This window comes from Gossypium arboreum, chromosome 11 (assembly GCF_025698485.1).
Source record: "Gossypium arboreum isolate Shixiya-1 chromosome 11, ASM2569848v2, whole genome shotgun sequence".
In the NCBI taxonomy this organism is placed as follows: Eukaryota; Viridiplantae; Streptophyta; class Magnoliopsida; order Malvales; family Malvaceae; genus Gossypium; species Gossypium arboreum.
In genome coordinates this window covers 124,071,223-124,215,401 of record NC_069080.1, presented here as the reverse complement: position 1 = coordinate 124,215,401, position 144,179 = coordinate 124,071,223, and the positions used below count along the sequence as shown (strand labels likewise).

Sequence of the window (144,179 nt, the reverse complement as noted above, 5' to 3'; positions counted from 1 at the left end):
GCCAAAACATAGCATTTAAGCATTTAAATTAACTCCAATCAAGCATAATCCATACCAGTTCATTACTAACAAATACAAAACACAAATACCACAATATACCATCCAACTTCATACCAAACTTCACTTTCTCAAATCATCAATATGACCATTTTCTACTATGCATTATTTGATCTATATTCTCTAGCATATCAATCATTCAAAACTTAACTATTAGATATTTATGTTGCTAATTATCCATAAGCATCACATATCCAATATTGAAAACATCACACATTCCATATACACACATATATACATGATTCAAACATACCAAAATAAGCCAACTCCTATGGCAATATACAAAATCAAACTTAGAACATTTACAAGCCAATTCAAATGGCTACATTCATTATCATCACATAACTAAAAGATCAAAGTCCCTGTACATGCCATATACTCAAAATACTTAAGTTCCAAGTGTATCAGTGTGATAGTAGGATAGTGTGACGAAGTCTCCGACAATCCCCGAATCCAGATAGCTTTAAAATCACTATAAAACAAGGTAAAATAAACAAAGTAAGCTTTATAGCTTAGTAAGCTTGTATGAAATAAACTCAATCTAATCATAAATATACAATTCAACAAATTGAATATATTAATATGTAGCTCATATTAACTAACAAACCTTTCACATATTCAATCATAAGATTATATATGAACTTCACAATTTCTTCGATTTAAAGCTTATACAGCTCATGTACATACCTGTACCATCTTGTATCAATCTCATACCTATTCGTCTTTGATATACCCGTTGAAGCATTTGGAATAATACAGGATACTCGAGAATCTAGCACCCAAAGTGCCAATAAATATATATAGCCGAAGCTATCTCAATATCATATCTCAATAATGCTCACAGTCGAGCTATCTATGGGCCTACTCAAACAAGCTGTCAGTCAAGATGTAGCTACACGGTGCTGTTCACACAAGCTGTCAAGTAACCGCAACACATGCCGGTATATTCAGCCATGTTAGGATGTACAAGACTAGCACCCAGATCACATAATCACAATAACCCCTAATGACATGTCATTCATATCCTAATCTATTCCTAATGTTCAATTGGGATTTTCACATTTGTCGAATCATCATTGAACATGTCCGTAGTCTCGTATTCATAGTTTATGCAACATCAAAGCATTTAAAATACATTTATAACAAAACTTATTAGATACGAACTTACCTCGAGTGTAAAAACGACGAAATGAGTCAACAAATTTGAAACCTTGTTCTTTCCCTAATTAAGTTTGTATTTCACCTTTCTTGATCTAAATATAATTAAAATTAACTTATTTAATTATCTCTGTATTCAATTTAGTCCAAAATTCACATTAAGACACTTTTACTCATTTGCCCCCAATGTTTCACATTTTTACAATTTAGTCCTTATTTCATAAAATAACAAATTCATGCAATTTAATACCAACCCATACTAGCTGAATTTTCTTAGTACACATATCAATCCATATTTTTCATTTATTTCAAAATTTACCCACAAACTTTTCATAGTTCTCAATTAAATCTTTATTTGACATTTTTCTCAAAAATCACTTAACAAAAGTTGTTTAATTCACAACAACCATTCATAATCTATCAAGAAACCTCAAAACACACATAGATTCAACAATGGAAAATAACAATTTTGCAAATTAATCCCTGGGCTAGCTAGATTAAGTTACAACGACTCCAAAAACATAAAAATCAATAAAAATGGGATCAAAAATTGTACCATACAAGCAATAGATGATAGCCAAACTTCCAAGCCCTAACAATGGCTTTTTCTTTCTTCCAAATTCGATGAAGAAGATGATAATCAACATAATACTTTGTTTTTCTTTAATTTATTAACATTTATTATTAAATTGCATAAATAACCTTAATATATATAATTAAAAATCACCTAACCATATCCATCTTTGTCCATTCAAATAAATAATGGACTAATTGCAACATAAACCCTTCAAACATTTAATTTCATAGTTATTAAACCCTTTTAACTTATAGAACTCCAATTTTTCACTTTACGCAATTTAGTTCTTTTTATCAAATTGACTAATCAAATGATAAAATTTCTTAACAAAATTTTCACACAAACATATTATCATGTCAGTAAATATTAAAATAATAATAAAATAATTATTTCAACTTCGAATTTGTGGTCCCGAAATCACTATTTCGACTTGACTAAAAACGAGCTGTTAAACTTAGCAACAACAATCAACCACTAACACAACATTCAATTACTTACCCAAACAAAACAACAACGTTCAACAGAAACTAGATCGTCCGAGGAACGTTTGTTTAAAGATTCTCACCTAAAATAAAGATTTCAAAATAATTAAACCTACGCCACAAAAATAACTAATTCAACCTTCATAAATCTTTCATAAAAACCAATAACAACTTATGCAAGGTAGAACGAAAAATTAACAACATGAAAAGAATGAAAATGCAAAGGTAAGAAGGCTGCAAATGAAGAAGCACAACAAAGAAAGCAATGGAGTAGCAAAACATGAAAGAACATAAAATTGGGAAAATGAGGGAAAAAATAGAAGAGAGGGACAATAGATTTTTGGGAGTATTTTGGAAAAAAATTTGAGATAATTTTCAAAAGAATTTAAAAAAAGAACCACTCACACCTCCACAAAATATGATTGTTATCCTAACAAATTTCCCTAGAGTTTTTAAATTCGACCCAAATTCCACCATATAGGCGGCACACTTAGGGAGAAGCAAAAAGAATTCTACTTTTGCACACAACAAGATTCAAACTTGGGAGTTGAGGGTAAGCTAAGGCTTTACCACTAAACCAGCAAGGTCATTCTTGTCATTAGATGCACACAGATAAAACATAAGCTATGAGTTCAAAGGTAGGGGTTGGGACAAAAATAACATAAATTTTAGGGAAATGATTTAAACACAGGACCATAGGCACATAATCCAGAATACTTAACCATTGAATCAATTCAATTAACTTAACTTGATTTAACAATTCAAAATTAAAAATTTTGGGGCGTTACAAAAAATTAATTGAATAAATTAAAAATTGTTATGAGATTATTTTGTAGATGAAAAATATAGAGTCCCTAATGAAAGAATGTGAAATCGATATTTGATTCGATGTTAGATATCGAAAAATATGTGTATCCCAAGTATAGAGACTAAATTGAATAAAATGCAAAATATATTGGCTATGTATTTGGATGTGAACTAAATGTAAACTGATAATGTTTTTATTATTAAATTATCGAACATAGTTAAAGACGACATCAGGCTGTTGCGAGAGAAGTGAAAGTCGAAAATCATAGAAGACTAGTGAACACTTTTGATTTATACTTTTATGATTCGAGATCATTATATATATATTGATTGCATGACTAAATATCGAGGTAAGTTTATATTTGTCATATGAATTGATTCGTATTTAATGATAATATGCCATTATCGAGATAAGTTTAGCTTTTTTTTTATGCCTAACTATTGTAATGCGTATGTAATAAACAAGTTTTTTCCTCATGTTGTTATAGTCAGACCCAGCCTTGGTGGTCGTCTAGAGGTGCGGCCGCCCAGGGCCCAAGGCTAAAAAGGATCCAAAATATTGTTTTCCAATTTTTAAAGGGCCCAATTTTTTTTTTAAACTTTTAAAATTAAAAAAAAAACAAACTTCTAATTGGCCCAAAAAAAATCAACTTTTAAGGGACTTAGAAAAAAATTTCTCCAACTTTTAAGAAACTTAAAATCACATTTTATTGTTTTACCTAAAGTCCAAAAATGTCAAGAATTAACCTAATTATACTAATAACTAAACGAGACATCATTATTTATCATCAAAAGATTTTCAAATAGAAAATATTATTAAATCTATTTAAGTTTAATTAACATTAAAATTTTATTCATATGCTATCCGCACTGTATCCTCTTGATTTATTGAATGCATATAGCACTTATTATTTCTACATTAACTTGTAATCTTATTTTCATACCAAAATAAACAAATTATTAATACGCAATCAGATGGTTTCCATGAAACTTGTCACTTTCAAATTGCACTAATCCTTGTGCTTTTGCTTGTATTTTTTTCATTAGTTTAATCATCAGTTGACTGGGAATTGTCAAATTATTTCCTTGTGATTGAAAAGTTTTATCCTTTGTTTGCTCATGAAATTTGACCTTTGAGAGCGTGTCCAACAATTTAGCGACGGCTTGTACTCAAGACAACATTAAGTGTCGGATGATGTTCCTAAATTGGTGGTATTATTATTTTTTATTGAGGTGGTGTATCTTGAACTTTTATTTACTATTTTCGTTTATTTTTAATAAAATTTCTTATTAGGCGAGAAAAATATTTCTTCACAAGAATCATTTTTGATTCCTTTATCTTTTCACATTATATTTTCAGTTTTGAGATTGTTAGAGTTGTGACCCAAATTCCTGTTAAAGAAATAATACAGTGGTAAAATTAGGAGATCTGTAGTGTGCAAATAGATTCCGTATAGAACTACTCTTCTTCTATTTGATATTAATTGCACAAGTAGAATCAATATAGAACTACATTTCCTCCATTTGACTTTGATTAGAATAAGGTTTTTCAACCTTTAAATACATGTAGTCGAAACTCCTCTTGTATCATTCGAATTTCAACTTTACTAAATTTTCTTCTCTTCTGCCCGTAGTTTTTCCTTGAAAGGGTTTCCATGTAAAATCTGTGTTTTTTTTTCTTTCTTATTACTTTACGATCATTCTATATTGCCATTATTGACATTAGTTTTAACAAACTAGCATCAGAGCTTTTCGGGTTACTTCTCAATCACAGTAATGGAGACACTGAAGTATGATATTCTATTGTTTGATCGCAACACTAGATTCGCGTTGTGACAGATAAAGATATAGACAGTTCTTACACAGACGGATTTGGAGGATGCTCTGTTACGGATAGATAAGATGCCTTCGACATTGGCAGAGGAAGAGAATAAGCGTAAAAATTGAAAGGCTTTAACGCAATTATGTCTCCATCTGTCAAATGAAATTTTACAAGATGTGATAAAGGAGAAGACCATTGCTGCATTATGGGCAAAGCTACAGCAGCTATGCATGTCGAAAACCCTAACTAACAAGTTGCATATGAAACAACATCTTTATGCTCATTGTTTGGAGGAAGGTGCGCCTGAGCACGAATACTTAATTGTCTTTAAAGAAATTATCTCAGACCTAGAGGCCATGGAGGTTCAGTATGATAAAGAAGATTTAGGGTTAATTTTACTTTGTTCATTGCCCTGTCTTATTCAACCTTTAGAGATACAATTTTGTATAGTCGTGAATCTCTCACAGTTGATGAAGTCTACGCTTCCTTAACATTGTATGACAAAATGAAACACATTGTGGTTGGATCCGACTCTTAAGGAGAGGGTCTCATTGTTCATAAGAGATAAGAACAAAATATTGATAATAATCGTGAGAGGACACAGGAGCAAAATCATCGCAGTAAATCTAAGAATAGATCAAGATCTTCAAATAGAGGTAAAACCTGTAACTTCTTCAAGAAGAAATGACACATTAAGTCTCAGTCCTATAAGTTGCAGAATAAGATTAAAAGGGAGGTTGCGAATCAAAAGTGAAAATACCCAGAACAATCCAGTGAAGTTGATGTTGTAGAAGATTACAGTGATAGTGAACTCCTAGTTGCTTCTGCTAACAACTCTAAAGTGAGCGAGGAGTGGATCCTAAATTTTGGTTGCAGCTTCCATATGAGTCCCAATTTGGATTTGTTTACAACATATGAAACAGTGTCTGAAGGTGTTGCTTTGATGAGAAATAATGTTTCATGTAAAATTGCTAGTATTGGCACAATCATATTTAAGATGTTTGATTGAGTTGTCAAAACACTTAGGTACGTACGACATGTGTAACAGGACCAATTCTCTCGGCCAGTTATAAATAAGAAAAAAAATAATAAACCAAAAGAATAAATAAGATTAAGTCCAATGTCCAAATACAACAAAACCCAACCAAATTACACCTAAACCAAGCGGCCCAATTACCCAACCAACCCTAACCCAAATTCAAAACCTAAAATCTAGACCAAAAAATACAAGCCCAATAGGTCCAATATTTTAATTCTCAGCAAACCCTAGGGTTTCCACCGTTGCGCCATAGCCTTCAGCCGCCTACAGCCTTAGTGCCGCTCGTGCCTCCACGTCAACGCGCCGTACGCCACCCTCGTGCCTCCACGTCCTCACCTCCGTACCTGCACAGACACAAGAAAATAGCAAAAAAAAAATTATTTTTCCTTATTTTTTTCTCTTGGCTATAAAGCCCGAGGAGAATCGATTGTATTTCTTTTAAGCATACACGAAATCAACAGAGAATAATCAAAAAATACACTTCAAGATGGTTCATTCATTAATTCTTTATTCTTATTTTTCTCTTTTATTTCTAATTTTATTTTGAATATATCATACGAATACACCAACAGGGGAGGAGAAGAGAGTGAGAATCTCACCTGGATTCTTCCGTAGCCACCACAGTGGTTTCTTTCACCTAAATCAGCGCTCGGATGAAGGGGGATATGAAAGCATTTAGGGTTGTTTCAAGTTTTTTTTTTAGAAAGTGCAGAATGAATTTTATTTTAAAAAATTTTGATTCTTATAGACATAGTATACGACGTCGTTTACGGCTGATTGTAATAGCTCCAAAATGGCGTCATTTTAATCTGGGTCGGGTTGACCCGATTTGGACCCTTAGGATTCGCGTGTTTCTGCTGTGAAGGGCATATTTGTGCAAAAGGTCCCTTTGCTTTGGCAACGTGTTGCAATGTGGTTTCTTTTCCCTTTTAATTTTCAATTTAGTCCTCAAAAGCTTAAGCAGGTTCATATTCGGACGGCGCAGTTTTGCAGTCCTGGGATAATTCCCTGATGGGTCCCCAATAATCTGTGCGTTTTTTTTGGACCCCGATTCATCTTATTCTTTTAGTTTCACCCTTTTAATTTTGTCTTGACTCCAATTTGGTCCTGGTTATTTTTAACTTCAAACATTTTCTAAAAAAACTGTTTTGATAGCATTTATATTTACTAACTTAGATTTAAAAAAAAACAAATGTTTTATTTGTTTATTTTATTTATTTTATATTTCCTCTAGTCTATTTTTGCATTTTATTTATTATTTATTTCTTTAATTATTTTTATCGTGCCGTTTTTTATTTATTCACCATTTTCAATATACTTCAAAATTTAGATTTTAATACTATTGTCATTATTATTATTGTGAGTGTTTTATTTTTATCGCTATTTTTTATGTTTCATTTCTTCTTTTTCCCATTTTATATTTAAATTATTATTAGTTTTTTTAACTAATTTACTGTTATATTGATAAGTAGCTCGTTTTTGCTTATTCATCATATTGTTGCTTGTTGTTCGTGTTGTTATTCCTTATATCATCATTTGCATTGTGATGCTCATTGTTGTTTATGCATGTTAATTATGATTCGTTAGTATTAATGTAATATGTCTCGGTATGATATTATATCATTGTTTTGAAGCATGTTGCATTTTAAAAAAACTATGAACGATCATTTTACAATTTAAATGATTTCTTTTAAGTCCAATCAATCATCTTTTAATTAAATCATTAACTTTTTATTCCAAATTTGTAATAAAAGGAAATTTTCGAAAATTGATGTGATATTTTGCATTTTGGGGACTCGAGAAATCGTACCCAAATTTACGGGATCTCGATTTTCTCGTTAAACCTAAAATGGTTAAATAACCTTCCAAAAATTTTAAACGCATGAATCTTAAACAAAAATCGAGGCAATATTCAGTATTTGGAAACTCGAGAAAGTCATGTCCTAACTTACGGGGTTTCGGTTTTCTCCATTGGATCTAAATAACTGAATATCCTTTTGGAAATCCAAATACATTTTTGAAATAAAATATTTAAAAGGCTAACTTACTTTCAAGGGATTCAAATGCAGTATCCTAACTTACGGGATGTGACATTTTGGTGCTCCGAGACGAGAGGGCCTTCAATACTCGTTTTAATTCGTTCAAAGTTTTTAATCGACATTAATAAAAAGGAGAGGATCGTACTTTAATTTTTTCGAGTTTTCAACTTTTGATCTTAAGACATTAATTAATCAATTAGGTACCAATTTTGGGGGTTACGAGGGTGCTAATAATTCATCGTACGTAATCGACTCCCGAACTCGTTTTCTTGAATTTCATAGACCGAAAGTACTGTTTTAATAAATCACATTTTTTTATTAGAACGATTAATCATAAGGTGACCCGATCACACCTTATAAAAAGGATTAGTGGTGACTCCCGTGTTCATCTTCAAAATAAAATGTCGATCCGTTTTTCAAACGCAAATAAAAAATGGTTTCGACAGCTTGGCAACTCCACTGGGGATCGAGAGAGTCAAGCCGTAAATTGATTAATTTATGTCTTTTCATTGAATATTGAAAATTCGATTTAAAATGCGATCCCTTCATTGCATTTCATCTGTTATCTTTGTAACCTTGGTCATGCTACTTGCTTTGTTGGTTCGAGTCTTTAAATATTTTTGCACATTACATTGCATGACCGCTGGGTCTTATCCTTTAAGTGGGAGTGAGAAACTAGTCCTGCGTGAGGTTTTCACCTCCGTATAGGATAGTGAATCGCTTCCGGGATACATCCGTACCTATGTCTTCGTGAGATTTTCATCTCCATATAGCAATAGGGAAATGTATTCCCTTGAACTGAACTCGATCTATATGATCCTATAATGGGTGAGGATTGAGGAATCTGCTAGTTTGAGTACCCTATCTTTAGAACCGAACCACATGTAATGACCCATAGGAGCCCACCCTAGGTAGAGCCACACCAAACCATTAGTGGTCGTCCGAATAGGTGTTCTACTTGTTATTTCTTACTTGCTTTAATTTCATATGAATTGTACTGACTTATGCTGTTTTGCTTGTGGTTACATGGCATTTCATCATAAAAACGTGGCTGTTCAAGTTTGATTACTAAATAAAGAGCTTGACATGGAGAACGGATTTCTTGATAAAGTGGAGGATAATGCGGCTGTCCACACATGGTCGGAGAAAACGCAATTGGAAAAAGAAGACAGCTTGACAGTGGGGTATACGTCAGAGTTATTGGATTTCACTTGTGTCAGCGTGACATAGAATGATTTTCGGATATTGAAGAAAATGTGGGCCCAGTGGGGTGATGAAGTCAAACAGTTATTTTATGATAATTATGGTGATCTGCTCTACTTACTCGACATCAAGATAGACAAGCATCTGTTTTGGACTTTGGCCCAATTTTAGAATCTGGCTTATAGTTGTTTCACCTTCAGGAACATAGATTTGGTGCCCACTATGGAAGAATATACCGCCCTACTTCGATACCCAAGGGTTCAGGTTGACAAGGCCTATTCTAGAGCCACTAATGTTCCGACCTTTGTGAAAAAATTGATGAATATCACCGGAATGAGTGAATAGTGGGTTACGGCTTGGATCAAACATAAAAGAGAAAGCAAATGCATTCCCTGAAAAAGTTTATGAGACTTGATTTTGGCAAACCCCGATGTGAAGAAGAGAGTGGATGTTTTTGCTTCAAGTATCTACGGATTAATGGTTTTCCCTAAGGCACTGGGACATGTAGACGAGCTAGTTTCTGATCTGTTTGACCAATTGGATAAGAGAGTTACGCCAATTCCTATGATCTTAACTAAAACATTTAGGTCCTTGAATACGTACCGAAGAGCTGGGGAGGGTCGATTCATAGGATGTGCACAACTACTACTAGCTTGGTTCCATAGCCATTTTTGGAAGGTAGACAGGTGTCATATCGGGCGTTCTCTGAGAATTACTCACCATTAAAGGAAATAGTGGCTGCACCAAGACGAGATGACATATTAGAGGAAAGATGGATGGCAGTCCTCCAAAATCTCTAAGAAGAGGATGTCGAGTGGAGAGCCCCCTGGTTAGTTCCCAACGAGATCTTATACCAATGTGGGGATTTTGACTGGGTCCCCCTGCTTGGGATTTGAGGAGAAGTAGGATATAGCCCTTTGCTCGTGTTGTGATAGTACCTATCGAAGCAGTTCATAACAGCGACCCATGGGCTAGCACAGTGCGAGTTTCTTTACAAAGGGGATAATTATAAGACAAAGGTACGAGAGATGTCCAACGCTTGGAATCAGACTCATGGGATGAAGAGATTGGCAGTAGGACCGATAACAACCCTTAAGTATAATAGGTGGCGAAGTAAAAGAATCAACGACAATGTTCCTGAACCAAATCAAGAAAATGCATTGTCGATGGAAGAATATCTACAAGTGGTCCCATCTAAGTTAGAAACCATAAAGCAAGATTTTGAAAGAAGAAATTCAGAGCAACTAGAAGAGGAGAAGATGCATTTGAGGCTAGATGTTGATGTTCAGAAATTGGAGGCCGAGAAATGAAAAAAAAGGAAAGAATAAGGCTGAGGAAGATTTGGATAGCCTAAAAATGGATTACAAGAAGTTGTGCCTATCGATGAGAACTGCGGGGTTAGGAAAAATGCGTGGACAATGGCGACAAGAGATTCAAGAAGGGAAGGCCAAAGCTGATCGGTGGGAGACAAAATACCAAGACGCCCGGGGTCAAAAAGAAGCCTTAGAAAAGAGTTTGTCGAAAGGCCAAAATGAGAAGATCGAGTTAAAGGCCAGAATAGTCGAACTAGAAAAATCCCTTCATCAGCATCGTAGCCATAACTCTGCAATGGAGTTGAAGGCTAGTTTAGATAAGACTGAAGAACTGAAAAAGAAGGTCGAAGAACTTGCGATTGCGCTACAAAACAGTAAACTTTGGGTTGAATTCCTTGAAGCAAGTAATGAGTGGTGTAATGAGCAACTCCATCGATCTCAGGGTCAAATTAGAGACAAAGACTATATTATGGGTGAGGTTGTGGCCTAGATTCGAGAGCTGGCCGACCATCTACAAACTTTAGTAGTTCAAACAGATGTATTAAGTGTGAAATATGAGTTAGAATCAGACCGGGGCTAGGAATTGACTTGGTTTCTTAGGAAAGTGAAACCTTTGAGCATTAGGGCTAGGGTGTATCTGTAATCCATTTCTATGTAAAGAATTTTGTTTTCTAGTAAAGTTATTTTAAATGGAATTGAATCAGAATCAACACCTTTTTCTGCATTCATGCATTTGCATTTCATTGCATCATATGCATTAATTTTCACAAAAAGATCCTAATTAATTAATTTACGAACTTATTTTAGTAATCTGGAAACTGACAAAAACCTAACAAGTATGCATCCTTACAGTACATAAAGAAAGGCCAAAGCAATGGATAAAAGACTAGAAAGGTTGGAACAAATGCAGAAGGAGATGCAAGAACAGATGCAAGCACAAATGCAAGAGTAATTGGCTAAGATCCAGCAGGATATAAGGGACCAAATGCTGGAATCACAAAGGAACATGATGAACCAGCTAACACAACTACTGATTGGTGTCTAAGACAAAGGAAAAGGCCCAATGGTCAATACTGGAGATGACAATGAAGATCCTCTTTACCCTCCTAGTTTTACCCTGAAAAATGCTCAGACACAAGCCGATGTGTGCATACAAAGGCCATCTATTACAATCAGGCCCCAACAATTTCAGGTCAGTGCTTTTATGGCAATTAACTATCAAGTAGGCTCAGATTCTAATATAGGGGGATAACCTAACTAATCCCGTAGTCCCTGATTTGGATGACATGGTGGAAGCAGAAAGAGCAAGAATGGAGCTCCCGAAACAATTGGAAGACCTATACAAGTGGTTATAGGAAAAGTTCAAAGCAATGGAAAGTGCTTACTACCACTATAGAATCGATGCTAAGGATTTGAGTTTGGTTCCGGACTTAGTGCTTTCCCCCAAGTTCAAAACTCCTGAGATCGAGCAACATAACGGGACTAGCTGCCCCGAGGCCTATATTACCATGTTTTGTAGACGCATGACTTGGTACATCAACAATGATCAGCTATTGATTCACTACTTCTAGTACAGTATGGTTGGTGCGACACCTAAATGGTACAACCAATTGAGCCTTACTAAGATCAACTCATAGAAGGACCTAGCTCAAGCTTTTATGAAACAGTATAGTCACGTGATGGACATGACCCTGGATGGGATCACCTTACAGAATATGAAAAAGAAATCGAATGAGAGCTTCCGACAATATGCCCAAAGGTGGAGGGAGGTTGCTATACAAGTCCAGCCACCTCTCCTAGAAAAAGAGACTACCATGCTATTCATCAATACCTTAAAGGCTCCATTCATTACTCATATGTTGGGGAACTCCACCAAAAGCTTCTCAGATATAGTGATAACTGGTAAAATGATTGAGAACGAGGTAAGGCGCAGCAAAATAGACGCAGGGGAAAGTACCAAGAGGTCAGCCCCAAGGAAAAATGAGAATGAGGTGAACAATACAAGCACATACAGTAAAGGTCATTCCAATTCATTCACTGTAAACCAACAGAAGACGATAACTGCAAACCATCCGAGTATCCCAAGACAAGAATCCAATACGAGAACGAACACAGAAAGATTACAGTTCACGCCTATCCCGTGACGTATATAAAGCTATATCAAAGCCTATTCGACGCACACATAGTGTCTCCTTTCTACTTGAAGCCAATGCAACCCCCATATCCTAAATGGTATGACGCAAATGCTCAGTGTGAATACTAAGCTAGAATCATTGGGCATTCAATTGAGAATTGCACTGTGTTCAAGAAGTTAATTGAAAGATTTATTAAAATGAGGATCGTGAAGTTTGACGACCCATCTGCGCCTAATATAGTACGAAACCCGCTACCCAATCATACCGATCAAGGGGTAAACGAGGTAAATAAAAGTAGGGACAAGAAGGTTAAATATGATGTTGCTAAAGTTAAAACGCCTTTGAAACGAGTTTAGAAGGAGATTGTGAAAAGAGGATTAATCATATTGGATTCGGAGAAGAAACCTGAAGAGAAGTGGAACTATTGTGAGTTCCATAATGAAGTAGGGCATGAAATCCAAGAGTGTGTGGAGTTCAGGGCCCTAGTACAAAACATGATAAACAATAAAGAAATGGAGTTTTATGAAGAAGCCGAAAGCCCCGAAGAGGGAAACATATGAGTGTCAGAAGGAGAATCAATGGCACAATTCCAAAAAGTCAACTACCCTATAGTCATCATATCATGACCCAAAAATAATGAAGTAGGAGTGCGGGTGCCACCAAAAGTCATAATCCAAAAACCTATAGTCTTCCCTTATAAAGACAATAAGAGGATCCCATGGAATTACAATTGTAATATGATGATCCCCGGAAAGGAGAACCCGGCTGATGCTTCAAGGCAAGACCAAAATGTGGGATCTTATACTCGTAGCAGAAGACGCTACGATTTGGTGCACGCGAAAGCGAAACCCAAAAAAGGAAAAGCTACAGCGGTTGAATAGAAGAAAGAAAGAATGGCTAGACATGAAGCTTTGGTTAATGAGCAGGTCCATAAAGAGGAGGCTAAAGAATTTTTAAAGTTTCTAAAGCACAGTGAGTACAGTGTTGTGGAGCAGCTGCGTAAGCAACCAGCTCATATCTCGGTGTTAGGCTTACTCTTAAGTTCAAAGGTCTATCGTAGCGCACTGATGAAAGTCTTAAATGAAACCTATGTCACTAATAATATCTCTGTCAACAAACTAGACCGCTTGGTTAGCAATATAAGTGTCGATAACTTTATTTTCTTCAATGATGACGAGATACCACCCGGTGGCATGGGGTCAACTAAGGCTCTACACATCACCACACGCTACAAGGGGTATACGCTATTGGGGGTGCTGATTGACAACGGGTCAGCCTTGAATGTATTACCATTATCCACACTGAACAGATTACCTGTAGACAGCTCTTACATGAAAGCGTGCCAGAATATAGTGAGGGCATTCAATGGGAAAGAGACAAGGGTAATGGGTAGAATTGAAATACCTCTTTTAATCAGCCCAAACACATACGAGGTGGACGCCTGGTAATAGATATCAAGCCTTCATATAATTGCCTATTGAGGAGGCCCTGGATACATTCAATAGGGGTAGTGCCTTCATCGCTGTACCAAAAGTTGAAATTGGTAATGGAAGGGTGGCAAGTGACGATAAATGCCGAAGAGGACATCATTGCAGCAATGACCAGGGATGCTCTGTATCTAGAGGCAAACGATGAAGCAACCGAATGTTCCTTTCGGTCTTTGAAATTTGTGAATGCGACATTCATTACTGAAGGGAATAAAATCCCAATGCCAAAGATATCTAGGACTACAAGAATGGGCTTGCAGCTAACTATTGGGAAAGGGGCCTTACCAGGAAGAGGACTAGGGAAACACCTCCAATGAAGGGTTGAGGCACCGATATTGAAGGAAAAATGAGATTGCTTCAGTTTAGGATTTAAGCTGGATGCAAGATAAAGGAAAAAGGACCTGGAAAAGAAACAAGAAAGAAGGAAAGCACAGTTGAATGGGGAGGAAATCAAATGGGAACCAATGATATTCCCCCATATATCAAAACTTTTGTGCCCGAAGGAATCATTCATCCTGACTGGGGCACGCCAAGAAAGGAAGCCATAGAAGAAATGTTGGAAAACTTGGACATCAATGCCACATACGAAGAAGGGACTGGAGGAGAAAATTTTTCAGGCATTCGCCTTTATGAGCCGGGAAGTGTTCTGGACAATTGGACTGCGGAAGAGATTCTTGTAGTCTTTAGAACTAACATAGAGTAATGTTCAAAACACACTTATTGTTCTAGGCATAGAAGTAATAAGAATCCTTTTTGTGAAATAGGCTTATGTTCAAAGTTGTTATTTCAATAAAATGCATCTTTGCTATCATTTTGAGCAAATATTTTTCATTCTTTCCATTCATAATTACATTACACCAATAATTAGTCTTAGATTCTTTTGTTCTTTGGACTTTCCGTCAAGTATTCTTTTATTCTTCATTCAGAATCATACCATGCAAATAATTATTCTTGGATTCTTTCGTTTTTTGGATTTTTTTCCTTCACCTCCATAACAGGTCCCTAGATATCAATGATATGAGCGACGATGCTAATAACTTGGAGTCTCCTTTTGAGCGAGATATGTGTATGGATAATTCTCAAGGCTTTGAAGATGATCTAGGTTGTAACCTATCTCCTGATTTGTTGAGGATGGTAGAACAAGATGAGAAACAAATCCTACCTCGCAAAGAGTCGATAGAAATTATGAGCTTAGGAGAAGAAAAAGAGTTGAAAATCGGAGCTGGCATCACCGCAGAAACTAAGTGAGACCTTATTGAATTACTTCAACAATTCAAGGATGTCTTCGCATGGTCATACCAGGACATGCCTGGGTTGAATACTAATATAGTGGTGCATCGACTCCCCATAAAAGAAGAATGTAAGCCAGTTCAGTAAAAACTCCAAAGAATGAGGCCCGACATCTTGTTAAAAATAAAAGAAAAGGTTAGAAAGCAGTTTGACGCCGAATTTCTAAAGGTGGTAAAATACTCAGAATGGGCAGCCAACATCATCCCCGTCCCTAAAAAGGATAAAAAAGTACAAATTTGTGTAGACTACAGAGATTTGAATAAAGCTAGCCTAAAAGATAATTTCCTACTGCCTCATATTGACACCCTAGTGGACAACACAGTGGGTTACTCACTGTTTGTAACACCCCAAACCCGGCCTGGATGTTATGACCGGATCTGATGCGCCACATTGATGCGTTCAAAACACTTAGTTTGGAAAAGCTGAGTTGGTGTTGTAAAAGACGCTTTTAAAAGTAAGTTAAAGTGAATGGAAGCTGCGCACCAGGTAGAAAACCAGGAAGAAGAGGAGGTGAGTCCGTCGGACTGCTTAAGTACCAAGCTCTCTTCGGATCCAATCCTAGACATGCACACCGCCATTGCCACACTCTAACATCTTGTATAATTTTGAGAAAACCGTTTGATTATGACCATCTTAAGAAAATGATTAAGGTTGCAAAACGTTTGCTTAAATTATTTATTTTTCTTGGGAAAACATTTACTTTGCGGAAACTTTGCGCGTCATCGTGATCTTTTTAAAAACAAGTAGATTTTATAAAACAAACCCTAGTGCTAGCCAGTTTAATAATCCCCACAATAAAAGTAATTAAAAATAGTGGCCTTATTACAACTTTAAGCATAATAAAAATAAAATAATCCAATTAAAGGCTAAACTTCTTTAAAATCGGCAATTAATCTTCATGGCCACTCTGAATCCCGCCCACTCCAAGTCCACCAATTCTAGGGCTCACTGCAAGGATAGAAGAGGAAGGGTGAGTTTGGGAAAACTCGGTGTATCTGAAACCCATCCAAAGCCCAATTCACTCGAGCCCATTGGGCCTAAGCCCTATTCAGATATCAAGACACAAGAGGTCAAGCCCTTTTCGAATCACTGAGAGCAAGGCCTTAGCCCTTTTTACATAACAATGTGGCCCATAGGCCCAATTTAGTAACATGAGTAACAACAAGAATAATGAATGCAAGCCCATCCTGGGAGACTACTCAACCCACCAACCGCTACACCGCCTGCACCAACCCTACACACCATGTGGGAATATCTCAACCCACCCAAATTTCACACACACATTGCAAAGAACGCACTCAAATTTCATCGATTGAGGCAAAGCCTCCAGTACGTGGTTGAACCACTTTCAGTACTTCCTCTATTAATACCCCAACCCCATGCAACAGATATTAATAAAAGCATATCATGTAAAATACAACATTGATCAATCATGCAGTTCAGCCAATTTAAACCCTAGGGGTATATCGGTAATTTTACTCTTTAGGGGTAATTTCGGTAATTTTGCTCTTTAGGGGTAATTTCGTGATCTACGCTACTACACAAGCTAATTCAGTAATTTTTAACAGATTTATGCAATTTGATTCCACCATCTACCTAACAGGCTAATTTGCCCATCCCTTACCCATATTGGTCCGTAAGCCCATTGGGCCCAGTTTCGGCCCATCGAGCCCCTTTTTCTGAAATACGCTAAAACGTCACGCGAACGTGCTTACCACCTTGCAGTGCCAGATCTAACAATTACTCTATGCCTTGAGAGCATTCGCACACTCACATGACCATGAAATGCCGGATTTGGCATTTCGACTTTTTCGAATTGAACTAAGAAAGGGTGTTCGTACACACCGACGGCGATTTATCGCTTTTGATATCCCTTTCGATGTCCTACAATTTATTAGCACAGTTCTTATTTACAAACCATAATCACTAAACCCCAAAACTTACTTATCCATGATCGAACCATATCCCTAAAAAACCTTTGAAACCTTACCTTTTTACCAAAGTCGATAGCTATCTCCGAATCCGATTCCTCCAACTCCCACGCCTTCAATCCAACACTTAAGAAGACACTAATCATTGATGAAAACATCGCTTAAAAGCCTTTAGAGCCACATGCCCAAATCGATGACCTCTCTAGATTTTAGGGATTTCGCTTTTTCAAGTTGTAAAATAAGACTAGATCTCAAGTGATGAGCACTTACCACTTGTTCCTCTTTGATTTCTATGTAGATCTGATGCGATTTATCCTCTAAACGATGGTAGAACTCGAATCTAGAAGATCTGAAGTTTCGCTATAAGTCCCTAAATCTATGGTATTTCGCTTTTTAGGTGATGAAGAAGATGATGGTTTGAGGCTATAACCTTGGAGTAACGCTGTTTACAGATATTAAGGGTTTAGAGAAGATGAATGTTGATCACAAGGAACAAAAATACTGAAGGGTTTGGCTTTGGAGAAATCGGCACAAGTAGTGAGTTTTAGGATTTTGGTCTTTTAATGGTGATTGGTGATGAAGGTTTAATGGAAGATGGGATCGACAAAGAAGGTGAATAAGATGGTCGAAGGTTTGGCTAGAAGGAGAAGCATAAAGGAAGAGAAAACATGGAGGAAAAGAGAAGAAGAAAATTCGCACAATGAGAAATAGACTTGTGTTTTCGGCTTTTGTGAGAATTCGAAAAGATGAAAGAAAGCTTTCGGTGGCTAACCCTAATTCTCCAAGATAGAAAAGAAAAGAACCTAACCCTAATATTAAATTAGAGCAATCGGCCCATCTCTAAGGCCCTTGTCGAAATTTACTTGTGTGATCACATGCCTAGTACATGCCTAAAAATTAAAAGAAAAACAATATGCCTACCTTACAACTTGAACCTGGACCTCCAATTCCTTCCCAGCGCCACTTTTTAGGAACTTAGTGGCGCCACCTTGCCACTTCACCAAGGCCTTATTTGTGTCATAACTTACGTAGTTCTTCTTAAAAGCCCACTTAACCAAATCTCCTATTCACTTAAAATCCCACCTTGATATTTTACCGTGTTTAGCTTAGTCTTGGGCCTTCTAAAGGTCTACTAACACATTTAAACATAATTCCAATATTTAGAACATGAAAATTTCAAGATTTAATAAAAATCACAAAACCCAAAAAATCCGAAAATCAAGGCATTACAACTAATATTTTTTTCCTTTCCGATAATAATAATAATTTTATAAATATATCTAATAATAAAAATTTCAAATATCAATAATACAAGTAAATAATAATAATTTTCATAAAAATTTCAAACATACATACAAGAATATTTTTCTAATAATAATAATTTTATCTCATAATACTAATTAAAATTTCATAAAAATTTAAAATATCCGTAATAATAAATATAGTAAAAATTTTCTAGTGGTAATTTAATAAAATAATTTTTTTTCTAAACGATAATATTTAAAACTTCCTAATTATTCAGGTTTTCTTCTATTCGAATCCCAGACTCAAAACCCAACTCTTCTAGGCCCCAAATTCAGGATGTTACACTGTTCTCCTTCATGGATGGTTTCTCAAGATATAATCAGATAAAGATGCATCCTTCCTGAAGACGTGGAGAGTACCACATTTGTAACCATATGGGGCAAATTCTACTACAAGATGATGCCATTTAGACTGAAAATGCGGGAGAAACATATCAAAGGGTCATGGTAACCTTGTTTCATGACATGATGCACAAAGAAATCAAAGTTTATGTCAATGATATGATTGCAAAGTCCCGAACAGAGAAGGAGCATGTGCAAGTCTTGAGAAAATTGTTTCTAAGATTGAGAAAATTTCAACTAAAACTCAATCCATCAAGATGTACCTTTGGAGCTAGGTCCGGAAAGCTGCTAGGATTTGTCGTAGTGAGAAAGGGATCGAGATTGACCCAGAAAAGTCAAAGCCATAAAAGAGTTGCCTCCACCATGTACTCAAAAAAAAGTTCGAGGATTCCTAGGAAGACTAAATTACATTGCTCGGTTCATTTCACAACTAACAGAGAAATGTGACATCATTTTCTGTCTCCTTAAGAAACATAACCCAGGTGTATGGGACGAAGAATACCAAAAAACTTTCGACAAGGTCAAACAGTACTTGTCCAATGCCCCGGTGTTGATGCCACCCAACCTAGATAAACCATTAGTACTGTATTTGGCGGTATTCGAGAATTCCATGGTATATGTACTTGGCCAGCATGATGAGTCCGGAAAGAAAGAAAGACTTCGGATTTTGTAAATCAGGGCTATCTCTTCGGATTTTCTATCAAAGATATCAGTTAAACGAAGAGACAAGATATTGCGTCAGTGATACAACCTCGACGAATAACGAGTAACCTAAGCATTAAAATGGGTTCATTCTCGAAAAATGACATGCTACATTCTTGTATACACATCTGGTCATGCTACCCAGATAAATGGATTGAAGAAGATACAAATCCTATACTTCTAAAAGTCAGTAGGATGGATGGAAGAAACCACAAATTTTATCTCCTTGAGGTTGTAGTGGAGCAAACCAGCTGAGCAAAGAAGGCAGGATAACACATCAGTGACAGAACCTTGATGAACAACGAGCAATGACAACCCAAATATTAAAAAAGGGATCATTCTCATAACATTCTGAATTCATGCAAATATCATTCATACTCATCTAGTTAGGAGCATTAGATTCATTCTAATCATAGCATCCTAATCATTTGGCATATGTATAAGCCCATGAAATCGATTCTACAGGTCATGTTCCCCAAAGAGCAACATAATAGACCAGTGAAATCACAAATCTTATACCTTTGAAGTTACAGTAGGTCAGATTAACACATCATGGCGAATCTTATCTCCAGAAAGTTGTAGTGGAGCAGATTGAAGCCACAAGTCTTATCTCCCTGGAGTTGCAGCGGAGCAGACTAAAGGTAGCGAATCTTATTCCCTGAAGTTGTAGTGGAACAGTTTGAAGCTATAAATAAACAGATTTTATCTCTCTGAAGTTGTAGTAGAACATATCATAGCAAACCTTATCTCCCTGAAGTAGTAGTGGAGTAGGTTGAAGTTAAAGTCTTATCTCCCTGAAGTTGCAGTGGAGCAGACTGAAGATAGCAGATCTTATCTCCCTAAAATTGCAGTGGAGTAGATTGAAGCCACCATCCTTATCCCTCTGAAGTTGCAATAGAGCAGGATAAAAATATACAAGTCTTATCTCCCTAAAGTTGCAGTGGAGCAGACTGAAGATAGCAGATCATATCTCCCTAAAATTACAGTGGAGTAGATCGAAGCCACAATCCTTATCTCTCTGAAGTTGCAGTAAAGCAGGATAAAAATACACAAACCTTATCTCCGTGAAGTTGCGGTGGAGCAGGTTGAAATCACCAATTCTTATCTCCTTGAAGATTCAGTGGAGTAGATCGAAGCTACAAATCTTTTCTCCCTGAAATTCCAGTGGAATAGATCGAAGTTACAAATCTCTTCTCTTTGAAACTATACTGGAGTAAATCGAAGCTACAAGTCTCATATTTCTGAAGTTGCAGTGGGACTACTTGAAGAAGAGAAGTGCCAAAAGAAGCCGAAATCTGGCAAGACCAGACAGAATTGGCCCTTTTTGAACTATTTGCTCTATTCTCGTTACACGACAAAGAGCAAAGAGGGGCAGCTGTAACAGGCCCAATTTGGCTGGCCCGTTATAAATAAAAAAAATAATAATAAACTAAAAGAATAAATAAGATTACGTCCAATGTCCAAATACAACAAAACCCAACCTAATTACACCCAAACCAAGCTGCCCAATTACCCAACCAACCCTAACCCAAATTCAAAACCTAAAATCTAGACCAAAAAATACAAGCCCGATAGGCCCAATATTTTAATTCTCAGGAAACCCTGGGGTTTCCACCTTTGCGCCGCAGCCTTCAGCCAGTGTGCAGCCCTAGCACTGCTCGTGCCTCCATGTCAATGAGCTGGACGCCACCCTCGAGCCTCCACGTCCTCACCTTCATACTTGTACAGACACAAGAGGACAACAAACACAAGAAAATAGCAAAAGAATTGTATTTTTCCTTATTTTTTCTCTCAGCTATAAAGCCCGAGCAGAACCAATTGTATTTTTTTTACGCATACACGAAACCAACAGAGAACAATCAAAAAATAAACTTCAAGATGGTTCATTCATTGATTCTTTATTCTTATTTTTCTCTTTTATTTCTAATTTTATTTTGAATCTATCATACGAATACACCAAAAGGGGAGGAGAAGAGAGCGAGAATCCCACCTAGATTTGTCTGTTGCCACCATGGGGGTTTCACTCACCAAAATCGGGGCTCGGATGAAGGAGATTTGACAGCATTTAGGGTTGTTTCAAGTGTTATTTTTAGAAGGTGCAGAATGAATTTTATTTCAAAAAAATTTGATTCTTATAGACATCGTATATGACGTCGTTTAGGGCTGAGTGTAATAGCTCCAAAATGGCGTCGTTTTGATCTAGGTCGGGTTGACCCGATTTGGACCCTTAGGATTATCGTGTTTCTGCGGTGAAGGGCATATTTGCACAAAAGGTCCCTTTACTTTGGCAGCGTGTTGCAATGTGGTTTCTTTTCCCTTTTAATTTGGCCTCGTATTATTCCCATTGTTTCAATTTAGTCCTCAAAAGCTTAAGCAGGTTCATATTCGGACAGTGCCGTTTTGCAGTCCTGGGATAATTCCCCAATAGGTCCCCATTAATCTGTGCATTTTTTTAGACCCCGATTCATCTTATTCTTTTTGTTTCACCTCTTTAATTTTATCTTGACTCCAATTTGGTCCTGGTTATTTTTAACTTCAAACACTTTCTGAAAAAATGTTTTGATAGCATTTATATTTACTAACTTAGTTTTTTTGAAACAAATGTTTTATTTGTTTATTTTATTTATTTGATATTTCCTTTAGTCTATTTTTGCATTTTATTTATTATTTATTTCTTTAATTATTTTTATCGTGCGTTTTTTTTATTCACCATTTTCAATATACTTCAAAATTTAGATTTTAATACTATTGTCATTATTATTATTGTGAGTGTTTTATTTTTATCGCTATTTTTTATGTTTCATTTCTTATTTTTCCCATTTTATATTTAAATTCTTATTAGTTTTTTAAAACTAATTTATCGTTATATTGATAAGTAGCTCGTCTTTTGCTTATTCATCATATTGTTGATTGTTGTTCGTGTTGTTATTCCTTATATCATCATTTGCATTGTGATGCTCATTGTTGTTTATGCATGTTAATTGTGATTCGTTAGTATTAATGTAATATGTCTCGGTATGATATTATATCATTGTTTTGATGCATGTTGCATTTTAAAAAAAAACTATGAACGATCATTTTACAATTTAAATGATTTCTTTTAAGTCCAATCAATCATCTTTTAATTAAATCATTAACTTTTTATTCCGAATTTGTAATAAAAGGAAATTTTCGAAAAATGATGTGGTATTTCGCATTTTGGGGACTCGAGAAATCGTACCCTAACTTACGAGGTCTTGATTTTCTCGTTAAACCTAAAATGGTTAAATAACCCTCCAAAAATTTTAAACACATAAATCTTAAACAAAAATAGAGGCAATATTCAGTATTTAGAAACTCGAGAAAGTCATGCCCTAACTTACGAGGTTTCGATTTTCTCCATTGTATCTAAATAACTGAATATCTTTTGGAAATCCAAATACATTTTTGAAATAGAATATTTAAAAGGATAACTTACTTTTGAGTGATTCAAATGCCGTGTCCTAACTTATGGGGTGTGATATTTTGGTGCTCCGAGACGAGAGGGCCTTCAATGCTCGTTTTAATTCATTCAAAGTTTTTAATCGACATTAATAAAAAGGAGAGGGTCGTACTTTAAATTTTTTTAAGTTTTCAACTTTCGACGTTAAGACATTAATAAATCAATTAGGTATCAATTTTGGGCATTACGAGGGTGCTAATCCTTCCTCGTACGTAATCGACTCTCGAACTCGTTTTTCTTGAATTTCGTAGACCGAAATTACTATTTTAATAAATCACAATGTTTTATTAGTACGATTAATCATAAGGTGACCCGATCACACCTTATAAAAAGGATTGGTGATGACTCCCATGTTCATCTTCAAAATAAAATGTCGACCCATTTTTCAAACGCTAATCAAAAATGGTTTCGACAACATGTACCATAATTGAAAAGGAATTTGATTTTGTTGAGTACTCTTGATTCAAAAGGGCATAAGTACACAACTGAAAGTAGGGTTCTAAAGATTAGTAAAGGTTCCCTTGTTGTGATGAAAAGGGAGAGAAAGACTGCTAGGTTATATGTTTTGCAAGGTTCTACTACTACTAGTGATGTAGCCGTCACTTATTCTTCCTTGTCAGATGATGATTTTAGTAGACTTTGGCATATGCTTTTAGGGGCATATTAGTGAGAACGGCATGGCATCATTAAGCAAAAGAGGACTTCTTGATGGATAAAGCATAAGCAAACGGAAGTTTTGTGAGTATTGCATTTTTCGAAAGCAAAAGAGAGTTTGATTTACTAAAGGAATCCATAACACAAAGGGAACTTTGGATTATATTCATTCTGATCTTTGGGAAGCATCAAGAGTGCCATCTAGGGGTGGCACTAATTATATGCCAACGATCATTGACGACTTTTCCAAAAAAGATTAGGTATTCGTCATGAAGCAGAAAAGTGATGTGTTTTCCACGTTTAAGGCTTTGAAAGCTGTGATCAAAAAGTAGGCATGAAAATAATAAAACACCTCTGTATAGATAATGGCTTGGAATTCTTTTCTAATGAGTTTAATGAATGGTGCATATTAGAAGGGATCGTGAGACACTTAACAGTTCGTCATACTCCATAGCAAAACGGCGTTGCAGAACAGATGAACAGAACAATCATGGAAAAGTTTCAATGTATGTTATCGAACACTTGCTTACCAAATTTGTTTTGGGCTAAAGCGGCCTCTACCGCATATTTTTTGATTAATCGGTCTCTGTTTTTTGCCATTGAGAAAAAGACTCTACATGAGGTATGGTCTAATAATCCTATTGATTATTCTAATTTGAAGATTTTTCGGTGTCTTATGTATGCTCATGTTGATAATTGGAAATTGTAACCTAAATCTATTAAATGTGTTTTTCTTGTTTAAAAGACTGGTGTTAAAGGGTATAAGTTATGGTGTCTTGAAAATAAAGAAGTTGTGATTAGTAGAGATATTATTTTTGATGAAACTGCTATACTCTTCTAATAAAGACTAGCAAAAGTAGATGGAGCTTCAGATTGATCCAAGATCTACAATATAGTCTGCTCCTCAAGTTAGTACAAAAACTTAGAGTAGAGTTGCTTCTTCACCACAATATTTTATTGCCAAGGATAGACCTCGAAGAGAAATTAAACCTCCAAAAAGGTATGCCGAGGCTGATCTAGTTGCTTATGCTTTAAATGTCGTTGAAGATATAGTTGTAAATCAAGAGCCATCTATTTATTTCGAGGGAGTTAGCTATGAAGATTCAGGAAAGTGGATGATTGTCATGCAATAAGAGATGAAATCACTCCATAAGAATAGAACATGAGACCTAGTGAAGCTTCCTAAATGTAAAAAGGTTGTTCATTGTAAATGGGTGTTCACAATGAAAAAAGAGACTCCAAAAGTTGAAGAACCCAGATATAAAGTAAGAGTGGTTGCAAGAGGTTACAATCAGGTTCCAGTTGTAGACTTTAAAAATTTATTTTCTCAAGTTGTGAAGCATAGTTCAATTCGAGCCTTACTAGGTATTGTGGCCCTGTATGATTTGGAGCTTAAACAGTTAGATGTAGAAACAACATTCTTGCATGGAGAACTTGAGGAAGATATTTACATGCAACAACCAGAGGGTTTTATAATCTCAAAAAAGGAAGACTACGTTCGCTTGCTGAAAAAGTCCCTTCATAGCTTGAAACAATCACGAAGGCAACTGTATAAGAGGTTTGATTCTTTTATGACTACTCATGATTTCAAAAGAAGTAGCATTGACAGTTGTGTTTATTTTAAGAAAAACAATGATGGTTCTTTTATATATCTACTCCTTTATGTTGATGAAAAGTCGATAGCCGCCAAAGATAAAGAAGAGATAAGAAAGGGCAAAGCCCATCTTAATAAAGAATTTGAGATGAAGGATTTGGGAGCAGCAAAGAAGATACTTGGGATGGAGATTTTTAGCGATAGAAAATCATGTAAATTGTACCTAAGTTAGAAATGGTACATTGAGAAAGTTCTTTCCAAGTTCAATATCGAGAATTCCTAGCCTGTTAGCACTCTATTAGTAGCCCACTTTAGACTTTCATCGGCTTTGTCTCCACAATCAAATGATGAGATTGACTACATGTCACGTGATCTATATTTTAGTTAAGTGGGATATCTCATGTATGTTATGGTTTGCTCATGTCCAGATTTATCATATGCAGTTAGTGCAGTCATTAGATACATGATGAATCCCGATAAAGAGTTAGTGCAGTCATTAGATACATGATGAATCCCAATAAAGAACACTGGAAAATAGTTCAATAGATTTTTAGATATTTATGAGGTACTACAGATGTTTACTTACAGTTTGGAAAAACTAGAGATATAGTCATTGGCTATTTTGATACTGGTTTTGCTTGAGACCTTGATAAAAGAATATCTCTCACATAGTATGTATTTACTATTGGGGTTGAGCAATCAGTTGGAAAGCCACTTTGCAAACTATAGTTGCTTTGTCTACTACTGAAGCTGAGTTCATGGCGATTACTAAGGCTTGTAAAGAAGCTATTTGGTTAAAGGGACTTTTTGGTGAACTCAGTAAAGACCTTCAAATCAGTATAATATTTTGTGACAATTAGAGTGTCATCTTCCTTACAAAGGATCAAATGTTTCATGAGAGGAAGAAGCACATTGATGTCCGGTATCATTTTTGTGTGTGATATTATTGATCACGATGATATTATTGTGAGCAAAGTTAATACTCATGATAATATTGCAAATATGATGACTAAGTCACTTTCTATAACCAAGTTTGAGCATTGTTTGGAATTGGTTGGTGTTCATTGTTGATGAATACCCCTTTCTAACGGTTTCATAGAGGAGATGGAGAACTTGTTCGTTCAGAATTCATGGTGGAAAACTTGTTTATTGAGAATTCGTCTCAAGGTGGCGATTGTTAGAGTTGTAACCCCAATTCCTATTCAAGAAATAATACAGTGGTAAAACTAGAGGATTTGTGGTGGGCTTAAGATAAAGGGCCCTACGGTACGGATTAGGCTGCACAAGTAGAATCCATATAGAACTACTCTTCTTCTATTTGACATTGATTACACAAGTAGAATCAATATACAACTACACTTCTTCTATTTTACTTTTATTAGAAAAAGGTTTTTTAACATTTAGATAGATGTAGTCGAAACTCCTCTTGTATCATTCAAATTTCAACATTAGTGAATTTTCTTCTCCCCTGCCCTTGGTTTTTCTCGAATGGTTTTCCACGTAAAATCAATGTGTTATTTTTTTTCCCTGTTTATTGCTTTGTGATCATTCTATATTGCTATTATCGATGTTAATTTTAACAAAGATTAATTTCTTTTTTCTTAATTTTATCAAATAATTTGACATGTGATTTTTTTTAACAATCTCATTATAAGTTTTGATTATATCTGTTTTTTTTACACAATGCCTAGAACTATCCATAAATAGGAGGATAATGCGCTTCAACGCATTTGAGCCCACATCCTCCTACATTAGCAACAATGCCCAAGCCAATCAAAGTAAGAGTCAATCAACATTTTTTTTAAATAGACAGTGATATGGCATATACTGCTTGGCTTTTTTTTATGTAATCAGAAAAATATTATATAATTTTTGTTACATGTTTAAAAATTTAATATAAGTTTTCAATGCGTAGAGACCATTATTTTAATATAATTATACAATTTTGATTACATGTTTGAAATATATAAAATTAGTTGATTGAGTCTTAGCTCGATTGGCATGAGTATTGTTGCCAATATAGGAGGACGTGGGTTCAAGTCGCTGAAGCTCATTATCCTCCTATTTATGGGTTGGGGAGGGCCATGAACAGTTTTAGGCATTGTGTCGAAAAGAGCGGATGTGATCAAATCTTATAATGAGATTATTCAAAAAAAATCTAAAAAACTAATTTGAATACATAGAGATCAAATAAATCAAGGTATTGAAAAAAGAAGAAGACAAAATAAAATAAGTTTATGTAAGGATATGTTTAATTATTTGATATATTAATAGTGGATTTTTGGTGTGGTTATGTTTTCAAATATAGCTTAATGACTCTTGACAGGCTGTTAACCCATTTGAAACCTCCACTACTAGATTTAATCCATTTCTTTTAAAAGTAAAAAGCTTTATTAATACAAGATATAACACATGATAACACCTAATAAACTCAAGCTATGCTAGGATTGGAACCCCAAAACTTCTAGAATACAAAGTGATTCTGGGTTTATAGAGTTCTTTATAGATATATGTCCCATGGTCATAGATTCCCCTCCTTAAGATCCAAACTATTTTTTTATGGAATCAAACAGAGATAAGATCAATCAACAAGGTAGTGATGCTAGCTTTTATGGAATCACCACCATTCGTATAACCATCATGGTCTTTGTAAAAGAGATCAAGAACCTTTGTAAGGTTGAGAATGCGATTAAGAGCTGACATTGGCACTTTCCTTGGTTTCAAGAACCCTTCATTTATATCCTTCCAAGCATTCTTTATTTGCTTGTATAGCTCATCGTATGCCTCTTGCTTTGATGCCTCGTATTGTTTCATGTAGCACTCCACAGCCGAAGGAACATGCCCTCTCTCTTGCTCAAACTACAATAAACACAATTTTCATATAAAACATTACAATAAAAAATGAACCGAAGTCAACCTCAACGAAACAATTTTCAGCTTTTCGATTTTTTCTTAGTTTTATATAGAACGGTTTTAAATTAATTTTGTACAAAATGAATAAAAAAATTATATACCTGGTGGCTAACAACATCATCCATCAACCTACAAATAATTGTCGAAGCTCAAAGTATTTTTGGGTTATTAAATGCCCAAATGAAAGTCTCTTTTGTTATGCTATCTTCCATGCCAAAAAAAGATACAATTGTAAGCAGCTGATAACAAGAAGTAACTGATACAACAGACAAATGCTTATCCAATTTTGGCATGTAACTTTCATGGAGCCATTTGAACTCGACATAGTAGGCTTGACATTGTTGTTTCATCTATTATCAAATAAAGAAATTTATTAGAAAAACTAATTAATATTGTTGATTAAGATTGCAAATTAAGTATACTTTTTAAGGAAAAAAAAGTTAGATAATATGTACAGCTTCTATTGCAAATTGGAAACAATACAAATTTCTTTGTTCGGACATCAAATCTTCCATTTCTTTATAAACATTTAAGAATTCACTATAGCACAATTTCATGTAGTCCAATAGTTGGTCTATGCACTTAATATCCCACCGACAATTGTCATTAATTCACATGGTTAATTCTCTTTGTAGTTCAATAAAAAGATACTTCTAATATATCAAATGGAGGTGGATACATGCTTCGTATGACCTTTGGATTGCTTCTATAAGGAGTTCAAGTTCTTCCTTCGTGCCATATGCATCATAAATATCATCCAAAATTGATGTGAGGGATATTACTTTGGTCATAAAAGTTCTAGCAACGGAGTAATGAGGTTCAAAGTACACTCCCAATATCCACAAATAACATTCCACCATTCTATCTCGTGCAAAAAGAAAGTTGGTTGCAACATCCAAACCTGCCCACCACCTGAAATAAGAAAATATTTACGTTGATATATGTATGTTATAAGTATATTTGTGTATAGGTAGGGCCATGAATGAAATTCTTACTCAGTTTGACTCATGGAAGCCTCTGAGCATTATAAATTACCTAGTTAACTCATTTATCTCTTTCTTGTGCAAATGTTGTACCATTTTGAAATCTAACTTGATGAATTACAATAAATTTTCATCTTGTTTATCATATCCTTCATATATGGAAATGTAGCTCCTAGCAACCGACCTAGGTAAGCTCTTATGAAGGGGTCACTTTAGAGCATTAGCATTCTGTATGGAGAGAGGATAGTCTACTGTAGTTTCGCTTAACTTTTGTTGAAGACTGATCAAGAATACTTTGATGAATGAAATGTTAACTTTACATTTATTTTTGAGAAAAACACCTACTACTATTTGTTATAAGCTTATCATTATTTATAGAGTACTATTAACCAACTTAACAAACTATTTTATACAAACTAATTTTAACTAATCAGCTAACTACTTGCTTACTTCTTAACACTACCCTTCAAGTTGAGGGTTGGTATAAATCTTTAACCACCAACTTGGTTACCAAATATTCATACTGCTTGATTATAAGTGCTTTAGTCATCAAGTCGGCAAGTTGTTCTATTGTCCTAATGTACTGCATCTAAATCAATCCTTCTCCAATTTTATCTCGTACAAAGTGACAATCAATTTCTATCTGTTTAGTGTGTTCATGAAAAATAGGATTTGCTGCAATCTGTAAAGCTGATCGACTATCTGAGAAAAGAACTGACTTGTCAAGCTAATTAAGGCTAACTTCTTTCAATAATCCATCTAACCAAATAATCTCTGCTACAATAGCTGCCATGCTCATATATTCAGCCTCTGCTAACGATTGAGAAACGATGGTTTGTTTTTTTATTTTATTTCCATGAGACGAGAGAATCTCCAAGCTTAATACAAAACCTAGTAACTGGTCGTCTAGATATGGGACATGAAGCCTAATCAGAATCACAAAAAGCAATGAGTTGTGGTTTACTAGATGTGGACAACAATATACCTTGACCAAGATTTTTTCTAAGTATCGAACTATCAGAAAAGCTGCCTCCAAATGAGATATTTTTGGTTTGTGCATAAACTGGCTTAAATGCTGAACCGCAAACATTATGTCTGGTCGTGTATTGGTCAAGTACAACAACCTCCTAAGAAGACTTTGATATACTGCAACATCAGTGATTAAATCATCCCCATCAGTCTTCATTTGTACCGAGTCATCATATTCAACTGAATTCAGTTTCTAATTTTGTCTCATTGGTTTTGCTTCTCCTAGCCCCACATCAACTATTAATTCCAACACATACTTCCGTTGATTCAACACAATTCCTTCACGTGATCTCATCACTTTTATCCCAAGAAAATACTTCAACGCACCTAAATCTTTCATCTTAAAATTTTGGTGCATGACTTTCTTTAACTCATTTATCATACCAATGTCACTCCCTGTGATTAGTAGATCATCAACATAAATAAGTAGGATGACAATGTTGCCCCCTTTTCTTTTGGAAAATAGGGAATAATCGTATTTACTTTGTTTTTTTATTTGGCCACATTAGTAAAACATTCTTATCTGACTCTGGATCCTATTCATAGTGAAGTAGCCCTCTTTTTTATGTATGTAACCTCCTTGTAGCAACGCCTTGTTGAGCTTTAAATTCCATTGTCTAGAAGCTTGCTTCAAGCCATACAATGATTTGAGCAGACGACATACCTTGTGCTCCCCCTGTGTGCAAAAACCATCCGGAATATCCATATACACCTCCTCACACAAATCCCCTTGTAGAAAGGCATTGTAAACGTCCATTTGGAAAAAAAGGCCAATCATGTATAGCTGCTAGACAAATAATAGTTCGAACGGTAACATGTTCAACAACAGGGGAGAAGGTCTCCTGAAAATCAATACCAGCCTACTGATTGTATCTTTTCCCGACCAAGCAAGCTTTAAACTGTTCAGCAGAACCATCAGAGTTATACTTGACCTTGTATACCCATTTACAGCCAATAGGAACCACACCAGTAGGTAAAGGAACAACTTCCCATGTACCATTGGCTTCCAAAGCCTGAATTTCTTGTTGCATGGCAGTAACCCATCTTGGGTCCAAAATGGCCTCAGCATATGTTTGGGGTTCAAGTAATGAAGAAATATGGGCCGCAAACAACTGAGTGTGAATAGGTAAATGTAAGGAGGAATAATTAACCATGAGAAATAGGATAGGAACCTATAGCAAGAGAGGCTGAAGATTGATTGGAACAGATGTAATCTTTCATCCAAGTAGGTGACTTGACAGACCGTGTGGTGCGACGTAAGGGGGGAAGAGAAATAGTATGTTGAGTATCGGTTGCAGATGGTAATGTTCGAGAAGAACAAGGTGCCGGCACATTAGGTGATGGTAAGGATTGGATAGGAATGGAAGGGAAAGGTTCGAGATGAAGAAAATTGGAGCTATCATCTGTAGGAAAAAAACAAATAATTTTTTTGTAGGAAAGGTAAAAGGAAACACTGTTTCATGAAAACTAACATCGCAATTAACAAAAAAAAATCTTGGTTTCACCAGCGATACGGAGGAAAATAGAATGATCAGAATAACAACAATCATTGATCATCGAAAACACAATGATCACCAGACCTCTGATTCCATGTTGAAGACTGATCAAGAATACTTTGATGAATGAAGTATTTACTATACATTTATTTTTGATGAAAAAAACGTACTATTCGTTATAAGCTTATCAATATTTATAGACAACTGCTAACCAACTTAACAAACTATTTTATACAAATTGATTCTAACTAATAGCTAACTACTTGCTTACTTCTTAACAACTTTAGATGGAACACAGCGAAAGAAAGTGCTTCTTCCAATATATTTTCTCCGTGTACTTGAAAGTGTGCAGCTTCATACAATTCTAGTATTCCTTTCACATCATTGATTAAAGATTCTTTAAACTTTCCTTTCTCATCTTTGAACTTGTTGAATGTTTCTGTTCAATCATTGAAAGATTTTTTACATAAAACAAATAGTTAGACATTTTTAGTTTACCAAAAAATTTGATATGCATAATTTATTTGAATGTAACATGAATATATATAATGATCAGATTGTCAAAATATTAATTATACAAAATGTTATTGAAGTGTATAAAGCTACTTGGTCATTGATATAAAATATTACTTGTCGAAACCATTTTTAAATCGAGTTTTGGAAAATGGGAATTGACTTTAAGAAAAATGAAAACGGGAGTCGCCACCAATCTTTTTAGGTGTAATTGGATCACCTTATAAAATGTTTTGTTTTAAAACACTAATTTTGGTCTACGAAAGTTGAGAAAATAGATTCGGGAGTCAGTTACGTACGAGGAAGGGTTAGCACCCTCGTAACGCCCAAAAATTGGTATCTAATTGATTATCAAGTGTCTTTAATGTCAGAAATTTGAAAGTTTTAAGATGCAAACCTCTACTAATTAGAATGTCTCAATTTTGAAAACTAAGGCTCACTTATTTCAAACGAGTCAAAACATCACATCCAGTAAGTTAGGACGCAACATTTTAAAACCTTCGAAACTAAGGTCATCTTTCAAAAATTTCTATCTCGAAACAACAAAACGCCATATCCAGTAAGTTAGGACACTATGTTTTAAAATCTCGAAATAATTGTTTAAGTTTTGAAAACTCAAAATCACTTAGAAGGGTGCTTAACTATTCGAATTCAACGAGAAAAGTCACAACCCAGTAAGTTAGGGCACTACCTTTCTCGAAGTTTCCAAACATCAAGCATTGCCTTTTATTTTTTTAAAAAAAACCTTGGAATATTATTTTAAATGACGTTTTAGGATGACATATTAATGCATCATGAAGCATAGATGTACAAAATATTCTAACATTTCCATACAAACATAAATAATATCATTAAGACAAAACTAAATAACATGAACATACGTTTAATAAAAAATCATACTAGGTAAATATAAGATAATAAACAAATAAAAACATGAGTAAACTAAAAGAAAAACATAATACATGCAAAATTATACAACAATATATATCATAAAATAGCACATAAAAGAAATAATTAAACATAGCATATAAAAAATGAAACTATGCACAAATAAGATAAATGACATACACTAAAAAATGAATAAATAGAACATTTACAAATTATAAAAATATAATGCAATAGTTCAAAATACATGAAATGATAATATAATATATATACATGCATAGAAAATATATATTTGAAAATAAACTATATAAAAGGTTAAATATTATAATATATAAAATACATAATCAAATGTATAAAATATAGGAATAAATATACATATTTGGAAAATGAAGAAATTAAAATAAAAAAGGTTGAAAACTAAGATAGACGAAGAATAAAATAAGAATAAACCACGAGAGTAAGAACGCAAGAGGAGAGAAATTTGAGTGAATGCTCTCAAGAATTCTTATTGCTTCCCAAAACTCAAGTGATTTACAATGAAGGAGAGGCCTCTATTTATAGTTGAGCCTCCCCAAATCCAACAATCTGAGATCAATTACATCAACAGTTAAGATTAAAGGATATCTAAAATTAAATCTCCAAGATTACAAGATCATATCTTCAAGATTGCATATCATATCTAAGATTGCATATCCTTAAAGATTATATTTCCATATGAGTCAAGCTTATAGATGGACCTTAAATCTTTTCAAGTAATGGGCCATTCTAATTGGGCCAAATTATATGTTTGTAATTTTGTATTGGACTTGGACTTTGTTTTATTTTTATTTTTTAGGGGTTTATTATTTTAAATACTGAAATGGGCCGGGCAAAAATAGGCTATTACAGCTGCCTCTCTTTGCTCATTGTCGTGTAACGAGAATAGAGCAAAGACTATAAAAGGACCCATTTTGCCTGGTCTCATCAGCTTCAGACTTTATTGTCCTCAATCTGCTCCTTGCAAACTCAGGACTGTCATGTTGATATCTTCGATCTGCTCTCCATCGAACACAGAGACGCCAAATTAACTTTTTCGATTTGTTCCCTGTCAATACCAAGATACCAAATCCTCTTGGATCTGCTTCGATGTAAACATATGAAGGTCAGATCTGCTATGTCTTTAATCTACTCCCCGTCGAATATGGAGATGCCAAATCTACTATCTTCAACTTGTTCCCTATAAACACAGGGATACCATGCTGAAATCTTCAATCTGCTTCGCTGTAAGCACAGGAATGTCAGATCTGCTATGTCTTCGATCTGTTCCCTGTAAACACAGGGATGCCAAATCTTCTATCTTTGACTTGTCCCCTGTCATTACAGAGATACCAAATCATCTTGGACCCTACTGCTTAGGGGGTTAAGGTGCATCGTCTTCTATCTATTCTGCTACTGCTTAGAGATAAGATCTGCAAATTTAACCTGTTACCCTACTGCTTAGGGGATTAAAGCGGGTCTTCGATCTACTCCACTACTGCTTAGGGAGATAAGATCTGAAAATTTAACCTGTTACCCTACTGCTTAGGGAATTAAGGCGAGTCGTCGTCGATCTGCTCCGCAATTGCTTAGGGAGATAAGATCTACGAACCTGTTACCCTACTGCTTAGGGGATTAAGGCGAGTCTTCGATCTGCTTACTACTGCTTAGGGAGATAAGATCTGCAAATTTAACATGTTACCCTACTGCTTAGAGGATTAAGGCGAGTCTTCGATCTGCTCCACTACTGCTTAGGGAGATAAGATCTACAAATTTAACCTGTTACCCTACTGCTTAGGGGATTAAGGCGAGTCTTCGATCTGCTCCACTACTGCTTAAGGAGATAAGATCTGCAAATTTAACCTGTTACCCTACTGCTTAGGGGATTAAGGAGAGTCTTTGATCTACTCCACTACTGCTTAGAGAGATAAGATCTAAATATTTAACCTGTTACCCTACTGCGTAGGGGATTAAGGCGCTGAATTTTGTAATTTTCAATCAATCTTGCTACATTGTCCACTGGGGAATCCACCTGTAGAATTGATTTCCTAGAATTTATGCTTATGCCAAATAATTAGGATGCCATGATCGAAATGAGTCAAATGCTCCACATTAGACATATTATGATGCAAAATGTTTATGAAAATAACTCCTATTTCAAACGTCATCACTCATTCATCTATCGAGCTTTCCATCTCGTTCTTCTCGACATATCAATCATACTCTGCTCGTATGCCTCGAATCTTCTCCATCAATTTGGTTTACCGTACCATTCCCTGAATGTTACGACCCACTGAAGATGTTTATGAAATGATCCTTTCTTATGATCAATATTGCTTAAAACATCCAACCACCTTTTGGACTGAAGAAGAAAATCTCTCGAGTATCTCCAACCCATACATATGGGAATTCCTTAAACAATTGTCTTGTTTCAGTTTCTTGTATTATCTAGAAATTTCCAGAGTAATATGCAAAACTTCGTTTGTGAAGATATTTTAGTTCATCTATCATTATTTCAATGCAACATACTTTATGAATAATAGGAGACAAATAAATTATTGGAAGGAATGCAAAAAGATTAACATGAGAACATATCTTTGGGAAGAAAAAGAATCCAAATATAATAAATAGGACAAAAATCAGATGCTCCAGATATCGCCGCTTGAGCATCAATACACAAGCTCCATGAAGACTTTCTTGAGTTCAACATGTGTTTAAAAGATCCAAAGTAATTCGTTGATGCCTCGATATGTAACATACTTCACTTCTCGTCGAATCCGGTGTAGCAAGGTCACTGCATGACTTTCCAAATTTGAGCTGCCCTTTAGGATTTTCAACTCAAAACCCCTTTGGTCTCAAGACGCCCTTTGTGGGTTTTCACCTTGGCCTCTCTATTTTTTTCTTTTTTCTTTTTATTTTTTTCTGTTTCTTTTCTTTTTTTCCTTTTTTTTTGAAATAGAAATACCAAAGTCCCCTTTGCGGGTTTTCACCTTGGCTTCCCTTCTCTTTCAGACAAAGTACTCCTTGACTTAGTCCGAATTCACTGGATCAGATAAATTCTTCCTATCCATTTCTTGTCAAAATCAGTGCACCTCTAGAGAAAGCCCTCTTCGCAACATATGGCCCTTCCCAATTCAGCATCCTTTTGCATGGGAAGGATCCCTTTCAGTACAAGTTTTCCTTTATGAAATTCTTTTGGACGAACCTTCTTTGTCATCAGTCTGTGTCATCCATTCTTGGTACATTTGCTTAGGATGAATACTTTCAAGTTAAGTTTACTAGATGTATTCAATTCTTGACTCCATCAAAGCTTGGAGGAAAAATATTGAATCATAAACCTGTGAGAAAGGGATTGCCCCAGCAGCAGTCCTGGCTTTTGTTTGTCAAACCCTACAAAAATATGGTTCAATGATTCTCAATAGACAAGAATGAAGTTGCTAACTTTATCCTTCAACCTGGAAAACTGAGGTACAGAGATTACTCCCGGAGCATACATCCCACCATGACTCGATGATGTTTCTGAAGCATCCCTAATCTTCATAAATTGCCCCCAACTGTGAAGCTGCCAAATGAGTGTAGCAAATAGGAACCACAACAAATATGGCTGTGGTGATACATATAGGATAGAGACTGAACAAATACATATAAGATAGAGAATGAACAAACTCTTGTAGATCATCAGCCGAAAGCCTAGGGTGGTCTAAGAGAACATGATAGTGGGTCTGCCTCGTGATTTCAATCATTCCAGCATGGGTACCAAGATAAAAATCATGTTCTTTGGATGGCATACTTTGTTGTCAATGACAGTACCATGTAGCACATTGTCAGGAGATCCCTACTGAAAAAACTTGGTATGATGGTTTTTCGTACAACAATAACCACAATCTTTAGGGTTCCACTTCTCGTCAAAGAACTTGCAAGCCTCAATAACTTGATCAAAACTTGATTGAATTGAGACTCACTAACCCCCTCCTTGAAAATAATGACTTGATCAAGTTTCCTCTTCCCTGAACTTGTATAGAAGTCTAAGAGAGCTTCCTTCATGATACCTTCATGATACCGTCATCCGCTTTGTCAAAAACTGGTTTTGAAGAAAGAATCTATCATTTTAAGCTTCTGAGACTGTGTACGGCCTGATGCCCCATGGCTGGAAATCAATGGCCACCACCTGGAGCTATCTATCGCAGCTATTGATGGCACATCAGACTGCTCAGGAAAGCCAAACAATGCACCCATTCCAAGGATGATGGTTGGAACCTTTGAAACAACTGGAATTGACGGTGTTTGCCCAGCGTAAGCATAGAAAGTAGGCGGTAGTTTCTTATGCCAATTTTTACCAGTCTCGATCATATTCTGTAATTTGTTTTTTTCTTCTTTTTCTTTTCTTTTGGCAACCTTTGTTGTACTGTGGTATGGTGCATTATCTTTGAAAAGACTGCAAACTTTTGGCATTGTGCAGTTATATATAATCTTTTTTTATTTTTTTGAAATGGATGACTTTTGACTTTGTAATATTGGTATATGAAGCTATCTCCCCCTCTTAATGGAGTAGTTGACAACCACAAAGATGAGTCATTGTCAGCTTGAAACTTTTGACGAGCTCGGGCCCATAACATACATGCCCCATAAGTCTTGACTCCTTTAAATTTGGCATTCATTGTACAACTGATGCGATCCCTTTCCATGGTGGACCAACAGTGCCCCAAAACCTCATGTTTATCCTAGCAATTGCAAATCCTCCTACATGCATATTTGGACCACATTTTTGAATTCTCATAATAGTCTCAACAAGGTTTTTTTTTTGTCTCCTCAGCTAATTCCAATTTCACAATCTTTCCTTCCTCTAAGGCTATATTTCCTACCACCACTTCATGGGGTAAAAACCATTTTCAACAAATTCAGAAACAAGTCACAATTTCTGTCACCTTCAAAGTACTGAGATTCCTCTAAGCACATATTGCACTCAAAAGGAACTCTGAATCTATAGTATCATTGCCCGTGTCCTTGATATCTAGGGATCTATGATAGGCACACAAAAGAATATACAAGGAATAAATGAATTCAAGAATGACTTTTTACATGAAATGAAAATTTATAAAGAATGTTAAAGGTCAAAAGAATCAGAATGAAAGAATATTTACTCAGATAAATAATAAAAGTATGTTTTATTGAAAATAAAAATGTCTGAACATGAGCCCACTTCTCAAAAGAAATCTCATTACTCCTAGGCTTTAGAGCAATAAGAGTGTTCTGAATATTACTCCGTAAAATTCCTAAAGATTACAGGAAGTTCTTCTGCAGTCCAATTGTTTAAAGAACTTCCCGGTTCGTAAGGGCGAATGCCCTCAAGGTTTTTTTGTTCAGTCCCTTCCTCATGTATGACATTGATGGGATGATTTTCATTTCCAAACACCCCCTTCTCCGAGTAAGCTATCCCTCCTGACACAAAAGTCGGGGATATGTAAGGGAATATCGTTAATTCCCATTCAACTTCTTTTTCACTCATCCGTGACCCTCTTCTCTCTCTCTCTTTTTCTTTCTCTTTTTAATAACTTTAACTAATTAGGGTCTTTTTATAATTTTTAATGCAAATGATGCAATGAAATGCTATAAGTTGCAAATGAATGCAAAAGGTATCGATCTCGATTCAATCTCATTTAGAAAACTTTATTTAGAAAAAGAATATCTTTACATATAAATGGAGTACAAATACGCTTTCGCCTTAATGCCTAAAGTTTTAACAACAAAACAAACTCTTGGCCATGATCAGATTGTAGCTCATATTGGTGCTCAATATGTCAGCCTGAGCCACCAATGTCTGTAAATAATCAGCTGCCTCTTGAGTTTGAGCTACGACCTCACCCGTGGGGTAATCCGTGCAGCTAAGGGCACCTCCTCCAATACCTGTGAAGTTGTTCTGATTATTTTCAGATAGATTAGCTAATAGGTAGGTATCCCGTTCTGCAGTGTGCTACCTTAAAATAATATCCTATATCCTCAATGTTTCTTGAGAGCTTTCAGATTTCTACCCACGCAGAGCATCCTGCCTCGGTACCTTCGCAGCATAGCTAATCTCTAAAGGTCTTTGTATGATACGGTCTTTTTTAATCACTTTCTTTCACGCTTACTTGAGCTATCCAGGCTATCGGGGCTTGCATTTCTATTGTTTCTGATAAGTACAACAGTAAACTCAAGCTTGTTGTTTGGTAGCGGTCCTATAGTAAACGAGCTTTTTACCATCATAGGTAAAATTCTTTCCATCCAACTCATTTTTGTAGGTGTCATGCACTCTATCAATCACTTTCCTTCCAATACCCTTACCATCCACATGGCAACCGTCTTCATATGAAAGAGAAATACTATAATGGTAGAAGTGTCTATCAATACTCCCACACTCACTTTGAATTGCTCATCTATCCTCCTATCAAGCAAATCACGCAAGTCCCTTAGTTATTGTAGAACAACCGCTTGGCTTCATTACTCCATTGATCCCATATTTCCTTTAACTCACGGAGATTATTTTGCGCCACTGATGCGAGTGTAACCCCATAATTCGATGTGTATCCTTCAGCGTTTGTTTGACCATTTATGGATGTTAACGTTGCCTCCATTCTATCAAGAAGTCATTCTCCATAATAAAACTTTCTAACTTAGAAACCGCCGTGAATCGATACCTTTTAAATGCAAAATGACATGCACAAAAGAAAGAAAACAGTCAGTATCATATGATATTAATAAACACAAAGATAACCTAAGTATAATTCTATCTATATTGAGCTCTTATGGTTTTTCTATATGTGGTTTGTTTCTAAAGTTTGAGGTACCCGAACCAGCAGATTCCTCGATCCTCACCTATTAGGTGTGACAGCCCTAATTCGACCCTAGTCGGAATGTGATTTCGGGACCACAAAACCGAGTCATAAAATTTATTTAAAAATTTAGTTGCATATCCTCTATGTGTATTAGTGCATGTGTGAAAATTTGATGTTTTAATTTAGACTTATGAATGTGAATTTTTCTTGAAAGGTCTTAGTTGAGAAACTTAGAAAATATGATAGGTAAATTGTAAGGACCAAATAACTACAAAGTGTGAAAGCTTGGGTTTGCATGTCAAAATACCCAAAAATTCAATAAGTGGGTAGGCCAAGTGGTGATGACCTCCACCAAGTTTAATTAATTATAATATTTGGTTAGAAAATGATTAAAATATTTAAAATAAAAGATTTAATAAGAAAAATAGTTGAATAAAGAAGAAATTCAAGGAGAGAGAGTGTGTTCATCTTCTTCTTCCTCCAAAAACCGAAACAAAAGAAAAGAAAAAGGAAAATTCTCATTAAGGCAATTCAGAACTACTTCTTGCTAGTAAGAGGTAAGTTTTGAAGTGTTAGTTAAATCTTCTTATATGTTTAAGTTAATTTGTGTAACGTCCCCCTACCCGAGACCGTTGCCGGAGTCAAGCAGGAGACATTCAAAACTTATCTCAGCACTTAAACAGTTTTCGTAGTAAACTATCCATCTGCATCACAGTAGCTAAAAAAATCATATCTCGAGTTAAAAAACTTGAAATCCAATTCCATAAATTTTCCCTAAAACTAGACTCATATATCTACTTACTAATTTTTTTCTAGAATTTTTGGTCAGGCCAATTAGTACAGTTTATTAGAAGAAGTCTCCCCTGTTTCAGGGTTTGGCTACTCTTGTGCACTACGAATCAAATTTAATCCTGTACAGAAATCTAATGACTATGAAATTTATTTCAATTAAAAATAGACTCAATAAGGAATCTATACATATAAAGTTTGAGTCCTAGTTCTTAATACACAATTTATGGTGAATTTCTAAAGTCAAAACAGGGAATCTAGAAATTGCACTAACCCTATTTCACCAAAACGTAAATATCTCATAGAATACAACTCTTTTACCTATTTTGTTTCTTCCATATAAAAAGAGATTCATTAAGCTTCAATTACATATTTTATTCATCATCTAATTCACTTTATACTATTTTTGGTATATTTTCAAAGTTGGACTACTATTACTGTCCAAATCTGTTTTAGTATAAAATGTTGATAACTAAGTTTATAACATCTTCATTTCTTCTCTCTACAACATTTACCAACAATTCCTCTTATTACTCTTCACTAACATATCAAAACATACCATACTTAAGGTTTTGGTAACATTTACAAAACATACCAAAATATCACTTAACAACTTAGATACTTTCAAAATGACCAAAAGACATCCTAGGTACAATGCCATTTTCCAAAAGATAGAAACTTCACCAATTTAAGTTTGGGGATCGGCTTGTATCTTTGAGTCCTTATACTTTCGTACCTAGCCTAGACGGAAACAAACCGTCTGCTGAGAATACTCTCAGTGGTATTTCTATAAACAATAGCTTAATCAACTTTAAAACATGGTAATTCAAACACATTATTGCTATTATTCAATATCAATCAAGACTTTAATAACCTTTACTTTATTTACCCTTATTAACATAACTCGGACAATCGACGGATACACGGATCCAACCCACACTCGGGATAAGCACGTAGTGCTTCATCGAATAAATCTGGAACTTTAACATTATAGTACACAAAGTACTTCATCGGAACAAATCCGAAACTTTAACGATGAGTCGACACATAGTGTCTCATCGACTCAATGTCGAATATCCCAATACTTCCAATTCCTATGACATGTCAACTATATCCGACTAGCCCAACACTGTTAATAGGGTATTCAAAATCACATTCATTTCAATATGGTAAAATACTTACCTCATTCACATTTTCATACAATATAAATATCAAATATAGCAATAACGATTAAGCTCGGTTTATAGAAATACAAACCACTATTTATCGAATTTAATCGATATCTTCGTTCACTTTCTCTTTTCCTTCTTTGATGACGATCCGTGCTACGTTTGCTACTAACAATCATACAATTAAAAATCATCAATATACTAATTCATAAAACACATTTTCACTTTCTATCAAACTTTTACAAAAATTCCAATTTCGTCCTTTTTCCATTACTAATCTTTTTCTTTAACTTAAGCTTCATATTCTCTTTTAATCAACTCATTAACAATTTCTAACTCATAAAATTCATTATAAAACATAAATTTTGAGCTCTATTCAACTTAATCCCTATTTACACCTAACTTAGAATTCTTTTAATAAATCACTCAATTTTCACTTCTAACTTCAATTCCTATCAATTTAACCCATAAAACCTCAATTTATTCAACTAAATCAATATCTGAAAATTTTCTATTTTTCTTCATTTTAACCTCATACATGTAGAACTTTGAATTAGGCATCCATAAACATAAAAATCATAAGAAAATGACCTAAAACAACTTACCAATTAAACTTTAGGGCCTTAATCCTCAAATTTCCCTTTTCTATTTCTTTCTTTCTTTCCTTCTTTCTTTCTCACGTTTGCTCTCTGTAACTTTTCTATCTTTCTTTCTTTCTCTTTTTTTAACTTACTCATAAATCTATATTCAATATAATAATATTAATAATATAATATTATTCTAATAAAATAACTTAATCTATAAGAAAAACTACTTTAACACATTTAATATATTTACCAACTATTACACATGTTATTCAATATTAACACACATGTCACTTAGGGTCTAATTGCTAGATTAGTCCCTTTATTAATCTTTAATCTATAATTAAACTTTTATACCGTATGCAATTTAGTCATTATTCTAAATTCAAGCTACTTAACTTAATCAAACATTAAATAACCATTCAACTATAATTCATAAATATTTCTAATAAATATTCATGAATTAATTTCACGGAAACAGTACTCAAGATTCAATTTTCGATACCGTATCTTTCAGTTCATTACAATTTGTAAATGTATTTTGACAATATTAAGAAAAATTCAAACTTTTATGATGGTTGGGCACTAAGCCGTGTATCAAAGTACTAGAATTAGTAGTTGTTTACATGTATTATTGAATAAATAGACATTAGAATGGGGTTTAAATGGAAGGTTCATTTGATTTATTTTTGTCCTTGTATGAAAAGTGGTTCATTGTTAAGGCCGAATGAGTTATGCTAGATTAGTTGAAAAAAAAAATGTTCATGTTATGAGGTAATTTGAATAATTGACCGAAACATGGAAGGAAGGGTAAGATTTATAAATTACGTTTTAGGGTGAAAGGTATCATGAAAATTGTATTAAGTTTAATGTGCATACTTTAGTCTAAGTGTTGAGGAGTATTCGGCTAGGATAGTTGAAATGTGGGTGTTGCCGATTTTTAAATTTAGTTTATGGGAGTGGCGATAATGGGCATTAAGATGTTGAACTTAAGAAATTAGAAGTATATGAACTTGATAGTATTTAAAAGATAGTACGAATAAATGGGGAGCTTTTGCTAGTTTAGAAGTATACGGTCAAAATGTTTATGAAGTGAAACTATGTGTTAAATGACAAAATGATGACCAAATGTTGTTTTGATAATGATAATGCATTCGGCTTTAAGATATAATATAAACATTAGTTGAAATTTTGATATTTGGAACAAGGAGGGTTGTAAGAAGAAGTGGAATCATTAAATTTATATATTTATGAATATCTTGCAAGGTAAATTAAACTATTAATTTACCTATTCTAGCTCAAGAATCCAAAGGAGGGGAAACAAGCAAAGGCAAAGCAAAGAATATTGAGTAGTCGATTGGGAATCATTCCATCCGACATAAGGTAAGTCCTTAAGCATTTTTGTAAGGTTGATTAGCTTGTATATAAATAATATTAGTGAATCATAAAAGAATTCCTTTTGTTAGGTATTCTTTTGGAGTGATTTTCCTATTTATTAATGTAACCATATGTGCTATTTGAATTAAGTAAATTGCCTTATCATAATGAGTTGACATATGGCACTATGTATGGAATTAAGTGGCACTAGGTGTGCCGATTTGGATGTTGAAGCATGAGAGAAAATCCAATGCACTATGTGTGCGGTTTACTATGGCACTATGTGTGCGAGTGTAATTAGCACTATGTGTGCAAATTCGATTGATAATGTAAAAGGTGCATGAAAGAATTAAGTGATAGAACTATTAACTAAAATATCGAATTTGAGACATGTGATGTGTATGTATAAATTTACCTAGTGCATCATTGTTCCATGCTTTGAGGAAATGGATCTAAATCAATTGGGTTGTTTTGGTATTTGATTTGATTGTAGGACTTGGCATGAGATTGAACTGAAAATCTAAGAAATTATAGCATAGTTCGGTATGGATGGAGTAATTGATCTTGCATTATTTGTTTTCTCTTATGATCTTTTATTAATGGACAGTAGTGTAATGCTTATGACTTACTGAGTTATATACTCATTTGGTGTGTTTATTTGTTAGTTATTTAGGTTTCTTTGACCCATTTTGTGTGCTCGGGACCATCGTCGAAGTCATCACACCAGCTTGCAACTTTTTGGTACCCTCTTCTTAGTTGGTCTAAGAGAACATTTCGGCATGTATAGGCTATTATGTTTTGTTTGAACTTTGATATGTATACTTTTAGCCATGCGAATATGGCTTAAATGTTAAGTTTGGATTTGGTCTTATGGGTGCTTAGTTATAAGACTTAGTAAGTTTGGTCTTGATAATTTGGTTATGATTGATAGTAGTTTAAATTTGTTTTAGTTAAAGTGATCAGTACTACGAATGGATGATGTTTGTGGTAAGTATTTCATGCATTGAAAATGACTTTAATCCTAGGTTCGAATTCGGTTTTGGTTGAGTAATAGTCTAAGTCTATTTAATTATTATACCGTATGTCATGGCTGATCATTTTTGGTGTTACACTTATGATATGGTTATTGAGTAGTATGGAAATGCTTGGTAATGACGAGCCATTGGAACGGCTAATCATGATCATATTTGGTGTTATGTATGTCAAATTACTAGCTAATCCATGAAAACCATGAAAAAGGTAAAATTTACCATAAAATAGATTCAGACAGTAGTAGTGATGTGAATTTGAAAAATCACTAAAAATAGTAGAAATGGAATTAAATAATGAATAAATTATGGAATCAAAGCTTGATGAGTCTATTTTCATATGGAAGAAGCAAAACAGGTATATGAGCTATATTTTATGAGATGTTTAAAGATTTGTGAAACAGGACCAGAGCAATTTCTGGATCCTCTATTCTGACTTTGGAAATTCACCATAAATTTTACAAAGATAATTAGAAGTCATGCTTTATATTTACAGATTCATTATTGAGTCTAGTTTTATTAGAGACAAACGGAATAGGCATTGAATCCCTGTATAGGGAGATATCTTATTCGTAATGCATAAAGGTCAGAGTAGTCAAACCCTAAAATAGAAGAGAATTTAATTAATAAACTGTACTAATTGGCCCAACCAAAAATTCTACAAAAATTTTACTAGATAGATATATGAGTCTAGTTTCAGGAAAAATTTACGGAGTTGGATTTCAAGTTTCGGAACTCGAGATATGATTTTTAAAGTGACTGTGATGCAGTTAGCCAGCTTGTCTAGAAAATTTTAAAATGAATTGTATGAGCTGTTTAAGTAATGAATTAAGCCCGTTAACACCTCGTGTTCGACTCCGGCAACGGTCTCGGGTATGGGGTGTTACATATTATTGATATCAGAGCTATGGTTTAGTCGGTTCTAGGACTACCATAGCGCGTATGAGTCTAGCTATACATGCCTTAATGTTAGTATTTGATAGTGTGATGACTTCTGACGGTCGAAATTATTGTTTTGATTAGTAAATGGAACCCAATCTAGAGAGAACCTTAGCGGATGACGTTGAAAGTGTAGCGGCTACTCCTGCGCAAGGGACACCGCCTGTTGAACCTCAATCATCCGCGAATAATCAAGATGATGGGGCAAAACAAGCCTTTTTTACCATGATGAATGAGTGGATCGCACAATATGCCCGAACTAACCCGGCTGCTCAACCATTTCCAAATTTAAATAATTTGCCTCAGGTGCCTATAATACCACCAGATACTGATCCTGTAAGGCCGAGTAAACCTCCTGTAGATTTGATTAGGAAGCGCGGGGCCGAGGAATTCTGAGCCATAGCTACTGATGATGCTGAAAGGGCCGAGTTTTAGCTTGACAACACCATCCGGGTTTTTGATGAGCTGTCTTGCACACCTGATGAGTGTTTAAAATGTGCCATATCTTGGTTACGAGACTCAGCCTACTATTGGTAGAGAACCTTGATTACTATAGTCCCAAAGGAACGAGTTACTTGGGATTTCTTCCAGACGAAATTTCGAAAAAAGTATATTAGTCAACGGTTCGTCGATCAAAAGTGTAAAGAATTTTTGGAACTTAAGCAAGGCCGTATGACAGTATCTGAATACGAACGTGAATTTGTAAGACTCAGTCGATATGCTCGGGAGTGTGTAGCTGATGAAATTACTATGTGTAAAAGATTTGAAGAAGGATTGAATGAAGATTTAAAGCTACTAGTGGGTATTTTAGAGATAAAAGAATTTGTAACACTAGTTGAACGAGCTTGCAAGGCAGAAGAACTTGGAAAGGAGAAAAAGAAGGCTGAATTTGAAGCTAAAGACTTTCGTAAAAGATTGTCGGGTAAAACTTCATTCTCGGCTGTAAAGAAGTTCAGGGAAGATACTAATAAATCGAAGACGACTGCAGGAATTTCTATTAGAGAGCGACCATCAACGGACTCTCGAGCTACTTCGGTTGCTAGTGTGGGTAACAATCAACAAGAAAAACCTGAATGTCCACAATGTGGAAGACGACACGTGGGTGAATGTTGGGGTAAGTCTACTAACAGGGCCTATTACAGATACGGTTCGAAGGATCACTTCATTAGAGATTGCACGGAACTTGATGAGAAAAATAAGATGCAAGGTGCAAGACCTAGTGGAACAACGACTAGAGGTAGACCACCGAGAATTTCAGGAGGTAGGGGTGGTAGTCGAGAGGGACTTCTAATACGACTGTTCGATCTGAGACTCGTGCTCCTGCTAGAGCCTATGCCATCCGCGCATGAGAGGAGGCATCCTCCCCTGATGTTATCACTGGTACTTTCACTCTCTTTGATACTGATGTGATTGCATTGATTGACCCTGGCTCTACTCATTCATATGTATGTGAGACTTTAGCATCCAGTAAGACTCTACCGGTTGAGTCTACTGAGTTCGTAATTCGAGTGTCAAATCCCTTGGGTCGATATGTACTTGTTGACAAAGTGTGTAAGAAATGTCCTCTGATAATCCGAGATTCCTGTTTTTCGACCGATTTGATGCTTTTACCGTTTGATGAATTTGATGTTATTCTCGATATGGATTGGTTGACCGTGCATGATGTAGTGGTGAATTGCAAAAGAAAGACCATTGATTTGAGGTGTGCAAATAATGAGATAGTCCGAGTTGAGTCTACTGACTTGAACGGAGTGCCAAAAATAATATCCTTGATGATCGCTCAGAGATATATAAGAAAGGGGAGTGAAGCATATCTTGCGTATGTACTTGATCGCAAAGAGTCGGAAAAGAAACTTGAAACGGTACCAGTGGTTCGTGAGTATCCAGATGTTTTTCCTGAGGAGTTACCGGGATTACCACCCGTTCGAGAAGTAGAATTTGGCATCGAACTTGTACCTGGGACTACACCAATTTCGATAGCGCCGTACCGTATGGCACTAACAGAATTAAAGGAATTGAAAGCTCAGTTAAAAGAGTTGACAGATAGAGGTTTCACTCGACCGAGTTTTTCACCATGGGGTGCACCAGTATTGTTTGTGAGAAAGAAGGATGGAACAATGAGGTTGTGCATCGACTATCGTCAGTTGAATAAAGTGACAATAAAGAATAAATATCCATTACCGCGTATTGATGATTTGTTTGATCAATTGAAGGGAGCCTCAGTGTTTTCAAAGATAGATTTGAGATCGGGTTATTATCGATTTGAGTTCGAGACTTAGATATACCTAAAAGCGCTTTCGTGACGAGATACGGTCACTACGAGTTTTAGTGATGCCGTTTGGGCTCACTAATGCCCTCATGGTATTTATGGATTTGATGAACCGAATTTTCAGCAAGATTTGGACCGGTTTGTAGTTGTGTTTATAGATGACATCTTGATTTATTCACATGATGAAACCGAACACGCCGAGCACACGAGATTAGTGTTACTGATTTTACGGGATAAGCGGTTGTATGCTAAGTTCAATAAATGTGAGTTCGGTTGAGAGAAGTTAGCTTTTAGGACATGTAGTATCTGCGATCGGAATTGAGTTGATCCGAGCAAAATTTCAGCCATACTTGATCGAAACCCCAGAAATGTTCTTGAAGTTTGAAGCTTTTAGGGCTTCTTTGGTTACTCTGAGACGGTTTGTAAAGGGTTTCTCAATGATAGCCACACCAATAACGAGACTACTTCAGAAAGATGTTAGGTTTGAATGGTCAAAAAAATGTCAGAAAAGTTTCGATCAGTTGAAAACTTATTTGACTGAAGCTCCAGTGCTTGTGCAGCCTGAATCCGGTAAAGAGTTTTTCATTTACAGTTATGCATCTTTGCTTGGGCTGGGTTGCGTATTGATGCAAGAAGGTCGAGTAGTAGCTTACGAGTCGAGACAATTGAAACCACATGAGAAAAATTATCCAACCCATGATCTTGAATTAGCTGCCATTGTTTTCGCTTTGAAAATTTGGCGACACTACTTGTTTGGAGAGAGGTGTCACATATATTCGAATCATAAAAGCCTCAAATACTTGATGACTCAAAGAGATTTGAATCTGTGGCAAAGACGTTGGCTCGAGTTGTTGAAAGATTATGAGCTTGTCATCGACTATCACCCGGGAAAGGCTAACGTGGTTGCCAATGCCTTAAGTCGCAAATCACTGTTTGTTTTGCGAGCAATGAATATACACCTGTCCGTTTCACCCGATAATGTGTTGGTAGCAGAATTAAAGGCCAAACCATTGTTGATTCATCAAATACGTGAATCCCAGAAAGTTGACGATGAATTGGTTGCTAAACAAGTTGAATGTGTTTCAAATATGGAATCAGAGTTTAAAATTGATGATGACGATTGTTTGAGGTTCAGAAGTCGACTGTGTGTTCCAAGAAATTCAGAACTTATTTCTTTGATTTTAAGCGAGGCTCATAGTAGCCGTATGTCAATCCACCCGGGTAGTACGAAAATGTACAATGATTTGAAACGTCAGTTTTGGTGGCCTGGTATGAAACGAGACATTTCTGACTTTGTTTCAAAGTGTTTGATATGTCAACAAGTGAAAGCGGAACATCAAGTGCCTTCAGGGTTACTTCAACCGATCATGATACCCAAATGGAAATGGGATCGAGTCACGATGGATTTTGTATCTGGGTTGCCCTTGTCGTCAAGCAAGAAAGATGCGATCTGGGTTGTTGTTGATAGACTGACCAAATCGGCTCATTTTATTCCTGTACGTACGGATTATTCCCTTGACAAGCTAGCTGAAATGTATGTTTCTCAGATTGTAAGGTTACATGGAGTACCTATTTCTATTGTATCGGATAGAGATCCGAGATTCACATCGCAATTTTGGTTGAAATTGCAAGAAGCATTGGGTACCAGGTTACATTTTAGCACCGCTTTTCATCCCCAGACCGATGGTCAATCCGAACGGGTAATTCAGATACTCGAGGATATGTTGAGATGTTGCATCCTTGAGTTTAGTGGTTCATGGGAACGGTATTTACCTTTGATTGAATTCGCTTACAACAATAGTTTTCAATCAAGCATTAAGATGGCACCTTACGAGGCTTTGTACGGTCGTAAATGCCGTACACCGTTGTTTTGAACCGAACTTAGTGAAAGTAAAATCTTCGGGGTTGATCTAATTAGGGATGCTGAGCAGAAAGTTCAAGTGATTCGTGAAAGTTTGAAAGCCGCTTCAGATCGTCAGAAGTCGTATGCAAATTTAAAAAGAAAAGACGTTGAATATCAGGTTGGAGACAAAGTGTTTCTTAAAGTCTCACCTTGGAAAAAGGTGCTGAGATTTGGCTGTAAGGGCAAATTAAGTCTGAGGTTCATCGGGCCGTATGAAATATCTGAACGAATTGGGCGATTGCATACCGATTGATTTTACCCGAACTTGAAAAGATTCAACGTTTTCATGTCTCGATGCTTGACGTTATAGATCGATCCATCGCATATAATTAATTTATCCGAGGTGGAGATTCAATCGATTTGAGTTATGAAGAAGAATCGATCAGTATTTTGGCCCATGAGGTAAAAGAACTACGAAATAAGAAAATCTCATTAGTGAAAATCTTGTAGGCGTAAACATGGGGTCAAAGAAGCTACTTGGGAGCTCGAGGATTCGTGAAAGAACGTTATCCAAATTTATTCATTGGTAAGATTTTCGGGACGAAAATTTTAAGTGAGGAGAGTTGTGATGACCCTAATTCGACCCTAGTCGGAATGTGGTGTCAGGAACACAAAACCGAGTCATAAAAATTATTTAAAAATTTAGTTGCATATCCTCTATGTGTATTAGTGCATGTGTGAAAATTTGATGTTTTAATTTAGACTTATGAATGTGAATTTTTCTTGAAAGGTCTTAGTTGAGAAACTTAGAAAATATGATAGGTAAATATAAGGACCAAATAACTACAAAGTGTGAAAGCTTGGGTTTGCATGTCAAAATACCCAAAAATTCAATAAGTGGCCGGCCAAGTGGTGATGACCCTCAACCAAGTTTAATTAATTATAATATTTGGTTAGAAAATGATTAAAATATTTAAAATAAAATGATTTAATAAGAAAAATAGATGAATAAAGAAGAAATTCAAGGAGAGAGAGTGTGTTCATCTTCTTCTTCCTCCAAAAACCGAAACAAAAGAAAAGAAAAAGGAAAATTCTCATTAAGGCAATTCGGCACTACTTCTTGCTAGTAGGAGGTAAGTTTTGAAGTGTTAGTTAAATCTTCTTATATATTTAAATTAATTTGTAAATGTATTTTGACAATATTAAGAAAAATTCAAACTTTTATGATGGTTGGGCACTAAGCCGTGTATCAAAGTACTAGAATTAGTAGTTGTTTACATGTATTATTGAATAAATAGACATTAGAATGGGGTTTAAATGGAAGGTTCATTTGATTTTTTTTTTGTCCTTGTATGAAAAGTGGTTCATTGTTAAGGCCGAATGAGTTATGCTAGATTAGTTGAAAAAAAAATGTTCATGTTATGAGGTAATTTGAATAATTGACCGAAACATGGAAGGAAGGGTAAGATTTATAAATTATGTTTTAGGGTGAAAGGTATAATGAAAATTGTATTAAGTTTAATGTGCATACTTTAGTCTAAGTGTTGAGGAGTATTCGGCTAGGATAGTTGAAATGTGGGTGTTGCCAATTTTTAAATTTAGTTTATAGGAGTGGCGATAATGGGCATTAAGATGTTGAACTTAAGAAATTAGAAGTATATGAACTTGATAGTATTTAAAAGATAGTACGAATAAATGGGGAGCTTTTGCTAGTTTAGAAGTATACGGTCAAAATGTTTATGAAGTGAAACTATGTGTTAAATGAAAAATGATGACCAAATGTTATTTTGATAATGATAATGCATTGACTTTGAGATATAATATAAACATTAGTTGAAATTTTGATATTTGGAGCAGGAGGGTTGTAAGAAGAAGTGGAATCATTAAATTTATATATTTATGAATATCTTGCAAGGTAAATTAAACTATTAATTTACCTATTCTAGCTCAAGAATCCAAAGGAGGGGAAACAAGCAAAGGCAAAGCAAAGAATATTGAGTAGTCAATTGGGAATCATTCCATCCGACATAAGGTAAGTCCTTAAGCATTTTGTAAGGTTGATTAGCTTGTATATAAATAATATTAGTGAATCATAAAAGAATTCCTTTTGTTAGGTATTTTTTTGGAGTGATTTTCCTATTTATTAATGTAACCATATGTGCTATTTGAATTAAGTAAATTGCCTTATCATAATGAGTTGACATATGGCACTATGTGTGCGGAATTAAGTGGCACTAGGTGTGCCGATTTGGATGTTGAAGCATGAGAGAAAATCCAATGCACTATGTGTGCGGTTTACTATGGCACTATGTGTGCGAGTGTAATTAGCACTATGTGTGCAAATTCGGTTGATAATGTAAAAGGTGCATGAAACAATTAAGTGATAGAACTATTAACTAAAATATCGAATTTGAGACATGTGATGTGTATGTATAAATTTACCTAGTGCATCATTGTTCCATGCTTTGAGGAAATGGATCTAAATCAATTGGGTTGTTTTGGTATTTGATTTGATTGCAGGACTTGGCATGAGATTGAACTGAAAATCTAAGAAATTATAGCATAGTTCGGTATGGATGGAGTAATTGATCTTGCATTATTTGTTTTCTCTTATGATCTTTTATTAATGGACGGTAGTGTAATGCTTATGACTTACTGAGTTTTATACTCATTTGGTGTGTTTACTTGTTACTTATTTAGGTTTCTTTGACCCATTTTGTGTGCTCGGGACCATCGTCGAAGTCATCACACCAGCTTGCAACTTTTTGGTACCCTCTTCTTAGTTGGTCTAAGAGAACATTTCGGCACGTATAGGCTATTATGTTTTGTTTGAACTTTGATATGTATACTTTTAGCCATGCGAATATGGCTTAAATGTTAAGTTTGGATTTGGTCTTATGGGTGCTTAGTTATAAGACTTAGTAAGTTTGGTCTTGATAATTTGGTTATGATTGATAGTAGTTTAAATTTGTTTTAGTTAAAGTGATTAGTACTACGAATGGATGATGTTTGTGGTAAGTATTTCATGTATTGAAAATGACTTTAATCCTAGGTTCGAATTCGGTTTTGGTTGAGTAATAGTCTAAGTCTATTTAATTATTATGTCGTATGTCATGGCTGATCATTTTTGGTGTTACACTTATGATATGGTTATTGAGTAGTATGGAAATGCTTGGTAATGAATAGCCATTGGAACGGCTAATCATGATCATATTTTGTGTTATGTATGTCAAATTACTAGCTAATCCATGACAACCATGAAATAGGTAAAATTTACCATAAAATAGATTCAAACAGCAGTAGTGATGTGAATTTGAAAAATCACTAAAAATAGTAGAAATGGAGTTAAATAATGAATAAATTATGGAATCGAAGCTTGATGAGTCTATTTTCATATGGAAGAAGCGTAACAGGTATATGAGCTATATTTTTTGAGATGTTTAAAGATTTGTGAAATAGAGCCAGAGCGATTTCTGGATCCTCTGTTCTGACTTTGGAAATTCACCATAAATTTTACAAAGATAATTAGAAGTCATGCTTTATATTTACAGATTAATTATTGAGTCTAGTTTTATTAAAGACAAACAGAATAGGCATTGAATCCCTGTATAGGGAGATATCTTATTCGTAATGCACAGAGGTCAGAGTAGTCGAACCCTAAAATAGAACAGACTTTAATTAATAAACTGCACTAATTGGCCCAACCAAAAATTCTACAAAAATTTTACTAGATAGATATATGAGTCTAGTTTCAGGAAAAATTTACAGAGTTGGATTTCAAGTTTCGGAACTCGAGATATGATTTTTAAAGTGACTGTGATGCAGTTAGCCAGCTTGTCTAGAAAATTTTAAAATGAATTGTATGAGCTGTTTAATTAATGAATTAAGCCCGTTAACACCTCGTGTTCGACTCCAGCAACGGTCTCGGGTATGGGGTGTTACAATAGGCTCATTTGAATCGAGTTCAGTTCAGGGGAATACATTTCCCTATGGCTACGGAGATGAAAATCTCACGAAACCATAGGTACGGATGTATCCGAAAGTGATCCACTATCTTTGCATTTGAGGCGAAAACCTCACGAAGGCGTAGCTTCTCACTCCCACTTAAGGGTGTGACCACAACAGTTATGCAAATGCAATGCGTATCAGAATATAGCAACACATGTAATAATACAAACACATGTAATGCATAGAAGATTAAATTTTAAAATTTTTAATTTCTGACATTAAGACAAGAGATAATCCATTACACGGCTTGACTCTCTTATTAGTCCCCAGCGGAGTCGCCAAGCTGTTGAAACCATTTTTAAATCGAGTTTTAGAAAATGAGAATCGACTTTAAGAAAAACGAAAACGGGAGTCGCCACCAATCTTTTTAGGTGTGATTAGATCACCTTATAAAATGTTTTGTTTTAAAACATTAATTTTGGTCTACGAAAGTCGAGACAATGGATTTGGGAGTCGGTTACGTATGAGGAAGGGTTAGCACCCTCGTAAGGCCCAAAAATTGGTACCTAATTGATTATCAAGTGTCTTTAATGTCGGAAATTTGAAAGTTTTAATATGCAAACCTCTTTTAATTAGAATGTCTCAATTTTGACAACTAAAGCTCACTTATTTCAAACGAGTCAAAACATCACATCCAGTAAGTTAGGACGCAACATTTTAAAACCTTCGAAACTAAGCTCGTCTTTCGAAAATTTCTATCTCGAAACAACAAAACGCCATATCTAGTAAGTTAGGACACTATGTTTTGAAATCTCGAAATAATTGTTTAAGTTTTGAAAACTCAAAATCACTTAGAAGGGTGCTTGACTATTTGAATTCAACGAGAAAAGTCGCAACCCAGTAAGTTAGGGCACTATCTTTCTCGAAGTTTCCAAACATCAAGCATTGCCTTTTATTTTTTAAAAAAAAAACCTTGGAATATTATTTTAAATGATGTTTTAGGATGACATATTAATGCATCATGAAGCATAGATGTACAAAATATTCTAACATTTCCATACAAACATAAATAATATCATTAAGACAAAACTAAATAACATGAACATACGTTTAATAAAAAAATCATACTAGGGTAAATATAAGATAATAAACAAATAAAAACATGAGTAAACTAAAAGAAAAATATAATACATGCAAAATTATACAACAATATATATCATAAAATAGCACACAAAAGAAATAATTAAACATAGCATATAAAAAAATAAAACTATGCACAAATAAGATAAATGACAAACACTAAAAAATGAATAAATAGAACATTTACAAATTATAAAAATATAATGCAATAGTTCAAAATACATGAATTGATAATATAATATATATACATGCATAGAAAATATATATTTGAAAATAAACTATATAAAAAGGTTAAATATTATAATATATAAAATACATAATCAAATGTATAAAAGATAGGAATAAATATACATATTTGAAAAATGAAGAAACTAAAATAAAAAAAGGTTGAAAAACTAAGATAGACGAAGAATAAAATAAGAACAAATCACAGAGAGTAAGAACGCAAGAGGGAGAGAAATTTGAGTGAATGCTCTCAAGAATTCTTATTGCTTCCCAAAACTCAAGTGATTTACAATGAAGGGAGAGGCCTCTATTTATAGTTGAGCCTCCCCGAATCCAACGGTACTGATCAATTACATCAATGGTTAAGATTAAAGGATATCTACAAATTAAATCTCCAAGATTACAAGATCATATCTTCATGATTGCATATCATATCTAAGATTGCATATCCTTAAAGATTATATTTCCATATGAGTCAAGCTTATAGATGGACCTTAAATCTTTTCAAGTAATGGGCCATTCCAATTGGGCCAAATTATATGTTTGTAATTTTGTACTAGACTTGGACTTTGTTTTATTTTTATTTTTTGGGGGTTTATTATTTTAAATACTGAAATGGGCCGGGCAAAACTGGGCTATTGCAGCTGCCCCTTTTTGCTCATTGTCGTGTAACGAGAATAGAGTAAAAACTATAAAAAGACCCATTTTGCCCGGTCTCATCAGCTTCAGACTTCATGGTCCTCAATCTGCTTCTTGAAAGCTCAGGATTGTCATGTTGATATCTTCGATTTGCTCTCCATCGAACACAGAGACGCCAAATTAACTTTTTCGATTTGTTCCCTGTCAATACCAAGATGCCAAATCCTCTTGGATCTGCTTCGATGTAAACATATGAAGGTTAGATCTACTATGTCTTTAATCTGCTCCCCGTCAAATATGGAGATTCCAAATCTACTATCTTCAACTTGTTCCCTGTAAACACAGGGATGCCATGCTGAAATCTTCGATCTGCTTCGCTGTAAGCACAGGAATGTCAGATCTGCTATGTCTTTGATCTGTTCCCTGTAAACATAGGGATGCCAAATCTGCTATCTTCGACTTGTTCCCTGTTATTACAGAGATACCAAATCATCTTGGACCCTACTGCTTAGGGGGTTAAGGTGCATCGTCTTCGATCTGCTCCGCTACTACTTAGGGATAAGATCTGCAAATTTAACCTGTTACCCTACTGCTTAGGGGATTAAGGCAAGTCTTCGATCTGCTCTACTACTGTTTAGGGAGATAAGATCTGCAAGTTTAACCTGTTACCCTACTGCTTAGGGGATTAAGGCGAGTCGTCGTCGATCTGCTTCGCTACTGCTTAGGGAGATAAGATCTGCGAACCTGTTACCCTACTGCTTAAAGGATTAAGGCGAGTCTTTGATTTACTCCACTACTGCTTAGGGAGATAAGATCTGCAAATTTAACCTGTTACCCTACCGCTTAGGGAATTAAGGCGAGTCTTCGATCTGCTCCACTACTGCTTAGGGAGATAAGATCTGCAAATTTAACCTATTACCCTACTGCTTAGGGGATTAAGGCGAGTCTTCGATCTGCTCCACTACTACTTAGGGAGATAAGATCTGCAAATTTAACCTATTACCCTACTATTTAGGGGATTAAGGAGAGTCTTCGATCTACTCCACTACTGCTTAGGGAGATAAGATCTGAAAATTTAACCTGTTACCCTACTACTTAGGGGATTAAGGCGCTGAATTTTGTAATTTTCAATCAATCTTGCTACATTGTCCACTGGGGAATCCACCTGTAGAATTGATTTCCTAAAATTTATGCTTATGCCAAATAATAGATGCCATGATCGAAATGAGTCAAATGCTCCTAATTAGACATATTATGATGTAAAATGTTTATGAAAATAACTCCTATTTCGGACGTCATCACTCATTCATCTATCGAGCTTTCCACCTCGTTCTTCTCGACATATCAATCATACTCTGCTTGTATGCCTCGAATCTTCTCCATCAATTTGGTTTACCGTACCATTCCCCGAATGTTACGACCCACTGAAGATGTTTATGAAATAATCCTTTCTTAAGATCAATATTGCTTAAAACGTCCAACCACCTTTTGGACTGAAGAAGAAAATCTCTCGAGTATCTCCAACCCATACATATGGGAATTCCTTAAACAATATTCTTGTTTCAGTTTCTTGTATTATCTAAAAATTTCCAGAGTAATATGCAAAACTTCGTTTGTGAAGATATTTTAGTTCATCTATCATTATTTCAATGCAACATGTTTTATGAATAATGAGAGACAAATAAATTGATCCTGAGGATAATTAAATTTGGACAAATTATAGGAAGGACTGCAGAAAGATTAACCTGAGAACATATCTTTGGGAAGAAAAAGAATCCAAAGATAGTAAATAGGACAGAAATCAGATGCCCCAGGTATCGCCGCTTGAGCGTCTATACACCAGCTCCATGAAGACTTTCTTGAGTTCAACATGTGTTTAAAAGATCCAAAGTAATTCGTTGATGCCTTGATATGTAACATACTTCACTTCTCATCGAATCCGGTATAGCAAGGTCACTGCATGACTTTCCAAATTTGAGCTGCCCTTTTGGGTTTTCAACACAAAACCCCTTTGGTCTCAAGGTGCCCTTTACGGGTTTTCACCTTGGCCTCTCCATTTTTTCCTTTTTTCTTTTTATTTTTTTCTTTTTCTTTTCTTTTTTTCCTTTTTTTTGAAATAGAAGTCCCAAAATGCCCTTTGCGGGTTTTCACCTTGGCTTCCCTTCTCCTTCAGACAAAGTACTCATTGACCGAGTCTGAATTCACTGGATCTGATAAATTCTTCCTATCCATTTCTTGTCAAAATCAGTGCACCTCTAGAGAAAGCCCTCTTCACAACATATGGCCCTTCCCAATTAGGCATCCTTTTTCATGGGAAGGATCCCTTTCAGCACAAGGTTTCCTTTATGAATTCTTTTGGACGAACCTTCTTTGTCATAAGTCTGTGTCATCCATTCTTGGTACATTTGCTTAGGATGAATACTTTCAAGTTAAGTTTACTAGAGGTATTCAATTCTTGACTCCATCAAAGCTTGGAGGAAAAATCTTGATTTATAAACCCATGAGAAAGGGATTGCCCCTGCAGCGATCCTGGCCGTTGTTTGTCAAACCCTACAAAAGATGGTTCAATGATTCTCGCAGACAAGAATGAAGTTCTTGACTTTATCCTTCAACCCGAAAGTCGAGTTCGAGATTACTCCGGAGCATACATCCCACCATGACTCGATGATGTTTCTGAAACATCCCTAATCTTCATAAATTGCCCCCAACTGTGAAGCTGCCAAATTAGCGTAGCAAATAGGAGCCACAAAAAATATGGCTGTGGTGATACATATAGGATAAAGATGAACAAACTCTTGCAAATCATCAGTCGAAAACCTAGCCTGGTCTAGAAGAACATGATAGTGGGTCTGCCTCGTGATTCCAATCATTCCAGCATGGGTACCAAGGTAAAAATCATTGTTCTTTAGATGGCATACTTTGTTGTCAATGACTGTACCATGTAGCACATTGTCAGGATATCCCTACTGAAAAAACTTGGTATGATGGTTTTTCGTACAACAATAACCACAATCTTTAGGGTTCCACTTCTCGTCAAGGAACTTGCAAGCCTCAATAACTTCATCAAAACTTGATTGAATTGAGACTCGCTAACCTCGTCCTTGAAAATAATGATTTGATCAGGTTTCCTCTTCCCTGAACTTGTATAGAAGTCTAAGAGAGCTTCCTTCATGATACCTTCATGATACCGTCATCCACTTTGTCAGAAACTTGTTTTGAAGAAAGAATCTATCATTTTAAGCTTCAGAGACTGTGTACGGCCTGATGCTCCATAGCTGGAAATCAATGGCCACTACCTGGAGCTAACTATTGTAGCTATTGACGGCATATCAGACTGCTCAGGAAAGCCAAACAATGCACCCATTCCAAGGATGATGGTTGGAACCTTTGAAACAACTAGAATTGAAGGTGTTTGCCCCAGCGTATGCATAGAGAGTAGGCGGTAGTTTCTTATGCCAATTTTTACCAGTCTCGGTCATATTCTGTAATTTGTTTTTTTTCTTCTTTTTCTTTTCTTTTGGCAACCTTTGTTATACTGTAGTATGCCGCATTATCTTTGAAAAGACTGCAAACTTTTGGCATTGTGCAGTTATATATATATTTTTTTTTTGAAATGGATGACTTTTGACTTTGTAATATTGGCATATGAAGCTATCTCTCCCTCTTAATGGAGTAGTTGACAACCACAAAGATGAGTCATTGTCAGCTTGAAACTTTTGACGAGCTGGGGCCCATAACATACATGCCCCATAAGTCTTGACTCCTTTAAATTTGGCATTCATTGTACAACTGATGCGATCCCTTTCCATGGTGGACCAACAGTGCCCCAAAACCTCATGTTTATCCTGGCAATTGCAAATCCTCCTGCATGCGTCTTTGGACCACATTTTTGAATTCCCATAATAGTCTCAACAAGGTCTTGTTTTGTCTCCTTAGCTAATTCCAATTTCGCAATCTTTCCTTCCTCTAAGGCTATATTTCTTATCACCACTTTATGTGGTAAAAACCATTTTCAATAAATTCAAAAACAAGTCACAATTTCTGTGACCTTCAAAGTACTGAGATTCCTCTAAACACATATTGCACCCAAAAGGAACTCTGAATCTGTAGTATCGTTGCCCGTGTCCTTGATATCTAGGGATATATGATAGGCACACAAAAGAATATACAAGGAATAAATAAATTCAAGAATGACTATTTGCATGAAATGAAAATTTATAAAGAATATCAAAGGTCAAAAGAATCAGAATGAAAGAATATTTACTCGGATAAATAATAAAAGTATGTTTTATTGAAAATAAAAATGTCTGAACATGAGCCCACTTCTCAAAAGAAATCTCATTACTCCTTGGCTTTAGAGCAACAAGAGTGTTCTGAATATTACTCCATAAAATTCCTAAAGATTACAGGAAGTTCTTCTACAGTCCAATTGTTTAAAGAACTTCCCGGTTCGTAAGGGCGAATGCCCTTAAGGTTTCTTTGTTCAGTCCCTTCCTCATATATGACATTGATGGGATGATTTTCATTCCAAACACCACCTTCTCTGGGCAAGATATCCTTCTTTACACAAAATTCGGGGATATGTAAGGGAACATCGTTAATTCCTATTCAAATTCTTTTTCACTCAACCGTGACCCTCTTCTTTCTTTCTATTTTTCTTTCTCTTTTTAATAACTTTAACTAATTAGGGTCTTTTTATAATTTTGAATGCAAATGATGCAATGAAATGCTATAAGTTGCAAATGAATGCAAAAGGTATCGATCTCGATTCAATCTCATTTAGAAAACTTTATTTAGAAAAAGAATATCTTTACATATAAATGGATTACAAATACGCTTTCACCCTAATGCCTAAAGTTTTAACAACAAAACAAACTCTTGGCCATGATCAGATTGTAGCTCATAATGGTGCTCAATATGTCAGCCTGTGCCGCCAATGTCTGTAAATAATCAGCTGCCTCCTGAGTTTGAGCTACGACCTTACCCGTGGGGTCATCCGTGCAGCTAAGGGCACCTCCTCCAATACCTGTGAAGTTGTTCTAATTATTTTGAGATAGATTAGCGAGCAGGTAGGTATCCCGTTCTGCAGTGTGCTACCTTAAAATAATATCTTATATCCTCAATGTTTCTTGAGAGCTTTCAGATTTCTACCCACACAGAGCATCCTGCCTCGGTACCTTGCAGCATAGCTAATCTCTAAAGGTCTTTGTATGATACGATCTTTTTTAATCGCTTTCTTTCACGCTTACTTGAGCTATCCAGGCTATCGGGGCTTGCATTTCTATTGTTTCTGATAAGTACAGCAGTAAACTCAAGCTTGTTGTTTGGTAGCGGTCCTATAGTAAACGAACTTTTTACCATCATAGGTAAAATTCTTTCCATCCAACTCATTTTTGTAGGTCTCATGCACTCTATCAATCACTTTCATTCCAATACCCTTACCATCCACATGGCAACCGTCTTCATATGAAAGAGAAATACTATAATGGTAGAAGTGTCCATTAATACTCCCACACTCACTTTGAATTGCTCATCTATCCTCCTGTCAAGCAAATACTGCAAGTCCCCTTAGTTATTGTAGAACAACTGCTTGGCTTCATTACTCCATTGATCCCATATTTCCTTTAACTCCTGGAGATTATTTTGCGCCACGCTGATGCGAGTGTAACCCCATAATTCTGATATGTATCCTTCAACATTTTATTTGACCATTTATGGACATTAACGTTGCCCTCCATTCTATCAAGAAGTCCGTTCTCCATAATAAAACTTTCTAACTTAGAAATTGACCGTGAATCGATACCTTTTAAATGCAAAATGACATACACAAAAGAAAGAAAACAGTCAGTATCATATGATATTAATAAACATAAAGATAACCTAAGTATAATTCTATCTATATTGCGTTCTTACGATTTTTCTATATGTGGGTTGTTTCTAAAGTTTGAGGTACCCGAACTAGCAGATTCCTCGATCCTCACCCATTATAGGCTTATTTGAATCGAGTTTAGTTCAGGGGAATACATTTCCCTATGGCTACACGGAGATGAAAATCTCATGAAACCATAGGTACGGATGTATCCCGAAAGTGATCCACTATGCTGCACAGAGGCGAAAACCTCACGAAGGTGTAGCTTCTCACTCCCACTTAAGGGTGTGACCACGACGGTTATGCAAATGCAATGCGTATCAGAATATAGCAACACATGTAATGCATAGAGGATTAAATTTTAAAATTTTTAATTTCCGACATTAAGACAAGAGATAATCCATTACACGACTTGACTCTCTTATTAGTCCCCAGCGGAGTCGCCAAGCTGTCGAAACCATTTTTAAATCGAATTTCGGAAAATGGGAATCGACTTTAAGAAAAACGAAAACGGGAGTTGCCACCAATCTTTTTAGGTGTGATTAGATCACCTTATAAAATGTTTTGTTTTAAAACATTAATTTTGGTTTACGAAAGTCAAGAAAATAGATTTGGGAGTCGGTTACGTATGAGGAAGGGTTAGCACCCTCGTAACGCCCAAAAATTGGTACCTAATTGATTATCAAGTGTCTTTAATGTCGAAAATTTGAAAGTTTTAATATGCAAACCTCTTTTAATTAGAATGTCTCAATTTTGAAAACTAAGGCTCACTTATTTCAAATGAGCCAAAACATCACATCCAGTAAGTTAGGATGCAACATTTTAAAACCTTTGAAACTAAGCTCGTCTTTCGAAAATTTCTATCTCGAAACAACAAAACGCCATATCCAATAAGTTAGGACACTATGTTTTGAAATCTCGAAATAATTGTTTAAGTTTTGAAAACTCAAAATCACTTAGAAGGGTGCTTGACTATTTGAATTCAACGAGAAAAGTCGCAACCCAGTAAGTTAGGGCACTACCTTTCTCGAAGTTTCCAAACATCAAGCATTGCCTTTTATTTTTTAAAAAAAAAACCTTGAAATATTATTTTAAATGATGTTTTAGGATGACATATTAATGCATCATGAAGCATAGATGTACAAAATATTCTAACATTTCCATACAAACATAAATAATATCATTAAGACAAAACTAAATAACATGAACATACGTTTAATAAAAAAATCATACTAGGGTAAATATAAGATAATAAACAAATAAAAACATGAGTAAACTAAAAGAAAAACATAATACATGCAAAAATTATACAACAATATATATCATAAAATAGCACATAAAAGAAATAATTAAACATAGCATATAAAAAATGAAACTATGCACAAATAAGATAAATGACATACACTAAAAAATGAATAAATAGAACATTTACAAATTATAAAAATATAATGCAATAGTTCAAAATACATGAAATGATAATATAATATATATACATGCATAGAAAATATATATTTGAAAATAAACTATATAAAAGGTTAAATATTTTATATAATATATAAAATACATAATCAAATGTATAAAAGATAGGAATAAATATACATATTTGAAAATGAAGAAATTAAAATAAAAAAAGGTTGAAAAACTAAGATAGACGAAGAATAAAATAAGAACAAACCGAGAGAGAGTAAGAACGCAAGAGAGGAGAGAAATTTGAGTGAATGCTCTCAAGAATTCTTATTGCTTCCCAAAACTCAAGTGATTTACAATGAAGGAGAGGCCTCTATTTATAGTTGAGCCTCCCCAAATCCAACAGTATAGATCAATTACATCAACGGTTAAGATTAAAGGATATCTACAAATTAAATCTCCAAGATTATAAGATCATATCTTCATGATTGCATATCATATCTAAGATTGCATATCATATCTAAGATTGCATATCCTTAAAGATTATATTTCCATATGAGTCAAACTTATAGATGGACTTTAAATCTTTTCAAGTAATGGGCCATTCCAATTGGGCCAAATTATATGTTTGTAATTTTGTACTGGACTTGGACTTTGTTTTATTTTTATTTTTTGGGATTTATTATTTTAAATACTGAAATGGGCCGGCCAAAAATGGGCTATTACATTACTTATACAAAAAATATTAATTATAAAAAAATGTGTAAAATTGCTTCTAAGAAATTAAAACATACCGCTACGAACATTGAAGCCATGCTCTCTTAGCAAACGGAATCGAACGGTAGTAGTGTAAAGATCATCATCAGTCTGAACCTGATTGCAATGATGATGATCTATATATCTCTTTCTCGAAATGATAAGCCACTCTTAAGCGTTGAATTGCATCAATTATGTCCAATTTTTAGAATGGTTTATCTCCAACATTCTCCTCACTTCTTGCTTCAATTCTTCATATTGTAGTTTACTTTTGGCATCCATGTCATGTTCAAGTTTAAAAAGTTTTCAATTCACTCTAAAAATCACAGTAAGTCAGTGAGTATAATCAAAATTATTATCATTTTTCTAATGTATTGGAATGAAAATAAACATATGATTAAAAAAATAAAACATTTAATATATCTACCGTATCAAATAGCATAAAATCCAAATAACATAGATATATAATCTCACAGAAATAAACAAGAGCCATACAAATACACGTATGTACGTACCATTTCAACTGGAGAAGAAAGGAAATATCTCCCCAAAAGGTAGGATTAAAATCGGCCAGATGGCGATTTTCCTTTGACATTTTATTATCTTGGGTTGGAACCATGTTCGCAGAAATTTGAGAAGACATTTCTTATAGTGTATTAAAAGCTCTTTGAGATCCAAATGCTTTTCTGAATTTGCACGTATTTATAGGCACCTTCATTTATGTCCATCAACCTCTACACGCATCATAGTTTAAAAAAAATAAATACTCATAAATTTATTCTTCAACAGTTATATTTTTTATTAATTTAGTTATATTATTATTATTAATTAGATTTAACTCTCAACCTTTTAAAAGGAGTTGGATTTAACTATCAATTTTTAAATAGAGTCAAATTGTTTTTTTAAACAAAATATTAGCTAAAATATTGAATTTTAAAACATTGCAGCCTACATGGCAATCCACTTGTAGATGAATTTTTTAATATTTTTTTAATAATTTTATAATTTTTAATTATTTTGACGTGACATATAAGATAAATAGTGACATGTTAGCATAAAGTACATGCAAATTGGCATAGGGGCTGTCACATCAATATTGTTTAAAAAATTATGTTTTAGTTAGCATTTCCGTTAAAAAACAATTTGACTCTTTTTTTTTATATAGTTTAAAGGTCAAATTTTAGCTAAAAAAAGAATAAGAGTAATATTGATAAAAAAATATAAAGATTGATTCTGTTTGTCTTTGCCAAATGCTTTAAGGTTTCTTTTGGATGAATACTCTAACCAAGCAAGGGCCGAGTGAATGATTTGATTTTAGTGTATTATTGCTAATTAGTTTAGTTGGATGTCGAATGTAGGAACTGAAAGTGTTGCTAATTAGTTTGGGCAATTTATGAAGGGCTACTCGTGGCTTGGAATGCAAAATGGGTGAATGTTATTGTGGAAATGGATTGTGCTCTAGCAATTGAAGCCATTCATGGTAGTTTTTGAGGGCAATTGAATAGACTTGGTCTGTAGAATTCTAAAACTTTGTAGACGAGAGTGACGAGTGGATATACAACAAGTCTGAAGGGATGACTGATCACACACTGGCTGGACTGATTGAGGGACTCCCTTTTGGTCCCCGAGTTTTTCAGGATATCCCTGCAACGATTGCTGACTAATTGCGACTAACTTTCTGTTAATAGTCCTTATGCTACTTTGTAATCTTTTTCTACCAAAAAAAATTTTCAATCGCTTTTACTTTTTGTTCATCATAAATTAATATATTTTTTTTATAGAAATATATATAATTTCTTAGATAAACCTGATTTCAGGACATTGGATACGTACAAAGTTCTCATTTTAGTCGGATAATAATACAATCAGTCAGATTCTGAAAACAAATATATTAATGTTTTTTCTATATTAAATGTTTTCTATTTATTTAATATGAATTTGAGCATCCCGAAATTTATCTTGTCGTGAGGATAGGTATATTGTTGGATAGAGTTATGTGTCACTGCCACCAGTTTTGGCGTTTAATGCTAAAAAAGGAAAGTCATAATTCCATCATCCACTCTTATTTCTCAATGATGAGCTACGAGTGTATGAAATATATTTCTTACATGGATTTCATGAAACTTGTCCCTTGCAAATGCAATTAATTGAATCTCAACTTAAGCTTTTGCTTTTGTCATCTTAAAATAATATTATTATATGCATTATAAATATATCTATTAAATTCTCGGGCTGTCATGCATGTTTTGTCTCTTCTTGTTGGTGTTTAGTGCTAAAATAATGTAATAATTCAAATTCAACCAAACAAATTTATAATAATTTCACAATTTCTTTCACATGATTAATCACACAAATGTATGAACATATACCCCAAGGATAACCCTTAAAACCCTCCTATTTGAATTTTTTTAGTCGTTCGGATGGGTATCGAATAAAAATTAATTAATATATTAATTTGAATATCTCCTTGTCTGATTCGGACATTAGTAACAGGAGGAAGGTTATTCTTAAGGAGGCTAAATAGACTTGGGAGTTAGGGCAGAAGTTGGGGCTTAGAGTATTGATGTGGCATAAAACTATTGGAAAGAGATACAGATGACGTGGCGTCACTGTTTCATACAATCCTTTCTCTTTTTTTGTAATGCTGCAAAAATGTTCGCATTTAAAGTTTAATTTAAAGCAGTCTAAAAAATATTTATGTTATTGATAAAGTCTTTTTTGTTATAAATAATATTTTATAATCGATGCTCATAACTCTCAATGAAATTATGAGATTTTTATATTGTAATTAAGCTTCTATTTATTCTTTGTAACTTAAGAGATTGTATTATGTTAGAAGGTCTGTCACACCCGAAAATATAGAGGGTTAGTTGAATTGAATAAATAAGAAATAAACCTAGGCTTAATGGATAAGTAGTTAATGCATTCTTTAGAGATGCTAAGTTCAAACAATGCTTTTTTTTTTCATTTTTCCTTTCTAAATTTTCAGCAACTTGGACGTCATGTCTCCCTCTTGCATACTCAAGTTTGAGGTTCCCTTTTAGTTTTCTTTTAAATTTCGGCCCAAAACTTGGGATAATTGCTCTTGCCACTCTTAGGGTTTTAAACTCTAGGTATTTAGCCATTTTTTCCCCTAATCATACTAGGTTTCTTGTTTTATTTTCAATCCCAATTAGAATTTACTTTCCTCTCTTTCATATTAAATTTTACATATTTTACTGCTAAAATTATTTTGCTTACCATATCAAATCAATTCTCGATAAATTAATTCTCTACCGATTGTTGAAATTCTACGTTGATAACCTTCGTATTTAACATAAATGTTAGATATTACTTTCAAATCAATATTGAAAAAAATTCTTTATTTGACATTTATGTTAAATCAATTTGATGTGCCATACGCATTATAAATATCATCTAAAATTGATGTGAGCGATATTACTTTGGTCATGAAAGTTCTAGCAATGGTGTAATGGGGCTTCAAGTATATCTCAATATCTAAAAACAACACTCCACCAATCCATCCCGTATAAATGGAAAATTGGTTGCAACATCTAAACCTTTCCACCACCTAAAACAAGAAAAAATAACGATAAATATATGTAAATAGTAGGCTTGTGTATAGGTCTGGCTATGAATAAAGTTACCCATTTATCTTGCTTAACTCCTTGTGTAAATGTTGTGCCATGATGAAATCTAATTTTGCAAAAAATTTTAAATTTTTGTCAAGGGTACCATATATATTCCTTCGTATGTAGGAATGTAGCTCCAAGCAACCAACCTCGGCAAACTCTTGTGAAGGGGTCGCTTTAGAGCATTAGCAATCTGTGTAGAGAGAGGATAGTCCATTGTAGTTTCCGTCGCCTTTAGATGGAACATGGTGAAAGCAAGAGCTTCCTCTAATATAGTTTCTCCATGCAGTTGAAAGTGTGCTACTTCATACAATTCTAGCATGCCTTTCATATCAATGATTAAGGATTCTTTGAACTTCCCTTTCTCATCAATGAACTTATTGAACATCTCTGCTTAATCACCAAATAAATTTGAAATATTATTTTGTTTTGATATAAAAGAAGTCACAATTTGAATACATAAAAAAAAAGAAAAAGAAAAAGGAAGCAATGAGTTTGAATCCCAAAGATTTGCAACCTCTTTCCATGGAATTTTTTTAGTTTATACATATAAGGAGAGATTCACATAAACTATATCGATTAGATTATTGAATTTATTAATATAATGATATTTATCATTCATATAAAACTTTTAACCAATTCAGTATTTTTATAATATATATCTAGAGCACTATCTTTATTAATATATATATTGCTGGTAACAAATTAAGGCATACCATAATAAACATTGAAGCCATGCTCTCTCAGTAGACGAAATCGAACAGCAGCAGTGTAGAGGTCATCATCAATCTAAGCGTTATTGCAATGATGATGATATATAATATGTAAAGCATCTTCTATCTCTTTCTCAAAATGATAAGCCACACCTAAGCGTTGGATTGCATCAATTATGTCCAATTTTTTTGTAAGGTTTATCGGTACTTGTCACTAACATTCTCCTCATTTGTTGCTTCAATTCTTCGTATTGTAGATGAGCTTTAGCATCTATATTCTGTTCAAGTTTGAAACACTTTCAATTCATTCTAAAAATCACATTATTAATTGTATTTTAAGGTTATACTTATAATTAATTTGATGTTATGTTACTCAACATTTTCAATATTTTTATCTAACATTTATGTCGAATACAGAATGAAATGAAAAAATATATATATATATATATTGAAAGAATTTATAATGTAATGGCCCATTTTTGCCCGGGCCCATACAAAAACCAAAAAAACCAAAATAAATAAAATAAAATAATAAACAAAATAAGGTCCAAAGTCCAACATTACAAAAAGCCCAGCTTTCGGCCCAATACCAAATTTACATTTAACCCACATACAAATTGAAGCCCAAATTTTAAACTCATTTTACAATAAGGCCCAATCTTAAAATAGCCCAAATGACCCGGGAAAATTGAAACTTCTGAAACCCTAGGTTTCCCAGCGCATGAACAACTTTCAAAGACCTTTTCAAAGACCTTCTTTTTTTCGTACCCCCCCACGCATGCGCCATCATCCATGAGCTCCGTTCATACCTACAACAGACTAACAACCCATAACAGATTGACAGCAAATAGATTTAAATTTCTTGTATTCTTTTTTATTATAATTCTTTTTTCTCTTTATCCGGCTATAAAAAGCCAGTGAAATCGAATGTAAAAGGGGGTCTTTTTCACAGAAATACAATAAAAAAAAATGCATGCAAATCTAAAAAATTTTTGAATAGAAAAGAGGAACAACGATTTTCAAGAGGTGATTTTAAATCTCATTTTTCTTTTGATTTTGCTTCTGTTTCTTTGATTTTTGTTACCGTATGTGTAAAAACAAAAGAAAATAAAGAGGAATATAGATACTTATCTTTTTTGGAGGCTTCGAAATCCTTGCTTGCTTCGTTGTAATCGAAGTTTAGGTGAGGATTTTGTGGCTTGAGAGCAATAAACCCTTCGGGTTCGTCTTCTAATAAGGCATATCATGCCCTTGCGTGATGCTGTCTGCCGAGTATGGAGGTGAAATTGTGGTTGAAGGGTACCTTTTGGTTCAGCCGAATGAATAAGGAGAGGTGTTAGTTTTGTTTCTATATTTTGATTTTGTTAAAGTGGCTGAATGCTTGATTTCAGGTTTTTTTTAGGTTTGATTTTGTGCAGAGTTTGAAACGGTGCTGTGTAGAGGGGGAGGTCCGCGCGCAAACCCGATTCATAGGCTGGATCTGCAATTTGGAGTTTTAAATGGTTAATTTGCGCGTCTAATCCTTCGCCTTCGCGCAGACTTATAATTGATCTTTATTTACATTTTATTCTGCTTCAAATTTGTCCTAGAATTTGCGTGTCTTTGCAATTTAGTCCGCGCCTAAACGTCATGTTTTGGGATCTGGAATATTTCCAGTTTTGATCCTTGCGCATTCGTGCGCATTGCATTTTAGTCCTTATGACAGTTTCAATGATTTATTTTATTTATTAATTATCTCTGTTAGTTTAATTTTATTTCAATTAAGTTTTCTTTTCATTTCAATATGTGTAATTCATTATTTTTTAAAAATTCATTTAGTATTCGTCTTTAAATATTTATTTAAATATACATTTGGAATTGCTATAATAATTTCACTTTGTTTATTTTTTATTTATTTGTTCAAATTCTAGAATTATTGTTTCAAAATTCTCTTTTATATTATATTGTTTTAAAATATTGTATAATATTTATTTTAAATTACCTTTATATTATATAGATATATGGCTATATTAAAATTAGCTTTATTAATCCCATGTTATTTTATGTACACGATCTTTTTTAAATCTATATTTTCTTCCAAATCTATGGTGTATATAGTGTAACGCCCCGATTTTTGGGCCTAGAAGTAATGGGCCTTGAGTCTGGGTTCGGGTAGAAGACGGCCCAAACAATTTGGATGTTTTAATTATTATTATTATTATTATTATTATTATTATTTAGTATGTAATTAAATAAATTACAAAGGGTTATGGTGTGGGAAAAAGGCCCAAGAGTAAATTTAATTCAAGGCAATTCCTGAATTTTTTTAATTTTGGGTGAGAGAGGGTTCTAGCGATATGGGCTTTTAAGATAGAGGTGGTAAAATAGAACACAAGGAAGCTTGAGGTCTAGTGGTTGTGGCGTCATTAAGGTTGCAAGGGAGCCAGAGTTCAAGTCACAAGGTAAGCATGTTGTTACTTTTATTTTTTCTTTTTGTGTGCATGTGTCGGGCATGTGATAGAGCTTAAGTGGAAATTCGGCTAGGGCTTTAGGGAGGTTGGGTCGATTGTTTTAGTTGATATTAAGGTTTGGTTCTTTTCTTTTTTTGTCTTGGAGAATTAGGGTTAACCACCTGAAAGCTTTCACTGTCATTCATCCTTTCTAAGTTCTCACAAAAGCCGAAAATGCAAATTCCTTCTCCTTGGTGCCGATTTCTTCTTCCTATCTTTTTCCTCCATTTTCTTTCTTCCTTTTTGCTTTTTCTTCTAGTCAAAACCTTCTGATCACCTTACTCATCTCCTCTGTTGATCTCATCCTCCACAAAACCTCCATAGCTGATTGCCATAAAAGCTAAAATCCCGAAAACTCACTTTTTGTGCCGATTTCTCCAAGCCAAAATCCTTCAGTTATTTTTGTTCTTTTTGATCAACTTTCATATTCTCTAAACCCTTAGTATCTGTTGGCAACATTACTTCAAAGTTATAGCCTCAAATCATCATCTTCTTTATCACTTAAAAAGCCGAAATATCATAGATTTAGGGACTTATAGCCGAAACTTCAGATCTCCTAGATTCGAGTTCTACTATCATTGAGAGGATATATCTACATCAGATCTACGTAGAAATCACAGAGGAATAAGTGCTAAGTGCTCATCACCTCAGTTCTAGTCTTATTTTACAATTTAGAAAAGCCGAAGTCCCTAAAATCTAGGGAGTCTGTCGATTTGGGCATAGGGCTTTAAGGGTCTTTAACCGACAATTTCTTTTAGTGATTAGTGTCTTCTAGAGGTTTGATCGAAGGCTTGGATCTTTGGAACAACTAAACTTAGATTTAGTCATCGGTTTTCGGCAAAAAGGTAAGATTCTAAAGGCTTAAGGGGCATGGTTCGAATATGGGTAGGTGAATATTGGGATTGGTTGTTGTGGTTTGCAATCTAAGAATTGTGGTGATCAATTGTAGGACATCGTAAGGGATCTCAGTAGCAGTCGTCGCGAAACAGGTGTGTATTGAACACCCTCTCATAGTTCAACTCGGTAAAAGCTGAAATGTCGAAATTCCGGCATTTCGTGGGCTTGTGAGTGTGCGAGTGCTCACAAGACGTTTAGAAATCATTACATCTGAAATCGTAAAGTGGTAAGTTATTCGTGTGTGAAATTTTGTGCACTGCGATAATTGGGCCTCGATAGGTTAAAACTGGGCTCAATGGGCTTGTGGGCCCATACGGATAGATAATAAAAAAATATATATGTATAATATATAAAAAAGTAGGCAATAAGTATGTTCTGTTAGACTGTGGAATCGAAACAGCTTAAACCGGTAAACTAGTCATAAAACTTGTATTATGGGCTTAATTTGCTAATGGACACTATAGGGCCCATTAGGGGTTTTAGGGCTCAATGGCTAAAATTGTGAAATTGAGATAAATAAATTAATGCGATGGAAAATGGGCTAGTAAGGGCTGTAACATTCATGAGAACCCTTAAAACAGATAAAATTATTGAAATACCTTTATAGGTGGAAAGTTTACAGTTTTACTCCAAGGAGCCAAATTACTGATATACCCTTAGGGTTAAGGTTGACCTGAATACATGTTTGACTGTTACTATTTACTGCATGCCATGTTATTATTATCTGATGCATGGGACTGGGTTATTGATGGAGGAAGTACTGAAAGTGGCTTGACCACGTACTGGAGGCTTTGCCTCAACTTACTGATATCTGAGCAGTTATGCTGCAACTGTGGAGTGTAGGGCTGAGTGGGTTGAGCTATTCCCCACATGGAGTGGAGGCTGGTACGGGTGGAGTGTAGCGGTTGGTTATAGGCTTGGTTGGGCTTGCATACACGAATATGTCTGTTCTGTTCGGGAATGGGCCTATGGGCCATACTGTCTTCTAAAAAGGGGCAAAGGCCCAGTTTACCGTATTCTGAAAAGAGCTTTAGCCTAGTACCCGCGGTTATCTGAATAGGGTTTAGGCCCAATGGGCTTGAGCTGACTTGGGCTTTGGATGGGTTTTCCATATACACAGAGTTTTCCAAACTCACCCCCTTTCTTTTCTATCCTTGCAGGTGAGCCCTAGTTGGTGGACTTGGAGCTGGGCGGGATTCAGAGTGGCCACGAAGATTAAATTTCTGCTTTTAAATAAGTTTCAAGTAGCTTCCTTTTAAATTTCGCATTTATTTTTGATTATTTCTATTATGGTTGAAGTTGTAATAAGGCCGCTCTATTATTTTTACTTTGGGTTTTTAAATTACTTAAATCGTTTTCGACTTGAGATTCACATCACTTAAATTGATTCTTTGAAATTGGTTAACTATAGGTTTATCAAAAATTACTTGTTTCAGACTGACACGACAACCAAACGTCTTCGAAATGAAACTTTTCAAAGTATAACAAAAGTCACGTTTTTCTAAACCCTTAACAATCGATAATGGATAGGACTCACACTAGTGAATTGGAACATTTCTCTTAAAACTTCATTAATGGTTTTTGCAAAGCTCACCCAAACTTTAGTAAACTAGGTAACTTGGTTAGTGGTAGGTAATGTGACACACCAGATTCGGCCATAAAAACTGGGCCGGGTTTGGGGTGTTACATTTAGTGGTATCGGAGCCCGGTTGCAATAACTCGACTGTGGATAGGGTCCAAAAAGGGTTTTCAAAACTTTAAGAGGGTATTTTTGGAAAAACCCGACTTTTGAAAACAAATTTTCTGGTTAAAGGAGATAAAATTTCAAACTTGGTTCTTTAAATCAAATGTTTGAGAAATGGATTTTAAAAAGGCCTAAATCTTTTGAGTTTGTCTGAAATCTGATAAGGTGGCTGCTTGAATCCCGGCACCAAGTCTGTAAGTACTTTTGCCTTAAATCTTGATCTTGTACTAAAACCTTACTATAGATAGGATTGAGACTTTACTATGATATCGTAGCTAGGTTGATCTTGAAACCATAGAGACCGAGACAATAGGAACTAAAACCCAAAAGATTGAGGCGTAGCTAGGCTATGATTACAGAAAGAACAAAAACTCTAAAATACTATCTCTGTATAAGACATATGAGTAAATAGTAAAATTTTTGAGATCTTTGTAGTTATTTGATATGTTTATTGGTAATGTAGAGCATTGATATAGATTCTGAGGGTAAGCAAAGTCTGCCAACTTCGGGTAGCGGTAACTCAGAGCTTGGTACTGAGGCACTGGCCGAGTTAGTAAGGAAAGTGGTAGAGGAAGTATTGGATACCAAAATTAGGGAAACGCTTCAAGTAGGGTGCTTGGAGTGTAAGAAAAGGAAGGATCCTAGTTCTCAGAGAACAGAGCCTCGTTCTGTGAAACATGTTAAGACACGACCAAACTTTCCAACCTACAAGAACTGCAACGGGCGTCATCCAGGTGAATGCCATAAGAAGACAGGAGCATGCTTTAGATGTGGGTCCAAGGAGCATTGAGCTCGGGATAACCAAGCTTATTCTATTTAAGTGTGTGTTACGAATTGTATGCATGCTTGATAAATATTTCTTTACTTTGGTAATTAGATGTTCTGGGTCGTACTAAGAATTATTTTTTAATTAGAGTGTGCAGCAGAAGCATAGTGGTTTGACTTAAGTAATACGGTTAGTTGGTAGTTCAAAATTTTGAGGACGAAATTTCTTTAAGGGGAGTAGAGTTGTAACGCCCTGATTTTTGGGCCTAGAAGTAATGGGCCTTGAGTCTTGGTTCGGGTAGAAGACGACTCGAACAATTTGGATGTTTTAATTATTATTATTATTATTATTATTATTATTATTTAGTATGTAATTAAATAATTACGAAGGGTTATGGTGTGGGAAAAAGGCCCAAGAGTAAATTTAATTCGAGGCAATTCCTGAACTTTTTTAATTTTGGGTGAGAGAGGGTTTTGGCGATATGGGATTTTAAGATTGAAGTGGTAAAATAAGACACAAGGAAGCTTGCGGTCTAGTGGTTGTGGTGTCATTAAGGTTGCAAGGGAGCCAGAGTTCAAGTCACAAGGTAAGCATGTTGTTACTTTTATTTTTTCTTTTTGTGTGCATGTGCCGGGCATGTGATAGAGCTTAAGTGGAAATTCAGCTAGGGCTTTAGCGAGGTTGGGCCAATTGTTTTAGTTGATACTAGGGTTAGGTTCTTTTCTTTTTCTGTCTTGGAGAACTAGGGTTAGCCACCTGAAAGCTTTCACTGTCATTCATCCTTTCTGAGTTCTCATAAAAGCTGAAAACGCAAATTCCTTCTCCTTGGTGCCAATTTCTTCTTCCTCTCGTTTTCCTCCATTTTCTTTCTTCCTTTTTACTTTTTCTTCTAGCTGAAACCTTCTGATCACCTTACTCATCTCCTCTGTCGATCCCATCCTCCACAAAACCTCCATAGTCGATTGCCAAAAAAGCTGAAATCCTGATAACTCACTTTTTGTGCCAATTTCTCCATGCCAAAATCCTTCAGTTATTTTTGTTCTTTTTTATCAACTTTCATCTTCTCTAAACCCTTAGTATCTATCGGCAACATTACTTCAAAGTGATAGCCTCAAATCGTCATCTTTTTCATCACTTAAAAAGCTGAAATATCATAGATTTAGGGACTTATAGCCGAAACTTCAGATCTCCTGGATTCGAGTTCTACTATGATTTAGAGGATAGATCTGTATCAGATTTGTGTAGAAAACAAAGAGGAATAAGTGGTAAGTGCTCATCACCACAGATCTAGTCTTATTTTAAAATTTAGAAAAGTCGAAGTCCCTAAAATCTAGAGAGGCTGTCGATTTGGGCATAGGGCTTTAAGGGTCTTTAACCGACAATTTCTTTTGGTGATTAGTGTCTTCTAGAGGTTTGATCGAAGGCTTGGATCTTTGGAACAACTAGACTTAGATCTAGTCATCGGTTTTCGGCAAAAAGGTAAGATTCTAAAGGCTTAAGGGGCATGGTTCGAATATGGGTAGGTGAATATTGGGATTGGTTGTTGTGGTTTGCAATCTAAGAATTGTGGTAACCAATTGTAGGAAATTGTAAGGGATCTCAGTAGCAGTCGTCGCGAAACAGGTGTATATCGAACACCTTCTCATAGTTCAACTCGGCAAAAGCCGAAATGCCAAAATTCCGGCATTTCGTGGGCTTGTGAGTGTGCGAGTGCTCACAAGACGTTTAGAAATCATTACATCTGAAATCGCAAAGTGGTAAGTTAGTCGTGTGTGAAATTTCGTGCACTTCGGTAATTGGGCCTCGATAGGCTAAAACTGGGCCCAATGGGCTTACGGGCCCATACGGATAGATAATAAAAAAAATATATGTGTAATATATAAAAAATAGGCAATAAGTATGTTCTGTTAGACTGTGGAATCGAAACTGCTTAAACCGATAAACTGGTCAGAAAACTTGTATTATGGGCTTAATTTGATAATGGACACTATAGGGCCCATTAGGGGTTTTAGGGCCCAATGGCTAAAATTGTGAAATTGAGATAAATAAATTACTGCGATGACAAATGGGCTAGTAAGGACCGTACCTTTCATGAGAACCCTTAAAACTGATAAAATTACTGAAATACCTTTATAGGTGGAAAGTTTACAGTTTTACTCCAAGGAGTAAAATTAATGATATACCCTTAGGGTTAAGGTTGACCTAAATGCATGTTTGACTGTTACTATGCACTGCATGCCATGTTATTATTATCTGATGCATGGGACTGGGTTATTGATAGAGGAAGTACTGAAAGTGGCTTGACCACGTACTGGAGGCTTTGTCTCAACTTATCGATATTTGATGACTATCTTTGCAATCGTGGAGTGTAAATTTGGGTGGGTTGAGCTATTCCCCACATGGAGTGGAGGGCTGGTACGGGTGGAGTGTAGCTGTTGGTTATAGGTTGGGTTTGGCTTGCATACACGAATATGTCTATTCTGTTCTGGAATGGGCCTATGGGCCATACTGTCATCTGAAAAGGGGCTAAGGCCCAATTTACCGTATTCTGAAAAGGGCTTCGGCCCAATACCTGCGGTTATCTGAATAGGGTTTAGGCCTAATGGGCTTGAGCTGACTTGGGCTTTGGATGGGTTTTCCATATACACCAAGTTTTCCAAACTCACCCCCTTTCTCTTCCATCCTTATAGGTGAGCCCTAGTTGGTGGACTTGGAGCTGGGCGGGATTCAGAGTGGCCACGAAGATTAAATTTCTGGTTTTAAATAACTTTCAAGTAGCTTCCTTTTAAATTTCGCATTTATTTTTGATTATTTCTATTTTGGTTGAAGTTGTAATAAGGCCGCTCTATTATTTTTGTTTTGGGTTTTTAAATTACTTAAATCGTTTTTGACTTGAGATTCACATCACTTAAATTGATTCCTTGAAATTGGTTAACTCTAGGTTTATAAAAAATTACTTGTTTCAAACCGACACGACAACCAAACGTATTCGAAACGAAACTTTTCAAAGTACAACAAAAGTCACGTTTTTCTAAACCCTTAACAATCGATAATGGATAGGACTCACACTAGTGAATCGGAACATTTCTCTTAAAACTTCATTAATGGTTTTTGCAAAGCTCACCCAAACTTTAGTAAACTAGGTAACTTGGTTAGTGGTAGGTAATGTGACACATCGATTCGGCCGTAAAAACTGGACCGGGTTTGGGGTGTTACATATAGTTTATATTTTAAAAATATTTTTTATTATATTTTCATTATTCAAAATTCTTTCATGTACGATTATCTAATTAGTATTGTTTATGATTTTTTTTATATTATATGTGTATTGTTAATTCTAAATAGACATGTTTTGTTTTTAAAATACTTTGTACATTATTTACTCCAATTTTCTTTTTTCATTTATAATATTTATTCTAATACTCCTTTATATATATTTTTAAAATTATTTCAAACCTTAGTATGTGTGGTTCATTTTAAAATTTTTCATACGATTAATGTTTTTTGATTTGTTTTTACATTATATTGACTCCTAATCTCTATATTGTTTTGTATATTAATTATTTTTATATTATTCCATATATTATGGTTGCACATTATTTATTCATTTTTTTTGTATTATTATATCAATTGTTGTTCATCCATGCTTGAAAATTTGGTTATACTTTTCTTGGATTAGTTATATTTTATTGTTCGTTTTGCTAATTGGTTTCATAAGTTTATATTATCTATCATTCACCAAGTATAGTACTTTATTTGTGCATATTGTCCCATGTTTATAATTTCGCTTTTTGTTTGCAAATGTTGCTTTGTAATTTTCAACTTTTTGTTTTAAAATTAATTATTCCATTTTATTTCAAGTTAAATTAATGCATTTTGAGCTAGTTTTACAATTGTTTATTTGAAAATTCACTAAAACAAAGGTAATGATTGATGTTTGGGAATTTGAGGAATCGTGCCCTAACGTGCCAGGTTTCGATTTTTCGTTTGTCCAAAATAATCAAATGTTCCTTTGAAATTTCATCCGTATTTTCTAAATTCTAAAACAAGGCAATGTTAAATGTTTGGAAATTCGAGAAATCATGCCCTACCGTGTTGGATTTCGATATTTCATTGGACGAAATAATTAGCCATCCTTTTGTAATTTTCAACTATGAGCTTTTGGAAGTCTAGAATTAATCGTGGTTTCGAAGGTATAAAGGATCGTGTCCTATCATGCTGGATGTGATGCTATATTCCTTTGAAACAAGAGAATTTCGACAACCAACTTGAGCCATTCGAAATTTTTTAAAAGAAATCATATTTCAAAGTATTTTTTTAAATCTTAGACATAAGGATATTATTTAATCAATTTGGTACCAATTTTAGGCGTAGCGATGGTACTAATCCTTCCTCGCATGTAACCGACTCCCGAACCTATTTTCTCAAATTTTGTAGGCTAAAATTGATATTTTCATAAAATGTTTTATTAGGTGATCCGATCACACCTAAACAAAAAAAGATTGGTGGCGACTCCGCACCTAGTTTAAAGTCGATCCCCGTTTTTTCCCTAAAATAAAAAAAAATGGTTTCGACAGCTTGGCGACTCCACTGGGGATTGAACAAGAGAGTCAAGCCATAAAATTGATTATTTTCTGTCCTTTTGTCTAAAGTTGAAAATTTAATTTGAAAATCATGATTCTTTGTTGCATTTGTTTGCATGATTGTTGTGGTCCAAGTCTTGTAGAATAATATTGCATTGCATTGCATGACCGTTGCGATTATACCTTTAAGTGAGAGTCACCTTCGTGAGGTTTTCACCTCTGAATGGGCTAGTGGATTACTTCGGGATACATCCGTACCTATGATTTTGTGAGATTTTCATCCCCGCATGGCCATAGGGAAATGTATTCCCTTGAACTGAACTCGATCCATATAAGCCTATAATGGGTGAGGATTGAGGAATTTGCTGGTTCAGGTACCCCTTCTATAGAACCAAGCCACATATAGTGAACCTTAAGAGTCCACCTTAGGTAGAACCTTGCCCAAATTTAGTGATCACCCGAACTTTATTTGTTATTTATTTCTTCTGTACTAACGTGTTTTGTTTTTGTTTTGTTGATGACTGCATTGCATTACATCATTATAGAAAGGAGGTGTTGATTCATATTTGATTGCTAAATAGAACAGTTTGTCATAAGAAAAAAAAATTCTTGATAAAGTGGATTATAATACGGTTGTCTGAATATGGTCCAAGTAAATACAACGGAAAAAGGTTGATGGTTCGCGGAGGAAAACAAGACTTTACCTGAGGATTCAAGCCGATAAAGATTGTTCGAGAGCCGTCGCATCCTGACTTTCTTAAAGGAGCTAATCAACATCGTAAGGATAATAAGTCGCATCCTGGACCAAGCAAAAAGAAGCTAGTGAAGGCATCCTTTGAAAGTTTGCGAGATTTGACTTTTACGAAGAAAAGGATTCAGTGTCTTCACTTGGAATATGAGGGCAGGGCTGCATATGTAATCCATTTTATGTAAAGGAATTTTCGAAACCTCTTTTTTAAAAGGGGAGGGTATTTTGAAAACAGGAGTCACCACCAACCTTTTAAAGTGTGATTGGATCACCTTATAAAACATTTTGGTTTACGAAATTATGAGAAAACAGGCTCGGGAGTCGGTTACGTACGAGGAAGGGTTAGCACCCTCGCAACGCCCAAAATTGGTACCAAATTGAATAGTTTTGTCTTAATGTCAAAAGCTTGAAAGAATTTAGAAATAAGATCTCTTTTAAAACCGTAATAATTTAAGTTAAAAATCAAGATTCCTTTGCTTCAAACGAATATAAACATCACATCCAGCATGATTGGACATGATATTCTTAAACTTCAGAATCGAAATCATCTTATGATTTTCAAAACTCATTTAGAAGGATATTTTAGGCATTTAGACAAGCGGAAATCGAAACCAGACATGTTAGGGCACTATTTCCAATTCCTAAGTACCAAAAACATTGCCTTATTTTTAAATTCCTTTGGATTAAATGAAATATAAATTTTATGACAATGATGTATTTAACATATTACAAAAGATCAATATTAAATTAATTGAACTACATACTTTAACATTTCATAAAAATATAATATAGAAAATGATAAATACAACATAAATCATACAATATACATTAACATTTCATGCATATATAATCACAAATAACATGAATATACACATTATCATTTCATGCAAAATACAAAATAGCAAAATAATGAATATAACAATACCAATTTCACATATATATAATAATATTTCATGCGAATATATTCTTAAAATAACAACATAAATAATCAATTCTCATACGAATATATATATAACAATAATAAAATAAAGTAACAAATAATCTATGAGATAAAATTAACATGTTAAAACAATACCAAACAAATACCAAAAGGATAAAAACAAATTTAAAAACAATTTGAAAAATAAATCAGGTAAAAAATATTTAAAGCAATATATAAGTAATAAAAGAGAAGAATTTTTTAAAAATAATAAAAATATATTATATGATATAATAGCTTAATATATATTTATATATATAATACTATATTAAATATGTGTGAAACTTTATAATAAATTCTAGAACTTTACATAATATGCTAAATATTTAAAAATAATATATATATTACCTAATAATAGTTTGCAAATTTTAAAATTATACATAATAATAAATATAAAATATAATAAAAATAATATAATATATATAGTAAAATGATATAATATATTATAAAATATATAAATAAAATGTATAATAATGTAAATAATATGGCAAATAATAAAGATAATATATAGTATTTTTATATGCAATTAATGTTTATAAAAATAAATAATATGTATAGTATTTAAAATAAATTATATATATATAAAAAGGGATTAAAATTGAATTTAATTTAAAAATCTAGGGTTAATCATACATAAATAAAATTCGGGCCTAATTAAAATGCGCACCAAAATTTGAGGACTCACTGGGCAATTAGCCCTAATCCCAAAAACGACGTCGTTCTCAGAATAGGTCTTATAATGGCTATTGGGACCAAATTTCAAATAAATGCAAAAGATTAGGGCCAAATTAAAATAAAAATAAAATAAATTTTAAAAACATAAAAATGCAGGAGGATCAATTGGGCAATTAGCCCTTTAAACAAAAATGCTCAGATCCTACCCGGATCTCGGGTCAACGCGCGGATCCTAGCTTTGGAACGACGCCGTTTTAAAGCTTATTGAACTAAGCAAAACGACGTCGTTTTTCTAATGCTATATATGTCAAAATTTAGCCCACAATTCATTTTACAATCAGTTTTTTAAAAAAAAAACTTTGAAATCCTCTAAAAGAGGAGAAGAGAGGAGCTCTCTGGCTCCGGCCTCTGGCCACTGGGCTGCACGCGCACATGCACCACCGTACACAGCGGTTGGAAGGCTAAAAGCCTTCGTTTTTCTCAGTGAATCGCAGGTAATCCCTTCCCCCTTTTAAACATCATCAGTTTTTTGCAATAACGATTCGTATACACGTTGAACAATAAAGAACAAAGTAAAAATTAAATCACCTTTCAAAAAACTGCTTGTATCTCTTTGAATATATCTGTGTATCTGTTTTTTTTTTATATTCAAAAAGGGGTCCTTTTTACAGATTAGTGAAGAGGTTTTTATAGCCTTTTTGTGAATTGTTACATTTAGAAAGAAATCTTTGATTTCTTTTCCATGTTTATTTCTCTTTTGTAACACCCCGAACCCGTGACCGTCGCCGGTGTCGGACACGAGGGGTTAATGGGCCAAATCTTCTCAAGGTACCAACCAATTTGGCATTTCCAGACAGGCTGGAAAACTGCATCACTGTCGCTATAAAAATCATATCTCGAGTTTCAAAACTCGGAAACTGATTCCGTAAATTTTTCCTGAATTTAGACTCATATATCTATCCATGGATTTATTTATAGAATTTTTGGTTGGGCCAATTGGTACAGTTTATTAGTTAAAGTCACCAATGTTACAGGAGTCGACTACACTGACCTTCGCGCGTTAAAACTTGAATATCTCTCTGTACAGGGCTTTAATACTGGTTCCGTTTGTTTATAATGAAAATAGACTCAAAATGGAATCTGCACATATAAGCCATGACTTCTAATTCTTTCTGGATAATTTATAGTAAATTTTCAAATTCACGACAGGGGACCCAGAAACCGTTCTGGCCCTGTCTCACGAGAACTTTAATATCTCTCAATATACTGCTCATATGGTCGTTTCGTTCCATCCATATTAAACTAGATTCATCAAGGTTCAATTGCATAATTTATTCACTATTTAATTCTACTTCTACTATTTTTAGTGATTTTTCAATCTCACCTCACTGCTGCTGTCCGCAACAGTTACTGCAGTAGACTATGCCAATTTCATGAATCTTTCCTTGGCCTTAATCATCCATCAAACATGACACAAATTATGGCCACCTTATCAAAATTAAAGTTTCTAAGACTCGTGGCTATAGGTTCTAGCATCCCACTCGGCGACCACATAGGCCATTTTCACATGGCTTAAAGTTTACAACCCACAGTTCAACAAAATATAATAGCCTATACATGCCAAATGTTCTTCAACAACGAAGACAATACCAAAATATTTCAGCCGGTGTGATGACTTCAACGACGGTTCCGAGCACGCAACAATACGAGTCCAAGAGACCTAAAATGGGTGACAAGAAAACACCGAGTGAGTTTATAACTCAGTAAGTCATAAGCACTTTACAATTATCCATTAGCTAAATTCATCACAAAGTGAAACAATGAAACAAGGCTAGGTACTTCATCCATATCGGAACTATACCATAATTCCTCGGACCTTTCGGTTTAATCTCATACCAAGCCATACATCCACATTTCATATTTATACGATAAGATATTTGAGGCATTTTCACACACTAACTCATTTTCACCACAATCACACAATTGCAATCATCACATAGATTTAAAGCTTACCAAGCTCAACCCCGAGCATGAACATATTGCCTATTCGTCATGAGCTCAAGGTACTTACCCGATTCGCTGTCCGGATTAACTCGATAATGTCACACACTCAGTGCCAATTGTAATACAAGAGCATATAGTGAATCCGCACACTTAGTGCTATATATTTTCAGCTCGCACACTTAGTGCTATAGAATCAAACTCGCACACTTAGTGCTGTACAATTTTAAACCCGCACACTTAGTGCCAATCTTGTCACCGTGTCCATTTATACCCGCACACTTAGTGCCGTGACCAATACCTTATGCATTTTGCTGCCTTTATACATTCAACAATGGCATCATTCCATACACATACATTTTCATTTACACATCAATTCATTAAACACAATTGCATATATATTATGATCATTTAAATCAATACCAAATATATGCTTAATGACTTACCTCGGATGTTGTCGCATCGTTTTCAATGGCTATTCAATTACTTTGTCTTTCCCTTGTCCAACTTTGATCCTTTGAGTTCTTGAGCTAGTTCACACAAATTTAACTTATTAAAACCTCATTATGCTAGCTTATGGCCGAATATGACAAGGAGTTTAAATGGTCATATGGCCACCCTTTTGCTTGGATACACATTGGTCATGCATATTTTATATTACATCAAGCAATTCAATACAATTCATTCAAGCATCAAGGAAAAGCTAAGGCCCTCAATAGGCTACCTAAGGCCGAATATACACATCAACATATGTATTCGTTCATGTGGCCCAACATACACATTCATGTTAAGGCCGATTTCCACACTTGATACATTCAACAAGTAAGGTTGCTTGTATCGACTTAACACCAATTTGATTCAAGTTCACAACTAGGCTAGTATGCATATATACACTAGTAAATCAAACACTAACATTTGTACTTCACCTTACTAGCACTTCTCATTCAAATGACATGAACAACGAACATAGTTTCCTTTTATTTCCTACCATGGCCAAATGCCATACAACACCATACCATGCATCATTACAAGCTTTACCTTTAGCATGCAAATAACATCCACAAATCCACCTTAGTTGAACCTTAACTCATCTTCATGCCTCACCACCACAACATCAAACATCAAACATCAATGATACCAAGAAGACAACACCCATGGCGAATATCATCCCCATTTCATGGTAAAGGTTTAGACCATGGGTTAGGTGGAACTCAAACTATCAACTAAAAACATGCATAAATCTCATGGATAACATCAACATACCTTAGTCTAGCAAACTCCCATGGCTGATTTTCTCAAGCTTCCCCCCCTTTCTTCTTAGTACATTCGGCCAAGCAAGGAGAAAATGAGAGAATGAACACTTTTTTTTTCTTTCTTTCTTTGTTTTGTTTCTCTCATGTACGGCAAGGGGGGAAAGCATCCACACTTTTTTTTTTTTTGTTATCATCATTTTCTTTTTCCATTTCTTTAATGCTAACTTTCTTAATTTATTGTTTCCTACATGCATCACTAGTCTAACATGTTGGAGACATGTTTCCACCCATAGTATGGCCGGCCATCATGCTTCATTTTGGCTAATTTGACATGCAAGGACAACACTTTCCCATATGTATTAATAGGCCACCTTACATTTGCCTAGCACATTTCTAAATTTTCTCACATAAGTCCTATTTGATAAAAATTCACTTACAATTAACAAAATCCAAACATGAAATTTTCACACATGCATATATACATATAATGAGCATCAATTATGATGGTTAATTATTATTATGACTCGGTTTAGTGGTCCGAAACCACTTTCCGACTAGGGTCAATTTAGGGATGTCACAACTCTCCCCCACTTAAGAAATTTTCGTCCCCGAAAATCTTACCGGTAAATAGGCTCGGGTATCGCTCTTTCATAGAGTCCTCAAGTTCCCAAGTGGCTTCTTCCATTCCGTGTTTATGCCACAACACCTTCACTAACGGGATTTTCCTATTGCGCAACTCTTTTACTTCACGCCTCATAATGCGAACCGGTTCCTCATCATAGCTCAAATTAGGCTGAATCTCAATCTCAGATGGAGCAATTACGTGCGATGGATCAGACCTATATCATCGAAGCATCGAGACATGAAAAATGTTGTGAATCCTTTCGAGCTCAGGGGGCAAAATTAATCGATATGCGACTGGCCCAACTCGTTCGGATACTTCATATGGCCCGATGAACCTCGGACTCAATTTGCCCTTACGACCAAATCTAAGCACCTTCTTCCAAGGTGAAACTTTGAGAAAGACCTTGTCTCCAACACGATATTCAATATCTTTTCTTTTCAAATCCGCATACGACTTTTGGCGATCCGAAGCGACTTTCAAACTTTCACGAATTACTCGAACTTTTGCTCGGCATCCTTAACCAAATCAACCTCAAGAATTTACCTTCACTAAGTTCATCAGAATAATGGGGTACGGCATTTACGATCGTATAAAGCCTCGTAAGGCGCCATCTTAATACTTGATTGAAAGCTATTGTTGTGCGAATTCAATCAAAGGCGATACTGCTCCCATGAACCACTAAACTCAAGGATACAACATCTCAACATATCCTCGAGTATTTGAATTATCCGTTCGGATTGACCATCGGTTTGGGGGTGAAAGGCGGTGCTGAAATGCAACTTGGTACCCAAAGCTTCTTGCAACTTCTTCCAAAATCGCGAGGTAAATTTCGGATCTCTATCCGACACGATGGAAATAGGCACCCCGTGTAATCTCACAATCTGAGAAACGTACAATTCGGCTAGTTTGTCCATTGAAAAATCCGTACGTACGGGGATAAAGTGAGCCGACTTAGTCAGTCTATCGACAACGACCCAAATCGCATCCTTCTTACTCACCGACAATGGCGGTCCGGATACAAAGTCCATTTTGACTCGATCCCATTTCCACTCGGGTATCGTGATCGGTGAAGTAATCTCAAGGCACTTGATGTTCCGCTTTCACTTGTTGACATATTAAACATCTCAAACAAAATCGAGATGTCTCGCTTCATACCATGCCACCAAAACCGACGTTTCAAATCGTTGTACATCTTCGTACTCCCGAGTGGATTGCCATTCGGCTACAATGGGCTTCGTTCAAAATTATTGGAATAAGTTCAATTCTTTGGAACACAGACGACTTCGAACCTCAAACAATCGTCATCATCGATTTGAAATTCCGAGTCCTTGTTCGAACACACTCATCCGTTTTGCAACCAACTCATCGTCGATTTTCTCGAGCTTCACGAATTTGACGTATCAATAATGGTTTGGCTTTCAATTCAGCTACTAACACATTGTCGGGTAGGATAGACAAGTGTACATTCATCGTCATAAAGCAAACGGTGATTTCCGCTTAAGGCATCCGCAGAACCACATTAGCCCTTCCCGGTGATAATCAATGACGAGCTCATAATCTTTTAACAACTCGAGCCATCGCTTTGTCGCAGATTTAAGTCTCTTTGGGTCATCAAATATTTGAGACTTTTGTGATCCGAATACACATGGCACTTCTCACCAAATAAGTAATGTCGCCATATCTTTAAGGCGAATACGATGGCAGCCAATTCGAGATCATGGGTCGGATAATTTTTCTCATGTGGCTTTAATTGTCTCGACGTATAGGCCACAACTCGCCCTTCTTGCATCAATATGCAACCCAACCCAAGTAGGGATGCGTCATTATAAATGAAAAACTCTTTGCCCGATTCGGGTTGCACTAGAATTGGGGCTTCAGTCAAATAAGCTTTCAGTTGATCGAAACTTTTCTGACATTTCTCCGTCATTCGAACTTAACATCCTTTTGGAGTAGCTTCGTCATTGGCGTGGCTATCGTCGAGAAACCTTTTACAAATCATCGGTAATAACCGGCAAGCCCCAAAAAGCTCCTAACTTCGGTAACATTCCTTGGTGGTTTCAATCGACTATGGCGAATTTTGTTCGGTCCACCTCGACACCGATGCGGACACCACGTGCCCCAAAAGCTAACCTCTTTCAACCAAAATTCACATTTCTTGAACTTTACGATAATCGCTTATCTCGTAAGATTTGCAACACTAGCCTCGGTGTTCAAAGATGTTCGGTTTCATCTCTCGAATAGACCAAAATGTCATCGATAAATACAACTACGAACCGATCCAAGTATGGCTTGAAAATTCTATTCATTAAATCCATAAACACCGCGAGGGCATTAGTGAGCCCAAACGGCATCACCAAGAATTCGTAGTGACCGTACCTCGTTCTAAAAGCGGTTTTGGGTATGTCCGATTCTCGGACCCTCAACCGATAGTACCCGACCTCAAATCTATCTTTGAAAACACCGAGGCTCCCTTTAATTGATCAAACAAATCGTCAATTCGTGGCAATGGATATTTATTCTTTATCGTCACTTTATTGAGTTGACGATAGTCGATGCACAACCTCATGGTTCCGCCTTCTTCTTCACAAACAATACAAAGCGCCCTATGGAGAAAAACTCGGTCGAGCGAAACCTCTATCCGTCAATTCTTGCAATTGAACCTTCAATTCCTTTAATTCCGTTAATGCCATACGACACGGGGCTATTGAAATCGGCGTAGTACCCGGTACAACTTCGATGTCAATTCCACTTCTCGAACCGGTGGCAATCCAGTAACTCCTCGGAAAAACATCCGAATACTCACAAACCATGGTACCGATTCGAGTTTCCTTTCCGTCTCTTTACTTCCAAACACATACGCAAGGTATGTTTCACACCCTTTTCACATACCTCCGAGCGGTCATAGAAGATATTATCATTGGCGCTCCTTTTAAATCGAGAGACTCGACTCGGACTACCTCATTATTTGCACTCCTCAAATCAATGGTTTTCCTTTTGCATCCACCTTTGCATCATGTACTGATCACCAATCCATACCAAGAATAACATCGAATTCATGAAATGGTAGAAGCATCGATCGGTGGAAAATAGGATTCTCGAATTATTAGGGGCATCTCTTGCACACTTTATCAACGAGCACGTATTGACCCAAAGGGTTTGACACTGAATTACGAACTCAAGAGACTCAACGGTGAGAGTCTTCTTGGATGCTAAGGTTTCACATACATATGAGTGAGTAGAGCGGGGTCAATCAATGCAATCACAATAGTATCAAAGAGAGTAAAAGTACCAGTGATAACGTCGGGGAGGATGCCTCCTCTCGTGCGCGGATGGCATATGCTCTAGCAGAGCACGGGTCTCGGATCGGATAGCCGATTAGAGGCTCCTCTCGATTACCACCCCTACCTCCAGAGATTCTCGGGGCCTACCTCCACCGTCGTTCCACTAGGTCTTGCACCTTGCGTCTTATTCCTCTCATCTAGCTCCGTGCAATCTCTAATGAAGTGGTCCTTGAACCGCATCCATAACAGAGCCCTATTAATGAGACTTACCCCAACATTCACCTAGGTGTCGTCTTCCACATTGGGGCATTCGGTCTCTCTTGACGATTATTGCCCACACTAGCTATCAAGTAGCTCGGAGTCCGTCAATGGTCGGGCTCTAATGGAAATTCCCGCAATCGTCCTCGACTTACTGGTGTCCTCCCTGAACCTCTTTACAGCCGAGAACGGAGCTTTACTCGTCGATCTTTTACGGTAATCTCTTGCTTCAAATTCAGCCTTCTTCTTCTCCTTCCCAAGTTCTTCCGCCTTGCAGGCTCGTTCGACTAGTGTCACGAACTCCTTTATCTCCAAAATTCCCACTAGTAACTTTAACTCTTCATTCAATCCTTCTTCAAATCTTTTGCACATCGCAACCTCATCAGCACACACTCCCGAGCATACCGACTAAGTCTTACGAACTCATGTTCAGATTCAGATCTGATCATCCGCCTTGCTTGAGTTCCAAGAATTCCTTACGCTTCGATCGATGAACCGTTGACTAATGTATTTCTTTCAAATTGGATTGAAAGAAATCCTAAGTAACTCGTTCATTTGGGACTATGGAAATTAAAGTCCTCCACCAATAGTAAGTGAGTCTCGTAACAAGGATATAGCACACTTAAGACATTCATCGGTGTGCATGACAGTTCATCTAACACTCTAATGGTGTTATCGAGCGAACTCGGCCTTTTCGGCATCATCAAGAACTATGGCCTTGAACTCCTCGCCCCACGCTTCCTAATCAAGTCCACGGTGGTTTACTCACCTCACAGGATCGATGAATCGGAGGCATTGCGGGCTCTTGGGGTGGAGTATTTAAATTTGGGAATGGTTGGACAGCCGGTTGGTTCGGGCATATTGCGCGACCCACTCATTCATCATGGTGAAGAAGGCTTGTTTCGCCCTTCATTTTGATTATTCGCGGATGATCGAGGCTCAGCAGGCGGTGTCCCTTGCGCAGAGCAGCCGCTACACTTTCAACGTCATCCGCCAAGGGTCTCTACCCAGGTTCCATTGCTAATCAAAACAAAAATTTCAACCGTCAAGTCATCACATTATTAAGCACTAACAATTTGGCATGTATAGCTAGACTCACACGCTATGGTAGTCCTAGAACCGACTAAACTAGCTCGATACCAATAAAATGTAACACCCGAACCCGTGACTGTCGCCGTGTCGGACACGAGGGGTTAATGGGCCAAATCTTCTCAAGGTACCAACCAATTTGGCATTTCCAGACAGGCTGGAAAACTGCATCACTGTCGCCATAAAAATCATATCTCGAGTTTCAAAACTCGGAAACTGATTCCGTAAATTTTCCCTGAATTTAGACTCATATATCTATCCATGGATTTATTTCTAGAATTTTTGGTTGGGCCAATTGGTACAGTTTATTAGTTAAAGTCACCAATGTTACAGGAGTCGACTACACTGACCTTCGCGCGTTAAAACTTGAATATCTCTCTGTACAGGGCTTTAATACTGGTGCCGTTTGTTTCTAATGAAAATAGACTCAAAATGGAATCTGCACATATAAGCCATGACTTCTAATTCTTTCTGGATAATTTTTACTAAATTTTGAAAGTCACGACAGGGGACCCAGAAACCGTTCTGGTCCTGTCTCACGAGAACTTTAATATCTCTCAATATACTGCTCATATGGTCGTTTCGTTCCATCCATATTAAACTAGATTCATCAAGGTTCAATTGCATAATTTATTCACTATTTAATTCTACTTCTACTATTTTTAGTGATTTTTCAATCTCACCTCACTGCTGCTGTCCGCAACAGTTACTGCAGTAGACTATGCCAATTTCATGAATCTTTCCTTGGCCTTAATCATCCATCAAACATGACACAAATTATGGCCACCTTATCAAAATTAAAGTTTCTAAGACTCGTGGCTATAGGTTCTAGCATCCCACTCGACGACCACATAGGCCATTTTCACATGGCTTAAAGTTTACAACCCACAGTTCAACAAAATATAATAGCCTATACATGCCAAATGTTCTTCAACAACGAAGACAATACCAAAATATTTCAGCCGGTGTGATGACTTCAACGAAGGTTCCGAGCACGCAACAATACGAGTCCAAGAGACCTAAAATGGGTGACAAGAAAACACCGAGTGAGTTTATAACTCAGTAAGTCATAAGCACTTTACAATTATCCATTAGCTAAATTCATCACAAAGTGAAACAATGAAACAAGGCTAGGTACTTCATCCATATCGAACTATACCATAATTCCTCGGACCTTTCGGTTCAATCTCATACCAAGCCATACATCCACATTTCATATTTATACGATAAGATATTTGAGGCATTTTCACACACTAACTCATTTTCACCACAATCACACAATTGCAATCATCACATAGATTTAAAGCTTACCAAGCTCAACCCCGAGCATGAACATATTGCCTATTCGTCATGAGCTCAAGGTACTTACCCGATTCGCTGTCCGGATTAACTCGATAATGTCACACACTCAGTGCCAATTGTAATACAAGAGCATATAGTGAATCCGCACACTTAGTGCTATATATTTTCAGCTCGCACACTTAGTGCTATAGAATCAAACTCGCACACTTAGTGCTGTACAATTTTAAACCCGCACACTTAGTGCCAATCTTGTCACCGTGTCCATTTATACCCGCACACTTAGTGCCGTGACCAATACCTTATGCATTTTGCTGCCTTTATACATTCAACAATGGCATCATTCCATACACATACATTTTCATTTACACATCAATTCATTAAACACAATTGCATATATATTATGATCATTTAAATCAATACCAAATATATGCTTAATGACTTACCTCGGATGTTGTCGCACGCTTTCAATGGCTATTCAATTACTTTGTCTTTCCCTTGTCCAACTTTGATCCTTTGAGTTCTTGAGCTAGTTCACACAAATTTAACTTATTAAAACCTCATTATGCTAGCTTATGGCCGAATATGACAAGGAGTTTAAATGGTCATATGGCCACCCTTTTGCTTGGATACACATTGGTCATGCACATTTTATATTACATCAAGCAATTCAATACAATTCATTCAAGCATCAAGGAAAAGCTAAGGCCCTCAATAGGCTACCTAAGGCGAATATACACATCAACATATGTATTCGTTCATGTGGCCCAACATACACATTCATGTTAAGGCCGATTTCACACTTGATACATTCAACAAGTAAGGTCGCTTGTATCGACTTAACACCAATTTGATTCAAGTTCACAACTAGGCTAGTATGCATATATACACTAGTAAATCAAACACTAACATTTGTACTTCACCTTACTAGCACTTCTCATTCAAATGACATGAACAACGAACATAGTTTCCTTTTATTTCCTACCATGGCCAAATGCCATACAACACCATACCATGCATCATTACAAGCTTTACCTTTAGCATGCAAATAACATCAACAAATCCACCTTAGTTGAACCTTAACTCATCTTCATGCCTCACCACCACAACATCAAACATCAAACATCAATGATACCAAGAAGACAACACCCATGGCGAATATCATCCCCATTTCATGGTAAAGGTTTAGACCATGGGTTAGGTGGAACTCAAACTATCAACTAAAAACATGCATAAATCTCATGGATAACATCAACATACCTTAGTCTAGCAAACTCCCATGGCTGATTTTCTCAAGCTTCCCCTTTCTTCTTAGTACATTCGCCAAGCAAGGAGAAAATGAGAGAATGAACACTTTTTTTCTTTCTTTCTTTGTTTTTGTTTCTCTCATGTACGGCAAGGGGGAAGCATCCACACTTTTTTTTTTTTGTTATCATCATTTTCTTTTTCCATTTCTTTAATGCTAACTTTCTTAATTTATTGTTTCCTACATGCATCACTAGTCTAACATGTTGGAGACATGTTTCCACCCATAGTATGGCCGGCCATCATGCTTCATTTTGGCTAATTTGACATGCAAGGACAACACTTTCCCACATGTATTAATAGGCCACCTTACATTTGCCTAGCACATTTCTAAATTTTCTCACATAAGTCCTATTTGATAAAAATTCACTTACAATTAACAAAATCCAAACATGAAATTTTCACACATGCATATATACATATAATGAGCATCAATTATGATGGTTAATTATTATTATGACTCGGTTTAGTGGTCCCGAAACCACTTTTCGACTAGGGTCAATTTAGGGATGTCACATCTTTTCTGCTGTGGTTCTCTTCTTTTTGTAGGTACCAGCGAGGAATCCGGCGATGACAATTCACTGGCGCGTTGATTGAGGCAACGAGCAGTACCGTTGGTGGGATTGGCCCGCCAATTGCGGCACGAGTTCAGGCCTGGTGTCGGGGTGCTTGCGGCTCCTAGGGTTTCAGAAACCCTAGGCCTTTTGTCTTTCGTTAACAAATTGGGCCACTTGGGCCCTGTGTATTTGGGCAGCATTTGGTCTATAGTACGGGCTTGGGTGTAATTGGGCATTGGGTAATTTAGGTATTTGGGCTATGTAAATGGGCTAGCAGTTTTGGGTTTTGTAAAAGGACTGTAAAACTTTATTATTTCTAATAAATTTTTGTTTTTGTTTTTTTATTTATTTATTTTACGGGCCTGGGCAATTTTGGGCTATTACAGCTGCCCCTCTTTGCTTATTACTATGTAACAGGAATAGAACAAAGATTATAAAAGAACCAAATTTGCCCGGCCTGGCCAAGTCTCGAAATCTTGATCCTCATCTTCCTCAAAGGTATTCTGATAGCTTTAAACTTGCTTCACCGTAACTCAGGAATGTCAAATCTGCTATCTTCAACCTGCTTCCTATCAATATAGAGACGCCAAGCCGAAATGTTTGATCTACTCTCTGATAATACAGACGCCGAATCCGCTACCCTCGATCTGCTCTCTGACAATACGGAGACGCCAAATCTGCTATCTTCAATCTGCTCTCTGACAATACAGAGACACTAAATCTGTTATCTTCGATCTGCTCTCTGACAATACAGAGATGCCAAATCTGCTATCTTCGATCTGTTCTCTGAAAATACAGAGACGTCAAATCTACTATCTTCAATCTGCTCTCTGACAATACAGAGACGCCAAATCTGTTATCTTCGATCTTCTCTCTGTCAATACAGAGATGCCAAATCTGTTATCTTTGATCTGCTCTCTGTCATTACAGAGATGACAAATCTGCTATCTTTGATTTGCTCTCTGCCAATACAGAAATGCCAAATCTACTATCTTCGATCTGCTCTCTGACAATACAGAGATGCCAAATCAGCTATCTTCGATTTGCTCTCTGCCAATACAGAGATGCCAAATTTGCTGTCTTCGATCTATATTGTCCTTTAAAGGGCGTAACCTGTAGAATGCATATGTACTCGTGCCCGATGATTAAGATGCCATGCTCAAAATGAATCAAATGCTCTTAATTATGATGCAAAATGTTATGAAAATGATTCCTCTTTCCGACGCCTTTATTCATTCATCCCTCCAAGTTTCATCTTTTTCGAAATATCAATCATACTCTGCTCGTATGCTTTGAACCAAATTGGTCCTATTGTACCATCCTTCGAATGTTACGACCTGCTGGAGACAATCCTCTCCTAGGATTGAATCATTTGAATTGTCCAATCATCCTTTGAACTGAAGAAGAAGTTTCCTCGAGTACCTTCAACCCTCACTTTTGGGAATTCTTCAAACAATTGTTCTGTTTTAGTTTCTTGTATTCTCTAGAGATTTCCAGAGTAATATGCAAAACTTTATTTGTAAAAATATTTAGTTCATCAATTATTATTTCAATGCAACACTCTTTATGAATAATGGAGGACAAATAATTTAATCTTGAGAATAGTTAGATAAATCATCAGAATACAATAGGAGATTAATCTGACAACATGTCTTTGAGAAGAAAAAGAATCCAAAGATAGTAAATAGGACAAAAAATCAGATGTCCAACATATCACAGCTTGGGCTTCTGTATACAAATTCCATGAAGACAGTTTTAAGTTTAGCATGTGTTTAGAAGATCCAAAGTGTTTTGTTGATGCTCTGGTATGTAACACACTACACTTCTCGTCAAATCTGATATGGCAAGGTCACTGCATCCTTTTCGAAATTTGAGCATCCCTTTCGGGTTTTCAACTCAAAACCCCTTTGGTCTCAAGGTGCCCTTTACGGGTTCTCACCTTGGCCTCTCTTTTTTTTTTAAAAGTCTCAAAGCGCCCTTTGCGGGTTTTCACCTTGTCTTCCCTTCTCCTTAGACAAAGTACTTCTTGATTTAGTCTGAATTCACTAGATTGGGTAAACTCTTTCCATCCATTTCTGTCAGAATCAGTGCTCCACTAGCGAAAGCCTTATTCACAACATACGACCCTTCCCAATTCGGCATCCATTTTCCTCAAAAGTCCTTCTGTATGGGAAGAATCTTTTTTAGTACAAGGTCCCCTTCTTGAAATTCTCTTGGACGAACTTTCTTGTTATAAGCTTGCATCATCCGCTTCTGATACATCTAACCATGGCGAATAGCTCTTAGCCTCTTTTCTTCAATCAAGTTCAATTGGTCATACCACGATTGAATCCATTCTGTTTCATCCAGCTTTATCTCTGACAAGATTCGAAGAGAAGGTATTTCTACCTTAATGGGTAACACTGCCTCCATCCCATAAATCAACGCGAAAGGAGTTGCCCCAGTAGAGGTTCTGACAGACGTTCGGTAGGCTAAGAGTGTAAATTGTAATTTCTCATGCCAATCTCTGTAGGTTTCAGTCATCTTCCCCACTATCTTCTTGATGTTTTTGTTAGCAGCTTCCACTTCCCCATTCATCTTTGGGCGATATGGAGATGAATTATGATGTTTGATCTTGAATTGGCTACTGACTTCCGCAATCATGCTATTGTTCAAGTTCAATACATTGTCTAATATAATCCTATCAGGCATTCCATACCGACAAATGATCTCCTTTTTTAGGAAACGACCTACTGCTGACTTGGTGACACTAGCACTTGAAGCTACCTCTACCCATTTCGTGAAGTAGTCAATGACCACGAAAATGAAACAATGCCCATTCGAAGCTTTTGGTGATATTGGCCCAATGACGTCCATGCCTCACATGGAAAAAGGCCATGGAGAAGTCATAACATGTAAGGGTGAATTTGGTACATGAATCTTGTCCCCATATATCTGGCATTTATGACATTTCTTAGCATAGCTTATACAATCTCCTTCCATAGTAGACCAATAGTATCCAAATCTCATAATTTGCCTTGCCATCGTAAAGCCATTAGCATGTGTCCCGCAAACACCTTCATGTACTTCTTTTAGGATTTGTCTAGCTTCCACAGCATCGACGCACCTCAAAAGTACCTGATCTTTCCTTCTTTTATAAAGGATGTCTCCATCTAGTACATATTCGCAGGCTAACCTTCTCAAAGTTCTTTTGTCATTTTCAGTTGCATGCTCAGGATATTCACAATTTCTCACATATCGTAATATATCTTGATACCAAGGATGGTCATCCTTTTCCTCCTCTTTAATGTTACAGCAATGAGCTAGAACCTCAGAAATACTCATCTAAATTGGTCTAACATCCTCTTTTTTATTTGCTTTTATCATGGAAGCTAGTGTTGCTAAAGCATCTGCCATCTAATTTTCGTCTCGTGGGAGATAATTGAAGGTGATTTTATCAAACTCCTCAAGTAACTCCAAAACTACCTTTCGATAATGAATCAATTTGGGGTCTCTTGTCGCCCATTCACCCCTAAGCTGATAAATTACTAACGCGGAGTCTCCATATACTTCGAAGGTTCTGATTTTCTACTCTTTGGCTGCTCGAATCCCCATAATGCATGCTTCATATTCGGCCATGTTGTTCATTCAGTCAAAATCCAATTTACATATAAATGGATAATTATCACCATTTGGGGATACCAAGACTGCCCCAATTCCATTTCCTACTGCGTTAGATGCGTCGTCAAAGTTCAGCTTCCAAGGATATTCTTCAACGACTGCCACATACATCAACTCCTTGTTAGGGAAATCAAAGCTCAACGGCTCATAATCTTCTAGAGCTCTGCTAGCCAGAAATTCTGCTATCGCGCTTCCTTTTATAGCCTTTTGACTCACATAGACTATGTCAAATTCTAAAAGCAATATTTTCCACCTTGCCATTCTTCCATTTAATGCTGTTAACTCCATCATGTACTTTAATAGATCATGTTTTGAAATTAGCCAAGTCGTATGATATAACATATATTGCCTCAACCTTTGAGTCATCCAAATTAAAGCACAACACAATTTCTCAATTGGCGAATATCTCATCTCACACTCTGTGAATTTCTTGCTGAGGTAATATATCGCCTTCTCTTTTCTTCCCGACTTATTATGTTGGCCAAGCACACATCGCATAGAATTACTAAACACTGATAAGTATAGAATTAATGGTCTATTTGGACTAGGCGGAGATAACACTGGAGCGTTTAACAAGTATTGCTTAACCTTATCAAAAGCATTCTAGCATTCCTCATCCCAAGTACCTCGGTTGTGTTTTCTAAGGAGGCGAAATATAGAATCACATTTCTCGGTTAATTGTGAAATAAATCGAGTAATATAATTCAATCTTCCAAGAAAACCCCGAACTTCCTTCTAAGTACGTGGTGGAGGCAATTCTTGTATGGCTCTAACCTTGTCTGAGTCAACTTCTATTCCCTTTTCACTGACCACAAAGCCCAATAACTTCCCCGACCTAGCTCCGAAGATGCACTTTGCCGGATTAAGCTTCAACTGAAACTTCCTTAATCTCAGGAACAACTTCCTCAAGACTCCAATATACTCCGTCTCTGTTCGAGATTTAGCAATCATGTCATCAACATACACCTCAATCTCCTTGTGCATCATATTATGAAATAAGGTCACCATAGCCCTTTGGTATGTTGCCCCTGTATTCTTTAGCCCAAAAGGCATTACCTTGTAACAAAAAGGTACCCCACAATGTTATAAAGGTAGTTTTATCCATGTCCTCAAGATGCATCTTTATCTGATTGTACCCTGAGAAGCCATCCATAAAAGAAAACAACAAATATCCCGCTGTATTATCCACCAAAGTGTCGATGTGCAGTAAAGGAAAGTTGTCCTTAAGGCTAGCTTTGTTCAAATCTCTGTAATCAACACACATTCGTACCTTTCCATCCTTCTTAGGGACAATCACAATGTTAGCCACCCATTCTGAATACTAATCCTCTTGTAGAAATCCAGCTTCAAACTACTTATTAGCTTCCTCTTTTTTTTTCAACACAATATCATGCCTCATCCTTCGAAATTTTTGTTGAATTGGCTTGCAATCTTGTTTTATAGGAAGACAATGTACCATAATATCAGTATTCAATCCTGGCATATGCTGATATGACCATGCAAATATATCTTTGAATTCACGTAGCAGCTCAACAAGACCTTGTCTCGTTTCCTTAGCAATATGTGTGCCAATTTTCACCTCCTTCCCTTCCTCCAAGGCTACATCCTCTATTGCCTCTTTTTCATGGGGTAGGATTTGTTTCTCCTCTAGTTTCTCCATTCTCAGCAGGTCTAGAGACATATCACAATCCCAGTCATCTTCAAAATCTTGAAGTTCTTCTAAACACATGTCTTGCTCAAAAGAGAATCTAGGATTTGTAGTATCAGTGCTCATGTCATTGATATCTAGGGACCTGCGGGGTACGAAAGAATGTAAAAAGAATAAATGATTTTATTTATATGTTATGAGTGAAATGAAAAAAGAAAATTTTGAAAGAATTTAAATGTCAAAAGAATATTGAATGGTATAAAAGAATATTTACTTGAATCGATAACAAAAGTTGCGTTTTATTGAAATGTAAATATCTGAACATAAGCCTATTTTACAAATGAAATCTTACTACTCCTAAGGTTTAAAGCAATAAGAGTGTTCTGAAAATTACTTTGAAGAATCTTTAAAAACTATAGGAAATTCTTCTGCAACCTAATTGTTTAAAGAGCTTCTCGGTTCGTAAGGGCGAATGCCCTCAAGGTTTCCTTGTCCAGACTCTTCATTATGCACAGCATTTATATGATAGCTTCCTTTTTCAAGCAACCCTCCTTTAGGGTGAATTATCCCTCCTGATATAAAGGTTTGGGATATATAGGGGAACGTCATCGATTCCCACTCTACTTCTCTTCCACTTAAACGCGCCCTTCTTCTTTCCTGACGCTTCTCTATTTCCTTCCTCCTTTGCTTGTGATCTAGCCTATAACCTAAGCCAAAAACGGTCTCTCTTCTCCTTTAATTCTAGAATTTGAATCCTTCCTTGAAGATACCTTCCCAATCCTTTTCCTTGCAAGGCTCCTTTCCCCATTGTCACTTGCAAACCCATTCTTGTAGTTCTGGATATCCTGGGCACCGACACCTCATTCCCCTCTAAAATGAATGTTGCATTGACGAATTCTAATGAACAGAAAGAGCATTCAATGGCCTCCTCATTTGGTTCTACATAGGGTGCATCACTGGTAACTGTCGCTATAATGTCCTCCTCCGCATTTATGGTCCGCTCCTGCTGAATGTATCCAAGGCCTCCCTAATAGGCAATTGTAAGAGGGCTTGATGTCCATCACTAAAAAGTCCACCTCATACGTGTTTGGCCCAATCATCAAAGGAATATCAATTCTTCCCATGACCTTTCTCTCTGTGCCATCAAATACTCTCACTACATTATAGCATGTTTTCATGTGAGAACTATCAATAGGTAATCTGTTCAATGTGGACAACGGCATGACATTTAAGGCTGACCCATTATCAATAAGCACACTTGGAAATGTATATCCTTTGCAGCGAGTGGTAATGTACAAAGCCTTAGCTGATCCCATACCTCCAGGTGGGATTTCATCATCGTTGAAACAAATGAAACTGTCAGCACTTATGTTACTAACCAATCGATCCAACTTGTTGACGGATATATCATTAGTAACATAAGTCTCGTTGAGCACCTTCATTAACCCCTCACGATGTACCTCTGAACTCAGAAGCAAAGCCAATATTGATATACGAGCTGATTGTTTGTGCAATTGTTCAACTACGTTGTACTCACTGTGTTTCAAGAATTTTAGAAATTCTCTGGCTTCTTCTTCCTTCATTAGCTCATTAACCAGTATTTCAGTCCCCTTTCCTTTATCATAGGCTTTTGCTTTTTTGGGCTCAGCTCTGACGCCTTCTGCATCATAACGCTTCCCACTACGTGTGTAAGAACCCTTACCTTGAATCTTCTTAGAAGCACCAGCTACATCCTCCTTCTCCGGCATTGTCACATTGCAGTTATAATTCCAAGGTACTCTCTTGTTATCCTTATAAGGAAAGGAAATAGGTTTATGAATAATGACTTTTGGTACCATTGGTATTTCAACTTCATTATTTCTTAGTAAAGAAATAATGATCCTTGGCCAATTTTGATTCTTCAGTCCACCTTCTAATGTGCATATACGTCCCTCATCTGAGCCAGGTTCATAAAATTCCAGCTCCTTATTATCCATAAGGCTTTGTACCAAGGCCTTAAACTCGTCACATTCCTGGATCTCGTGTCCCTCTTCTACATGGAACTCGCAATAGTCCTTAGCTCCTCTATTCCCTTCTTTAGAGAATATCGTCTCTCTTTTCACCATTTCTTCCTAGACTACTTTCATCGGTGTTCTTACCTCAGCCATATCCTCTTTAATCCTTCTCATACCAGTGTCCCCAATTGCGTTTACCCTTTGATCACCATGGTTTGGCAACGAGTTCTTTGTACTAAGGGTGTCGTCAAATTTTATGACCCCCATCTTGATTAGTCTTTCTATTGTCTTTTTAAAACCAGTGCAATTTTTGATTGAATGCTCTAATATCCCCGCATGGTATTCACATTTGGCGTTTGTATCATACTATTTGGGATATGGGGGTTGTAACGGTTTCAAATGAAAAGGAGCTATTGCATGTGCATTGAATAAATTTTGATAAAGCTCCCGATACGTCACTGTGATAGGCGTAAATGAGACCTTTTCAGAATTTTGTCTCGAACCAGATCCCTATTTTTAAGAATCTTGTTGCCCAACTATAGTTACTCTAGGCTGACTAACCGTAACCATTTTTGAATTATAAATACTCGTATTGTTCACCTTATTATTTTTCCTTCTTGGGGTCGATCTTTTAGCAGTTCCTCCCTCTATCTTGCCACCTCTTATGGCGTTCTCAATCATTTCTCCTGCCATAACTATATCAACAAAACTCTTGGTGGTACTTCCAATCATGTGAGTAATGAATGGGGCCTTCAAAGTGTTAATGAACAGCATGGTAGTTTCTTTCTCCAAGAGCGGTGGTTGAACTTACATGGCAACCTCCATCCACCTCTGTGCATATTGCCTAAAGCTCTCATTAGGCTTCTTTTCCATATTTTACAAAGTGATTCTATCAGGAGTCATGTCAGTCACATGATTATATTGCTGCATAAAGGCTTGCACTAAGTCTCTCCAAGAACCGATCCTTGTGCGACTCAGTTGATTATACCACCTAGCCGCTGCCCCAACCAAACTATCTTGAAAACAATAGATCAATAATTGATCATTGTTTACATAGCCAGTCATCCGCCTATAGAACATGGTGATATGGACCTCAGGGCAAGTAGTCCCATTGTACTTCTCAAATTCCGGTATCTTAAACTTATAAGGAAGCACCAAATCTGGGACCAAACTCAAGTCCTTATCATCAATTCCCTGACGGTTATTAGCGTTTTCTAATGCCTTAAATTTCTCCTCTAACCATCTGTAACGTTCCTCTAATTGCCTTGATGATTCGAGTCTCATCTCTTCCTTCTCCGCTACATCTAAATCAGAGATAACTGGATTGGTAGGATTATCTCCTGGGTTAAATCCCAAGCCAGTTTGAAAATTCATGGGTATTCCAGCATCAACTTGCCCATATTGAGATCTTATGGTGATGGACGGCCTTCGGGGATATGCCTCAGGTTGAGTTTGTACATGGGGTGGGGTAAAACCCGGAGGATGGTCCTCATTATCCTCTTCAGTGATAGTCATAAAGGCCTTTCCTTTATTTGTTGCCCCTTTCAACAGCTGAGCCATTTCAGCCATCATATTCCTTTGGGCCTCCAACATTTGATCTTTCATCTCCTGTTGGATTTTTGCCAATTGTTCCTGTAATTGCTCTTACATTTCTTTCTGGATCTGCTCAAGTCTTTGATCCATATTCTTTGTCTTAGTGTGTGTACCGTAAGGATGTGTTGCTTCCAGGTTTTCTTTTTCTCACTCTCTCTTTCTCCCTAATAATTTTAACTAATTAGGGTCTTTCTATTAATTTGAATGCATATGATGCGATGAGATGCAGATGCATGAATGTAAAAAGATATCGATTTTGATTCAGTTTTTTTAGAAAACGTTATTTAAGAAACAAAAATCTTTACACAAAACGGATTACAAATACGCCTTTGCCCTCAAGCCCAAAGTTTTAACCCTATCCAATAACAAAGCTAACTCTAGACCTCTATCTGATTCTAACTCATACTTTGTACTCAATACATTAGCTTGCACTGCCAGGTCTTGCAAATGATCAGCAACCTCTTGAATCTGTACTATAGCTTCTCCCATGAGGTAGTCCTTATCTCTAACTTGATCCTGAAAATGGTAAAGCTTTCCCTTCCAATGTTCTTCTCTTGCCTCGAGCTGCTCAATCTGTAGCTCACAGTTCTGTAATGCTACTTCCAACCCTCCAATATTGTGCTTCATTTCCTCGATCTAATCCAGGCTTTCCTTTAACTCGACCGCAGAGTTACGACTTCGGTGATGATGAAGAGATCGTCCAAGCTCAGTCACCTTAGTTTTTAATCCTTAATTCTACTTCTCTAGGGCCTGATTACATGCCTGTATCTCTTGCAACTTCTTCTCCCAATACTCGGCTTTGGCTCTTTCTGCTTGAACCTCTTATTGCCACTACTCTGAAGACTTCCCCAATCCAGCTCTCTTCATTGATAACTATATCCTCTTATATTGCGTCTTCAAGTCATCTCGGTCTTCCTCAATTTTCTTCTTTTCTTTCCTCTCTTTTTCTACCTCAATTCTATGAACGTCGACGTCTAAGCTTAGGTACATCTTCTCCTCCTCAAGCCTCTCTATCTTTCTCTCGAGCTCTAAATTCTTTCTTTCAAACTCTTGCTTTATGACTTCTAACTCTGTTGGAATCACTCGTAGACTCTCCTCTATCAATTGGGCAGTCCCCAAACTCGGCCTAGGGATGTTATCATTGATCCTCTTACTAAACCACTCTTTGTACTCAAGGGTTGTCGTCGGACCTTCGGTCAGAATCTTCACACAGCAAATTTTCTTCCAAGCCTCGAAAATCTCTCGCACCTTCTTCTTATAATGATCCCCCTTATATGAGAAATCACTCTGCGCTAATCCTTGTGTTGCTGGTATAAACTGCCCCGCTTTTTATTGCCTTAGGATGCGTAATGGTGCATAACCAACAACTCCCCAAATTCTAGGAATAGGTACCCAATCAAAATTTCCATAACGATAAAGGACTTCATTAGGAGCCATACAAGGGGCTTTCCACATTACATCTTCTTCTCGGAGATTCTAAAGTATTTCTATCCACCTTTCCTCTGTAATATCGTCCCCGCTCGGTGTAACTGCTGCTTCCCTTAAGGGAGTATAATCCTCAAAGAACACTAGGTAGAGAACCTTATCAACTTTCCAAAAGTGACTGTGGAACCATTCTAACAACAATTGTGCACATCCAGTGAATCTACCTTCACCAGCTCTTTGACATGCACTCAATGATCTAAATGTCTTGGCTAGGATTACAGGCACAGGTGTGTTCTGTTTACTAATTTGATCGAATAAATCTGCAATTGCCTCATCTATGTGCCCCATAACTTTTGGGAAGATCTCCAAACCATACATACTTAAAGCCAAGACATCAACCCTTTTCTTTATATCTAGGTGTGCCAATATCAAATCCCTCAAACTTGCCCACGGAATGCATTTACTATCGCCCTTTTGTTGAACTCAAGCTGCGGCCCATTGTTCACTCACCCCTGTAATCATCATTAATTTCTTCACGAAATTTGGGGGATTAACAGCCCTAACATAAGCTTTGTTACCTTGAAGTTTTGGACAGCGAAGCAAGGTTGTATACTCTTCTAAAGTAGGTGCTAAGTCTACCTCTCCAAATGTGAAACAACTATAAGCAAGGTTCCAAAACTGTACCATAGCTCAAAACAGATGCTTATCCACCTTGATGTCTAGCAAATAGGGAAGATCTCCATAATTCTGGTAGAACAGCTGCTTAGCCTCGTCATCCCATTGGGCCCAAATGTCTTTTAACTCCTGCAACTCATTCTGTGTTGAACTGATATGAGTGAAGTCCCACAACTCTGATGTATACCCCTTAGTGACACTATCTCCTTTTTCTAACTGGGTTTTTTCTGACCATGCATAGACAGAGGCATTGTCCTCCACTTTATCAAGATATTCGTTCCTCATTACAAAACTTTCTAATCTAGAAATCGAACCGCGAATCGATAACTTTAAATGTTGAGTGACATACAATGATAGCAAAATAAAGCAAGTCAGTATCATATAAAAGTATAACAAACAAGCATTTATAAGGGTAGCTTACTAAAGGTTATCACTATACTCGCTAGGGTAAGCACTTAAAGTTCACTATATGCGTTTCAGTTCTAAAGCAAGGGGACCTGAACCAGCAGATTCCTCGGTCCTCACCCATTATAGGCTCATATAGACCAAGTTTGATTCAGGGGAACACATTTCCCTATAGCCATACGGAGATGAAAATCTCACGAAGATAGGTACGGATGTTTCCCGGAGGCAATCCACTAGCCCATACGGAGGTGAAAACCTCACGAAAGCGTAGCTTCTCACTCCCACTTAAAGGTGAAACCACAGCGGTCATGTAAATGCAATGTTTGTGGAAACAAGATAACAAAATGCAATGTTTGTGGAAACAAGATAACAAACATATGCAGCAAACACATGTAAAAAGATTAATATTTTTAAAATTTTCCAAACTTCCGACAGTAAGACAGAACATAATCAATTTCTTAGCTTGACTCTCTTATTAGTCCCCAATGGAGTTGCCAAGCTGTCGAAACCTTTTTTTTAAAAGGGGGTATTTTGAAAACAGGAGTCGCCACCAACCTTTTAAAGTGTGATTGGATCACCTTATAAAACATTTTGGTCTACGAAATTATGAGAAAATGAGCTCGGGAGTCGGTTACGTACGAGGAAGGGTTAGCACCCTCGCAATGCCCAAAATTGGTACCAAATTGAATAGTTTTGTCTTAATGTCAAAAGCTTGAAAGAATTTAGAAATAAGATCTCTTTTAAAACTGTAATAATTTGAGTTAAAAATCAAGATTCCTTCGCTTCAAACGAATATAAACATCACATCCAGCAGGATTGGACATGATATTCTAAAACTTTCGTAACTAAAATCATCTTATGATTTTCAAAACTTATTTAGAAGGATATTTTAGGCATTTAGACAAACGGGAAATCGCAACCCAGCATGTTAGGGCACTATTTCCCGAATTCCTAAGTACCAAAAAACATTGCCTTATTTTTTAAATTCATTTGGATTAAATGAAATATAAATTTTATGACAATGATGTATTTAACATATTACAAAAGATCAATATTAAATTAATTGAACTACATACTTTAACATTTCATACAAATATAATATAGAAAATGATAAATACAACATAAATCACACAATATACATTAACATTTCATGCATATATAATCACAAATAACATGAATATACACATTATCATTTCATGCAAAATACAAAATAGCAAAATAATGAATATAACAATACCAATTTCACATATATATAATAATATTTCATGCGAATATATTCTTAAAATAACAACATAAATAATCAATTCTCATACGAATATATATATATAACAATAATAAAATAAAGTAACAAATAATCTATGAGATAATATTAACATGTTAAAACAATACCAAACAAATACCAAAAGGATAAAAACAAATTTAAAAACAATTTAAAAATAAATCAGGTAAAAAATATTTAAAGCAATATATAAGTAATAAAAGAGAAGAATTTTTTAAAAATAATAAAAATATATTATATGATATAATAGCTTAATATATATTTATATATATAATACTATATTAAATATGTGTGAAACTTTATAATAAATTCTAGAACTTTACATAATATGCTAAATATTTAAAAATAATATATATATTACCTAATAATAGTTTGCAAATTTTAAAATTATACATAATAATAAATATAAAATATAATAAAAATAATATAATATATATAGTAAAATGATATAATATATTATAAAATATATAAATAAAATGTATAATAATGTAAATAATATGGTAAATAATAAAGATAATATATACTATTTTTACATGCAATTAATGTTTATAAAAATAAATAATACGTATAGTATTTAAAATAAATTATATATATATAAAAAGGGATTAAAATTGAATTTAATTTAAAAATCTAGGGTTAATCATACATAAATAAAATTCGGGCCTAATTGAAATGCGCACCAAAATTTGAGGACTCACTGGGCAATTAGCCCTAATCCCAAAAACGACGTCGTTCTCAGAATAGGTCTTATAATGGCTATTGGGACCAAATTACAAATAAATGCAGAAGATTAGGGCCAAATTAAAATAAAAATAAAATGAATTTTAAAAACATAAAAATGCAGGAGGATCAATTGGGCAATTAGCCCTTTAAACAAAAATGCGCGGATTCGGTGGTGGGATTGGCGCGCTGATTGAGGCGACGATGGGGTACCGGTGGTGGGATTGGCGCGCCAATTGCGGCGCGAGTTCAGGCCTGGTGTCGGGGTGCTTGCGGCGCCTAGGGTTTCAGAAACCTTAGGCCTTCTGTCTTCCGTTAACAAATTGGGCCACTTGGGCCCTGTGTATTTGGGCAGCATTTGGTCTATAGTACGGGCTTGGGTGTAATTGGGCATTGGGTAGTTTAGGTATTTGGGCTATGTAAATGGGCTAGTAGTTTTGTGTTTTGTAAAAGGACTGTAAAACTTTATTATTTCTAATAAATTTTTGTTTTTGTTTTTATTATTTATTTTACGGGCCCGAGCAATTTTGGGCTATTACAGGAATTGGTTTTTTAGAAAAGTTGTTCTAATAGAATTGAATACATAATCAACATCTTTCTTTATTTTGCATTCATTCAATGTATCTGCATTGCATTGCATCATTTGTATTAGATTTTCAGAAAAGGGACCCTAATTAATAGAAATTATTTCAGTTAACCTAGAAACAGATAAAAACTTACCAACCAAGCGTCGTTACGATACCCATGCTAAGGCAAAAGATATGGACCAAAGATTGGAAAGACTTAAATAATTTCAAAGAGAGATGCAAGACCAGTTACAAATGCAAATGCAAGAGCAACTGACAAAGATCCGGCAAGATATGAGAGACCAAGTGCTAGAGTCTCAAAGGAATATGATGAATCAGTTGTCCCAATTACTGACTAAGGGGCTAGGAAAAGGAAAAAGCTCCATGATCAATGCTGGGGAGGACAATGAGGAGCCTCTCCACCCTCCGGGTTTCACCCTGACAAATACTTAGACATGTTTGCAAGGTGTACATATTATCAGAACCGAGCAATATCAAGCTAGTACCTCGGCACCAGTAGATTACCCGATAGGCTCAGGCTCCAATCCGGGGGGCAATCCAACCATTCCCCATAGTTCCTGACCTAGATGAAATGGAAAAAGCAAAGATGGGACTACCAAAACAACTAGAGGATCGGTATAGGTGGTTGGAGGGAAACTTTAGGGCAATGGAGAATGTTGACTATTATCATGGGATTAACGCCAAGGATCTGAGTTTAGTCCCCGATCTAGTACTCCCACTAAAATTTAAGACTCCAGAGTTTGAATAGTACACTGGGACTAGTTATCCTGAAGCTCACGTCACAATGATCTATCGAAGGATGACAGGATATGTTAATAATGACCAATTATTAATCCACTGCTTCCAAGACAGTCTGATCGGGTCAACAGCTAAATGGTACAATCAATTGAGTCGGGCTAAAATCAATTCATAGAAGGACTTAACACAAGCTTTTATGAAGCAGTATAGCCATGTAACAGACATGGCACCCGATAGAATTACCCTACAGAATATAGAAAAGAAGCAAAATGAGAGCTTCAGGCAATATGCCCAAAGATGGAGAGGGGTAGCAACACAAGTCCAACCGTCTCGTCTAGAAAAGGAGACCACGATGCTTTTCATCAATACTCTAAAAGCCCCGTTCATTAACCATATGTTAGGAAGTGATACTCTGAGCTTTTCAGATATAGTAATGTCTGGTGAGATGATTGAAAATGAGATAAGAAATGGGAAGATAGATGTGGGACAAAGCACTAGAAGGTCAACCCCGGGAAACAAGGAAAATGAAGTGAACATCGTGAGCAGGTCTTCCAAATTGGTCAACATAGGCCAGCCAAGGGCTGTCACCACTAGTTATCAAGGCTCTTCAAGGCAGGAATTCAACTCGAGGCCAAATTTTACACCCATCCCAACGTCATACAAAGAGTTGTATCTGAATTTTTTCGATGTGCATACGGTGTCTCTGTTGTACTCGGAACTCTTGTAACCTCCGTTCCCAAAATAGTATAATGAGAATGCTCAATGCAAGTACCACGCAGGAATAATGGAGTAGTCAATTGAAAACTGCACTACCTTTAAAAAGTTGGTCGAAAGGTTCATTGAAATGGAAATTGTGAAGTTCGATGATTCCTTAGAACCTAATCGTTCGGACAATGAAGTAAATGTGATATTTGAAAGTGGGTGCAAAAGAGTTGTGATGCCTTGAACAAGTCAAAAGCCTAGAAGGAATATCAGGGAATCTAAATGACATATCCAAAGAGGGAACCAGGGAATAAAAGTTTCCAAACCCTTATGTACTTGGGGGTGCTTTGAATAATGAGACTGTGGAAGAGATCCCTGTATTTTTAGAGGTGATTTAGAGTAATGTTCAAAACGCGCTTGTTGCTTTAAGCCTAGGGGCAATAAAAATCCTTTTGTGAAATAGGCTTGTGTCCAGAATCTTTATTTCAATAAAATGCATCTTTATGAGTAAATGTTCTTTTATTCTTTATATATATTCTTTTATTCTTTGGACTCTCTTTTAAATATGCTTTCATTCTATATTCATGATCATACCATACAAATAATCATCCTTAGAATCATTTATTCTTTGGAATTTGCCTTTGTACCTACAATAAGTCCCCAAATATCAATGACATGAGCAATGCTGTAACTGACTCCCTTTTGGGGTGAGATATGTGTAAGCGGATCTCAGGACTTTGAAGATAACAGAAATTGCAACTTATTTCCTGATTTGTTAAGGACGATAGAACAAGATGAAAAACAGATCCTACTCTAGAAAGAATCAGTGGACATTGTGAGCAAGAGGCAAAGACCAGAGCCTGAGTCACTGCAAAGACAAAGCGAATCGTCATTGAGTCATTTCAAGAATTCAAAGATGCTTTCGCAAAATCATGTCAAGACATAGCTGGGATACTGAAACTTGTGGACGCTAAAAAGTGTCTATATAGGTGTCAAAAGGACTCATGTTAATGGTTTCACCATGGAAGGGGATTGTATCAGTTAGGCTGTATTTAGGGAGACAAGATTCATGTGCCTCATTCATTTCTTCACAGACTTTCTCTATGTGGGGCATGGATGTTGTCAGGCCATTCTCATTTAATATACATTGATTCATCTTGGTAGTCCTCGATTACTTCACGAAGAGGGTGAAGGTCATTTCATATGCCAATATTACAAGGTCGATAGTTATCAAATTTCACAAAAAAAAAGAAGAAAAGAGGTGCTGACAAGTGATGTTAGAAAATATCATACAACTACACAACGTCAAAAGGTTACAGTTTGTTCAAAGATTAGGCACCATATCACAGTGCAGTAGAGGCAGTTAAAAGGAAAATAAAAGTACAAAAAAAAAGAGAAAAACAATAAAACAAAGGTCATAGTGAAAGGTGATCGAGACTTGTAAAGATTGGCATAAAGAAGTTACCATTTACCATCTATGCTTATCGAACGTCGGCCAGGACCTTCACTGGGGCAACACATTGCTCATTAGTTTATGGGATAGAAACAGTTTTGAAGACGAGATTCTTTTTCTACGACTCTTGTTAGAGTTGAAATTGGATAAGGCAGAATGGATCTAAGCTCGATATGATCAAATTCGAAGAGAGGAGATTCTGTCATGGTCCAATGCACCAGAAATGAATGATGTGAGTTTACAATAAAGAGGTTTAACTTAGAAAATTCCATAAGAGGAACTTGATATTGAAAAAGATCCTTCCTATACAAAAGGACTTCAAAGGAAGAAATATGCCAAACTAGGAGGGACCTTATGTCGTAAAGAAGACCTATTCTGGAGGAGCATTGATATTGACCGAGATGGGTGGCAAATTCAATCAATAAGTATTCTACCTAAAAGGGGAGTAGCCAAGGTGAAAACCTATAAAAGGCGCCTTGAGACAAAAAAATAAATAAAATAATAAAAAATAATTAAAAAATCAAAAAGAAATCAATCAAAGAAAGAAAAAAAGAAAAAGGAGAGGCTAAGGCGAAAACCCGCAAAGGGCACCTTGAGACCAAAGGGGATTTGAGTTGAAAACCCAAAAAGGGCGGCTTAAATTTGGATCAAAGTGAGGCATACAGTAGTCTTGCTATGCCTGAATTAACAATGAAGAAATATGCTACGTCTTGGGGCATAGACAAAGTACTCTAGATCCCTTAAACATAGATTGAGCTCAAAATGGTCCTCAAGAAGTTGGTATAGAGAAGCTCAAGCTGCGATATCTGGGGCACCTAGTTTTCCATTTTACCCATTTTGAATTTGCTATCTTTGATTACCTTATTCTTCTAAAGATACGTCCTAATAAAATTGCATTTGTTATTCCTTAATCAACTTACTTGCTTTGAGCTATGCTCCTAACTAATTTCCTTTTGGTTCGTTGTTATGATCTTTTCAAGCATTTTGCATTGAAATAACGATTAGTGGACTAATAATACTTTTATAAAAGGAGTTTTGCATATTACTTTGGAAGCTTCAAAATAATACAAGAGCCTGAAATGGGATTATTGTTCAAAACTCACCAAGCTTAAGGGTTGGAAATATTTAAGCCCAAATTGAGATTATCTCTTTGGAATTTCTGTCAAAAATATTGGTTGAACAAAAAGGAATTACATTGGTGTTATAATCCCAGCAAAGAACGAGCAATGGGATTATTTTTGAGAAAAGAAGAATGGTATTCTGTATGCAAATCCTATACCTCTGAGTTGCAGCAGGATGGATAGAAGAAATCAAATGTTATTCCCCTGAAGTTGCAGTGGGAAGTACAACCTTTATGTCCCAGAAGGTACAGTGGAAGGGGCTCTAAAATTACAGCGGGACAAACTTGTTGAGCAGAATGTGATTGTTTCTTTGGTTTTTTGTCAAGAGCACCAGCCAAATTAGAGGGCGTAATACGTCAGTAATAATTCCCTGATGGACAATGAGCGATGATACCTTAAGCATTTAAAAAAAAAGGGATCATTCTCATTTCTACATTCATATATCATTCATAACACATCTAGTTAGGAGCATTTGATTCATTTCGATCATAGCATACTAATTATTTGACATAAGCATCACATCTAGTTAGGAGAATTTGATTCATTTCGATCATAGCATCCTAATTATTTGGCATAAGCATAGATACATGAAATTGAGTTTACAGGACATGCCCCAGAGGACAGTGTAGTGATATCGGTGAATTCACAGGTCATATTTCCCTAAGCAATAGTGGAACAGACCGAAGATGGCGAATCTTATCTCCCTGTACTGGCAATGGAGCAGATTTAATTCACTACCCTTATCTCCCTGAAGTTGCAGTGGAGCAGGCTCGATATAAGAGTCTTATCTTCCTGAGGTAGCAAGGAAGCAGATAGAAGATTGAAGATCTTATCTCCCTAAGTAGTAGTGGAGCAGATCGAAAAAGGCGAATCTTATCTCCATGTATTGGCAATGAAGTAGAATTAAGCCACCAACCTTATCTCTCTGAGATAGCAAGAGAGCAGGTTGAAGATTGTAGTCTTATCTTCCTGGGGTAGCAATGAAGCAGACTAAAGATTGAAGATCTTATCTACCTAAACAGTTGTGGAGCAGATCGAAGACATCAAATCTTATCTTCATGTATTGGCAATGGAGCAGATTTAAGCTACTAGTCTTATTTCCCTGAAGTTATAGTAGAGTAATTACAGTGGGTTAGAAAAGGGATTCTTAAAGAAGTAGAGCACCAAAGAAGTCGATATTTAACAAGACCAGGCAAAATCAGTCCTTTTAAAGTCTTTTCTTTATTCTCGTTAAACGACAATGAGCAAAGAGGGGCAGCTGTAATTGTCCGTTTTTACCCGGGCCCATACAAAAACCAAAAAAAATAAAATAAAATAATAAACAAAATAAGGTCCAAAGTCTAACATTACAAAAGGCCCAGCTTTTGGCCCAATAACAAATTTACATTTAACCAACATACAAATTGAAGCCCAAATTTTAAACTCATTTTACAATAAGGCCCAATCTTAAAATAGCACAAATGACCCGGGCAAATTGAAACTTCTGGAACCCTAGGTTTCCAGCGTCAAAGAACTTTCAAGACCTCTAGCACTTCTTTGCCTTCGTACCCCACCCCGTGCGCCATCATCCAGCAGGCTCCGTTCATACTTGCAACAAACTAACAACCCACAACAGATTGATAGCAAATAGATTTAAATTTCTTGTATTCTTTTTTTTTTATAATTTTTTTCTCTTCATCCAGCTATAAAAAGCCTGTGACATCGAATGTAAAAGGGGATCTTTTTCACAGAAATACAATAAAAAAACGAATGCAAATCTAAAAAATTTTTGAATAGAAAAGAGGAACAACGATTTTCAAGAGGTGATTTTAAATCTCATTTTTCTTTTGATTTTGCTTCTGTTTCTTTGATTTTTGTTACCGTATGTGTAAAAACAAAAGAAAATAAAGAGGAATATAGATACTTATCTTTTTTGGAGGCTTCGATATCCTAGCTTGCTTCGTTGTAATCGAAGTTTAGGTGAGGATTCTGTGGCTTGAGAGCAATAAAACCTTCGGGTTCGTCTTCTAATAAGGTAGATCATGCCCTTGCGTGATGCTGTCTGCCGAGTATGGAGGTGAAATTGTGGTTGAAGGGTACCTTTTGGTTCAGCCGAATGAATAAGGAGAGGTGTTAGTTTTTTTTTTCTATATTTTGATTTTGTTAAAGTGGCTGAATGCTTGATTTTAGGTTTTTTTTAGGTTTGATTTTGTGCAGAGTTTGAAACGGTGCCGTGTAGAGGGGGGATGTCTGCGCGCAAACCCGATCCATAGGCTGTATCTGCACTTTGGCGTTTTGAATGGTTAATTTGCGTGTCTAATCCTTAAACCTTCGCGTAGACTTATAATTGATCTTTATTTACATTTTATTTTGTTTCAAATTTGTCCTAGAATTTGCGTGTCTTTGTTATTTAGTCCGCGCCTAAATGTCATGTTTTGGGATCTGGAATATTTCCAGTTTTGATCCTCGCGCATTCGCTCGCATTGCATTTTAGTCCTTATGACAGTTTCAATGATTTATTTTATTTATTAATTATCTCTGTTAGTTTAATTTTATTTCAATTAAGTTTTCTTTTCATTTCAATATGTGTAATTCATTATTTTTAAAAAATTCATTTAGTATTCGTCTTTAAAGATTTATTTAAATATACATTTGGAATTGCTATAATAATTTCACTTTGTTTATTTTTATTTATTTGTTCAAATTCTAGAATTATTGTTTCAAAATTCTCTTTTATATTATATTGTTTTAAAATATTATATAATATTTATTTTAAATTACCTTTATATTATATAGATATATGGCTATATTAAAATTAGCTTTATTAATCCCATGTTATTTTATGTACATGATCTCTTTTAAATCTATATTTTCATCCAAATCTATGGTGTACATAGTTTATATTTTAAAATATATTTTATTATATTTTCATTATTCAAAATTCTTTCATGTACTATTATCTCATTAGTATTGTTTATGATTTTTTTATATTATATGTGTACTGTTAATTCTAAATAGACATGTTTTGTTTTTAAAATACTTTGTACATTATTTACTCCAATTTTTCTTTTTTCATTTATAATATTTATTCTAATACTCCTTTATATTTTATTATTTTTTAAATTATTTCAAACCTTAGTATGTGTGATTCATTTTAAATTTTTCATACATTTAATGTTTTATCGACTCCTAATTTCTATATTGTTTTGTATATTGATTGTTTTTATATTATTCCATATATTATGGTTGCATATTATTTATTCGTTTGTTTTTTGTATTATTATATCAATTGTTGTTCATCCATGATTGAAAATTTGGTTGTACTTTTCTTGGATTAGTTATATTTTATTGTTTGTTTTGCTAATTGGTTTCTTAAGTTTATATTATCTGTCATTCACCAAGTATAATACTTTATTTGTGCATATTGTCCCATGTTTATAATTTCGCTTTTTGTTTGCAAATGTTGCTTTGTAATTTTCAACTTTTTGTTTTAAAATTAATTATTCTATTTTATTTCAAATTAAATTAATGTATTTTGAGCTAGTTTTACAATTGTTTATTTGAAAATTCACTAAAACAAAGGTAATGATTGATGTTTGGGAATTTGAGGAATCGTGCCTAATGTGCTGGGTTTCGATTTTCCGTTTGTCCAAAATAATCAAATGTTCCTTTGAAATTTCATCCGTATTTTCTAAATTCAAAAACAAGGCAATGTTCAATGTTTGGAAATTCGAGAAATCGTGCCCTACTGTGTTGGATTTCGATTTTTCGTTGGACGAAATAATTGGGCATCCTTTTGTAATTTTCAACGTATGAGCTTTTGGAAGTCTAGAATTAATCGTGGTTTCGAAGGTATAAAGGATCGTGTCCTATCGTGCTGGATGTGATGCTATATTCATTTTAAACAAGAGAATTTCGAAAACCAACTTGAGCCATTCGAAATTTTTTAAAAGAAATCATATTTCAAAGTATTTTTTTAAATCTTAGACATAAGGACATTATTTAACCAATTTTGTACCAATTTTGGGCGTAGCAATGGTGGTAATCCTTCCTCACATGTAACCGACTCCCGAACCTGTTTTCTCTAATTTCGTAGGCCAAAATTGATATTTTCATAAAATGTTTTATTAGGTGATTCGATCACACCTAAACAAAAAAAGATTTTGGCGACTCCGCACCTAGTTTAAAGTCGATCCCTGTTTTTTTCCTAAAATAAAAAAAAATGGTTTCGACAGCTTGGCGACTCCACTGGGGATTGAACAAGAGAGTCAAGCCATAAAATTGATTACTTTCTCTCCTTTTGTCTAAAGTTGAAAATTTAATTTGAAAATCATGATTCTTTGTTGCATTTGTTTGCATGATTGTTGTGGTCCAAGTCTTGTAGAATAATATTTCATTGCATTGCATGACCGTTGTGGTTATACCTTTAAGTGAGAGTCGCCTTCGTGAGGTTTTCACCTCCGCATGGGCTAGTGGATTACTTCCGGGATACATCCGTACCTATGATTTCGTGAGATTTTCATCCCCGCATGGTCATAGGGAAATTTATTCCCCTGAACTGAACTCGATTCATATGAGCCTATAATGGGTGAGGATTGAGGAATTTGCTGGTTCAGGTACCCTTTCTGTAGAACCGAGCCACATATAGTGAACCTTAAGAGTCCACCTTAGGTAGAACTTTAGCCAAATTTAGTGGTCCCCCGAATAAGTACTTTATTTGTTATTTATTTCTTCTATACTAACGTGTTTTGTTTTTGTTTTGTTGATGACTGCATTGCATTACATCATCATAGAAAGGAGGTGTTGATTCATATTTGATTGCTAAATAGAACAGTTTGTCATAAGAAAAAAAATTTCTTGATAAAGTGGATTATAATACGGTTGTCTGAATATGGTCCAAGTAAATACAACGGAAAAAGGTTGATGGTTCGCGGAGGAAAACAAGACTTTACCTGAGGATTCAATCTGATAAAGATTGTTCGAGAGTCGTCGTGTCTCGACTTTCTTAAAGGAGCTAATCAACAACACAAGGATAATAAGTCGCGTCCCGGATCAAGCTAAAAGAAGCTAGTGGAGGCATCCTTTGGAAGTTTACGAGATTTGACTTTTACGAAGAAAAGGATTCAGTGTCTTCACTTGGAATATAAGGGCAGGGCTGCATATGTAATCCATTTTATGTAAAGGATTTGTTTTTTAGAAAAGTTGTTCTAATAGAATTGAATACATAATCAACGCCTTTCTTTCTTTTGCATCCTTCAATGCATCTGCATTGCATTGCATCATTTGCATTAGATTTTCACAAAAGGGATCCTAATTAATTGAAATCATTTTAGTTAACCTGGAAACTGATAAAAACTTACCAACCAAGCGTCGTTACGGTACCCGTGCTAAGACAAAAGATATGGACCAAAGATTGGAAAGACTTGAACAATTTCAAAGAGAGATGCAAGACCAGTTACAAATGCAAATGCAAGAGCAACTGACAAAGATCCGGCAAGATATGGGAGACCAAGTGCTAGAGTCTCAAAGGAATATGATGAATCAGTTGTCCCAATTACTGACTAAGGGGCTAGGAAAAGGAAAAAGCTCCATGATTAATGCTGGGGAGGACAATGAGGAGCCTCTCTACCCTCTGGGTTTCACCCCAAAAAATACTCAGACATGTCCGCAAGGTGTACATAGTATCAGAACCTAGCAATATCAAGCCGGTACCTCGGCACCAGTAGATTACCCAATAGGCTCAGGCTATAATCCGGGGCCAATCCAACCATTCCCCATAGTTCTTGACCTAAATGAAATGGAAAAAGCAAAGATGGGACTTCCAAAACAACTTGAGGATCGATATAGGTGGTTGGAGGAAAAATTTAGGGCAATGGAGAGTGTTGACTATTATCATGGGATTGACGCCAAGGATCTGAGTTTGGTCCCTGATCTAGTACTCTCGTCAAAATTTAAGACTCCAGAGTTTGAAAAGTACACTGGGACTAGTTGTCCTGAAGCTCACATCACAATGTTCTGTCAAAAGATGACAGGATATGTTAATACGACCAATTATTAATCCACTGCTTCCAAGATAGTCTGATTGGGTCAACAACTAAATGGTACAATCAATTGAGTCGAGCTAAAATCAATTCATGGAAGGACTTAGCACAAGCTTTTATGAAGTAGTATAGCCAAGTAACAGACATGGCACCCGATAGAATTACCCTACAGAATATGGAAAATAAGCAAAATGAGAGCTTCAGGCAATATGTCCAAAGATGGAGAGGGGTAGCAACACAAGTCCAGCTATCTTTTCTGGAAAAGGAGACCACAATGCTTTTCATCAATACTCTAAAAGCCCCGTTCATTAACCATATGTTAGGAAGTGCTACTCTGAGCTTTTCAGATATAGTAATGTCCGGTGAGATGATTGAAAATACGATAAGAAGTGGGAAGATAGATGTGGGAGAAAGCGCTATAAGGTCAACCCTGGGAAACAAGGAAAATGAAGTGAACATCGTGAGCATGTCTTCCAAATTGGTCAACATACGCCAGTCGAGGGTTGCAACCAGTAGTTATCAAGGCTCTTCAAGGCAGGAATTCAATTCGAGGCCAAAGTTTACACCCATCCCGATCTCATATAAGGAGTTGTATCAGAATTGTTTTGATGTGCATACGGTGTCTCCGTTATACTTGTAACTCGTGTAACCTCCGGTCCCAAAATGGTATAATGAGAATGCTCAATGCGAGTACCACGCGGGAATAACGGGGTACTCAATTGAAAACTGCACTACCTTTAAAAAGTTGGTCAAAAGGTTCATTGAAATGGAAATTGTGAAGTTCGATGATTCCTTAGAACCTAATTGTTCAGACAATGAAGTAAATGAGATATTTGAAAGTGGGTGCAAAAGAGTTGCGATGCCTTGAACAAGTCAAAAGCCTAGAAGGAATATCGGGGAATCTGAATGACATATCCAAAGAGGGAACCGGGGAATAAAAGTTTCCAAACCCTTATGTACTTGAGGGTGTTTTGAATAATGGGACTGTGGAAGAGATCCCTATATTTTTAGAGGTGATCTAGAGTAATGTTCAAAACGCGCTTGTTGCTTTAAGCCTAGGGGCAATAAGAATCCTTTTGTGAAATAGGCTTGTGTCCAGAATCTTTATTTCAATAAAATGTATCTTTGTGACACCCTTAATGTGACCCTAGTCGGGAAGTGGTTTCGGGACCACAAAACCGAGTCATAAAAATAATTAGCTGTCATATTTGATGCTTATTATATGTATATATGCATGTGTGAAAATTGTATATTTGAATTGTTTAATTGTAGGTGAATTTTAGTAAATAGAACTTATGTGAGAAAATTTAGAAGTGTGCTAGGCAATTGTAAAGTGGCCTATTTATGCATGTTGCAAAATAATTGTACTTGCATGTCAAATTAACCAAAGAACGAGGTGGTGGCCGGCCATGCTAAAAGTTAAAGCCTATTATAAACATTTGGTGTTAGTGTTTTATAGGAGAAAGAATAAAATAAAAGGTTAGAAATAAAGTAATGAAAAGGGAGGGGTGATGAAAACAAAGTTGTCTCATCCATGTTCCCCCCCCCCTCCATTGCCGTGAATGGAAGAAAGATAACAAAAGAAAAAAAAAATTACATGCTCATCTTTCTTCTTGGTTGCCGAATTTGGGAAAAGGAATATTGAAGAGGAAAAACCAAGGTATTCGGCCATGGCTATCCTAGTTTAAGCCCAAGAGCAAAGAGGATCAAAGTCGGATAGGGGAAAAGAGAAAGTAAACGAATAGCCGTGGATATCTAGTCGTTGACCGCTTTCGAGGTAAGTTTTAAGTGATTAAACGTTGAGTAAATTCAATCATAATAGGACATAATGAGTTGATTAAATAAGATATGATGTGTCCATGATATGTCTTAAACTCAAATGGTAAGTTCATAAGTGTTTGGACTTGAAAATTTAAGAGCAAATTGTAATAATTTGCTTTGGACAGCAGCAGTAACGTGATTTTAGAAAATCACTATAAATTGTTGGTGTGGAATTATAGGCTGAATAAAATATGAAATCAAAGCCTAGTCAGTCTAGTTTCTTGTAAAAGAGACTGTGTAAGCAAAGAAATTTCCTATAAAGAGATATCTAAAGTTGTGTGGGACAGTGTCAGAATGACTCTGAAATCCCCTATTCTGTTTTTAGAAAATCATTATAATTTGTACAAAAATGGTTATAAGATAAAATTTATATGCTTAGACTCCTTAATGAGTCTAGTTTCAAATGAAATCAAATAGAACATAGTTTGAATTCTGTACAATAAAAAATTTGATTCGTAGTGAAGAGTGGTCAGATTAGTCAAACAGTGAAACAGGGGAAAATTTAAGAAAAATCTGGTATTGATTGGCCAAAATTAAAATTTTGGAAATTTTATGGATGGAATATATACAAGTCTATATTCAGGGAAAATTAACGGCAAGTGATTTGGAGTTTTGTAGCTCCAGTTATAAATAATTTAGTGACTATTGCTCAGGAAAACAGCTCGTAGTGAATATGTGATTTTGTTGTAAACATGGATAAAACTTGTTTTAGTTGCTCATAAGCTATTGATTAAACCCATACGTGAATTCTAAATCGTGATATTGTAAAATGATATATGAGTGTTAGATGGATCTTTGATATTAAAATTTGTGAAATTGTAAGTTTATGAGTATTCGAATATGAAATGATAGTATGGCGTGAAATTGAATTATTCATTGGAAAATGATTGATGTAGATTCGGCCAAGACAAAGTGTATACATGATAGTATATGTGGTATGTGAAGTATATTTGGATAATTGTGATGTGAATACATGAAAATTTATATTTTGATTTAGGATTTTGTGTGTATATATGAGATAAGGCCGAATGGCCAATGTGATGAATGTGAGCATGCATATGTGTGATAAGGCCGAATGGCCAATGTGATGAATATGAACATGCATATATGTGTTAAGGCCGAATGGCCAATGTGATGAATATGATCATGCGTATATGTGATAAGGCTGAATGGCTAATGTGAAATATGTATGAGATATGCATATGTGGTAAAGCCAAATGGTCAATGTGATATATATATATATATATATATATATGATATGTATATGTGGTAAAGCCGAATGGCTAGTGTGAAATATGTATGAGATATGTATATGTGGTAAAGCCGAATGGCTAATGTGAAATATGTATGAGATATGCATATGTGGTAAAGCCGAATGGTCAATGTGATATATATATATGATATGTATATGTGGTAAAGCCGAATGGCTAGTGTGAAATATGTATGAGATATGTATATGTGGTAAAGCCGAATGGCTAGTGTGAAATATGTAGGCGATGTGCGTATATCGTGGCCGAACGACCAAATGTGAAAGGTGTGTATTATTAGATATTTGATGAGGCAAATGAATTACAAATATGACAGTCGATGTGAATGTTGTAACATGTGATTAAATGTACATGAAACTTGGAAATATATTCCGGGTAAGACCCGATGGCTACGTGTGGAGATTTTGTCCGGGTAAGACCCGATGACTACGTGTGAAGATTTTGTCTGAGTAAGACCCGATAACTTCGTGTGGAGATTTCGTCTGAGCTAAAGGTCTCTCCGATAATCCGAGTAGAGGTTAAATCTATAAGACTTCGTAATAAGAATTGTTTATAAATATATTCAATGCGAAAGGTTAAACAGGTATGTACTCCAAGTTTATATGTGACCTTGATTTGAACTAAATCATAAGGTAGTTATGTGATGCATACGAGAGCAATCTATGAGACTATTCCTATGATTATGTGACATCGGATCAGTGTGAGAGGTTATGTGAAATCATACAATATATCTATGTCACATGAGCTCACTTTTATGTGAAAGTTTATCGCCTATTGTATATGATGAGATGTGCATATTCGGTAAAGGGATGGTATGCCGAAGGAAGAGTGAAATAAAAATACAAACAACTATGTTATAATTTGATTGTTATCTGTTGACACTGCTTAAAACTTACTAAGCATTGTAATGCTTACTCCGTTTACTTTGTTTTCTCTATTTTATAGATCTCATTGCGAAGCTACAGGCTCGGGGATCGTCAGCAACTAGTCACACTATCACCATCCACTACTTGTTACTGTTATGTTTAGAATTATCTTATGGCATGTATAGAATAGACTAGTGGCGGAAGAATATTTTTGGTTAATGTATATAAGCCATGCGAAAATGGCATTCTTTGAATGTTTACTTAGAGAAGTTTAAATTTTTATCCCTGGCTGTTCTTAGTACTTGTTTAAATGAATGATCTTTATTTCAAAAAAAAATTCAAAATTTTACTGTTCTGACATGAGTTACAAGTCCGGTAATGCCCCTTACCTATTCCGGCGACGGTTACGGGATAGGGGTGTTACAATCTTTGTGAGTAAATGTTATTTAATTCTTTATATATATTCTTTTGTTCTTTGGACTCTCTTTTAAATATGCTTTCATTCTTTATTCATGATCATACCATACAAATAATCATCCTTAGAATCATTTATTCTTTGGAATTTTCCTTTGAACCTACAATAGGTCCCCAAATATCAACGACATGAGCAACGCTGTAACTGACTCTCTTTTGGGGTGAGATATGTGTAAGCGGATCTCAGGACTTTGAAGATGACAGAGATTGTGACTTATTTCCTGATTTGTTAAGGACAGTAGAACAAGATGAAAAACATATCCTACTCTAGAAAGAGTCAGTGGACATTATGAGCAAGAGGCAAAGATCAGAGCCTGAGTCACCGTAAAGACAAAGTGAATCATCATTGAGTTATTTCAAAAATTCAAATATGTTTTCGCATAATCATGTCAAGACATACCTAGGATACTGAAACTTGTGGACGCTAAAAATAGTCTATATAGGTGTCAAAAGGACACATGTTAATGGTTTCACCATGGAAGGGGATTGTATCTGTTAGGCTGTATTTAGGGAGACAAGATTCATGTGCCTCATCCATTTCTTCACAGACTTTCTCTATGTGGGGCATGGATGTTGTCAAGCCATTCTTATCTAATATACATTGATTTATCTTGGCAGTCGTCGATTACTTCACGAAGAGGGTGAAGGTCGCATCATATGCCAATATTACATGGTCGATAGTTATCTAATGTTAAAAAAAAAAAAGAGGTCCTGACAAGTGATGTCAGAAAATATCATACAACTGCAAAATGTTAAAAGGTTGCAGTTTGTTCAAAGATCAGGCACCATATCACAGTGCAGCAAAGGCAGCTAAAAGGAAAATAAAAGTACAAAAAAAGAGAAAAACAGTAAAACAAAGGTCGTAGTGAAATGTGATCGAGACTTGTAAAGATTGGCATAAAGAAGTTACCATTTACCCTCTATGCTTATCGAAAGTCAGTCAGGACCTTCACTGGGCCAACACATTGCTCATTGGTTTATGGGATAGAAACGGTTTTGAAGATAAGATTCTTTTTCTCCAAGTCTTGTCAGGGTTGAAATTGGATAAGGCAGAATGGATCTAAGCTCGATATGATCGAATTCAAAGAGAGGAGATTCTGTCGTGGTCCAATGCACTAGAAATGAATGATGTGAGTTTACAATAAAGAGGTTTATCCTAGAAAATTCCATGAGAGAAACTTGATATTGAAGAATATTTTCATATACAAAAGGACTTCAAAGGAAGAAATATGCCAAACTAGGAGGGACCTTATGTCGTAAAAAAGACCTGTTCTGGAGGAGCATTGTTATTGACCGAGATGGATGGCAAATCCAATCAAAGAGTATTCTACCTAAAAGGGGAGTGGCCAAGGTGAAAACCTATAAAGGGCACCTTGAGACCAAAATAAAAAAAATAAAAAAAATCAAAAAATCAAAAAAATAATAAAAAATAATGAAAAAATAAAAAAGAAATCAATCAAAAAAACAAAAAAAGAAAAAAAAGAGGCCAAGGCGAAAACCCGCAAAGGGCGCCTTAAGACCAAAGGGGATTTGAGTTGAAAACCCAAAAAGAGCGGCTCAAATTTGGATCAAAGTGAGGCATACAGTAGTCTTGCTATGCTTGAATTAACAATGAAGAAGTATGCTACGTCTTGGTGCATCGACAAAGTACTCTGGATCCCTTAAACATAGATTGAGCTCAAAATGGTCCTCAAGAAATTGGTACAGAGAAGCTCAAGCTGCGATATCTGGGGCACCTAGTTTTCCATTTTACCCATTTTGAATTTGCTATCTTTGATTACCTTATTCTTTTTAGGATACGTCCCAATAAAATTGCATTTGTTATTCCTTAATCAACTTACTTGCTTCGAGCTATGCTCCTAATTAATTTCCTTCTGGTCTGTTGTTATGATCTTTTTCAAGCATTTTGCATTGAAATAACGATTAGTGGACTAATAATTCTTTCATAAAAGGAGTTTCGGATATTACTCTGGAAGCTTCTAAATAATATAAGAGCCTGAAATGGGACTATTGTTTAAAACTCACCAAGCTTAAGGGTTGGAAATATTTAAGCCCAAATTGAGATTATCTCTTTGGAATTTCTGTCAAAAATATTGGTTGAACAAAAAGGAATTACATTGGTGTTATAATCCTGGCAAAGAACGAGCAACGGGATTATTCTCGAGAAAAGAAGAATGGTATTCTGTATTCATACAGATATCAAGCATATACATCTGTTCATTACACCCAGGGAATGGTGTAACAGATCAAATTGATTGAAGATGGTGCAAATCCTATACCTTTGAGTTGCAGCAGGATGGATAGAAGAAATCAAATGTTATTCCCTTGAAGTTGCAGTGGGAAGTACAACCTTTATGTCCCAGAAGGTACAGTGGAAGGGGCTCTGAAATTATAGCGGGGCAAGTTTGCTGAGCAGAATGTGATTGTTTCTTTGGGTTTTTTGTCAAGAGCACCAGCCAAATAAGAGGGCGTAATACGTCAGTAATAATTCCCTGATGAACAACGAGCGATGATACCTTAAGTATTTTTTTTAAAAAAAGGGGATCATTCTCATTTCTGCATTCATATATCATTCATAACACATCTAGTTAGGAGCATTTGATTCATTTCAATCATAGCATACTAATTATTTGAAATAAGCATCACATCTAGTTAGGAGCATTTGATTCATTTAGATCATATCATCGTAATTATTTGGCATAAGCATAGATACATGAAATTGAGTCTACAGGACATGCCCCAGAGGACAGTGCAGTGATATCAGTGAATTCACAGGTCTTATTTCACTAAGCAGTAGTGGAACAGACCGAAGACGACAAATCTTATCTCCATGTATCGGCAATGGAGCAGATTTAAGTCACTAGCCTTATCTCCCCTAAGTTGCAGTGGAGTAGGCTCGATATAAGAGTCTTATCTTCTTGAGGTAGCAAGGAAGTAGACAGAAGATTGAAGATCTTATCTCCTTAAGTAGTAGTGGAGCAGATCGAAAGAGGCGAATCTTATCTCTATGTATCGGCAATGGAGTAGATTTAAGCCACCATCCTTATCTCTCTGAGGTAGCAAGAGAATAGGTTGAAGATTGTAGTCTTATCTTCCTGAGGAAGCAAAGAAGCAGACTGAAGATTGAAGATCTTATCTCCCTAAGAAGTAGTGGAGCAGATCGAAGATTGCGAATCTTATCTTCATTTTTCGATAATGGAGTAGATTTTAGCCACCAGCCTTATTTCTCTGAGGTAGCAGGAGAGCAGGTTGAAGATTGTAGTCTTATATTCCTAAGGTAGCAAGGAAGCAAACTGAAGATTGAAGATATTATCTTTCTAAGCAGTTATGAAGCAGATCGAAGATGGTGAATCTTATCTCCATGTATCGGCAATAGAGCAGATTTTAGCTACCACCCTTATTTCTCTGAGGTAGCAAGAGAGCAGGTTAAAGATGGTAGTCTTATCTTCCTGAGGTAGCAAGGAAGCATACTGAAGATTGAAGATCTTATCTTTCTAAGCAGTTGTGGAGCAGATCGAAGACGGCAAATCTTATCTCCATGTATCGGCAATGGAGCAGATTTAAGCCACCAGTCTTATTTCCCTGAAGTTATAGTGGAGCAATTGCAGTGGGTTAGAACAAGGCTACTTGAAGAAGTGGAGCACCAAAGAAGTCGATATTCAACAAGACTGGGCAAAATCGGTCCTTTTAAAGTCTTTGATTTATTCTCGTTACACGATAATGAGCAAAGAGGGGCAGCTGTAATGGCCCATTTTTGCCCGGACCCATAAAAAAAACCAAAAAAACCAAAATAAATAAAATAAAATAATGTCCAAAGTCCAACATTACAAAAAGCCCAGCTTTTGGCCTAATACCAAATTTACATTTAACCAACATACAAATTGAAGCCAAAATTTTTAACTCATTTTACAATAAGGCTCAATCTTAAAATAGCCCAAATGACCCGGGCAAATTGAAACTTCTAGAACCCTAGGTTTCCCGCGCCACACAACTTTCAGCAGCCTCCAGCACCGCTGCTGCCTCCGTGCCAGCCCCACGTTCACCATCATCCAGCTAGCTTCGTTCATACCTACAACAGACTAACAACCCACAACAGATTGACAGCAAATAGATTTAAATTTCTTGTATTCTTTTTTATTATAATTCTTTTTCCTCTTTATCCGGCTATAAAAAGCCAGTGAAATCGAATGTAAAAGGGGATCTTTTTCACAGAAATACAATAAAAAAACGCATGCAAATCTAAAAAAATTGAATAGAAAAGAGGAACAACGATTTTCAAGAGGTGATTTTAAATCTCATTTTTCTTTTGATTTTGCTTCTGTTTCTTTGATTTTTGTTACCGTATGTGTAAAAACAAAAGAAAATAAAGAGGAACATAGATACTTATTTTTTCTAGAGGCTTCGAAATCCTTGCTTGCTTCGTCGTAATCGAAGTTTAGGTGAGGATTCTGTGGCTTAAGAGCAATAAACCCTTCGGGTTCGTCTTCCAATAAGGCAGATCATGTCCTCGCGTGATCTTGTCTGCCGAGTATAGAGGTGAAATTGTGGTTGAGGGGTACCTTTTGGTTCAGCCGAATGAATAAGGAGAGGTGTTAGTTTTTTTTTTCTTTATTTTGATTTTGTTAAAGTGGCTGAATGCTTGATTTTAGGTTTTTTTTTTAGGTTTGATTTTGTGCAGAGTTTGAAACGGTGCCGTGTAGAGGGGGGAGGTTCGCGCACAAACCCGATCCATAGGCTGGATCTGCTCTTTGGCATTTTCAATGGTTAATTTGCACGTCTAATCCTTCGCCTTCGCGCAAACTTTTAATTGATCTTTATTTACATTTTATTTTGTTTCGAATTTGTCCTAGAATTTGCGTGTCTTTGTTATTTAGTCCGCGCCTAAATGCCATGTTTTGGGATCTGGAATATTTCCAGTTTTGATCCTCGCGCATTCGCGCGCATTGCATTTTAGTCCTTATGACAGTTTCAATGATTTATTTTATTTATTAATTATCTCTGTTAGTTTAATTTTATTTCAATTAAGTTTTCTTTTCATTTCAATATGTGTAATTCATTATTTATTTTAAAAATTCATTTAGTATTCGTCTTTAAAGATTTATTTAAATATACATTTGGAATTGCTATAATAATTTCACTTTGTTAATTTTTTATTTATTTATTGAAATTCTAGGATTAATGTTTCAAAATTCTCTTTTATATTATATTGTTTTAAAATATTGTATAATATTTATTTTAAATTACCTTTATATCATATAGATATATGGCTATATTAAAATTAGCTTTATTAATCCCATGTTATTTTATGTACATGATCTCTTTTAAATCTATATTTTCTTCCAAATCTATGGTGTATATAGTTGATATTTTAAAATTTATTTTATTATATTTTCATTATTCAAAATTCTTTCATGTACTATTATATCATTAGTATTGTTTATGATTTTTTTATATTATATATGTCCTGTTAATTTTAAATAGACATGTTTTGTTTTTAAAATACTTTGTACATTATTTACTCCATTTTTTCTTTTTTTTTATTTATAATATTTATTCTAATACTCCTTTATATTTTATTATTTTTTAAATTATTTCAAACCTTAGTTTGTGTGGTTCATTTTAAAATTTTCATACATTTAATGTTTTTTGATTTGTTTTTACATTATATTGACTCCTAATTTCTATATTGTTTTGTATATTGATTGTTTTATATTATTCCATATATTATGGTTGCACATTATTTATTCATTTTTTTGTATTATTATATCAATTGTTGTTCATCCATGCTTGAAAATTTGGTTATACTTTTCTTCAATTAGTTATATTTTATTGTTTGTTTTGCTAATTGGTTTCTTAATTTTATATTATCTGTCATTCACCAAGTATAGTACTTTATTTGTGCATATTGTCCCATGTTTATAATTTCGCTTTTTGTTTGCAAATGTTGCTTTGTAATTTTCAACTTTTTGTTTTAAAATTAATTATTCCATTTTATTTTAAGTTAAATTAATGCGTTTTGCGCTAGTTTTACAATTGTTTATTTGAAAATTCACTAAAACAAAGGTAATGATTGATGTTTGGGAATTCGAGGAATCGTGCCCTAACGTGCTAGGTTTCGATTTTTCGTTTGTCCAAAATAATAAAATATTCCTTTGAAATTTCATCTGTATTTTCTAAATTCTAAAACAAGGCAATATTTAATGTTTGGAAATTTGAGAAATCATGCCCTACTGTGCTGGGTTTCGGTTATTCGTTGGACTAAATAATTGGGCATCCTTTTGTTATTTTCAACGTATGAGCTTTTGGAAGTCTAGAATTAATCGTGGTTTCGAAGGTATAAAGGATCGTGTCCTATTGTGCTGGATGTGATGCTATATTCCTTTGAAACAAGAGAATTTCGACTACCAAATTGAGCCATCGAATTTTTTAAAAGAAATCATATTTCAAAGTATTTTTTGAAATCTTAGACATAAGGACATTATTTAATCAATTTGGTACCAATTTTGGAGCGAGGGTGCTAATCCTTCCTCGCACATAACCGGCTCCAGAACCTTTTTTCTCAAATTTCGTAGGCCAAAATTGATATTTTCATAAAATGTTTTATTAGATGATCCGATCACACCTAAACAAAAAAAGATTGGTGGCGACTCCGCACCTCGTTTAAAGTCAATCCCCATTTTTTTCCTAAAATAAAAAAATGGTTTCAACATATAATCTTTCAATATATACAAAAACCTTTAAAATGGTAAAAGTATCATAGAAGACCTTGTACTAGGAGTGAGATTGTATTTTGCACCCTCTACTTAAAAAATAGACAAATTAATCCCTATACATTAGATTAAAGAGCAAAATAATACTTTTGTTAAAACTTTAGTCCATTTTTACTGTTAAAAATTTATCTCTATTCATCAACATGAGGTAAAAATAAATATATAATCTCTTTTTTTGTTGTTGTTGAAAGAATATCAAATATATAAAACAACAAAAAAAAAATTAAAATGATAAAAGAATTATGGAGGTTTGTATTAGGAGTTAGATTGCATTTTGTACCCTCTACTTAAAAAATGGGCAAATTAGTCCCTATACATTAGATTAAAGAGCAAATTGGTCCTTTTGTTAAAAATTTTATTCATTTTTACTGTTAAAAATTGGTCCTTATACATTAGCATTAGGTATATGTGGCACAGTACGTGCAAGTGTTTGGTCATTTTGTCATCTACGCCAGTTTTTAACAGTAGATATAGACCATTTTTAATAGAAATGACCAATTTGCTCTCTGATCTAACATACATGGAATAATTTATCTATTTTTTAAATAAATGGGGCAAAATACAATTTGACTCTTAGTATACAGGCCTCTATGATACTTTTACCCTTTCAAATCTATCTATCAAATATGACACAAATAAACATGAGATATTCACAGGTAAGAAACGTACCATTTCAACAAGAGAAGAGAGGAAAATGTCTTTCAAAAAGTTAGGATTAAAATCGGCCAGATGGCAGTTTTCATTCGACATTTTTATTATCTTGAGTTGCAACAAGATTTTCCAAATTTTGAGAAGACATTTCTTTTGTTGCGTGCTAAAAGCTATTTAAGATTTGTGTGGTCCGTATGTTTATCTTAGTTGCATGCATTTATAGGCACCTCATTTGATGCCCATTGTAGAAAAACACGGGAAATTGATAGAACAAACAACTTCTTTCATTGGAAAACAATACATCCCAAGAGATTAAGTCTACTGTATTTATACAATATTTTTGACAAAAAACTGATTCAACTGCTTTAGTAACAAAAACAACTACTTTGACTGCTAACTGCTTAACAAACTAATTGTCAACTGTTGACTTATTCCTTGACATTCACCCAACTGGTGAGCCTTTGTCACCTTCTGCTTTGTAAGGACTCGATTCTATTGACAAACTTAAGTTGTGTCCTAAATCTGGTAAAACACCCAGCTAAAAAAGGTTTCGTTAGCACATCGGCCACATGGTCCTGAATTGGAACATGACCAACTACTAGCTTCCCTGTGGTCACCTTTTCACGAACAAAAAATAAATCAAGCTCCACATGCTTGAACTTGAAATGTAGGATTGGATTAGAGGATATGGTGTTGGGTTTGTGACACACTTTAACCGGGTAAAGTAAAAATTTCAAACAGAGAACCAGCAGCAATGTATTATACCCGGATAAAATATGAAGGAAAAATGCTTGGAGTTCAAGCTTTTAGCTACTGTCAGGAATGGAGAACAAAACTTAGAATTTTTAGAAGGCAAAGGAAGAATGGAGCATATGGAAGAAAATCTGATGATTTCATTCATTTGAAACATTGGCTTAAAGCCATTACATATACCAGTCATTGGCTGGTCAAAAAATCAACAAATTCATCACCTAAACACTACCTAACTCCACTAGTTACATAGGGACTAGGTGATTTTGCTTGCAAACATAAACAAAGCTGGTGATCAGCTCTATCACTATCAAATTACATCAAACATAAACTAAACTAAGTTCAAAATGAACTAGATTACAAAAGCATAGTTAAACGGTAACAAAATGTAACTGGGACAGAAAAGAAGCATCAACCCCTTCAGTTACATGCATTTTACCCGGGTAACTTGTGTGTATGAATTCTTGCACATACTTTACCCGCATAACATAAGTGCATTAATTTTCACGTGCTTGAATCTGCATGGGCATGGGAACTAACTTCAACACTCCTCCTTAGTTTCCATGCTGCAAACTCCAAGCTGCTTTCTCAGTTTTACGAACCTTGACACACCAAGGGCCTTTGTGAAGATATCAGCAACTTGTTCCTCTGAATTGTAATGAATCAGCTCCACCTCTCGAGCTTGTTCCATCTCCCTTATCACATGTAACTTGATGCTGAAGTGCTTCGTTCTGCCATGGAAGACAGGATTCTTTGCAATTGCAACAGCAGACTTGTTGTCACAAAAGATCTCTGTTGCCTCCCTTTGATGTAGGTTAAGATCAGCTAGAATTTTTTTCTGCCATATGGCTTGATTTACAGCATTTGCAGCTGCAACATATTCAGCTTCTGCTGTTGATTGAGCCACAATCGATTGTTTCTTTGAGCTCCAACAAAACATGGTTGAGCCAAGGGTAAAAGCATATCCAGAGGTGCTTTTCATATCATCACTTGAACCAACCCAGTCACTATCGGTATAGCCTTTCAACTTCAAGGTTTCAGCTTTGTTGAATAACACACCATAGTCAAGAGTGCCTTTGATGTACCTTAGCACTCTCTTTGCTGCTTGAAAGTGTTGGACATTACAGCAATGCATAAACCTTGATAACATACTCACAGTAAACAAGATATCTGGCCTAGTTGCTGTCAAATATAACAAGCAGCCAACTAGGCTCCTATAAGTAGACTCATTGACTGGTTCATGATCTCCTTGGCTTGACAGCTTCATTCCAATAGCAATAGGAGTGCTTGTTGGCTTACAATTCTCCATCGAGAACTTGGACAAAACCTTCAAAGCAAATGTTCTCTATCCCAAGAAGATTTTTCCTTCTATTTGGCGTACCTCCATTCCCAAAAAGTATGTTATTAGCCCCAAGTCAGACATTTCAAACATGTCCATCATTTTGGCTTTGAATTCAGCCAACATATCTTGATCTCCTCCAGTCACCAAAAGGTCATCGACATAGAGGGATACAATAAGTTGTATTTCAGCTTCATTCTTCTTGACATATAGTGTTGGCTCATTAACACTTCTGTTAAATCCCAAACTGACCAAGTAGCTGTCAATTCGAGCATACCAGGCTCTGGGAGCCTGTTTTAGGCCATATAATGCCTTCTTAAGCCTGTACACCATTTGTTCTTTGCCAGACACAACAAATCCTTATGGCTAATCAATGTAAATCTCTTCTTCAAGGAAGCCATTAAGAAATGCAGACTTCACATCAAGCTGGTAGATTTTCCACTGCTTCTGAGCTACCAAGGCAATCAGCAATCTAATGGTGTCTAGCCTGGCCACTGGTGCAAATGTTTCCAGGTAGTCCAGACCATATTTCTGGCTGAATCCTTTGACTACAAGCCTGGCTTTCAGTTTGTTCAAGCTCCCATCAGCATTTTACTTGGCTTGATAGACCCACTTTACTCCAATAACCTTCCTCTTGGCTGGTTTAGGAACCAATTCCCATGTCTGGTTCTTCTCAATCATGGCAATTTCATCAACCATTGCCTGTTTCCAGCCTTCATCAGCTTTAGCTTCTTCAAAACTGCATGGTTCCACTATGGCAACTTGAGCCCTTTCATAAATTTTAGCCAAAGGTCTAGTGCCTCTGACTGGCATGTCATCAATGTCCATATCGGGACTATTTTCTTCTGACTCTATTTGATCAACCATAAGTTCTTCAGGGACAACTTCAGGTTCATTCTTGTCCCAATTCCAACAAGCTTTCTCATCAAACACTACATCTCTGCTCACTTGGATTTTGTTGGTTAAAGGATCAAGGATCCTATAACCCTTTTTTACCATACTATACTCGGTTAAAATACCAGGAACAGCCCTTTTTGACAACTTGTCCCTCTTAACAGCTGGTACTTGGCTGTAACATAGGCAACCAAAGACTTTCATATGAGCCAATAATGGCTTGAACCCGAACCAGGCTTGAAAAGGTGTCTTGTGAGCAAGTGCTTTGGTTAGAAGCCTATTCTGAATGTAGACAGTAGTGTTGACAGCTTCAGCCCACATGGTCTTGGGCAAATTCTTCTCAAACAATAAACATCTGGCCATATCCATCAAGCTCCTGTTTTTCCTTTCACTAACCCCATTTTGTTGGGGTGTGTAGACATTGGTTAGCTGGTGTTTGATGCCAGCGTCTTTGCACAAAGCTTGAAACTAAGCTGAAGTGTATTCAGTTCCATTATCTGACCTAATGGTCTTTATCTTGCAGCCTACTTCTGTTTCTACTGCAGCTTTGAACTTCATAAACACTTGAGCAACCTCAGACTTATGCTTTAAAAAATAAACCCAGAAGTATCTGGTAAAATCATCAATGAAGAGAATAAAGAACCTGTTGCCACTAAGTGACTCAGTTCTCATGGGGCCACAAACATCAGTGTGCACTAGGTCCAGCTTGCTTGATGCTCTCCAGGTGGTGTTTGCAGGAAATGGAAGCCTAGCTTGCTTTCCCATCTGACAGACTTCACAAACATCTTCATTCTGAACTGTCTTGGTGAAGTTTTCAACCATTTCCTTACTGACCATCCGAGCCATAGACTTAAAGTTGGCATGCCCAAGCCTTTGGTGCCAAAGCTTGGAGTCTTCAGAAGAAACAACATAGGCATTATCAAAGCTTTTATTCCAGTCCACAACAAAGCTATTTTCTGTCATGGCTACTGACATGAGCATGGATCCACTTGGATCACTAATCTGACATTCATTTCCTTTGAACACCACTGTATAGCCTTTTTCAACCAACTGAGCTATACTTAACAGGTTTCTGTCAATTTCAGGAACTAACAAAACATTTGAAATGATTTTGTTACCTGTTGGAGTGCGAATAACCACATCTCCCTTTCCTTCTGCCTTGATAAAGTGGCTATTGCCAACTTTAACTTGTGTTTTACAGCTTCTGTCTAAGGACTTGAAAATAGCTGCATCTGGTGACATATGGTTGGTGCAGCCACTATCAAGGAGCCAACCATTTGAGTCTTTCTTCTGAGCAACTGAGCAGGAGACTGCAAAGACCTGCTCCTTATTATCACTACCTTCTTCAGCTACCCGAGCTTCAGCTTTGTGTTGTTGGTTTTGGCCAGGTCTGCCTTTTTCTTTGCAGACCCTTTCAACATGGCCTTTCTTTTTGCAGTGTTGACACACGGCATCTGGTCTGAACCAGCATCTGGCCTCTGGATGACCAGGTCTTTTGCAAAATCTGCAGAGTCGATCTCCTCCTCTTGCAGCATCAGGCTTAGGCCTGTTTTTCTAGTTCTTCTTGCCCTTATAGGCAGTGGTACTTGAGGTTGCTTTAGCTTTGGCTTGAAAAGCTCCCTCCTGGTGCTCCTCCATTCTACTGGCTCTCCTTTGTTCCTGAGCATAGAGGGCATTAATGAGCTCAGTTAGGGAGATTATTGCTAGGTCTCTCGAATCCTCCAAGGATGAGATCTTTGCCTCATATCTTTCAGGCAATGTTGAGAGAACCTTCCCCATAATTCTTGCCTCATTGAACTGTTCTCCTAGCAATCTTATGCTGTTGACCACAGCCATTATCCTGTCTGAGTACTGCTTCACTGTCTCTTCTTCCTTCATTTTGAGATTTTCAAAATCTCTTCTCAAGTTTAGTAACTGCTACTGCCTAGTTCTTTCAGTGCCTTGGAACTCCTCCTTGAGCTTGTCCCAGGCTTGCTTGGGAGTCTCACAAGCCATGATTTTGGTGAAAATAACATCAGTAACACAGTTCTGAATGCATGACATAGCCTTGTGCCTTTTGGTTCTCTCATCTGCATGTTGCCTGATTTGGGCTACCGTGGGGTTGGCTCTAAGTGGAGCAGGCTCAGCATCTGTGTTCACCACTTCCCACAGATCAAAGGCCTGTAGGTAAGTTCTCATTTTGACAACCCATATGTGGAACCCCTCACCATTAAAAACTGGTGGTGCTGCAGGAGAAAAGCCTGATGAAGCCATTTAATTTTCAACAACAGGTCCTCTAAGATGAAAGCTCTTGATACCAATTGTTGGGTTTCTGACACACTTTAACCGGGTAAAGTAAGAATTTCAAACAGAGAACCAGCAGCAATGTATTATACCCGGATAAAATATGAAGGAAAAATGCTTGGAGTTCAAGCTTTTAGCTACTGTCAGGAATGGAGAACAGAACTTAGAATTTTTAGAAGGCAAAGGAAGAATGGAGCATATGGAAGAAAATATGATGATTTCATTCATTTGAAACATTGGCTTAAAGCCATTACATATACCAGTCATTGGCTGGTCAAAAAATCAACAAATTCATCACCTAAACACTACCTAACTCCACTAGTTACATAGGGACTAGGTGATTTTGCTTGCAAACATAAACAAAGCTGGTGATCAGCTCTATCACCATCAAATTATATCAAACATAAACTAAACTAAGTTAAAATGAACTAGATTACAAAAGCATAGTTAAACGGTAACAAAATGTAACTGAGACAGAAAAGAAGCATCAACCCCTTCAGTTGCATGTATTTTACCCGGGTAACTTGTGTGTATGAATTCTTGCACATACTTTGCCCGCATAACATAAGTGCATTAATTTTCACGTGCTTGAATCTGCATGGGCTGCATGGGAACTAACTTCAACATATGGCCACTGTACTCGAATTGTCACACCACAAGGCTTTTCTAGCAAGTTGAACTCGTAACTTACCCAACAAAGACTCCAGCTAAGTAACTTCTGTTTTAGCCTGAGCAAGGCTCCTATATTCTGCTTCTACTGAAGAATGAGATACCACATGTTGTTTCTTAGAACCCTAAGACACAAGATTCGCATCGAGAAAAATACAAAAAACCCAAGGTGAGCACCTGTCATCAAGATCATTTCCCCAACTAGCATCTGAGTAACCAACAAGAGACAGACAAGATGTAGCAGTGAAATAAACACCATGATCTATCATTTCTTGTAAATATCTTAAAATACATTTAACAACTTTGAAATGGTGATTGAGGGGCTTGTGCATGAATTGACAGACCCTATTGACAGAAAACGCAATATCGAGTCTGGTGATCATGATGTATTGAAGGGCCTCTACAATGCTCATATATTTTGATTCATTGTCAATGAGACTCCGCTATGAGCAGACAACATACAAGAAGATATCATAAGAGTAGGGATACCTTTGGACTTTTCCATGTGACTCCTTTGTAACAAGTATTGAATGTATTTTCATTGACTGAGAAAAAGCCCTGAAGTTGTATGTGTGACTTTGATGCCCTAAAAATAACTCAACAGTCCCAAATCTTTGAGAGAAAATCTCGAATATAAGGACTCCACAAAATCATCAATACTTGACTAATGATTGCCTATGACTATAATGTTATCAACATAGACTCCACAAAATGAATTGTTGTTGATATCTAATTCAGTAGCAGTGAACAATGTATTTTGGTTGATTCTAGTTTCCTTTCTCAACCTTCTTGTTGTTCTTTCAAATTTTAGATTGTTAAATTTGCTCAAATAATCTGATTTGGTATGGTGGTTAAGTGCCTTGGATGTTTGCTTTGGGTCTTGAGTTCAATTCCCTTGTTTTGGAATTTTTTTTTATAAATTTTGGAATAATGTCAGATTTAAGTATTAGGGATTATCTTTTAATTTCATTGGTTTACTAATAAGAATGAGCTTGTTGGTTTAGTGGTAAGACTTTAGCCTACCCAAGGGTCTTGAGAGCCTTATTCGATGCAGAAGTGGAATTCTTTTTGTTTCTTTGCCATTTGTTAGTAGTTGAGCTAGATTTGAACTCTACGTAATCTAGTGGGTTAAGATATTCAATTATCTTGATTTTGTTCATTTTTTAAAAAGATTATCTAAACTTCACTAACTTTTCTCCCCCACTTACTGTCCACATTTTCCTCTTTGGTCATAGGTTCTTTTTCTTCTTTCATTTCTTTCTCTTCCTTTTTTTTTCTATCCTTCTTCTCTTCTTTATGTTTTATTTATTGCTTGCTTCCATTAATTTGTTTAGAGGATTGTCGTCTTGTCTTTTCCTTTTTGATCGTGCGTGGTGTTCATTCTTTGATCGTAGTGCAAACGTAGTGTAAGTTTCATCGAACTATTTTTTGTTATCTTATTTTCAATTCATTCTTTGAGCTAGGTAGGAGTGGTAATGGTTTCTTCATTTCTTTGAACATTTTTGTAATCTTTGATTAGGCGAAGGGTGCGAGGTGTGTGATCCTCCAGTAGCTTAGTTGTTGTTTTGGACACTATTTTTACGGAGTAAGTGCTTGAATATCATTTTTGGGGACTAGTTTTCAGTAAAAGAAATTATCAAGTTAGATGTTGGGTTAATTCTTGGTTGTTAATTTCTGTGGTTTAATGTTGTATGTAGGATTCGTGAGTTCTTGATTGTGTGGTTAGTCAAAAATATAATCAGGTGTGTGATTCTAACCCAAAACATCAATTAGAATTTGGAAAAAAAATCTAAAAAACAGAGGTTGTTTTTGAAACTTCTGTACACTATACGGGATTGTGTGATTACATGGGCAAAACAGGTAGGGCGTGCGGGCCCATTTTGGTCAATTTATAGTCCCAGTTTGGGGCTGATTAGAAGACTCTAAAATTGAATTTGTGGCTATTTTGTGAGCTTATAAAACCATAAATTTGGTATATTGTGTATCAGTATGTTAGAAACCATGATTAGTATGATAAATTTTGTGTAAACAATGACAGGATATAATTTGTGAAAAGACATTTAAGCATGCACGCCATACATCTCATTTGATATGGATATATATTAGTTTGATTATGCATATGCATTGGGGTGAGATTTGATATTTGATGGAGGAAGTATATTCTGGCAGTATTACTGTAATTTTGGCTGTTAAATTATAAAATTAGTCTGGCAATTCAGCTACACCTTTTGAGTGGCATACCCCTACGTACCGGTATGATTGGATGAATAGACTCTTGTAGTCCTATTTGGTATGATTGGTTGAGTGGAGTTGGTGAGTAGCGGATGGGGGTAGGATATATTCTGTTCTAATATATGCTTCTGAATATGTGAATTTTTTGTTCTATAGTCGATTCTGAGATTTGCGTATGAGCATGTCAATAATAAATTATATATGTGGGCCAAGTCACATATTAGGCTTTTAGCTTACTTCGTTTGTTTTGATACTTTTCAGGTGATCCTCAAACTTAGGATTTGGCGGCGATTCCGAAGCTTGGTTTAGATATTTTAACTTTAAGTATGTTTGGGCTTACTTCGGAGACGGACTTTTGAACTTTTTAATTTGTTTTTGGGACAATTATTTTGGATTTTGTTTTTATTTTGCAAACATAATTTTAATTGGTGTTTTTAGCAAGATGGCATAATTGATGAAACTCTATGTTTTTTGAAAATAAGAACTCTAAAGTATTTTTTTGGTGCAAGGTTTTGAATTTAACTCTTTTTTTTTTTTTTACGAATTGAGTAGCAAAAATGGTATTGTTTGTTTTTAAATAATTAATAAAACGATACTTTCATCAATGCGCGCTCACACAAATTTTTGGTAACAACAACACTATTAGGATGACAAATATAAATTCTAGTTTGCATATATGTTTATCGATTCAGACTTTTGTTTTGCGTGGAAATAAACAAACAAGGTTTAAAATGTCAATGTAATATTCATAATCCGATTCTAACATCTGGACCGAGTTTGAGGTTTTATAAGATCAATGCATAAAGAGAAATAATAGTAATAAATTAAAATAAATTAGTTCTAAGTCCCCCAAATCTTAACCTAATATTGTCTATTTGTAGGGAAAAATAATATAATGAAGAAAATACAAAAGTGCCATTAATTAAATAAAATAGAATATTTCTAGGTTTCTTAGCAATTTTCGCGTCAAACTTTCAAGTCATTTTCGGGCATCTTCCTGACACTTTTTGGGCTCAAGTCATGAAATAACTTTGGTTAGATATTTCAACTCCTTTCGACTCGGTATATTATAGGCCCAAAACGGATGTCTATAGCTCAAGTTGTGGCCAAAATATTGAAGTTGTATTGTGTTGAAAGTCTAAACTACAAAAACTTGTCAAAAATAAACTTTAAGCTCATTTTTCTCTAATTATCCTCGAAGTCAAATATAAATAAAATATAAGTATAAACAATATATTTAAGAACATAAATAGCATAATTCAATGTGAAAAATATCACAAATAAATAGAGAAATTATGCAATTAACAATGTGTTATGTTATTAGTCATTGACGATGCACGAGACTTACCCACCAACAGTGCATCAACTATTATTCCTATAATTAATATAATTTAATATTCTAATAATATTATTTAACATTATAATTTTATTTTAATAATAAAATTAACATTAATAATAATTTTAAATTTTAAATAATGCTATTAATATTTTATTAAAAGTTATATTTTAATATTTATAATAGATATTTTAATAACATAAATATGAATATTTATTTAAATACTACTTAGTTTTAATGTGCCACAGTACACTCATATATATATATATATATATATATATATATATATATAAAATTTCAACTTAAGTTTTAAATAAACGCCTAATATTATTAAGTCTATTATAAAATTACACCTGAAAACACACCTTAAGATAGCAACCCAAGCCACCTAAAATATTAATAATAATAATAAAAACCTTCAAGACCACAGAGGATTAAGAAAGCATCACGTGCACCTCCAATAGAAACAAATATAGCCTTCTCATCCACCAAAAAAAAAAAAAAAGCATAGTTCCCATAAAACTAAGAGACAATACATAATAAAAAAAGGAGCTCGCTTTTCTTGTTTTGGATTTGGGAATTAAATCTGATAATGAACCTTCATTAAGTTTTATTAATACAAAAGAGACAATACATAATACAAACTTAAACAACTGGAGCTACTTGAATTTAAAGCAACATGACCAACACTAAAAGACAAAGACGACGGACGCAAACACAAACACAATCCCAGTGACACTAGACAGCTCTAAAGCTCCAGCACATGCCAAGAGATTGAAGAGCACCATAAAACAAAACACTGACAAATAATTATTTATTTTACAAATCAGCTGACAACTTGAGGATAAGACAATAATCTTCTGGATGTCACTTTTCAAAACTGAGTTCATGTTCATTTGAACCTTAAATTCTTGATCAAATTGGGATTGAATCTATCAGCAAAGCAGTGATGCTAGTTTTTGCTGACTCCCCAACTTGCGTATAAGCAACTTCGCCCGTGTAAAAGAGATCAACGACCCTTGCAAGGTTTAGAATTCGATTAAGAACCGATGTTGGTGCTGCTGTTGGTTTCAAGAACTCTTCATTTATATCCTTCCAAGCATTGTTTATTTGCTTGTATAATTCATCGTATGCCTCTTGCATTGACACCCCATATTGTTCCATGTAACACTCCACTGCTGAGGACACATGTCCTCTCTCTTGCTCAACCTAAAATAAACATAAATTAATTTGAGCTAATGTAGAGCTGTGTCAAATAATAAAAATAAACAAATAAATTATTGTACCTTGTGGCCAACAATATCACTCATCAGCCTACAAATAGTGCTTGAAGCTCTGACAATCTTAGGGTCATTAAATGCCCAATTGAATGTCTCTTTTGTAATGCTATCTTCCATGCCAACAAAACATGAAATCGTAAGATTCCAATAACCACCGGAGACTAATGCAATCTGCATATACTCCTCCATTGTTGGTATGTAATTTTCATGCAACCATTTGGCCTCAACATAGTAAACTTGAGATTGTCGTTTCATCTATTAACAAACAAAGAAACAAAAAGTTAGCAAAAACCAACTAATGTCGCTGATTAACATTGCAAAATAAGAACTGTTTTCAAGAAACAAAAAAGTAAAAATCAGATATACTGCTTCTATTGTGACTTGGACACGATATGATTTTCCTTCTTTGGACATCAAATCTTCCATATCTTTATAAACATTTAAGGTTTCACTAAACCACAATTTCATGTAGTCTGGAAGCTGATCAATGCAGTTGGTATCCCACCTACAATATATCAATATATCACCCATTCAAATGGTCAAGTCTCTATTATTCAATTCAATAAAAGAATCTACTTCTAATGATTTGAAGTAAAAGTGGATATATATTTTATATGACCTTTGGATTGCTTTTGTAAAGATTTCATGTTCTTCATATGTGCCACACGCATCATAAATATCGTCCAAAATTGATATGAGGCATATCACTTTGGTCGCAAAAGTTCTAGCAACGGCGTAGTGGAGCTCAAAGTAGACACCCAACATCCAAAAATAACATTCCACAAATCTATCCCATATAAAAGGAAAATTGGTCGCAACATCTAAACCTTTCCTCCACCTAAAACAAGAAAGAAGAAGAAATTATGATACATATATATTATTAGTAGACCAGTGTATTGGCTAGGTTATGAATAAGAGTTTTATTTGGCTTGACTTATGGAAATTTCTACCACTATCGGTTACCTGTTTATCTTGTTTATCTCCTTCTTGTGTAAATGTTGTAAGATTTTGAAATCTAACTTTGCAAATTTCATTAAATTTTCATCTTGGGTACCGTATCCTTCATATATGGAAATGTAGCTCCTAGCAATCAACCTCGGCAAGCTCTTACCAAGGGGTCGCTTTAGAGCATTAGCAATTTGTGTGGAGAGAGGATAGTCTACCATATTTTCTGCCAACTTCAAATGAAATGTAGTGAAGGGAAGGGCTTCTTCTAATATATTTTCCCCATGTAGTTGAAAGTGTGCAGCTTCATACAATTCTAGCATGCCTTTCACATCACCAATTAAAGATTCTTTGAAATTTCCATTCTCATGTTTGAATTTGTTAAATGTCTCTGCTTAATCATCAAACAATTTTGAGACGTTATTTTCTAAGTTTCACTTTACAAATTTAAAATATATTTATGAAAGGATTAGAATTTCAAAATCTAATCACCTTTTAATTCAATTATAATTTTATTAAAAGGATTTTACAAATTTGGGTTAGTCGAAACCAAATTTGTATTCAATAATAAAATTGGTTCATTCAAGATTACAATAACTTTAAGTCTAATGCTTAGTGATCAGTTATTTCATACAATCTAATATTTAAAATATCAAATTAAGTCAAAATAGTGAGCCCTCTAATTATGGATTGAAATAGTTTAATTCATAAGACTACTTAAACCAATTAATTATATTAAAAATTAATATAAAATAAGTATTAAATATAATAAATATGAAATAAAATATGTATTTGACTAACGACAACCACAATGGGTAGATTTTAAAAACTCCATAGTGTGGTTAGACAGCTGCCATGTTTTTATACTATATTAAAAATTAAAATTGACTAAAGGTAATTTAATCACATATAATATTTTTGGGTCAAAATATGTCATAAATTTTATACTTTTTATCAATTTATAATTTAGTCTCTATCCTTTTATTTCTTGGAATTTAGTTTTCTACTTTTCATATTTAAAATTTTATGTCCAACTGTTGATACTATTAAAATTATTTTGTTAAATTCAAGTTTATTGCTACGTCATTTTTTTAATTACTTGACTATCTAGTGAGAATTTTTTATTCTTTTGTTAAAATTTTACTATGTTTTTTTTGTTAAATTCAAGTTCATTATTTTGTTAAATGTTACACTTAAAAATTTAACCATAAAAAGTTAACAGTGTTAATAATTGGACCTGAAATTTGAAATTTGAAAAGTAAAGGAACTAAATTCCTAGAAAATAAAAGTGCAGGGATTAAATTCTAAATTTGTGAAGAGTATAGGGACTTATGCCATATTTTAACCTAATTTTTATTGAAATTTTAAAGGAAAAGGTTTAAAATAAGTTGTTTCAGATTTTAAGAATTTTCTTGTTGATTTTTTATCATTAGAATACCATGATAATTCTGGATTGAACAAACTACAAATTCTTAGATCAAGAGGTTCCACAGACTAGAATGGTTCGTTTTTTCAACAATCCTTAAATAGGGGTATCTAGTGTGTCTAAAATTTAAATGGTTTAAATATGCTAAAAGTCTATGTATTTTGTGAAATTTAAAATTTAGTCCATGTACTATAATTTTAAGACATTGAATCCATGTACTTTTTTATTTAAAAATTTCGGTGCCTCCATCTAATTTTTCCATTACAGTATCAAAGGTAAAATAGTTTTTTTAGCCCTCAATATTTATAAATTTTTTGAGGGCTAAAAAAGAGCTGTTTCACCTTTGACGACATTAACTTTCACGACAAAAATAGATGGAAGTACTAAGATTTTTAAATTAAAAAAAATGCAAGGAGTTAAGGTCTCCAAATTAAAATATAAAAACTAAATTTTAAATTTTAAAAGAATATAGTAAAATTTTGACATATTCAAATCAATTTATATTCCATAACTTTTTTTTTTTTGTTACCAGATTTGCTTTTAAAAAACTAAGCCATACCACAATGAACATCAAAACCATGCTCTCTTAGCAGGCGAAATCGAACAGTAGTAGTGTAAAGATCATCACCATCAATGTCAATATGATTGCAATGATGATGGTATATAATTTCCAAGGCCTCTTCTATCTCTTTCTCGAAATGGTAAGCCACACCTAAGCGTTGGACTGCATCAATTATGGGCAACTTTTGGGACGATTTATCCGTATTTGCCACCAACATTCTCCTCACTTCTTGCTTCAATTCTTCGTACTCTTGTTGAGTTCCAGCATCCATTTCCTATTCAAATGAAAAGCTTTATATTAATTTTAAATTATTCACATGCATGTAAGGACACATTGAAATGAGAACAGATGTATGTCTCTTCAACTACGAAATAGTTTAAAAAAATTGAATACATTTGTATGAAGTCCATATTAGTACTTACATCAAATCTAAATTATATAGGTATATGATGTCACAAAAACACAGATTAAAAGTGATTATCATACGTCTGAACATACACTACAGCAAAACAGGTTTTTCACGGCGTTTTTACCGGCGTTTGAACAAAAAACGCTACTAGAGTTCAGCATTAGCAGCGTTTCTAAAAGCGTTTCTAAAAATGCTACTATAGATAGGACATTAGCGGCGTTTTTCTAAAAGCGCCGCTATAGATCGAGCATAAGCGGCGCTTTTATAAAAAAACGACGCAAATGCTCAACTTTTAGTGGTGTTTTTGTAAAAGTGCCGCTAATAATTTCAGCAAGATGCATTTGTTTCCTTTCAACCCTTAGTTTCATTAGCGGCGTTTCCAAAAAATGCCACTAAAGGTTGAGTATTAGTGGCGTTTTATAAAAAACGCCGCTATAGGTTGAGCATTAGCGGCGTTTTTTGAAAAATGCCGCAAAAAAATCAGCAAGACGCCGTCGTTTTGTTTTAAACCTTAGTGACATTAGCAGCGTTTTTATAAAAATGTCGCTATAGGTCTAGTATTAGCGGCGTTTCTTATAAAAACACCGCAAAAAGTATTTTATGCATATATTTATTATTTAAATGATTTATTTATATTTATATTGATTAAAATACAATTTATTTTCAATTGAATATTTAAATTCTTCAGAAAAAACTAATGACATGTAGAAAAATTTGAAAATTTGAAAATTTGAAAATATATGTTAAAAATGTAAAAATTAAAATACTATTATTTAAAATAATTTTAAAGCTTTTTGGGAATATGACTGATTGTTTGTCAAAATATATATTAAAGAAATTCTTATATGATCGTAAAAGACATAATATTAATTTTAAAATATTGAATTAATTATCATTATAGTTTAGGGTTTATGGTTTATGAGCTAATATTTTAATTAAGGTTTAGAGATTATATATGTGTTTAGGGATTATAGGTTTAGGGGTTGTGGTTTAAAGTTTAGTGATTAGTGGGTAAAGGTTAAGGATTTTGGATTATGGGGTTAATAATTAAGGGTTATGGGTTTAATGGTTAAAGGGATAGGGGTTAGGGGTTAAGGGGTTTAATTAATGGTTAAGGGGACATGGGAAAGGGGTTTATGGTTTATGAGTTAATGTTTTAAGGTTTAGGGATTTTGGTTTATGGTTTAAGGGTTGGGGTTTAAGATTTAGGGGTTAGTGGTTAATCATGGTTTAAGGTTTCATGGT

General features: G+C 35.4%; 1 protein-coding gene and 1 pseudogene across 1 annotated transcript in view; both read right to left on the bottom strand.

Annotated features, from left to right (window-relative positions):
• Positions 1 to 27,982: 27,982 nt before the first annotated feature.
• LOC108471341 ((-)-germacrene D synthase-like) lies at positions 27,983 to 100,352 on the bottom strand (annotated as a pseudogene).
• A 38,875-nt stretch (positions 100,353 to 139,227) lies between these two features.
• LOC108471338 ((+)-delta-cadinene synthase isozyme A-like) overlaps positions 139,228 to 144,179 on the bottom strand; it is an 18,868-nt gene continuing 13,916 nt past the window's right edge. The window contains exons 2-7 of the mRNA XM_053020805.1: positions 142,523 to 142,799; positions 140,556 to 140,928; positions 140,212 to 140,430; positions 139,959 to 140,097; positions 139,599 to 139,847; positions 139,228 to 139,515 (exon numbers count right to left, since the gene is read on the bottom strand). Coding sequence (XP_052876765.1) covers positions 139,228 to 139,515; positions 139,599 to 139,847; positions 139,959 to 140,097; positions 140,212 to 140,430; positions 140,556 to 140,928; positions 142,523 to 142,799 — 1,545 coding nt within the window. The remainder of the gene's footprint in view (positions 139,516 to 139,598; positions 139,848 to 139,958; positions 140,098 to 140,211; positions 140,431 to 140,555; positions 140,929 to 142,522; positions 142,800 to 144,179) is intronic.